General features: G+C 42.1%; 1 long non-coding RNA gene and 2 other non-coding genes across 4 annotated transcripts; 2 read left to right on the top strand and 1 right to left on the bottom strand.

Annotated features, from left to right (window-relative positions):
- Window positions 1–1,033: 1,033 nt before the first annotated feature.
- On the bottom strand, window positions 1,034–103,058 carry LOC136159123 (uncharacterized). Of its 2 annotated transcripts, none has more exons than XR_010661419.1 (3): window positions 102,770–103,058; window positions 23,490–23,757; window positions 1,034–1,306 (listed from the first exon to the last, which is right to left on the bottom strand). It is a non-coding gene; the product is annotated as an uncharacterized lncRNA (long non-coding RNA). The 2 variants fall into 2 exon arrangements; XR_010661418.1 differs by having other exon boundaries at window positions 23,401–23,757.
- Window positions 102,580–102,651, top strand: TRNAD-GUC (transfer RNA aspartic acid (anticodon GUC)). Its single transcript has one exon. It is a non-coding gene; the product is annotated as a tRNA-Asp (tRNA).
- A 199-nt stretch (window positions 103,059–103,257) lies between the features above and the next one.
- Window positions 103,258–103,329, top strand: TRNAW-CCA (transfer RNA tryptophan (anticodon CCA)). Its single transcript has one exon. It is a non-coding gene; the product is annotated as a tRNA-Trp (tRNA).
- Window positions 103,330–113,730: the final 10,401 nt, after the last annotated feature.

Raw genomic sequence — 113,730 nt, forward strand, 5'->3', positions numbered from 1 at the left:
GGAATGCCCACTTGCTATGGAGATATGGGATCCTATGGAAATAACCTTGAGGCCTTTCCATTATGCGAGCATTGCCATCCACCTTTCCAGGGCCTGAAACTTCACCATTATAGACATCCCTAGACAACACAGTCTTATCTAGTAAATGTTATTTAAAGTCCCTGATATTGCACAGAGTAAAATGCAGTGCTCTGTGTGTGGGTAGGGATACGCAGTTAATGCTGGAAGATGGGAAGAAGGTCTGGGCAGGGTGCTGGCCCCCTGAAGGCCAGTTGACATGAGGCAACCCAGCTGGGAGCCGGAGGAAGAATACAGGGAGAGCGTCTGAACCTGGGGCAGCAGGTGGTGAAGGGAAGGGACCTCAGGGCTGTGGCTATCAGTGGCCCAGGATGCAGTCTGCCGTTGCCTCTGCTCCAAGTGGATGCCACAAGCCCTTGGGTTTGAGGCTTCCCTCAGCTTCCCCTGCAGTTGCATCATCCCTGCCTGAGCCCCCAGCAAAACCTGCAAACTGAAGCAGGCTTTGGAAACGTACACACGTAACCACATTCTCACCCTTTTGAATTTAATTCCACAGTATAATTAAGTACATATATGCACACACGGATATAACACGCGCTGTCAATTCAATGTGAAAATGTGCATTAAACAAATCCAAGTGAGGAGCTACAAATCTCTGAGCCTTAAGCTTGAGGAGACACGCCAGCCCTGCAAATATTTTGTGGGACACACTGCCACCCAGCGGCCACAAGGGAAACTGTCAAGACTTGGAAGCTCAAAGTCGGCAGTACCTTGGAATCCTTGGATCTCCTACGGCCTGGCAGGCAGCTCAGTCCAGTCCAGTTCAGCTCAGTCCTCAGTCGTGTCCGACTCTGTGCGACCCCATGGACTGCAGCACGCCAGGCCTCCCTGCCCATCACCAACTCCCGGAATTTACCCAAACTCATGTCCATCGAGTCGGTGATGCCATCCAGCCATCTCATCCTCTGTCGTCCCCTTCTCCTCCTGCCCCCAACCCCTCCCAGCATCAGGGTCTTTTCCAATGAGTCAGCTCTTCGAATAAGGTGGCCAAAGTACTGGAATTTCAGCTTCAGCATCAGTCTTTCCAGTGAACACCCAGGACTGATTTCCTTTAGGATGGACTGGTTGGATCTCCTTGCAGTCCAAGGGACTCTCAGGAGTCTTCTCCAACATCACAGTTCAAAAGCATCAATTGGCAAGTTCTCATAAATGTTTTGAACCAAATTATCCCCTCAGTCTCAAAAGTCTCAGGATGATGGCAGAAGCTCTCTGTTCAGGGAACACAGGTCTGTGTTAAAAAAAGAATAAATATGTTTTTTTGAAGCCTGCATCAATTCGACAGAAAGCATGCCTCCCCTTCTCCCTCCCTCCCTCCCCCACTTATCCCTTATGTGATGAGTATGGTGTAGGCACGTGGGATCCAAAGTTACCTCTGAAAGTTCACAGCCCGAAAGGGGCAGAGGCTTTAAACCCACCATCACTGCACAATGTGGAAAGAGCTAGAATGAGAGGAGAGTGTTCAAGGTGTGGCTGGACCTCAAGGAAGAGAGGCTAATAGTGGCAGACAGGAATCTTGTTACTTCCGTCTTGGCCTGTTTATTACGGGCTTGAGTTCACATTTTGTTTGTATATGAAGATTTCTATACTCACGTGCTGAGTGTTTACTTGTAAACTATCAGAGCCAGGATGTACCCTGCAGTCCTGGAGACCACACGCAATCCCCGATTGAGCCAAGGTGCACACTGAGACCTGACTTTCTGAGATCCTTCCTGATAAAACTCTCTCCTTTCTCTTGAGGCAAAGTGCAGGCAGGATGTTTCTGTTTGGTCTAAAACATACTGTGCTTTCAGGGGTTCAGGAGCAGGTCATCAAGCCCTGACCATTGTTCCAATATAACTCTCCTTCTCACTTCTCCCTGTGGCGCCTACACTTAGAGCCTTTCAAAAGCTACATAAAGCTTCCAAATCTTTATCCCATCGTGGCCATCTAGAAAACTATGTACCAATGACAAACTCCCAGGGAGAAGTTTTGTTAAACCAGCTATGAATTCACACATGAAGATGATTTTTAAAGAAACAAACGCATGCTGAGGAGAAAGGAGAAGCAGGGGAGTCTTTGCTGAAAGGAGTATTTAAATTAAGATTTTCATTTATAGCACCAGTGAGTCCAAAATTGAAACTATCACCACCATGAGAACAGGTTATACCTGTATACAATATATCTACATTTATTTTTCTTTTCTTAAAAGATTAATCTCTCTCTCTCTCTCTCTCTCTCTCTCACACACACACACACACACACACACACACACACACACACACACACCTTTGTCTACTGTGAAAACTACTCTTACTTCAGGGAGTTCTCAGCTCACCCTCTCCATAAAGCCGTCACAGTTGGCCCCTTAGTCAGGCCAAAGTACCCTCCCTGTCCTGCAATGGACTAAATGTTTGCACCCCTCCAAACTTGCTATGCTGAAACTTTGATCCTAAAGTGATGGTGGTAGGTGAGGTCTTTGGGAGATGATTAGATCATGAGGAGGCTTCATGAATGAGATTAGCGCCCTTAGAGGCCAGAGTGCTCGCTAGGAGACAGCAAGCTGTGGGGATACAGCAAGAAGACAGTTATCCATAAACCTAGAAGAGGGTCCTCACCAGAACCTAACCATGCAGGCACCTAGTGCGATTTCCAGACACTAGAACTGTGAGAAATGAAGTGTTGTTTAAGCCACTGAGTCTGCGGTAACTTCTTAAAGCAGTCCACACTGAATAAGACCCTCCCTCTACCCCCCAGCACACTCTGCATAGTCATTGGCCATCTAACATTTTGGTTGCTTCACTATCCCATAAGCTTTCAGGAATGATGTGAAAGAACAAGTAATCACCCTCCTCTGGAGTTCAGAGAATAATCAAGATGATTCTAGAATCATGAGCCTCATGGCTCTACCCCCTGCTCCCCACAACTAGAGAAAGTCAGCTCCCAGCAATGAAGACCCAGTGAAGCCATACATAAATAAATAAATGATTATTTACTTGTTAATTTCAAAATGACAAAGGCAGAACATTAACCCAAGCACAGGGCCTGTGTAACTACATTAAGTTACACACCTATGAAGCCAGTCCTGCCTCTGCAACAGGCAGATTCCAATGAGAGAGAGGCCCTGGAGACTCTAGAGGAGCAATCAGACTCCTCAAGCAGAGAAGGTGCTCCCGGGGAGGGGCGAGCCAGACTGCTGAGAACATGAAGGCGGGACGGGTCTTCCCATCCTCTATCCTGCTAGAAAGTAGAATGAGAATTCCTTCCTTCTGCTCAACAGCAAGCGAGCAGTGGGGAGGAAAGAAACCACCAGTGAGGAAGGCATGCATGTGCACACTGACATTTTGCACACACTTTCTTTTTCTGATTTTTCTAAAAACTATTAGCAGGGGTGGGGGTGGGAACGCCACACGCACAGGGGCTCTTAGTTCCGAGCCCAGAGATCCGTCCCGACGCCCCCTGCATTACAAGCACAGTCTAGCCACTGGTCCACCAGGGAAGCCCCTTGCACAGACCTTCGTGGGCTTCACAAACTTGAGTGTTGCATCAGCCCCGTAGGCTGAGACAGCAAAACACCACAGACAGGCTGCTTTACACACCAGACCTGTATTCTCCACAGTCCTGCCGTCTGGGAAGTCCAAGACCGAGTGTCTGGTGAGTGTCTGACCCCAACTCAGTGTCTAGTGAGAGGCTGCAGAGGGTTTGCAGACGGCCTGCTTCTCACTGTGTTTTTTTATGACTAAGAGAGAGGGAGAGGGCAAGCTCTCTGGTGTCTCTTCTTACAAGGGTACTGATTCCTACATGGGGGCCCCACTTCATGACCCCATCTAAATGCAATCCCTTCACAAAGGCTCCACCCCCAAATACCATCACATTGAGAGGTTAGGGCTTCCCCATATGAATTTGGGGGAAGACAAACATAGCAGATGTATCTCTGCAAATCTGATGCCTTTAGCATAGAAGGGGACAGGAATGGGTACACACACATGTACATCCATATGTATATAAACAAGTGCATACATAGGTATATACACTGTACACACACACACACACATACGGGAATCCACCTGCGATACAGGAGACGTGGCTTCCAACCCAGGGTCAGGAAGATGCCCTAGCGAAGGAAATGGCAACCCACTCCAGTCTTCTTGCCTGGAGAATTCCATGGACAGAGGAGCCTGGCGGGTTACAGTCCATGCTGTCTCAAGAGTTGAACATGACTTAGCGACTAAATCACCACCACACACACACATAAATATACACAATATATATACATATATACACATAAGGGACCACCTGAAGGTCCCTTACAGCTCTCAAACTGATCTTCCTGAAACTTTCACGCCAGCAGCGCTCCACCCGGCTCAGAATGAGCCAGCTCATCCTCTCCCCCAGGTAAAGGTCAGACCGCATCCACTGTGCACCAGCATCTGCGGTCTCCGTCACCCATGGCTGTCAATCCAAAGGGCTAGATTTACATCCAGTGCGGTCTGGGCTCTCATTAACCTTGACTCACCTCCTCCTACACAGAGCCATGACATTTAAAATCCTATCAAAGTCATCTAAAACAACCATCAGATTGAACCTTTGGGGGGAAAAAAATAAATGACCCATGAGCCTAGGATGAGAAAGAAATAAAAGCGGGCCCTAAGGAACTAAGGTCTCTAGTGAAAGCATCACTCACAACAGATCACTCTATGTTGATCTGTTTGCGGTATACCTGGAATTGAATGATAGTCATCAAATGGAGCCCTTTAAATGTAATTTTGGCTCTGAAGGCCACCTTGAAAATGCCCATCAATCGAAGTTTCCAAGAAAGCATATTGTAATTTTTAATTGGTTTCAATAAGTGTTAATACAAATTCTGAAGACTTTGGTTTTATTTTTTTAATAAATGATGATTGATGTAGGCTATTGTAAAATTGATTGATTTTCCAATATGCTTATACTGCCTCAAATATGTCTCTCTCCCCAGCCAGGCTAGTGGAATCATACTTATTCATTGGTTGAAAACTGACTGAGAACCTACTATGTGTCAGATAATGTGATAGTATCTAGGAATACAAAAACAATAAAAACTAGCTTCTGCCTTAAAGGGCTTCCCAGTGCAGGCAGGAAACAATCACATGGGGATAAATGATGTGAAAGAGGCTTGTTCACAGCACAGGCTCTAGAAGGACTGAAAAGGGGCTGACAAGACCAAGAAGGAGACACTTTGATGGGATAACATTCTGGGCAGAGGAAAAGGCAAGAGTAGAGACAGAATGATACAAATGTGAATGTGATCTGTGTGCATGCTCAGTCATGTCTGACTTTTTTTGACCCCAGGGACTATAGCCCACCAGGCTCCTCTGCCCATGGGGTTTTCCAGGCAAGAACACTGGAGTGGGTTGCCATTTCCTCCTCCAGAGGATCTTCCCACCGCAAGGATCCAACTGGAGTCTCCTGCATCTACTGCAATGGTAGGCAGATTCTTTACCACTGAGCCCGCTGGACTGCAGTTTTCGTGCTAAGTCACTTCAGTCATGTCCAACTCTTTGCCACCCCATGGACTGTAACCTGCCAGGCTCCTCTGTCCACGGGATTCTCCAGGCAGGAATACTGGAGTGAGTTGCCATGCCCTTCTCCAGGGGATCTTCTTGATCCAGGGATCGAACCTGGGTCTCCCGCATTACAGGCAGAGCCTTTACCATCTGAGCCACCAAGGAATGCAGTTTAGGGAGCACTAAATGCAGAGCAGCATTCTATTGGAAAGATGAGTCTCAATTCTACCACTTGCTAACCTCACAGCCTTGAACGGATCATCTGGCTTTCGGAACTTCAGTTTCTTCATCTGTAAATTAGGATAGCTATCCCTACTCTGATACGCTAAGAGGTTCTGATGAAAATTTATATAAAAATTATTCGCAAACTTGATGAGCTCTGCAAATGTTACAAATGTTACAAATGTCGTGCTTATCTTTCATCATTAAGCCTATTACTTCTCTTTTCTCTTAATTATGAAAATATTGACTCTCAGAAGAGGTGTCATAGGTCACCTGATTCAAGTCACTCAGATAACAGAGCTGAAGCCCAGAGAGACATCTCCAGCAGCACCAGCATCGACAGCAAAAGCTCCAGCGTGAGCACCATGGCTGTCATCATCACCCTTGGCCCGGTTCTTTCCCAAGGGTTTCATTTACCTTGACTCATTTACAACAACCCCACGTGACCAGTAGGATAATCACCTCCTTCTGAAAGAGGAAGGCCCTGAGGCTCGTCCAGCAACCCAGAGTTTACAGCCGCAAGGTCAGAAGGCGACCCCCAGCCTGCCCGGTGACCACGCCCTCCACGTGAAGCTCTAAGGCCGCTTCTGTCCTTTCGCTCCTCCCTCCTCTCGCTTTTCCTTCCTTCCTTGACTCTTCTAAACACCCACCCTACCAAGGAGACAGCTTTTCTAGGAGGACGTGAAGGGAGGAAAACAGGGACGCTGCAGGCCCGCCCCCAGCGGCGAGCGTCTGAGCCCGCGGCGCGTGTGGCCCGGGAAGCCGCTCGCGGCCCGACGCCTCCGCTCAGAGTGAGCTCACGCAGGAGCGCCCAGCACGCGGCAGGAGCGGCTGGCTGCGCGGAAATGCCCCGGACTCGTCACTTTTTAAAGGTGTGGCGCACGCTCGGAGCAGGCGGACGCAGGGGCGCGGAGCCTCGCGCTCGCCCGGATGTCACGAGGCACGCAGGCCCCGTCTCTTCCACCCAGGTCTCTCCCTCCTCCGAGGTTACCTGCGTCCTCCTAAGGCAATTCTTTTTATTTGTCCCTCAGCGTTTTTACTTCTGGAGTGGAATCATTGCCTTCTTTCTTATTACAGCGTAACAGGCATTTCTTGGGGTGTGGGGAGAATATTTAAATACCTTTGTTGCCACAGTTAACTTTGGAAGACAAAGGGTCACATGACCATCCCTTTGTTAAAAGCAGGGTATTCCAAGCATCAAGCTCAGGCACCTTTGCGTCAATTTGTAAAGAAGTGTGGGCCCACAGGAACACAAATCGAAGGAGAAAATAAAAACTAGAATCTAAAAGGAATCACGCTGTCTTGGTTTGGGAACCGGTATCCCAAAGGATAAACTATACCTACAGGGAACCAGGTGCACGCCCCTAGGGGAAGACTGGAATCCAGCCTTGACTCTTCCAGGCATCTACTTTAGAACCATTTGCAGGTTTTAACCCAGCTAATTTTAACATCTCATGAGAACAGTCCCTGGAGGGGCCCAGCGGCTGGCACTAAATAACTCCCAATAGCTATTTGTGGAAGGAAGGAGTGAAGGAGGACATTGAAGGTCCTAGTAAAAACCTAAATATGTCTTGTAAGTGGTACAGGGAAGGCAGTCATGAGGCTACACTCTCCACCAAGAATTTGAAATTACCCTCTGAAAATGAAGTATGCAAGTGATAGTGAGAAAAGATGTATTCTGACCAAACTTGATCTGTGACCTAGGGAGAGAAATCATGTATATGCGACATGCCTATTCCAGTCAACTGGCAGTGGTCCCTGGAGTGCTGTGTAGAAGATTCTTGAGGCTTCATTTGAGCCCAGTGGAAAAGAGAGCCATGATCACCTAGTAATGTCTGCCGTGCACACAGGAGGAGGTTGATGCCATGATCAACTAGTAATGTCTGCCATGCACACAGGAGGAGGTTGATGCCCCGATCAACTAGTAATGTCTGCCGTGCACACAGGAGGAGGTTGATGCCATGATCAACTAGTAATGTCTGCCATGCACACAGGAGGAGGTTGATGCCCCGATCAACTAGTAATGTCTGCTGTGCACACAGGAGGAGGTTGATGCCATGATCAACTAGTAATGTCTGCCATGCACACAGGAGGAGGTTGATGCCATGATCACCTAGTAATGTCTGCCGTGCACACAGGAAGAGGTTGATGGCAAGGAGAGCATACACTTGCCATCCGTTCATTGACACCTCCAAAACCTGTTGGTCAGCAGTGGGATTGACCCACCACAGAAGAGTGGATAAGGGGAGCCACTGAGGCAGATGTAGACACTACCCGAGGGAGCCCTAGAGCAAGATTTCTCTTATGTGGAAGGGCTCAAAGCAGATACAGGTCATTTAGTGCTCACCACCCCAGTGCTGATTCCAGGTTGTCCAAACACACTCCTATTTGCCTTCCCATGGAACACCTCTGTTGTTGCTAAGTCATGCCCAATTCTTTGTGACCCCTTGGACCGCAGTGCACCAGGCTTCCCTGTCCTTCACTGTCTCCCGGAGTTTGCTCAAGTTCATGTCCATTGAGTTGGTGATGCCATCCGACCATCTCATCCTGTGCCGCCCTCTACTCCTTTTGCCTTTAGGGAAATACTATTCTGGGTCAGGACACAGAGTCAAGTGGCAAGTCCCTTGACATTTTTAGTTCATGGTGGAGATTAAGACGCTGTCGTTCTGGTTTCATTGATCACTCTCTGCAGACTATGTTCGTGGGTTCCCATCTCAGAAGGGTGAATCTACACAGGATAAATTAAGTCATCGATCATCACTGAGTAAACACTACCTCAAATCACCTCTCCTCCGCAGAGGTCAGGGGGTGGGGATGAAAGTTTCCAACCTCTAATCACACAGTTGGTCCTTCTGGAAACCAGCCTCCCCACCTCCTCAGGTATGGGTAAAAGAGGTTTGCAATGTATAACAAAAAACACCCCCCCCCCCCCTTAGCTCTATCACACAGGAATTCCAAGGGCTTTAGGAGTAAGAGTTGTGTATCAGGACCTAGGGATAAAGACCAAATACATCTTTCTTATTATATCACAGCATAATAGTATGCAGAGGTGCATGAGCAGTATGCAGGGTACTATGGAAGCATGTAATAGGTTTAAGCTATGCAAGGACGTCAGAGAAGGTTTGCCTACAGCAGGAATGAGAGCTGAGACCTAAAAAGTAGTAGGAGTTATCCGATGCAAAAGTGTAATAAAGTACATTCGATGAGGAAGGGAACAGCTGGGCAAAGTCTTTGTGGTAAGAGGAGCTGTAGGGACACAAGAAGGAAGATGGTACCAGATGCTGGAAAGGAAGGAAGGAAGGATCCAGATCCCATGGGATTTATGGGGCAAATGAAGCATGTCTTTCTTTATCCACATTGGGGAGAGAGAGTGACATGCTTCCATGTGTGCGGCAGACAACCTCAGTGCGAAGGCTACATGATCACATAACATTCATGCACTCACATTCCGGGGCCCTGCCAAGGTCAGTCACAGGGAAGTTGGCAGAGCTCACCTTCAAGAGCAGCCCCCAGACTCTTGATCATCTTTTCAAGATTGAATCATAATTTTTATTATCACATATGTGTATGCTATGCACAAGAAAAGACACATTTCTCAAGAACACTTTGGAGAGAAACAACTTGGTTATATCCCTCACATACAGAGGCATAGAGGGGTTCATATTGGCTTTTTGTGTTTAATTTATTTTGCAGGAAGAAATTTAAAAGTCTTTGGGATTGGAGGTTTCCTTTGAACTAACTTCAAACCACCAGACCTGCTAAGAAAGGTTCAGTCAAGCTTTGATATGCCTCAGCACACACATAACATCGCTTCAACTTTGGACATGCAAAGGGAAAAGAAAAAAAATAGCACTCTGCATCATGAGTCACTCCTTATTAAAAATAATTAGTGGAGATAGTGCATAAGTCACTTTTAAACCCATCCTTTTCGGTAATTATCCTCTTAAATACCTACCAAGACCAATTCACTGAACATGTCTTTGGACATTTTAAGGAAAACTATCTTTTTACTTTATCCAACAAGAGCTTAAGCAAGAAAACTGTTCGCGCTCAGGCCAAACAAAACATAAATTAACCTGACTTGTTCTTCTTTGTTTGTTTTTAAGTCTCACTCTTTTTCATGCTTAAATTCTACCTGTCATGTTTTAGGCTGAGAATTAAATGAGTTGCTTTCCCAACACCACCACCCAAATTATCATTTCATTACAGGGTATGGAGAGATCCACAGCCACCATTAAATTCTTGTAGGATTTTATATACTTTTCTGGGGATAAAGCAGAAATTTTGCAGATTAAGGAGATTAAGACTGTGTACTTTGTGGAATGTGTGTGCTTAGCTATGTCCTACTCTTTGTGACCCTGTGGATTGTAGGTTGCCAGACTCCTCTGTCTATGGAATTTTCCAGGTAAGGATACTGGAGTGGGTTGCCATACCCTCTTCCAAGGGATCTTCCTGTCCCAGGAATCAAACTCGCATCTCCTGCACTGCAGGAAGATTCTTGACCTCTGAGCCATCAGGGAAATAGATTTTCTTCTAAAAAGGTAAACTCTTGACTTCTGATAAATTCTAACCAATACCAATAAAATCTGCTCTATGTTCACAGTCATTCTAATGTGGCTCTGCTTCTTACCAACCATGACCTGAAGAAGTCACTTGACCTGTTTGGTTAGCCTACCTTTAAAATGGGAATAATAATTAAGCTAAGGTTTAAAGACAGCTTCAAAGCAAAAGGTGAAGCTATCAGGCCTGTGTTTGCAATGTATGCTGGAAATGCTCTGGTTATTTCAGAACCTCAGGGCAATAACCACTCTCTGTCCTTAGCACACTTCAGGCCTGCTGCCCTGAAAACATGAGCCACGCTTTTCATCACTTTGAGCTTCGGAAGATGCTCACATCTGCTCTGCCTGAGCTTCCCCAACTTCCGTATCTTGAGGTGCTCACCCCTTACTCTGTTTTCCTGATCTTCCCCCAGCTCATCACACTCCATTTTAATTACTTATTTATGTCCCTGGATCTCCCAGCAAGGCAGGCTGTCCCTAGGGGCAGCAAGAATGTCTTAGCCATCCATATATCCTTCGCCTCTTTCAGATTTTCTGACATTAGAAATGCGTTGACTAGAGGACATCCCTGGTGGTCCAGTGACTAGGACGCTGTGCTCCCAATGCAGAGGGCCTGGGTTCAATCTCTGATCAGGGAACTAGATCCCATGTACTGCAACTAAGGTGTTCGCATGCTGCAATGAAGATTGAAGATCCTGCATGCCGCAACTAAGACCACACACAACCTAATACATACATATATAATACATATATATCAATAAATAAAGGGCATGCATTGACTAAAGAAATGAATGCATAACAATTTATTACAATATGTAATAAATCTAGCAAAAACATGTAAGTTATAGGTAGGTTAAAAGTTATCCCACCATATATCAAGTTTCCTACCTACTGGTTTTGTCTCCATTCAAACATCATGGGCAATTTTAATTAATGATTGAACTTGCAAGGATGAGCTCTGCCTTTAACCAAACCCACTCTGTCTAAAGCCACCCTCTGCCTCTTTTATTCTTTCTTGCCCTTTGTTTCTTTCCATCCTAGAAATAATCACAATTCATAATAATTTCCTTCTGTTACTATTTTTTCTCAACAGGAAGTTCTTGATGGCAGGAATTTGTCTCTGTTGCCCATTGCCGAGGCATAGCTCCTGAAACACAGTAGATTTTTTATTTAAATTTGTTCAGGAAATGAGTGAAGCCAGAAAATGTGGAACAAACTATCACATGGAATCTCTGCATTCTTTCAGCAAGTTATGAAGTTTTCAAGATGATTAAGGAGAGTCATAATTTCACCTTTGTTGGGACTTAACGAGGGCCCAGTAATAGCCCTCTTTCTTCTTTCTGAGCCAACTGAGAATTAAAACAAAGGAGTTGACAGAAACAAAATTTTACTTTTATTAATAGAGCTAAAATGTAAAAATCTGGCAAATGACCCCACAGTACTAAACCTCAGAATCATATGAAGTCAACTCCTAATCTCTAGGCAGGCTCTGCCTAGGGGTGGGGGAGCCTCCCTTATAAAATTATTTCATAGGCTATGACACAGCTGAATCTTGAGGGCATTATGCTAAGGGAAATAAGCCCATCACAAAAAGACAAATACTGTTACATACAATGAGATAAAAATGAGGAAATCCTACCACTTGCAACAATGTGGATGGACTTTGAGGGCATTGTGCTGAGTGAAATAAGTCAGACAGAGCAAAAAAAAAAAAAAAATACTGTATGATCTCACTCATATGTGGAATTTAGAAACAAAACACAACGACTTCCCTGGTGGTCCAGTGGTTAAGATATCACATTTCCACTGCAAGGGTCATGAGTTCAGTCCCTGGTCGGGGAACTAACATGCCACATGCTGTGAGGCACAGCCAAAAAAAGCAAACTCATAGAAAAGAGATCAGATTTGTAGATAGCAGAGGCAGGGTGGGGGAAGGGAGGGAAACTTGGAGCCAGGTGGTCAAAAGGTACAAACTCCCATTCATAAGTAAGTAAGTACTAGGGATGTAACGTAGAACATGATGACTACAGCTAACACTGCTATATTTTATGGAGGAAAGTTAAGAGAGTGTTGTCGTTTTCAGTCACTAAGTCATGTCTGACTCTGCAATGCCATGGACTGCAGCACACCAGCCTTCCCTATTAAGAGAGTAAATTCTATGAGTTCTCATCACAAGGAGAAAATTTTTTTTCTTTTTTTCTTTTTTCTTTCTTTCTTTCTATCCTTGTAATTGTATTTACGTGAGAAGACAGATGTTAACTGAATCTCTTATGGTAAATATTTTATAATATATGCAAATCAAACCATCAGGCTACATGCCTTAAACCTATACAGTGATGTATGTCAACTATTTCTCAATAAAACTGGAGGAAAAGGAATTTTTTTAAATGACAAATACCATACGAGTCCTCTAGGTATACGAGGTACCTAGAATAATCAAAACCACAAAGGAAGATAGTCAAATGGTGGTTGCCAGAGGCCAAGGAGGAGGGGAAATGAGGAGTAACCATTTAACAGGTGCAGAGTTTCAGCCTTACAAGTCGAATGAGCTTTGAAGATGGATGGTGGTGATGGTTGTGCATGAATACATTTAAGATCACTGACCTGAACACTTAAGAAATGGTTAAGATGGTTCAGTTCTGTTCAGTTGTTCAGTCATGTCCAACTCTTTGTGACCCCATGGACTGCAGCACGCCAAACTTCCCTGTCCATCACCAACTCCCAGAGCCCACTCAAATTCATGTCCATCGCATCGGTGATGCCATCCAACCATCTTATCCTCTATCGTCCCCTTCTCCTCCTGCCTTCAAACTTTTCCCAGCATCAGGATCTTTTCCAAGGAGTCAGTTCTTTGTATCAGGTGGACAAAGTATTGGAGTTTCAGCTTCAGCATCAGTCTTCCTATGAATATTCAGGACTGATTTCCTTTAGGATGGATGGTTGGATCTCCTTGCAGTCCAAGGGACTCTCAAGAGTCTTCTCCATCACCACAGTTCAAAAGCATCAATTCTTTGGCACTTGCTTTTCTTTATAGCCCAACTCTCATATCCATACATGACTACTGAAAAAACCATAGCTTTGACTAGATGGACCTTTGTTGGTAAAGTAATGTCTCTGTTTTTTAATATGCTGTCTAGGTTTATCATAGCTTTTCTTCCAAGGAGCAAGTGTCTTTTAATTTCATGGCTGCAGTCACCATCTGCAGTGATTTTGGAGCCCCCCAAAAATAAAATCCCTCACTATTTCCATCTATTTGCCATGAAGTGATGGGACCAGATGCCATGATCTTAAGTTTTCTGAATGTTGAGTTTTAAGCCAACTTTTTCACTCTCATCTTTCACTTTCATCAAGAGGCTCTTTAGTTCTTCTTCACTTTCTGCCATAAGGGTGGTGTCATCTGCAAATCTGAGGTTATTGCTATCTCTCCCAGCAATCTTGATTCCAGCTTGTGTTTTATCCAGCCCAGCATTTCGCATGATGTACTATGCATATAAGTTAAATAAGCAGGTGACAATATACAGCCTTGATGTACTCTTTTCCTATTTGGAACCAGTCTGTTGTTCTGTGTCCAGTTCTAACTGTTGCTTCTTAACCTGCACACAGATATCTCAGGAGGCAGGGCAGGTCGTCTAGTAAATTTTATGTTATGTGCATTTTACCACAAAAAAAATGGGGGAAGTCATGGTACAAAACTGCAGAAGAGAACACAGGTTCCCCATGGACAGTTCATTCCTAAGAGTCGGGTGGGAGGGTTTGGACCCCAAATGCACAGCTTCTTCGTTCACTCACAGCTCAGGGGCAGCTCTCTGTCTCCTGCGGGCAAAGGCAGGCAGAAAATGGAGAGACAGGTAAACAAATTGGGCTCCTGGTCCCTCCATGGAGGAAGACACTAGAAATGGAGACGTCTCCCCTCTCCCATCTCCAACAAGGCTCTAAATATACCTGCTCTCAGATGCTCTCTACCAAGATTCTGAATTTGACCCCATGCATTACGTCAATCAGGTCAATATTCATGGCTAGAAGAGATAGCAGACAGCTTCACTCTCAAGTCAACAAAATAGCCAAGAGGCCCAGGCACCCTAGTTAATTGAGTCATTTTCCATCTGTTTTGGAACCCATAATACTACCGGACAGTAATATAACTAAGAGGGAAAACTTACAAAATAACACCAACAGCTCTTGTCCATCCACTTTGATTTCATGGCTTGTTCTACAGCCTCCCAGCCAGTTGCGCCCTGATTTGATCCAAGACACTCCCAGCTACTGAACTGCCAGTGAAGCGAAGAAACTTTGAGGGCAGAAGCCACATAGGATAGCCCTTTCTTAAATACTGGAGACACTCTATATTAAAGTCATTCTTTTCCTGGATGGCAAAAGGGCCTAAGGAATTCCCTGGAAACAGTACACTCCTCCCAGGAAAGCCACAGAGAGGAAGGCAGGTGGTAGAGTGAGAAAGAGATTCTTAACACTCTTCATGAATACTTCTTCAAGATGCCAAAAAGGAGAAACTCTGAACAGCATATTCCCCAGACCTCTCAGGCTACTGGGAACAGAGCTTCTGGGGAGGGGTCAGAGAAAATTTATTACAAAACAGAGAGAAAGCCCCAAACATAAATGTTTGAAGATTTGGCCTGGTGCCTGCCTTTTGAGCTCAAAGGGGGAAGAGTACCTGGGGGAAAAGGCCCTTAAAACTTCTAAGCAATTTTTTTTTCTGCTTTGCTTCTCCCTTGTGTAGAGCAAACTCTTGTGTTACATCCCAGCCTGGAATAAATCTTCTGGGCTGAATGATAAATCAGGGATTGTAATGGAAATCACTATTGACCTTTAAAAGGGCACTGTCTTTATATTTTCACACTGTGCTGTTTGAAATGTCGACTTGGAATCAGGAAAATAATATGCCATCGATTTCTCTCCATACCTCTTATAACAGAGCTTGAAATTGACCTAGGAAACATTGGTATGGGTTTTCTCATTATGATTTCAGCATCATCGGAAATGGTGATTAATGATTCAGTCTTGGGAAGGGCATTGTTAGACCTTGTATAATTGCTTTGCGGATTGTGTCCAAACAGCAACTAGCTTATCCTGTTCATACCACCACCACCCGCACCCCCAGAAACGGATGTATTTCAACCCTCACATGACACAACTTTGTGGTTCTTGATTAAAAGCCTATATATATATAAGATCAGAACATCGTTTTCTTGTATTATTGTTTATCTTGTTTACTGTCTTCTCCTTGTCCAATTATTCTTTTTTCATCTCTCCTCCCATTTCTTAATGAACCAGGCCTTTCCAGAGATTCGTTAGCTTTAGTTTTTCATTCTTCAGTCATTTTATTTCTGATTCCCCTTTTCATTCTTCCTCCAATTTCATAAGTGCTCTCTCTCTCATTCATTGTTTTTAATCCGATATATCCATTCCATTTCTTACCTGCTTCACAAGAACCTTTAAAAACGCTCCAGGCTGTCTCAGTCTTGCCTGTTTGGGCTGACAGCATGGAATGTCTTCCTTCACCTGCCTTAATCATCACATGACACAACCTATGGAGGATGATGGCGGAACTGCGCGCAGTCAGTCCTCACTGCGAGCTCCCTTAGCAGACTGCTGCAGAGAGGCGACTATAGACTTTGGTTAAGCACAGAGCTCTCTTCATTTTAAAAACACCTAGGTAAAAAATGATTAATATTTTTCTCTGTTAAAAAATTTTAAATAGATTTTAGATGATTGAGGCTTTTCTGGGGAGATGAGGGCAGGCCTCCCAATGAGGTCCACCATGACTTGGGAATCCAAGGAAAGGAAGCTGGGGAGGACTCCAGGGGGTAGTGAGGGGTGGGGCCAGAAAGAGCGTGCACACATGCTGCCAGGGGCTGCCATCCTTTACGTCTCCCACTGGCACCAAAGGGGAGGGCACCCTGACTTTCTTATCAGCTTGTCCAGATGTGGGGCAGAGAGGGAGAGAGGCGGTGAGGCTCAAAAGCTGTCAACGGTGGAACATCAAATATGGAGTCCAACTCCCTGCAAGACTCTGATCCAAGATAACTTAGAGCAAGCTGATAGCCTCAGACCTAAACCATGACTGGGGAAGACCAGAGGGAGAGGGAGAGAAAGTTCTACAGAGAGTCCCTGGGACTTAGAAAAGAAAAGTATCTCCCAGGTATGCTGAGCTCATTCATGCATCTCTTTGGCCAAAGTCCTCACAGGAATTTCAAGTCTTAACCAACTTAAAAAGCAAAGAAGAGGGATGTCCTTGGTTGTCCCGTGGTTAAGAATTCACCTACCAACGCAGAGGACATGGGTTCAATCCCTGTTCAGGAACTTAGATTCCCACATGCTGCAGGGCAACTAAACCCAAGTGCACTCAAAACTAGGCCCACGTGCTGCGACCACTGAAGCCCATGCTCCCTGAAGCCTGCTCTCTGCAACAAGAGAAGCCACCGCAATGAGCACCTGTGCATCTCAACTGGAGAGCAGGGCCTGCTCGCCCCAGTAGAGGAGCCCCACAGTGCAGAGCTCAAGCGCTGCAATGGAGACCCAGTGCAGGCATCATAAATAAACAAACTGTTCTAAAAAAAAAGAAAAGTTCACCTGGCAGTCCATGGCCACCCACAAGATGTGATGTGAACTTCACAAAAAGTGTTTCTTTGCCCCAAAAATCTCTGTGTCAGATTTAGGATGTCTCCATTTAAACCACTGGCCCTCCTTTAAACCCAGGGGTCAAAGATGCCCATAATGTTTAGAATACCACTGAAGAGAGGGCATATTTTGTGGACCCGGATTCAAATCCCTCTTTTGCCATTTTTATGACCTTGAGAAATGTACTCATTTCTGAGCCCTGGGCTCTGCATCTAAACAATGGGGGTTAATAACACCTACTCCATTCCATCAACTCTAAAATATCTTTTTCCTTGCATTTTAGCATCTCCAAAAACTGGATACATTTGGGGGCTCCTGACAAATTGTAATTGGCAGCTTTTTTTCCCCAGTGGCACATGAAATAATAGTGCATCTTATGATCAATGGCATCTTAAATTAGTGAAATACAGTGCTTTACAGGGCTTAAAAATGCAAATGTGGAAAGATTTTATTCATTATAAACTCTATATGATTGCATTGTATACTTCTTAGAGGCTCAGCCTCCTTAACTGTAAAATGGAGATACCAACTTGATGGAGTTGTTGTTAAGGGTCAAGTAAGTTAACACAGAGAAAGTGTTCAAAACAGAGTGTGGCTCAGGGCAGCAGACCTCAGCATGATTATCATCCCAAGACCTCTGACTCCTCTGAAGACAAACTGGTAATTGATCTATTCCCAAAACATTGAATGTGCTGTGGCTGCCATTAGGGCTCTAGAGTCAAGCTCAACGGTTCTGAATACTTGCTCTGCCACTTACTAACTCTGGGCAAAGTCCACAATTTCATTCAGCTTCTCCTTTGGCATCTGTCAAGCGAGAATTTCAACAGGAACTGCTTCAGGAAGTGTGTGTATGTGTTAGTCACTTAGTTGTGTCTGACTCTCTGCGACCCCATGGACTGTAGCCCGCCAGGCTCCTCTGTCCATGGAATTCTCCAGGCAAGAATATTGGAGGGGTAGCCATTCCCTTCTCCAGGGGATCTTCCTGACCCAGGGATTGAACCTGGCTGGGTCTTGTGTATTGCAGGCAGATTCTTTACCATCTGAGGCCGCAGGGAAGCCCTCAGAAAATGTGGGTGAACCTTAAATGAGAGCCTAGCATGGTGCCTGGCAAGTGGAAGTCCTCAATAAATTTTAGTTACCATCTTTAGTAAGCAGTTCTGCTTTGAAAAACTTCTGGTCCAGCTACAGAGATGGCCCAGAGAGAGAGAATTACAATACCACAAGTAAAAGGTAACCCCTCCTGATACACGGTCCTTGTATTTGTATAAGTAATGTCAATGTCCCCTAGCCAAAGACCATCCAGGAACACACCTAAGGTCAAATAGAGTCGGTACTGCTTCCTGCTATGAGGACACCTGACATCATGAGGAACCATGAAATGTCTCAGAAAGAGGGCATCAGGAAGGGCTTGTTCTAGGAGTTGGACCCACGTTAGCTGATTTACAGGAGGACTCAGGGAAGTGAAATAGGAGCTATCAGAACCTAGGCAAATTTTGTGATTATATTAATTTTGACTTAGTAGTCAGGAGGAAAGAAGCAGGTCTAGAGTTGCCACTGAAGAAGAAACAGTAGTCCTTCTCATCAGCAGTGCAGGGGATCATCTGGCCATTTTGGCAGTTGCATGGTATTTACTTTTATCCTTGTTTTGGCATAATTACAGAGTGGTCTTTTTGCTGTCTTGTTCCATCACATCCATGAAATCCCCCATCGGATGCTGATAGTCCATGAAATTGCTTCTGTTCACCGAGGGCACTGGATGTCTAAGGAGGCCTTACAAATAGCTGAGAAAAGAAGAGAAGTGAAAGGCAAAGGAGAAAAGGAAAGATATTCCGATTTGAATGCAGAGTTCCAAAGAATAGCAAGGAGAGATAAGAAAGTCTTCCTCAGAGATCAATGCAAAGAAATAGAGGAAAACAATAGAGTGGGAAAGACTAGAGATCTCTTCAAGAAAATTAGATACCAAGCGGACATTTCATGCAAAGATGGGTACAATAATGGACAGAAATAATAGGGACCTAAGAAGCAGAAGATATTAAGAAGAGGTGGCAAGAACACACAGAACTGTACAAAAAAGATCTTCATGACCCAGATAACCACACTGGTGTCACCTAGAGCCAGACATCCTGGAATGCAAAGTCAAGTAGTCCTTAAGAAGCATCACTATGAACAAAGCTAGTGGAGGTGATGGAATTCCAGCTGAGCTATTTCAAATCCTAAAAGATGATGCTAAGAAAGTGCTGCACTCAATATGCCAGCAAATTTGGAAAACTCAGCAGTGGCCACAGGACTGGAAAAGGCCAGTTTTCATTCAATCCCAAAGAAAGGCAATGCCAAAGAATGCTCAAACTGCCGCACAATGGCACTCATCTCACACACTAGCAAAGAAATGTTCAAAATTCTCCAAGCCAGGCTTCAACAGTACATGAACCATGAACTTCCAGATGTTCAAGCTGGATTTAGAAAATGCAGAGGAACCAGAGATCAAATTGCCAACATCCACTGGACCACAGAAAAAGCAAGAGAGTTCCAGAAAAATATCTACTTCTGCTTTATTGACAATGCCAAAGCTTTTGACTATGTGGATCACAACAAACTGTGGAAAATTCTTAAAGAGCTAGGAATACCAGACCACCTGATCTGTCTCCTGAGAAATCTGTATGCAGGTCAAGAAGCAACAGTTAGAACTGGACATGGAACAATAGATTTGTTCCAAATAGGGAAAGAAGTATGTCAAGGCTGTATATTATCACCCTACTTATTTAACTTATATGCAGAGTACATCATGAGAAACGCTGGGCTGGATGAAGCACAAGCTGGAGTCAAGATTGCCAGGAAAAATATCAATAACCTCAGATATGCAGATGACACCACCCTTATGTCAGAAAGTGAAAAAGAACTAAAGAGCCTCTTGATGAAAGCGAAAGAGGAGAATGAAACCATTGGCTTAAAACTCAAAACTAAGATCATGGCATCTGGTCCCAACACTTCATGTCAAATAGATGGGTAAACAATGGAAACAATGAGAGACTATTTTCTTGGGCTGCAAAATCACTGCAGATGATGAATGCAGCCATGAAATTAAAAGATGCTTGCTCCTTGGAAGAAAAGCTTTGACCAACCTAGACATCATATTAAAAATCAGAGACATTACTTTACCAACAAAGGTCCATCTAGTCAAAGCTATGGTTTTTCCAGTAGTCATGTTTGGATATGAAAGTTGGACTATAAATAAAGTTTAATGCTGAAGAATTGATGCTTTAGACCTGTGGTGTAGAGAAGACTCTTGAGAGTCCCTTGGATTCCAAGGAGATCCAACCGTCCATCCTAAAGGAAATTAGTCCTGAATATTCATTGGAAGGACTGATGCTGAAGCTGAAACTCCAATACTTAGGCCACCTGATGCAGAGAGCTGACTCACTGGCAAAGACCCTGATGATGGGAAAGATTGAAGGCAGGAGGAGAAGGGGACGACAGAGGATGAAATGGCTGGATGGCATCACCAAATTGATGGGCATGAGTTTGAGCCAGCTCCGGGCGTTGGTGATGGGTGGGGAAGACTGACGTGCTGTGGTTCACGGGGTCACAAAGTGTCGGACACGCCTGAGGACTGAACTGAACTCAGCGAGTGCACATTCACGCGCTGTCCGCTGTGGGGTGTTTGACCAAGTGTCCCAGGTTGCCTGGACCGAGGAGGCCCAGGCTGAGGGGCTGGGACACAGGACTTTCAGCGCTAAGATGAAAAGTCACAGGCCAATCAGGACACACTGGTCGCCCCGGCTCTCAGGGCTGCCGTCCTGCTTCTCAGCCCTCAGCGCCTCTGAGAACGTGTACCGGTGACTACCTAGTTTATACCCCACTGATTGACTCATGTCCACACGTGAGAATGTGCTTTGGAGGCAAAGTCCCAGCTGTATCATTCACTGGTCGCAGCGCTTTGAGCAACGTATTCAATGCCTCTGAGTCTCCAATTCCTCCTCTCTGAAATGAGACTGGGACATACTTTGTGTGAGGTATGGCATAGTTCATGTGAAATACTTAATGAGATAACTATGTCTTCAAAAATGCCTCGCACATCATAGAGGCTGCATTGATGCCACACTTCATTCCTCCCCTAACTTCCTCCTCTATGCCATAGGCTCTGCGCCATTTCAAGCAATGGTCTTGGATTACAGATTACATTTTGGGAACCTCATTTTTAGAGCTCTTAGTATGGTCCCAGATGCCTATAAACACTTAAAAATTGATTTTAATTATATTATCACTGTTTCTACTCTTCCCTTCAGTATCCCACTTGTGTCTTATGCATCTCTATCCCCTTTTCTCACAGGAAACTTAAACCTGTAAGTAAAGACAATAATAATAACAAATCCTCTGTTTCTGGAACACTTTACAGCTAATAAGATGTTTTCCACAAGAAAATTAAAAACGAAAACCTGATAGGCAAGTATTGTTACTCTCCTGTTTACGAATTACCAAACGCAGCCTTGGAGAAGCTGTGTGCCTGATTCATGATGACATGCCCAGTAAAGAAACAGAACCAATCTTCTGAGTCTCCAGTCTGCCCTAAAACAACTTTCCCCAGGGGCTCAAAACTGGATTCTAATGCAGCCCCATTCCTCAACTAGCAGGGGCCCTGGACAGGGCCTCCTGAACAGATGTGGTTATTGGGACAAGCAGCTGTCATTTGTAATTTCCTGTGTTATCCCCCAGAGCCCACAACTTAATTTCACTTTAAATCCGGCATGGCTCTTGCCAGACCCATGAGAAAATCCTATTCGAGATGGAACCGCTAAAATCTGACTCAGAACTCTGCTGGATTTTCATCTGACTATCAGTTCTGCTCAGGCCCCGGCAGCTGGGCTCCGCTGGGACTGGGTCATTCATTCTAACTCCCTCTGACTTGCCATCACCTGCCCCACTGCCCCAAGAAGAATGCCAAGTGGCCTCATGACTATTCCCCTTGGGAGTCCTTTAAGTGTCTAGGCCTAAGCAGAAATTACAGATGGGGTTTGGTATTTAACTCAGGCTGATTCCAAAATATTTCCCCATCTGGAGCTCTTCCACGGAAAAAGCATTTGCAGTATGTGGGGGCAGGGTGTGGGGCTGGAGGGGAGCCAGGAGCGCACCATCTACAGCTCTGAGTCCTACTGGCAGAAGGTGTGGCAACACAGGCCACCTTCCCAGGGTAACCCAAGCCAGTGGAATTTGTTATGGGGCAGAAGGAAGCTAAGTTTGGGGTCAGCAGACCCAAGATCAAACACCAGTCCCCAGGTTCACAAGGTGAGTGGCCCCAAGGTATGCACTCACTCTCTCTGAGTATGTGCTCTCCTTTGTAGCAAGAAAACAACAAGGCCTGGACTGCCCTTCTCTTCACAGCAGTCCTGAGCTAACGGACGTAAAAGCACTTTAGAAACTGAAAATGGCTGGACAGGCACGAGCTGTTAATATCACGGTGCGGGCTTTCTAAAGTTTGCGATATATTTTTCCAACAGAGATTCACTGAGCATCCCAGTTCTCTCTGGTCTTTGTTTTTTGGGGTTTTTTTCTCTTTAGGTTCCTTTGATCTCCCTGCACGAAGTCAAAGTTAGCCAAAGAACAGATCTGCACTCATTTCCTAATTCACACAACTATTCAAGGCAGTATCTGATATCCCATCTCACAAAGATAGCCCAAGAAAGTCTGGCTGAAAGGAGGGGAAAATACTTTTCCCTAAAAATTTGCTTTGTGTTTTTTGTTTCTCTAATCTTGAAGGAAATTTTACATTCTGTTTCAGAGTGGGGAAAAGAAATAGGACGAGAACTTGAGAATTAGAAAGGAAAATTACATCTCTCACACTTAAGGATGATTGAAAAGGGGTTATATTTATAAATAACATACAGTTACTTGTTAATGTAGAGTCAAGGAGAAGATGTGAATTTACAACACAGAGAGATAACATCGTCAAAGTGATGTTCTGGGTATTTGTAAATCTTTGCTAAGCACAGATGAATTTACTTACCACAACTCTAGTCGGGCTTTGTCCAGGGAAACAGAGATTTTTAGAAAATATGACCCATTTGTTCTTTACATCCTAATACTGTTTCTCTTTTATTCACACGGGAGCTAATATGTTTCCTGAGAACTGGCTATATCATTTATAAATCATTCACAAAGGACTAAGACCAGGAAAATCCAGAAATGTATTTCTCTCTGTGCTGTCCCTTCCAATCTGACCCTGCTTCTGTTCACAGTATCCCACTGTTACATGCTTCCAGCAGAACCTTTCTGTTTTAGAAACTTTCCATTTCATCGGGATGAGTGACAGAGGAGCCAGCTGGGAACAGGTGACAGCCGGGACAAGCGCATACATACTAACCACATAGCATGAAACCCTCTGCAACACCCACCAGCCCACAAACACCGGAATCTGAGTTTGGCAGCTGAATCTTGGACTCCACCCAGAAGGTTTCGTTCAGGAAATACCAGAAGTTCTCACCACTGTGCAGCAGCTTCACTTTCAAGGTCACACCTCAGCATGAGGGGTGCAGTGCAGGAACGCAGGAATGCTGCGTTTCAGAAACGGGACACTATTCAAAGTGACCACGAGATGGCCTCACTGCTCAGACCCACGTTAGTGTTCAGGCTGTAGCTTCAGTCCTCAAAGCAGGGTGGCGGGCACAGAGGTGTGTTTTCAAGAGTGCCGCTGAAATCATGATCAAGAAGTGGCAGCTTTTCCGTTGTTCTCCGGAAACTTATCAACTTATCTGGAAAATTATCAATAACAACATAGGTTTAGAGTCGAAGAAAATTAAATTTTATAAATTAAATTTTTCACTCTAATGTTGCAGCTAAATTTTCTGTTCAACAATGTATACTTTCATTAAATTTCCTTGGTATCCTGATACAGAGCAATGAACCCACTGATTAATAAATATATTCCCGTGCTTTTTTAAAAGCTGATATCGTGAGGACGCTTTGCGTGTGTGTTAGTCGCTCAGTCATGTCCGACTCTTCCCAACCCGGTGGACGGTAGCCCACCAGACTCCTCTGTCCATAGAATTCTCCAGGCAAGAACTTCCCAGGGATCAAACCCCAGTCTCCGGCATTATAGGCAGATTCTTTACCATCTGAGCCACCAGGGAAGCCCCAAAGAACCTTTAAACGCATCATAAATTGGTTCTGCAAAGGGCTGTAAATAGTTTTAGGCTAACAGACAAAATGAGGATGTCCATTACCTGCACCTCATCACCACTGAGTATATATTTTCCTAAAATATATCTTTTTAAAATCTCTCTTTTGTGTAAGATATTCTCTTCTGGGTCTCCCTACATAATGCACATAATTATGTGGGTCTCCCCACATAATGCACTAGAGTTTGGGTGAAATTTCACAACATTCCATGACATGGAATACAGAATAAACTTAATTGCATAAAGAAGCTTTCAAGGCCAGGGTCAGCATGACAAGAACCCACAATCACTCCTTCAGCCCATGATGAGGCATGCCATCGTCAGCTGGACCCATGCCATATTCCTTACGACAAGAATGAGAGGTCAGCCTTACAGCAATCTGGTTTGGCGGTGCCAGCTATTTACAGGAATTGTCCTGGAATGCCAACTGCCCAGCACCTGGAGACTGTCGAGCCCCTAAGTAAAAGTCTAAGTGTTAGTTGCTCACTTTGCAACCGACTCTTTGCAACCGACTGTAGCCTGCCAGGCTTCTCTGTCCATGGTATTCCCAGGCAAGAATAGTGGAGTGGATAGTCATTCCCTTCTCCTGGGCTCTGGAACCCCAAGGACTTTTTAATTCAGTCCCTGCCTTCACAAGGGAAGGAAGCCCAAGTTCCTCAAGAAGGTGAGCTTGGGCACTGCCCCTCCAACTGGAGGAAGAGAAAGGCCCTGAGCCCTGGTCAGCCTCTGTCCACTAGGGCTGCCACAGTCTGGAGTGGCTTAAACAACAGAAATGTATTTCTAGCAACTCTGCAGGCTGGAAGCCCAAGATCACGGTGTTGGCAGATTCTGTGGCCTCGTTCCTTGGTTCCCTTCCCACTGAGTCCTCGGATGGCCTTTCTCTGTGCACACATGCTCCTGGGATCTTTTCCTCTTCCTTGAAGGACCAGTCTTACTGTTAGGGACCAAACTTTATAACCACATTTAACCTGAATCATTTCCTTAAAGGTCTTTCTCTGAATATAGTTGCACGGTGTGGGGGGAGGGGGGGGTAGGTGGGGAGTAGGGCTTCAGCCCTGAATCTTAGTGGAGGATGCAATTCTGTCTAAAACACCAGGTAAGCATGCAGGGTTATTTGGGACAACCCTACTCCTTGCACAATACTTAGTCGACTGATTAAGCAAAAAGTAGTATGACATAATAGGTTTTATTTCCATTTCTTTGATTAACTAATGAAATTATGTAACTTCGACATACTTATTGGCCAGTTCTGTTTATGCACTTTGCCCGTTTTTCTTTGGGGATATTGGTGCTTCACTCTTTGATTTGCCAAAAAAAAAAAAACCTGGGGGGCTACACTGAGTCTTAGTTGCAGGGAACAAGCTTAGTTGTCCAACAGCATATGGGGTCTCAGTTCCCAGACCAGGGATGGAACCCGAGTCCCCTGCATTGGAAAGCAGATTCCTAACCATTGGACCATTAAGGGATTCCCTGCCAAATATTTTCAGAGAGAATGTCTTTTACTCCATTACGGTTACCATGTGTCTTTTTAACTGGATATGTTGATGACATAATTTGTGTGTGCACACTCAGTTGCTAAGTCGTGTCTGACTCTCTGCACCCCCGTGGACTCTAACCTGCCAGGCTCCTCTGTCCATGCTATTTCCCATGCAAGAGTCCTGCAATGGGCTGCCATTTCCTTCTCCGTGGGATCTTCCCGATCCAGGGGTGAACCGTGGCTCCTGCAATGTCAGCAGATTCTGTACCACTGAGCCACCTGACATAATCTGCATTAATATAAACTGTATTTGTGGATTATCTCATCTGTGTCCACACTCATCCCCTTCCTGGTAGCCTGCAAATGCCGCTCAGGGGACACAAGTGTTTCCAGAAAAGCTGACTCCAGCCCCAACCCCGGGGGCTACAGCCTTGACCAAGTCAATCAGCACAGGCCGTGCCCTGTGATCGGTACAGGGTGGGCATGTGACCCAAGTCGGTCCAATCAAAGTACTTCAAATACTGACACAGACACCTCTGTTCCTAAACAAGGTCAGGGAAGCACATACTCTCAGGAGCTCCTGTCAACCACGTTGATGAGTCCTTTTAGGATTCAGGTGGAAGCCAAGACAGCACAGAGAGAGGAGAGCACCACGGTGTATTTTCCACAGACTTTACACTTGTCTCATCCTCTCTCTCTCTCTTTCTTTCTTTTAGTGACTCACTTGGGTCGAGTTCTCCCAATATATTCAATTTAGCTTTCACAGGAACAATTCTTTTTTTCATACTCATATTGTATCAGTGTACACACGTACTTGATTACATTGCATAAATACAGAAACAAGTACACTTGACATAAGCTGGTTTGGAAACATGTTACTATCTGAGCAAAACTGCCAGAACTACCAGGTAAAACTGGTCACGAGCATTTGTCCTTCTGTGGGCATCAGTATGTTTTACAAAGAAAATGATGAACGTTTCTTAACCTGATAAAATTGATTAAGTGGAGATTGATCAGCTGAATGCAACTGTTTAATTTGTCATTTCACTTAGAAATTTCCCATACACTTGCACATTAAACTATTCTATGATTTGATATTTTTGTTGTTCATTTATCAGGTCCTAGTGGTAAGGTTATGCTAAGTTTATAGGATGAATTTGATGTGATCATGTATTTCTACATAACTAACAGAGCATAAGAATTTGGTGTTTCTTTAAGAAATGCACTCATAAAAGTATCAGACCTTAGAATCTCTTCTGGAGGTGACTCTTTTATAATTTCTTCCAAGGTTGCTTTTCTTTCAGATTTTCTACTTCGAGAGTTGGTTTTAGTAATGTGTTTTCTCAGAAAACCATCTACTTCATTAGGGAGCTTCCCAAATACATTACCATAGAGTCAACATAACATTCTCTTCTAAATTTTTCAACTGTTAATTGCAGAAATTTTTCTGCACACATAAAACGAGACAGAATATGTAATGGACCTCCACATATCCATTATCCAGCTTTAAAAGTAATCAACATTTTTGCCAATATTCTTTCACTTATTCCTCAATCAACTCTTTAAAATAGAGCCCTATACTTTTTCAGCTTTACTGAAGCATAATTAGCAAATAAAATTGTAAGACATCTAAAGTGTACATAATGATGATTTGACACACATACATATTTTGAAAAATTTACCCGAATCTAGTTAATTAACACATCCACCTTACCACATATTTATCTTTTTTCCCTTGATGAGAATATTCAAGATCTAAAATTTTATTAAATTTCATTTATACAAAACAGTGTTAACGACCACAGTCACCATGTTATACGTTAGAACCTCAGACCTTATTTTTTTTTTCTCAGACCTTATTCATCTCATAGCTGAGAAGCACTGTATTGTAAAACAAGTGCCAGCCTTCCTATCATTCCATTCATATAAACTTCAGTAATTCTTCTTTTAGAACTTTTTTATTTCAAAGTTTAAACACTTTTATGTTTATAATTTTATCTCATTTCTCATTCATTTTAAACTTTCTTCTCTTTTCTTCTCTATTTTCCCAAGGCTTTCTTGACAAAGATATTGTTTTCTCAATGTGTTGGCTCTTAGATTAATGTATTAATTCTACAGTTTTCTGTTTTCTAAATCAAAGATTTCTGTTAATAAGTTATTTAATATTTCATTCTTACCACTGCTTTCCTTAGGCTGATTTAGTTAGTTTTTCTTAGCTTGAGTGCTTGCTTTTTTAATAAGGAGTCTCTTGAGAATATCAACTTGCTGAACTCAGTTTTGGCCTCATGCCTTATAATGTACTCATTTCCAATATTTTCTAAATCATTTATAGCTGTAGTTTTTAAAGTCTACTTCAAACCGTGAAATATTTAAATTGCTTCCTCTTTTTTTCTCATATCTAAGTGAATGTGAGTTTTTGTTTAGAATGTGTACATTAATTTTATTACATCCATTTCCTTCCACCCATCTCCATTATTATGTCACATATTATAATAACACAAGTTGTGGATGTGACTGGTGATGGAAGTGAAGTCTAAAGCTGTAAAGAGCAGTATTGCATAGGAATCTGGAATGTTAGGTCCCTGAATCAAGGTAAATTGGAAGTGATCAAACAGCAGATGGCAAGACTAAACACCGACACTTTAGGAATCACTGAACTAAAATTGACTGGAATGGGTGAATTTAACTTAGATCACCATTATATCTACTACTGTGGACAGGAATCCCTTAGAAGAAATGCAGTAGCCATCATAGTCAACAAAAGATTCCGAAATGCAGTACTTGGGTGAAGTCTCAAAAATGACAGAATGATCTCTGTTCGTTTCCAAGGCAAACCATTCAATATCACAGTAATCCAAGTCTATACCCAAACCAGTAATGCTGAAGAAGCTTAAGTTGAATGGTTCTATCAAGACCTACAAGACCTTCTAGAACTAACACCCAAAAAGATGTCCTTTTCGTTACAGGGGACTGGAATGCAAAAGTAGGAAGTCAAGAAACACCTGGAGTAACAGGCAAATCTGGCCTTGAAGTACAGAATGAAGCAGGGCAAAGGCTAATAGAGTTTTGCCAAGAGAACCCATGGGTCATAGCAAACACTCTCTTCCAACAACATAAGAGATGACTCTACACATGGACATCATCAGATGGTCAATACTGAAATCAGATTGATTATATTCTTTGCAGTCAAAGATGGAGAAGCTCTATACAGTCAGCAAAAACAAGACCAGGAGCTGACTGTGGCTCCGGTCATGAACTCCTTATTGCCAAATTCAGACTTAAATTGAAGAAAGTGGAGAAAACCACTAGACCATTCAGGTATGACCTAAATCAAATCCCTTATGATTATACAGTGGAAGTGACAAATGGATTCAAGGGATCAGATCTGATAGACAGACTGCCTAAAGAACTATGGACAGAGGTTTGTGACATTGTACAGGAGGCGGTGATCAAAACTATCCCCAAGAAAAAGAAATGCAAAAGGCAAAATGGTTGTCTGAGGAGGCCTTACCAATAGCTGTGAAAAGAAGGAAGCTAAAGGCAAAGGAGAAAAGGAAAGATATTCCCATTTCAATGCAGAGTTCCAAAGAATAGCAAGGAGAGATAAGAAAGCCTTCCTCAGTGATCAATGCAAAGAAATAGAGGAAAACAAGAATGGGAAAAACTAGAAATCTCTTCAGGAAAATTAGAGATACCAAGGGAACATTTCATGCAAAGATGGGTACAATAACGGACAGAAATGGTATGGACCTAACAGAGCAAAAGAGATTAAGAAGAGGTGGCAAGAATACACAGAAGAACTGTGCAAAAAAGATCTTCATGACCCAGATAATCACAATGGTGTGATCACTGACCTAGAGCCAGACATCCAGGAATGTGAAGTCAAGTAGGCCTTAGGAAGTATCACTATGAAAAAAGCTAGTGGAGGTGACAGAATTACAATTGAGCTTGTTTCAAATCTAAAAGATGATGCTGTGAAAGAGATTCACTCAATATGCCAGCAAATTTGGAAAACTCAGCAGTGGCCACAGGAATGGAAAAGGTCAGTTTTCATTCCAGTCCCAAAGAAGGACAATGCCAAAGAATGTTCAAACTACCGCACAATTGCATCATTTCACATGCTAGCAAAGTAATGCTCAAAATCCTCCAAGCCAGTCTTCAACAGTATGTGAACTGTGAACTTCCAGATGTTGAAGCTGGTTTTAGAAAAGGCAGAGGAACCAGAGATCAAATTGCCAATATCCGCTGGATCATTGAAAACGCAAGAGTTCCAGAAAAACATCTACTTCTGCTTTATTGACAACGCCAAAGCCTGTGACTGTGTGGATCACAGTGAACTGTGGAAAATTCTTAAAGAGATGGGAATACCAGACCACCTGACCCGCCTCCTGAGAAATCTGTATGCAGGTCAAGAAGCAACGGTTAGAACCAGACATGGAACAACAGACTGGTTCCAAACTGGGAAAGGATTATGTCAAGGTTGTATACTGTCACCCCGCTTATTTAACTTATATACAGAGTACATCATGCAAAATGCCAGGCTGGATGAAGGACAAGCTGAATCAAAATTGCCAGGAGAAATATTAATAACCTCAGATATGCAGATGACACCACCCTGATGGCAGAAAGCGAAGAAGAACTAAAGATCCTCTTGATGACAGTGAAAGAAGAGAGTGAAAAAGTTGGCTTAAAGAATGCTAACACATTCAGTTTTGTAAGTGTCTAGAATTAGTCAATCAGTTAGACTTCAATAAACTTTGGTGTGCATGTGTGCACTCTCCACCAACTCTTTTCAACTAAGATAGTGTAAGACTTTAATTCTGTAACTTTCACTTTGAGATATGTTTTGGTCATCTAAACCACATCTTTAAGAAACTTTTTGCCAGAATGATATCACTAATACATATCTTGAGGTCCTCTCCTCTGATCCTTTATTAGTACATAAAATATGGAAGAAAATAACAGCCACAGCCATGTTAACTAGACATTGTGCTCATTTTGAAACAAATACAAATATCAAATCATTATGTTGGGGGCTGCCCTGGCGACTCAGGGTAAAGAATCTGCCTGCCAGTGCAGGAGACACAGGTTCGATCCCTGGTCCAGGAAGACCCCGCGTTTGCAGAGCAACTAAGCCTGTGTGCCACAACTGTTGAGCCTGTGCTCGAGAGCCCAGGAGCTGCAACTACCGAAGCCCAGACGCCTGGAGCCTGCGCTCCACAGCGAGAGGACCACCACGATGAGGAGCCCGTGAACCACCACCAGAGAAAGGCCTTTGCAGCAGCGAAGACGCAGCACAGCCAATAGATAAGTAAATAAATTTTTTTTGAAAAATTATTTTTAAAAATCATTACATTGAACATCTGAAACTAATACAGTTGACCCTTGAAAAACATGGATTTGAACTGTATGTGTCCATCTGTAAACGGATTTCTTTTCAATACTAAATGCTACAGTACTACACCCTCCACAATTGACTGACCCTGTCAATGCAGAACTGCAGATACAGGGACTTGGAGGATGCAGAAGAATCTCAGACATCAAGGGCCAAGTGGAAGTTGTACACAGATTTTTCAGAATTTCAATTGTGTGGAGTTTCAGCACCCCTAACACCTGAGTTGTTCAAGGATCAATGGCTTAATGTTGCATGTCAATTATAGCTCAACTTTAATTTTTTTAATTTTCTATTTGTTTAAGATCAAAATGAAATGTCACAGATCCAGTCACCGAGCCCATAGACAGCTTGCCTGGGAGCCAAGTAGAGAGGCTGAGCTGTGCCCTCCTAAACTTGCAACATCACAGATGCCGTGATCAAGGTCACAGGGAGAAAGTTGATATGAAAAAGAAAATAACAGCGAATACCTTTTTCAAGAGAGCTATACGAATGGTATATATTTCATAAGCCTTTAAACATCTATCCTCCTGCTATGCTTACACCTGAAAAACAACCTGGCTGAGCATAAAATTCTCAAGCTGTACCTTTTATCCCCCAAATGTATAGTCATCATTCTACTTCCTTCTGCCATTTGTCTTCGCAGAAAAGAAGGCTAAGGCCAATCTGTATATTTTTCTTTAACAGATTTAAGGGGGCGAGGGGAACTATCTGGATGTATCTGAGCATCTTTATCTTTGCTTTCAAAGAATTTGTCCCAGTGTGTCTAAGTATGGCTTCTTTTCATGAATTTTACTGGTACAGACTGAGTCCTTTTCATGCTTATCTGGTTATTGCTGCTATATCAGCCAGTATTTAATTGTGGAAAACACAACCTACAAGTTTAAGCAGAAAGAGATTTATTACAGGGGATTAAGTTATTTAGTAAATTTCCAGAAAGGAAAAAACAGGCTCTAGACCTTCACTGTGCAATATAGGAGCCACATATAGCTACTGAGTGCTGGAATGTGGCTAGTCTTAAGTGAGATTATGTGTGCATCAGTACAAGAAAAAAAATGATATATTGATATGTGGAAATAAGAGTATTTGGGGATATACTGGGTTAAAATATATTACTAAAATTAATGCCACCTATTTCTTTAACCACAGCTACTAGAAAAATTTGGGCTTCCCAGGTGGCGCAGTGGTAAAGAATCCAACTGCCAATGCAAGACCCATGGGTTAGTCCCTGGGTCGGGAGGATCCCCTGGACTAGGAAATGGCAACCCACTCCAGTATTCTTGCTGGGACAATCCCACGGTCAGAGGAGCCTGGAGGCTGCAGTCCGTGGGGTCGCAGAGTCAGACACACACACACACTAGAAAAGCTGAGATGACGCATGTCATTCCATTTCCACAGGCTAGTGCCGCTCTAGACTGGCCTTCTGTGACTGCCTCCAAGAGGCACATCAGACAACTGGGCTGCCAATAAAGCCGCTGCTCCAGCCCTAGTCAGGGAGTGCAGTCAGGAGGCGGCCTGCCAAGACACCCACGGCAACACCTGCTGGCTCCAGAACTCAGCCACCTCTGCCCCCATCAGGAAGCTGATTGCCAAACGGAAAAGCTGTCTCCAGAGTTGCCTCTGCCACAGTCAGCACCAGCAAACTAGATGCCCCATGACAGCCCTGTCTGCTATTCTCCCACGTGTGTGTACATGCTCAGTTGTGTCTGACGCTTTGTGACCCCGTGGACTGCAGCCACAAGGCTCCTCTGTCCATGGAATTCTCCAGGAGAGAATACTGGAGTGGGTTGCCATGCTCTCCCCCAGGGATCTTCCCAACACAGGGATCGAACCCGTGTATCTTGCATCTCCTGGCAGGTGGAGTCTTTACCACTGCACCATCAGGGAAGCAATACTAGGAAGAGTGAGACTTGGCTCTGTATGCTATTAGAGGGCTGGAATGCATTTTGAGAGAGCCAATTTGCACAACTAGCACCGCTCCCATTAAAATCACTCTTGTTTCTTCAAAATGAACACAAATCCCTGTTGTATTGAATTGCTTTATGTCTACTCTGTGCTTTCCCATTATTCTTTTCTTTGGTCCAGAAAAACCTCTCAGGTTTCCTCTCAATGTTACCACTTCCAATGTCTACACTATTAGTTTGGCTCCTTAATTAGGATTTTCAATTTCCTACTAATTTTGGCTTCCCTGGTAGCTCAGACGGTAAAGAATCTGCCGGCCACGCAGTAGACCAGAGTTCAATCCCCAGGTCAGAAGATCCTCTGGAGAAGGGAGTATCTACCCACTCCAGTATTCTTGCCTGGAGAATTCCACGGACAGAGGAGCCTGTTGGGCTCCAGTCCACGGGGTCACAAAGGGTCGGACACAAGTGAGCAACAAACACACTAGTAAATATTAGTTTCCTGGGAATTCTACGATGAATAGTACAAAACTGGAAGTTACAGAAAGTATAGCTAGGGCCCCCAACCAAGTCCAGGGATGCTGTTCTTTTTTCTTCATCAGCAGCAGTTTTTCCCTTAGACCCCATGCCATGTTTCATTTTATTGCTTGCTTATCTTTGAAAGAAGAGCAATTAACCCTTAATTGGTATTTGCCAAGTACATATTATCCCGTTCTCTGTCCATTGTCCTCAAACCAAAGGCCAGTCAGTATCACACTGAACGTCTGATGCATTACCAATTGAGTTAGAGAGCATTACGCCATGGGGAACTATGGGGCAGTTCAGTGAGAGGATGTAGAAAGAATTTATTTTAGGATCTAGGCTTTGGTTGGGTGATTTGGCAGACTAGGCACTGTCATAAAGCAAGGGCAATTTTATAATTGGGAGTCTCAGTAAGTTTTATTTATAGGAGGGCAGAATGGAGCAAGGCAGAAGTTATAATGGCAAGGAAGCAGCTGTCACTCATTTTAGCTGGCAGAGGCTGCTTGGTATTTTGTGACTTGAACAACGTTCTTCTATTGTCTCTGTTCAGACATGATTACTAAGTGCTCTTGTGTTGATTGTGAAGCATCCTGGTCATGGAATGGCCTTGTCTAATGTTGATGGCCCGTGAAACTTCTTTTGTTCAACCAGAGCACATCAAGATGTAACTGTAAGTACACGCCAGCTTATAACGATACCAGGGACTCATTCCTGAATGTTAGGGACTGCTTCTCTCCTTTGCATCACTTAGGTGCTAGTATAATTCCACTCTGTAATCCATGTTGGGGGAAAACTGTTGACAGTTCCTCGGCCCAGCTCCCAGGATCAAGGAGAAATTTATCTAGTGCCACTGCATCTCTGCTGTTGGTTCTGTCATTCTCTGAACAGATGCAAAGTGCTCTAGCTTTTTAAAAGAATATTTATTTATCCATTTATTTGGCTGCTCCAGGTCCTCCATCTATATTGAAGCATGTGGGATCTTTAGTTGCAGTGTGCAGGGTCGCGTTTCCTGACCAAGGATGGATTGACCCAGGTCCTCTGCACTGGGAGCTCGGAGTTTCAGCCACAGGACCACGAGTGAAGTCCCTGTTCTAGGGCTCACCCCAAGGTGAAATGCACCAACCTCCATCCCTTCGTGCTTCCTGCCATTCATCTCTGGAAACTGCAGACTGTGAGAATGTGAGGAGAGAAAGACACCCATCGGAACAGTGAGAAGTGTGCTCCAGGCCCCTCCTCTAGCCACACCCACACTATACATGTAAGGTCAAAACATATCCTGCATTTTGAACCAGGGTATAGATAGTAGAAGACTGATAAAAACATTATTTTTTAACTAAAAAGAATTATTAAAAAGATAAAAAGAATTATTTTTTAATTTTTTAAACTGAAATATAGTTGATGTACAGTGTTATATAATTACAGGTATACAGTATAATGATCCACAATTTTAAAGATTATATTCCATTTATAATTATTATAAAATATTGTCTATACTCCTTATGTTACACAATATATTACTGTAGCTTATTCTATACATCTGTACCTCTTATTATTTTTAGACAAAAATACTTCCTCTATCTCAGGCCACACATGTTTCTCAATTCATTTCCATTGGCTGTTTAGTAAATGAAAGTTCTTCTAGATCTTCCAATACACTAAGCATGTGTCTTCTAGTTTTTGAATGTGTGTTGTCTTTTCTTTTTTGAAGAACAGGTACTGGGAACTTCTAGACCAGTACCATGATTTTCAATTGGAAACTTGCTAACCCACATTTGCATTGAAAATGTTACTACCCTGACCAGTTTTCCATGCCCAAAGCTCCAGAGAACTGTCTGTTACCCACCTATCCCTTGCTTACTTAATCAATTTATCAAACGGGCTAACCTCACTGGTGTTCACCAGATAATATTAGTAATTTTATTTTTCTCTAATCACTCCTTCTCGACATGCTGTGACAAATTACCCTTCCTCACCTCTAGGAAATATCTCAATCCTACCCCGGCAGATTTGTAAAGCTACTTTCAAGAATTAAAACTCATTAGACCCAGAGGAATCGGGTGGAGAGGGAGGTGGGAGGGGGGATCAGGATGGGGAATACATGTAACTCCAAGGCTGATTCATGTCAATGTATGACAAAACCCACTACAATATTGTAAAGTAATTAGCCTCCAACTAATAAAAATAAATGAAAAAAAAAAAAAACTCATTAGGGAATTCCCAGTGTCTAGGACTCCGCTTGCACTGCAGGGGGCATGGGTTTGATCCCAGGTCTGCGAACTAAGATCCCACAAGCTGCTTACCGCAGCCAAATAAACCTCACAACTCATTTTAAAAGTCCTGTTTAAAACTTCAATCACATACACAAACCAGAGTCCCCTATCACCACACCCGGAGCCCCACCCCAACCAGAGACACAGTGACTAGAACCTTCTTCTTCTTGTTGCTCAGTCGCTAAGTCATGTCCAACTCTATGACCCCATGGACTGTAGCCCACTAGGCTCCTCTGTCCGTGGGACTTTTCAGGCAAAAATACTGAAGTGGACTTCCATTTCCTCCTCCAGGGGACCTTCCTGACCCCCGAACTGAACCTGTGTCTTCCGTATCTCCCGGACTGGCAGGCCTAGAGTGTGGAAAGGAAGTACTATCAGTCCTTCCTCCATCTCCTCTGCTCTCCTTCCCCTCCCGCTGCTTCTGGCTTCTCCAGGGTCAGAGCATAAGGCACAGGGATGAGAGGAAAAGGAGAGCGTTTCTTTCAGGGTTGGCACTGTTACAACAAAGCAGACCCCGGTCTTGGGGTAGGAGCCCACTTGTTGGCTCTCCCCAGTGGGGTCATTTGTGGGGCTTTCAAAGGTTCCCAGTGGGGACGGTCTGGCTAGAAAGCCCCACTTAACACTGATGCATTCTCCCACTTCTCCCAGAAGCTTCTTGCGAACAGCTCAACTCCTGCTCAGAAATATACCAAAGAGCAATTTATTGCTGGGTCTCTTCACACCATCAGCAGAGCTCCTGGTTCAGGGTCAGTTATCTTCCTCTGTAACTCCTAGAACACGCATGTCCTCACCACTGGAAATTCCGGTAGTGCAGACAGGCTCATGATAGCCTTCTTCACTCATTTAGAGATGGGTTGTAGTTCTGACCAGCCTCCCACATGCCAGACTCATAAGGCAGGAGGTAAGCCCCAGGTCCCATTTATTCATATGCCTAAATTTCACAAGACACATATCCATTTCTCCATGAATTCTCTCATCTTGCCCTATTCCAATCCCAGGGTACCACTGGAGCCCCAATTCTCTCAAAGGTCTCCCCATAAGAAGAGAAAGGGAAATGCCACAATAGTGTGCACTCCCAGAGAGTCTTTAATCAAACCCTTTCTCCTGCATCAGCTGGAGGTGTGTGATGGAAAGTTGATACACAATCAACTTTTTGCTGTCTTTTCACAATTTCTGCATGGATACGTCTAGTGCTAGCTAGCACCTCATTCAGAAACCTAGGGATACTTATCATTTTTGTTCTCAACATTGAAGCTTCAGATGAAATATCAAGACACCATGAAAAGTCCATTTGATATCCTGTCACACTTAAAACACACTGCGACGCCTTCCATATAAGCCCTCGGCCCTCGCCAGGGCTATGTGCAGACTACACAATGGTAAACAGAAAAGCTGTGACTATTGGCACAGCCCTGCGTCTGGGCTGCTGAGATAAGACTTTGGGAAAGATTCAAACCACAGCCTTTTGCAAGAGTTACACAATCACTTCCGACCCACCCTCCTACTGAATTCATTTCAGAAAACTGAACATTCCTTAGGAGGCTATCATACAATTAAAGTAGAAAGGGTTATAATCAATGTGCAGGAATATCCTTTGGGGGACTGAAAATATATCACATGAAAAGACTTAATTAATTAGCACAAAATAGCTTCATATAGTTAAAGGCCAGTCTGCAGAGAAGGGATTAAAATCCTTCTTAATCATCCCAAGGAAGATGTTATGGAAGCCAGTTTGGGACCTGATGATATTTGTTCATTCACTCATTCATTTGCTGAGTTCCTGCTTTGTTCCAAGCTCTGAGCTGGCCTGGTGTTGCCATGACAATAATATTTGGCCCTTGTCTTCAAGGAGTGCAAAAAAATCTTCATAATGGAATAAACTGACAGAGAAAGTAGGACAACACCCCTGGATCCCGCATTTGCATATCCTGGATGACAGTAAGGAGTCCTTAGTCACTCAGCTCAGTTCAGTCACTCAGTCGTGTCCGACTCTTTGCGACCCCATGAATCGCAGCACGCCAGTTATCTGTGATGGAAACCAAAGACAGAATACTGTAATTTTAGGATTCAGAAGGGTAACATTCCAGGTAACCTGTGGGCTAAATAGATGTTGCAGAGGAGAGCCAGGCTAGAGCCTCCTTAAAGAGATTCCATCCGAGAACTCTACCCACCAGGGTCCAGATGGCTTCAGCAGAAAGAGGTTCAGTTCAGTTCAGTTCAGTCACTGAGTCCTGTCCGACTCTTTGCAACCCCATGGACTGCAGCACTCCAGGCCTCCCTGTACATCACTAACTCCTGGAGTTTACTCAAGCTCATGTCCATTGAGTCCGTGATGCCATCAAACCATCTGGTCTTCTGTCGTCCCCTTCTCCTCCTGCCTTCAATCTTTCCCAGCATCAGGGTCTTTTCCTATGAGTCAGCTCTTCACATCAGGTGGCCAAAGTACTGGAGTTTCACCTTCAACATCAGTCCTTTCAATGAACACCCAGGACTGATCTCTCCTAGGATGGACTGGTTGGATCTCCTTGCAGTTCAAGGGATTCTCAAGAGTCTTCTCCAATACCACAGTCCAAAAGCATCAATTCTTCAGTGCTCAGCTTTCTTTATAGCCCAACTCTTACATCCATACAGGACTACTGGAAAAACCATAGCCTTAACTAAACTACCTTTGGTGGCAAAGTAATGTCTCTGCTTTTTAATATGCTGTCTAGGTTGGTCATAACTTTTCTTCCAAGGAGTAAGCATCTTCTAGTTTCATGGCTGCACTCACCATCTGCAGTGATTTTGGAGCCCCAAAAAATAAAGTCAGCCACTGTCTCCACCGTTTCCCCATCTATTTGCCATGAAGTGATGGGACCGGATGCCATGATCTTAGTTTTCTGAATGTTCAGTTTTAAGCCAACTCTTTCACTTCCCTCCTTCACTTTCATCAACAGGCTCTTTAGTTCCACTTCACTTTCTGCCATAAAGGTAGTGTCATCTGCATATCTGAGGTGATTGATATTTCTCCCAGCAATCTTGATTCCAGCTCGTGCTTCATCTAACTCAGCATTTCTGATGATGTACTCTACATATAAGTTAAATAAGCAGAGTGACAATATACAGCCTTCATGTACTCCTTTCCCAATTTGGAATCAGTCTGTTGTTCCAAGTCCAGTTCTAACTGTTGCTTCCTGACCTGAATACAGATTTCTCAAGGGCAGGTCAGGTGGTCTCCTATTCCCATCTCTTTCAGAATTTTCCATAGTTTATTGTGATCCACACAGTCAAAGGCTTTGGCATAGTCAATAAAGCAGAAATAGATGTTTTTCTGGAACTCTCTTGCTTTTTCGGTGACCCAGCAGATGTTAGCAATTTGATCTCTGGTTCCTCTGCCTTTTCTAAAACCAGCTTCAACATCTGGAAGTTCATGGTTCATGTATCATTGAAGCCTGGCTTGGAGAATTCTGAGCATTACTTTGCTAGCGTGTGAGATGAGTGCAATTGTGCGGTAGTTTGAGCATTTTTTGGCATTGTCTTTCTTTGGGATTGAAATGAAAACTGACCTTTTCCAGTCCTGTGGCCACTGCTGAGTTTTCCAAATTTGCTGGCATACTGAGTGTAGCACTTTCACAGCATCATCTTTTAGAATTTGAAATCGCTCCACTGGAATTCCATTACATCCACTAGCTTTGTCTGTAGTGATGCTTCCTAAGGCCCACTTGACTTCACATTCCAGGATGTCTGGCTCTAGGTAGTGATCACACGATCGTGATTATCTGGGTCGTGAAGATCTTTTTTTGTACAGTTCTGTGTATTCTTGCCACCTCTTCTTAATATCTTCTGCTTCTGTTAGGTCCCGACCATTTCTATCCTTTATTGAGCACATATTTGCATGAAATGTTCCCTTGGTATCTCTAATCTTCTTGAAGCGATCTCTAGTCTTTCCCATTCTATTGTTTTCCTCTATTTCTTTGCACTGATCACTGAGGAAGGCTTTCTTATCTCTCCTTGCTATTCTTTGGAACTCTGCATTCAAATGGGTATATCTTTCCTTTTCTCCTTTGCTATTCACTTTCCTTCTTTTCACAGCTATTTGTAAGGCCTCCTCAGACAGCCATTTTGCTTTTTTGCATTTCTTTTTCTTGGGGATGGTATTGATCCCTGTCTCCTGTACAGTGTCACCAACCTTCATCCATAGTTCATCAGGCACTCTATCTATCAGATCTAGTTCCTTAAATCTATTTCTCACTTCCACTGTATAATCATAAGGGATTTGATTTAGGTCATACCTGAATGGTCTAGTGGTTTTCTCCACTTTCTTCAATTTCAGTTTGAATTTGGCAATAAACAGTTCATGATCCGAGCCACAGTCAGCTCCCGGTCCTGTTTTTGCTGACTGTATAGAGCGTCTCCATTTTTGCTGCAAAGAATGTAATCAATCTGATTTCAGTGTCAACCATCCGGTGATGTCCATGTGTAGTGTCGTCTCTTGTGTTGTTGGAAGAAGGTGTTTGCTATGACCAGTGTTTCCTCTTGGCAAAACTCTATTAGCCTTTGCCCTTCTTCATTCTGTACTCCAAAGCCAAATTTGCCTGTTACTCCAGGTGTTTCTTGACTTCCTACTTTTGCATTCCAGTCCCCTATAATGAAAAGGACATCTTTTTTGGGTGTTAGTTCTAGAAGATCTTGTAGGTCTTTATAGAACTGTTCAACTTCAGCTTCTTCAGCATTACTGGTCGGGGCATAGACTTGGATTACTATGATATTGAATGGTTTGCCTTGGAAACGAACAGAGATCATTCTGGCATTTTTGAGATTTCATCCAAGTACTGCATTTTGGACTCTTTTGTGGACTATGATGGCTACTCCATTTCTTCTAAGGAATTCTTGCCCACAGTAGTAGATATAATGGTCATCTGAGTTAAATTCACCCATCCCAGTCCATCTTAGTTCGCTGATTTCTAGAATGTTGGTGTTAACTCTGTCATCTCCTATTTGACCACTTCCAATTTGCCTTGATTCATGGCCCTAACATTCCAGGTTCCTATGCAATATTGCTTTTTACAGCATCAGACCTTGCTTCCATACCAGTCACATCCACAACTGGGTGTTGTTTTTCCTTTGGCTCCATCCCTTCATTCTTTCTGGAGTTATTTCTACACTGATCTCCAGTAGCATAATGGGCACCTACCGACCTGGGGAGTTCCTCTTTCAGTGTCCTATCTTTTTGCCTTTTCATACTGTTCATGGGGTACTCAAGGCAGGAATACTGAAGTGGTTTGCCATTCCCTTCTCCAGTGGACGACACTCCGTCAAAAGGAGGTTACCCAGTATGAACTGCTGGAGGAGGACTGAGGACACGTCACAAGAGAGTACCTCTCAGAAATGTTTCAGTCAGAGAGCTCCAACAGGGTGTCCCCAAAGAACCAACAAAAGCACTTCGTTTGAAAAATGGTCAGCAGTTGTATATTGACTATGCAGAGGGTTTTTTGCAGACTAGACTAATTAAGTTTAAAAAAAAAAAAAATGTCCCTCAACTTCTAGCCCCTCCTCACCCCTAACCCTGCATCTGGCAGGCAGGTGCAAAAGGTGAAAAGAGGAAGAGAACAAAAGCAGACTTTGCCTCCCCCTTTCCCACTTCAAGTCTCTGGGAACACATGGAAGGAGAATCTTTTCATTAGACATGTGATTAAAATCTTGATTTGGACTGGGCTGGAATTTTTAATACCTGAAATTGCTCTAATCCCCCACATCCAGAGAAACAAGAACCTGAGACACCATGAGGAGTATGGAACGCAGTTTATGTAAAGGTTTGATTTGAAGGCAGTGTTAAGAAGAAATGAAGTGGTTTGCTACTGGCATAACACCCAAAGTCAATTGTTCTTCTTGTTGTTCAGTCACTCAGTGGTGTCTGAAATGCTACCCTATGGACTGCAGGATGCCTGGCTTCCCTATCCTTCGCTCTCTTCCAGAGTTTGCTCAAACACATGTCCATTGACTCCACTGATGCCACCCAACCATCTCATCCTCTGTTGTCCCCTTCTCCTCCTGCCTTCAACCTCTTCCAGCATCAGGGTCTTTTCAAATGAGTTGGCTCTTCCCATCAGGTTGCCAAAGTATTGGAGCTTCACCTTCAACAACAGTCCTTCCAATGAATAGTCAGGGTTGATTTCCTTTGGGATGGACTGGCTTCATCTCCGTGTAGTCCAAGGGACTCTCAAGAGTCTTCTCTAGCACCACAGTTCAAAGGCATCAATTTTTGGTGCTCTATGGTCCAACTCTACCTAACTACCCAAAGCCAGTACATCCAATATACTGATCACATTTGCAGGCAGTGTGCGGGGTTGGGGGGTGGTACATCTCTAGTATCCTTTAAGAACCTAAATATTGTCCATGAGATGTACACTTGCTCAAAGAAGACCAGTAGACACATAAAGATAACATCATTCCATCTCTGAGAGGCTAGAGAGCAGCCTTTAATGAATACGATTCTGTACAGAGATTTATCTGTGCAATGGCATCTAAACTTCTCAAGGAGCATGAGTTCTATACTGTGCTTTGCTTTGTTTAATGTCAGACTTGAGTTAGGGTTTGACGAGTAAGTTTGGTTTTAAGTGAGGAAAGGAGGGAAAGTATTCCAGGAGGAAAGCATTAGGCAAAGAAATAAATATAGACTAAATGTTTGTGTTCCCCACAAAATTAATTTGTTGAAACCTAATCCCAGTGTGAAGATATTTGGAGGTGGGACCTTTGGGAGGTGATTAAGCCATGAGGGTGGAGCTCTCAAGAATGGGATTAGTACCCTTATAAAGTGACCCCAGAAATACTCCTCATCCTTTCACCATGTGAAGACATATATGAATCAGGAAGCAAGCTCTCCCCAGATGCCAAATCTGCCTTGACCTTGGACTCACCAGCCTCCAGAATGGTGGCAAATAAATTTCTGTTGTTTATAAATCACCCAGTCTATTATATTCTATTTTAGCTGCTGGAACATATTGACAGAAGGAAAACAACAGCATAACAGGTGGGAATGAACAGGGCAACTGTAAGTAAAAGAGATCAGAGGTACTTGACTATAGAGCAAAAGAGGAGTGTCCAGGAAACAGGAATAATAAGGTTACCTAAGTGGGGCAGAGTCTTTAAAGATGGAAAAAAGAAGTTTGGGCTTATTGCAATGTATAGTAAAGAACCATTAGACTTTCTGAGACTGAGAATTGAACATAAAAGTGTGTTGTTCAGTCCATGAAAATAAGCAAAATGAGTTAGAAGAGAGGAGTTGAGGTGAGAACAGCTCGGAATTTGTTGCCAAATTCCTATGTTGACTCTGCTTTTTGAACAGAAGCTGGGACCTGTGATCTGGCAAATAGGCTGGACTGTAGATTAACAAAACAGAGTACCTGAATTGAGGACATCCCAGAAAATCTTTGCTTATTATAAGTACAGGCATGAGGCAATTAGGAAGTATTATTTCTTAACCCCTCCATCTTTGTTATAACGTGGTGTAAGATGAGACCTCCCCGATATTTCTGAAACTGGCTACTCTGGGGACAAGCAGGAAATTATTTAGCAACAGTTGCATCATTGTGAGATTTCATTCTTTACTGTAGCTATGCTGTTAGCTAGACTTCTATTTACAGCCATTCATCACAGTTCAGTTCAGTTCAGTTGCTCAGTCGCGTCCGACTCTTTGCAACCCCATGAATCCCAGCACGCCAGGGCTCCCTGTCCATCACCAACTCCCACAGTCTACCCAAATCCACGTCCGTTGAGTCAGTGATGCCATCCAACCATCTCATCCTCTGTCGTCCCCTTCTCCTCCTGCCCTCTATCTTTCCTAGCATCAGGGTCTTTTCAAATGAGTCAGCTCTTGGCACCAGGTGACCGAAGTATTGGAGTTTCAGCATCAACATTAGTCCTTCCAATGAACACCCAGGACAGACCTCCTTTAAGATGGACTGGTTGGATCTCCTTGCAGTCCAAGGGACTCTCAAGAGTCTCCTCCAACACCACAGTTCAGAAGCATCAATTCTTCAGCGCTCAGCTTTCTTTATAGTCCAACTCTCAAACCCACATATGACCACTGGAAAAAACATAGCCCTGACTAGACGGACCTTTGTTGGCAAAGTAATGTCTCTGCTTTTTAATATGCTGTCTAGGTTGATCATAACTTTTCTTCCAAGGAGTAAGCATCTTTTAATTTCATGACTGCAATCACCATCTGCAGTGATTTTGGAGCCCAGAAAAATAAAGTCAGTCACCGTTTCCACCGTTTCCCCATATATTTGCCATGAAGTGATGGAACCGGATGCCATGATCTCTGTTTTCTGAATGTTCATTTTTAAGCCAACTTTTTCACTCCCCTCTTTCATTTTCATCAGGAGACTCTTTAGTTCTTTTTCACTTTCTGCCATAAGGGTGGTGTCAACTGCATATCTGAGGTTATTGATATTTCTCCTAGCAATCTTGATTACAGCTTGTGCTTCCTCCAGCCCAGTGTTTCTCATGATATATGCTGCATATAAGTTAAATAAGCAGGGTGACAATATACAGCCTTCATGTACTCCTTTTCCTATTTGGAACCAGTCTGCTGTTCCATGTCCAGTTCTAACTGTTGCTTCCTGACCTGCATACAGATTTCTCAAGAGGCAGGTGAGGTGATCTGGTATTCCCATCTCTTTCAGAATTTTCCATAGTTTATTGTGATTCACACAGTCAAAGGCTTTGGCATCAATAAAGCAGAAATAGATGTTTTTCTGGAACTCTCTTGCTTTTTCGGTGACCCAGCAGATGTTAGCAATTTGATCTCTGGTTCCTCTGCCTTTTCTAAAACCAGCTTCAACATCTGGAAGTTCACGGTTCACGCATTGCTGAAGCCTGGCTTGGAGAATTTTGAGCATTACTTTGCTAGCGTGTGAGATGCGTGCAATTGTGCGGTAGTTTGAGCATTCTTTGGCATTGCCTTTCTTTGGGACTGGAATGAAAACTGATCTTTTCCAGTCCTGTGGCCACTGCTGAGTTTTCCAAATTTGCTGGCATATTGAGTGAAGCACTTTCACAGCATCATCTTCTAGATTTGAAATAGCTCAACTGGAATTCTATCACATCCACTAGCTTTGTTCATAGGCCCACTTGACTTCACATTCCAGGATGTCTAGCTCTAAGTGAGTGATCACACCATTGTGATTATGTGGGTTGTGAAGATTTTTTTTGTACAGTTCTTCTGTGTATTCTTGCCACTTCTTAATATCTTCTGCTTCTGTTAGGTTCCTACCATTTCTGTCCTTTATTGAGCACATCTATGCATGAAATGTTCCCTTGGTATCTCTAATTTTCTTGAAGCGATCTCTAGTCTTTCCCATTCTATTGTTTTCCTCTATTTCTTTGCACTGATCACTGAGGAAGGCTTTCTTATCTCTCCTTGCTATTCTTTGGAACTCTGCACTCAAATGGGTATATCTTTCCTTTTCTCCTTTGCTTTTCTTCACTTCTTTTCACAGCTATTTGTAAGGCCTCCTCAGACAGCCATTTTGCTTTTTTGCATTTCTTTTTCTTGGGGATGGTCTTGATCCCTGTCTCCTGTACAGTGTCACCAACCTCTGTCCATAGTTCATCAGGTACTCTGTCTATCAGATCTAGTCCCTTAAATCTATTTCTCACTTCCACTGTATAATCATAAGGGATTTGATTTAGGTCATACCTGAATGGTCTAGTGGTTTTCTCCACTTTCTTCAATTTCAGTCTGAATTTGGCAATAAACAGTTCATGATCCGAGCCACAGTCAGCTCCCAGTTCTGTTTTTGCTGACTGTATACAGCTTCTCCATCTTTGACTGCAAAGAATGTAATCAATCCGATTTCAGTGTTGACCATCTGGTGATGTCCATGTGTAGTGTCGTCTCTTGTGTTGTTGGAAGAGGGTGTTTGCTATGACCATTGCGTTCTCTTGGCAAAGCTCTATTAGCCTTTGCCCTGCTTCATTCTGTACTCCAAAGCCAAATTTGCCTGTTACTCCAGGTTTTTCTTGACTGCCTACTTTTGCATTCCAGTCCCCTATAAAGAAAAGGACATCTTTTTTAGGTGTTAGTGCTAGAAGGTCTTGTAGGTATTCATAGAACCATTCAACTTTAGCTTTTTCAGTGTTACTGGTTGGGGCATAGACGTGGATTACTATGATATTGAATGGTTTGCCTTGGAAACGAACAGAGATCATTCTGGCATTTTTGAGACTGCATCCAAGTAGTGCATTTCAGACTCTTTTGTGGACTATGATGGCTACTCCATTTCTTCTAAGGGACTCCTGCCCACAGTAGTATATACAGTGGTCATCTGAGTTAAATTCGCCCATCCCAGTCCATCTTAGTTCGCTGATTCCTAGAATGTTGATGTTCACTCTTGTCATCTGCTGTTTGACCACTTCCAATTTGCCTTGATTCATGGACCTAAAATTCCAGGTTCCTATGCAATATTGCTCTTTATAGCATCAGTCCTTGCTTCTATCACCAGTTCCATTCACAACTGGGTGTTGTTTTAGTTTTGGCTCCATGTCTTCACTCTTTCTGGAGTTATTTCTCCACTGATCTCCGGTAGCACATTGGGCACCTCCTGACCTGGGGAGTTCATCTTTCAGTGTCCCATCATTTTGCCTTTTCATACTGTTCGTGGAGTTCTCAAGGCAAGAATACTGAAGTGGTTTGCCTTTCCCTTCTCCAGTGACCACGTTCTGTCAGACCTCTCCACCATGACCCATCCATCTTGGCTGGCCCCACACGGCATGGCTTAGTTTCACTGAGTTAGACAAGGCTGTGGTCCATGTGATCAGATTGGCTGGTTTTCTGTGATTATGGTTTTAGTGTGTCTGCCCTCTGATACCCTCTCTCAGCGCCTACGCCTACCGTCTTACCTGGGTTTCTCTTACCTTGGACGTGAAGGTCATCTCAAGCAACCAAAACTAAAACAAAATTATAGACTTCTATTTACAGCCATTCATCTCAAGCAACCAAAACAAAAAACAAAATTATCCTGAATGTGGATAAACTAGTTGGCTACCTTCCTGAGGCTAAATTTCTCAGAAAGTGATACACTCCCTTCTTCATTCTTATTGCACAGTGGGGCGTCATAGGTATCAGTCATGCTGATAGTATTAATACTTCTCAGCAGGGACAATACAATTTCTCTATGGGAAAATGTTTCATATGCACACTCTAACAGCTGTATAACTTTAGCTCTGTCTTGATTTTGTTACTCAGCTCCCACTACCATTAAATTCCCCCCATGTACTAGGACCTCATGAAGTTTGATGTTGAGTTTAACATAATTTTCTTAGTTTTGAAGCAACAGAAGAAACTACAACAGATAAGAATAATTATTTTATAATTCAAAATTCAAAACATGATAAACCAAAAAAGCTGGAAAGAAATACAATGGCCCAAATAATATTCATAGTAATTAAGCAAAGGGTTCACACCTACATTAAAATACACTTGTGAAAATCTGGTAAGAACACCAGTAAGGCTCCCAGTACACAAATAAATATGTATTATAATCAAAGAGTTTGCATCCAAAGATAGAAATTATAATTAGTAGACACAAATATGGGGAAATGTTCAATCTATCTAATAATGATAGAAATAAGCACTGAAATAACAACAAAGCACCGTTTTATGGGCTTTCCAGGCGGCACTAGTCGTAAAGAACCTGCCTGCCAAGGCAGGAGACTCAAGAGACACGGGTTCCATCTCTGGGTCAGGAAGTTCCCCTGGAGGAGGGCGTGGCAACTCACTCCAGTATATTTTTGCCTGGAGAATCCCATGGACAGAAGGGACTGGTGGGCTACGGTCCAGAGTCACAAAGAGTTGGACACAACTGAAGCGAGTTAGCACACAGCATCATTTTATACCAGCTTGATTTCAAATTAGAATATCCAGATGAGGCAGTGTAGTTGCATAAAATAAAATGATATGATAATTTTTAGAGTTAACATAATAAAGAACTATTCAAATGGTAATGTCCTTTGATTCAGAAATCTTATTTCCGTGGATTTATTCTAGGAAAACAATGCAAAAGTTTTTCCTAAACTTGCACAAAGATTAGCATTATTACAATACTAAAGCAAAACAAAACAACCCTGGGCTGTCTGCCTTATAGTTTGGAAAAGGCAAACAAACAATATTCTGCCTAATTAACAAGACAAAAGAATCCTTTAAGAAAAGAAGAACAGGTTGATTTGGGGGCAGCAGAAATGTAAGTGACTATCTTCTCTTTTGTTTAACGTTCCGTTGATGTCACTGTAATCGCGTTTGTATATTAATTTCTTTCTTAATCATTGTGCTACTCTGATATCTGTAATAAAGAACTTTCCTTTCTTCTTTCTTCTCTTTTTGCCCTTTTCTGTACCACCGGCAATTCAAATAAACCATTAAGTAATCCTCAGTTTACATTATAAGTGCCCCATAGAAAGACATTTCAAAACATGCTATTTATTAATTTGTCCTTGAATTTCATCTTCCCAAATCAGCCAACTTGGAGTTTCTTATTCCGAGCAAGAATCTTCATTTTTTTTATTATCTGTCAAATTATTTCATCTTGCTCCAGGATATTATCACTCTGAAGTAGCCTGTCTGTATTTTACTTCTAAAGATGAAGAGAAAGTAATCTGTGAAAAGGAAATATATTTTCCTGAATCATTAACACTTTACTTGGACAATCAATAACCACTTTTTAGAGTGTAATGGACATTCTGACCTAAGAACTAAGCCCAAAGAACAGGAGACAGGGTAAGAAGCTTTTAAATGAGTCTGGTAATATATGTGGCTGCTTTAAAAGGTGTTGGTTTTAAACCAAAGTGGATCAAAAGTACTAAACAATAGTTTGTTTTGTAAATCATGGTCTAAAATTAGCTTAGAATTCCTTCAGGAAGCTGCATCATTTAAAACTAAATCATCTTTATCCCAATGCAATGTAATCAGCCAGTCAGGAGAGGTAATGTCCTTGGGAGACTCAGCAGTGTTAAACAAAAATATCATTACAAGTCTCTCTAAATATTTAATAACAAAAAGGTGGAGTAAAACTGATGCTTTTTATATGAGAACACAAAACATTTTGAATTAGATTTTGAAGTAGTCTGTGCATAGGTGCTAAGTCTATTCTGCTAATTACTGTCCAAACCTTTGCGACCATATTGACCATATTGACCATATTGACCATATTGACCACAGTCTCCTCTGTCCATGGGATTCTCCAGGCAACAATGCTCTCCTCCAGGGATCTTCCCCCACCCAGGGATCAAACTCTAATAGAGTATGTTAAGGAAACAGATGCCTGGTGGGGGAAAGCATAAAGAAATAATAGTAAAGAAATAAGAAAAGAAAAAGTAAAAAGACACTCAGATCCTTCAGTATCAGCCCTGTTTATGAAGAGAAGGAATGGGATGAATTAAGAAGTTAAGTTTTCAGTGGGGACACTAGATGAGGCCTGAGGAACTGTAAAGGTGTTAGACTTGCTTTCCTGCTGGGAGACAAAAGGTGGACTGGAAATATGTTCTGTTTGCTGGAAGGGGACTTCATTTTAGAATATCGCAACATAAAACTCAGGGAAAAAAAGAGTGGTGCCTGCCATTTTCCAGAGGAAGAACTCAAGTTCTGTTGTGAAAAAGCAAACTCTTCCTCCCGCCGTGAGCCTCCTGCCATGTCACAGGAACTCTGCTGAGGATGGAGGTTTGCACACCCACAGATTACTCCCAGTGCTTATCTAGAGGCCCTGTGCCAAATATCTACTTATCTTTGGTTTAAAATAGAATCAGAACACTGAATCAGGACAACTCACACAGTTTTGCTGAACCACATATAAAACCAGAAAGGAAGGGCCAGCCAGATCAAAGGTCTGGATTTTCACTCATTTACCCTTCAACTCTAACCCCAAAATTGCCAAGCTTCCAAAAACCAGCATGAACCAGAATATAAAAGTGTTCTGTGAAATTTAAATTGAAAGAAAAAAGTTAGGGTTTTGTTGTGTTTTGTTTTCTAAACTTAGCTGAGCCTTCCTGGAAAGATTATGAGAACCATGGAGGAAAGTGGACCAGCAGGTCATATCCCATTATTTCAGGCAAAGCTGTAATGAAGGCAGTGCTTATTCCTCTAAAGTTTCAGAAGTTAGTCAAGCCCAGGAAAAAAGGAAAAGTAAAAAAAAAAAAAAGAAAGAAAGAAAGGCGAAGTCCAAGACAGAACCCACTGTAAAAGTATTGATTTTCACCAGGATCCTAGGAACACATTAGAGACAGTAAAAACAGTTTCAAGTCAGGGATTGGAGCAAAATTTTTATGCTTAGGCTAGAAGTCAGCAAACCTTTGCTGTAAAGGGCCAGCTTTAATAAGTATGTTAGCTTTTGTAGGCTATACAATCTGTTGCCACTATTCAACTATGTCTCAGGATGTGGAAGAAGACACACCCAATGCAGGAATGAATGGGCATAGCTGTATTGCAATAAAACTTGACATATGGACATCAAGCTTGGTTTCATATTATTTTTATGTCACAAAATACTATCCTTTTGATTTTTCAACCATTTAAAATGCAAAAATTATTACATTTATCAATAAATGTGATAAATTAGGGATATGTTTTATATAAATGTAAATGCAGATGGGGATTGCAGCCATGAAATTAAAAGACGCTTACTCCTTGGAAGGAAAGTTATGACCAACCTAGACAGCACATTGAAAAGCAGAGACATTACGTTGCCAACAAAGGTCCTTCTAGTCAAGGCTATGGTTTTTCCAGTGGTCATGTATGAATGTGAGAGTTGGACCATAAAGAAAGCTGAGTGCCAAAGAACTGATGATTTTGAACTGTGGTGTTGGAGAAGACTCTTGAGAATCCCTTGGACTGCAAGATCCAACCAGTCCATCTTAAAGGAGATAAGTCCTGGGTGTTCAAGGACTGATGTTGAAACCGAAACTCCAATACTTTGGCCACTTCATGCGAACAGTAGACTCATTGGAAAAGACCCTGATGCTGGGAAGGACTGGGGGCAGGAGAAGGGGACAGCAGAGGATGAGATGGCTGGATGGCATCACCGACTTGATAGACATGGATTTGGGTAGACTCTGGGAGTTGGTGATGGACAGGGAGGCCTGGTGTGCTGTGGTTCATGGGGTCACAGAGAGTTGGACATAACTGAACAACTGAACTGAACTGAACTGAACTGTAAGTCTGGGCTTCCCTGGTGGCTCAGTGGTAAAGAATTCACCTGACAATGCAGGAGACATGAGTTCAATCCCAGGGTTGGGAAGATCCCCTGGAGAAGGAAATGGCAACCCACTCCAGTAGTCTTGCCTAGGAAATCCCAAGGACAGAGAAGCCTGGTGGGCTACAGTCCATGGGTCACAAGGAGTCGGGACAGAAAACTAAACAACAACAGTAACACAACCAGTGTAAGTATATATTTTACATTAAAAAAAAAAAAAAAATATATATATATATATATATATATATATATATATATATATGGTGGATTGGACTCTGCCTCCAGGCTGTAAACAGCCTAGCCCATAGTTTAGACAAATGCAAAACAGCCCAGGGCAACAGCCAGTGTAGTAAAGGACTAGAAATGCCTCTCATGGGAAACAATCAGAAGCAATGCCTTACGGGCTCACATTCAGTTCTACGCTGGTGTGTGTGGCAGAGAAGCAGGCTTCAAAAGGCAGTTGGGAGTAAGGCAGCTTTGAATATGCTGAAGAGGAAAGAAGGGCATCTCAAATAATTGTCTGGGCATGGCACTTTGGCAAATTTCTAAATTTTACAAAAGCTGTGCATTGAGGAATTTCCCCCAATATACAGTAAACCCAGGGCCTAATGCCATAGTTATTCCATAATTGATCTCTGAAGGAAGATTCTCCTGAGTTTCTATTTGGTCATCGTGGTCTCCAAGCAATTGGCACAGACTGACTGATACCTGGTAAGGCTGAGATTCTGGAGACTTTCTCTTTGCATGCATGTGTTTCCACTGTTTCTCTCCTTCAAATACCCTTGAAAGTCTGGTCAGAAACACACCAAAGTAAGGGTTCTAGGAAGATCACCTTGTTTGTAATAATTACTCAAGAGGCAAGGGATATGACTTTTTAAAAAATTTTTGCTCGATAATTGTATTTATATGTGACCTATTCAGGTTTTAGACTCCTTAAAAAGTGGGGCTTTTGAATGACTGTAGATTGGGTTAATTCAATCTCCATATTCCTGAGAAGGTTTATCAAACAGGATGGCACTGTATCAGTCAAGATTCTTCATCTACACTACATGTCTATTGCAAGTCAACAAGGGAATTCTACTAATCACAGTAAATCTGGTACCCCATCCGCTGGATGTTCCATCTCAAGCCAAAACTTCCATAAGTGCTGGGGCAGAAGGACTAAGCAAAGTGCTCACTGGCTCATAAATTTTCCACCAGGAAGTACCACATTGTTTCAACTCACATTCCATTGGTCAATGTGAGCCTAATTTCAAAGATAGCAGCAAAGTGAAATCCTATCATGTGTGAAGAAAGTTTAAAGGAGAAAATCTTGAGTTCACCATGCTGATGATTCTCACAGAAAATGATATTATTCCAAAAGAAGAAGCAGAGCTGCCAATGGCAAAGTTTCTATCCAGAGTCTGAGTGTAACTCTTCTGAGACTAAGCGGAGTAAATTGCTAAGAGCTATAACTTCTTTGCACTTAAATTTATACAAAGGAAAGAATTTAGTTCTTGGACTTTCAATGTGGGGCTGTTTTTACATGTCTGATATTACATTACTTGAAGGATTCTGTTGTCATCTGGGCTCACTGCCTGGTTTCACAGATACTCTATCAACTAGCAGCTGAGCATAAACTGAAATGAGAAATAGAATAGGGACTTATTTTCAGCAAAGAATGCAGACCAACCTTGCTGATAGTTTAATTCATGCTCCTCCTCTGTACCATTCTAGAGCCTTCTGGTAACAAAAAATACAGCTCCCACCTGTGGTCACAGGAGGATATTCAGAGGAGTAGGGGTTGGTATGAAGAGTGTGGTTTCAAGAAATAAGAAGGAGGAGAAATTGACCATCTTCTCTACCAAGGGAAATCATCACACTGGGCATGGAAACTTTGAGAATTAATAAAGAAGAAAAAGCTACGGACTCTCAGGGAAGGGCATTAGGCCCTTGGATGAGCAGTCCTAAGCCAAGGCTTAGAGAAACAATATTGGGATACCTGGTTGTTGCCATGGATCCAGACTGCAATCCCCAGTTACTCATAATAAAGCTGATTTTTTAAAATTTGTTCATTTATTTTAATTGGAGGCTAATTACTTTACAATATTGTGGGGTTTTTGCCATACATCGACATGAACCAGCACGGGTGCACGTGTCCCCCCACCCTGAACCCCTCTCCCACCTCCCTCCACACCCTATCCCTCTGGGTTGTTCCAGAGCACCGGCTTTCACTGCCCTGCTTCATGCATTAAACTTGTACTGGTCATCTATTTTACATGTGGTAATATACATGTTTCAATACTACTCTCTCAAATCATCCCACGCTCGCCTTGTCCCACATAGTCCAAAAGTCTGTTCTTTACATCTATGTCTCTTTTGCTGTCTTGTGTACAGGGTTGTTGTTTTAAAACACTCCATCTAACTACTGCATCTACTTCTCAAATAGTTTGAAAGTTGGAAGAGGAAAAGGTGTGACTAAAACCAGAACAGACACACTTAGAAAAGCTTCAAGCAGACCACATCTTTCAAATATAACCTTAGAGCCTGAAAATATAAGATGAATAAAATTGGAATCATTTTAGAGAAAGAAGAAAAAGGGAAGTTAGGAGTCCACCCATTCAGCATGCCCTTCACCTCCTCTGGAGCCTCTGCGTGCTCTTTAAGAGGACAGCTTGAAAGTCACTGCCTTAAACAATTAGGATCACCAGTCATTTGATGCACATGGTGAACTGGCCAGAAATGGCTACCCACTCCAGTATTCTTGCCTGGGAGATCCCATGGACAGAGGAGCCTGGCAGGCTATAGGGCGTGGGGTCGCCAGAGTCGGGCATGACAACAAGAAACAACAACAATACATTGACCAAGGACCTATGAGCTGTCCTGGCTCAAAACCCTGAGCACAGGTGATCAGACGACTTGTCCACAGAATCCGAGACCATACACACAAAAATAAGGCTGTGAAATGTAGGTGACCCTGAAACGGTACTAAGAAGCATCATGAACTTGAAAAGAACCACAAAGCATAAGGAAAATGAAGAGGCAAAAGCTGTTAAGAGGGAAAACCTAATCCAACAGTTAAGTCAAAAAGAAGCCAAACATGCAGAATGTGAGTCCCATTAGGGACTTCCCTGGGGTTCAGTGGTTAGACTTCATGCTTCCACTGCAGGGGGCTTGAATTCCATCTCTGATTAGAGAACTAAGATCCCACATGCCTCTGGGCGCAGTCAGAAAAAAGTGAGTCCCATTAGTAGTGAAGCACTTAAGTAGAAATCTACCAACGGTTGTAGCTGAGGTCCCTTCACAGGGCATTTGGTGATTCCTTCCTCACTTGCACACAGTCAGCACTCCAGAAATAGATACTTAACGAACTGAAAACAAAGACTGTTGTGTCTTGTCCCATTCTCCAGTCCCTACTCTTCTTGAAACTTTGATGTTTCCTTTCCCCAGGTTCCCACATCCTCCTCAGAACATGCTCCTCATTGCTTGGCTGCTTGAGTGAGAATTTATTCACACTGAAGCAAAAGAATGTGCCTGAAGCAGGGACATACCACAGTGAGAGTACTTTCAGAAAATTGAGGTATAGAGGACAGAACCTCTGGGAATATACTGAGAGAACTGGAGCTCAGGAGAGAGGCCACGGCAAAAGCTGGTTTGAAGGTCATGCCCATAAAAGCTCTACAAAGCAGATCACACAGAGAAAAGGAATAAGCATGTCCTGAGGAAATCCTTCACGTAAGGGAGGAGAAGAGACAGAGGAGGTAAAGGAGACAGAAGTCATATTTTTGGAAGGCCCCAGCCTGTTTTGCATCTGGGTCAGCTATACTCCTTTGCACTGACCATTCAAACAGGGCTGCTTTTATCTTACACAAATCGCTGTGGTAGGAAACCTCTTTCCCTGGCTTCATGTTTTCATGAAGAGGGACTATTGCAGGAGAAACTATCCTGGTTTCTGGCCCACCCCCTTACTCACGCCTCCCCAGGAGAGGAGAAATGACTTACCTAATTGGTAAACAGGAAATAGAAACAGGCCTAGTGAGCAGACTGAGTAAATGCAGCTGGGAATGACATAGGGGTGAACCCACTAGGCTCTCAGCTGTGTTCTCTAGTCCCAGCTCTGCAGCAATCAGTCTAAGAGGCTCTTTTGAACCCATATGCCAATCTCTCAACTGGTTCTAAAATTCGGGCAGGACAAAGAAAGGTGTTTTAACTTTCACTCTATTGTAGACTCGTTACTCAGAAGCAGACTTTGAGACAGAGGTCAGCATGCAGGAAGGTGGCTCGGGAATGAGGAAGAGAAGTGGGAAAATAGGAGATGAAGTTAGGTTGTGATGTCTCTCGGGGCTGCCAGATTTAGCAAATGAATGTGCAGGGTGCACAGTTAAACTCAAATTTCAGAGAAATAGCAAAAAGAATTTTAGCAGCAATATGATCCATGCAATAAGTGGGACACGCTGATTTTTTTAAATTATTTATTGTTTATCTAAAATTCAGATTTACCTAGACATGCTGTATTTATTTTATCTGGCAACCCTACAGCCTCAACGGGCGGACAGAGAGCCCTGAGTCTGTCCTGAGTAGGACAAGGGTGCTGGGATGTTACAGCTGCACTCGGGCTAGTCAGCCGACACAGAGGCTCCTGAGCACAGGGTGGAAGCTTGAGCAAAGTGGTTCTCTTCAGTCACAAGCAATTCCTGGAAAACGACTGGCAGCTGGAGAACGTCAGCCAACTACAATCCCAATAGCTCGGGGTGGTGGGAGGATGCCCTTCAGTCCTGGAGGGGGTAGTCTAGGTGATGCAATACAGCTTCCACATCCTACATTTCCTCCCCACAAAAAACCTCTAACAATGAAATATTATTTATTTAGTCCCTTCTGTGTTTTCAGTAATGTGCTCAGTACCATAGACACGTATCTCATTTCTCATTGAAAATTGTCACTTGATGAAAAGAGAGAAGCCAATCTAAATGTTTGATGAATGAGCTCTCAATTTTTTTATACTGAGATTCTCCTGCTTTTTTCCTTAGTCTTTCCAAATGGGCGGACCCTGTCACAGTTTTCCTTTCAAAAAATTTTTTGAAGACACATTTAATGCTATTCCCATCTCAGATGGTAAAGAATCTGCCTGCAATGCAGAAGACACAGTTTCTATCACTGGATTGGGAAGATCCCCTGGAGAAGGGAATGGCTACCCACTCCAGTATCCTTCCCTGGTGAATTCCATGGACGGAGGAGCCTGGTGGGCTACAGTCCATGGAGTCTCAAAGAGTTGGACACGACTGAGTGACTAACATACTCAAAAACTTACAATAAGATAAGGAAAAAAGATACTTCCTTAATTTGAAAAGTAGTTTCTACCAAAAACCTGAAACATCTTTTTCTTCTTTTTCTATTCAACTCTCTCTTTTAACTCTTTATTATAAAAGTTTTCAAGCATATACAAATATAGGGAGAATAGATTAATGAGCTCCATGTATCTATCACTCATCTTCAACAATTACTAACATTTTGCTAATTTTCAAATGTCATTCTGAAAAAATATTAGACCAAAAAAGTCAGGAACTATATATAATGACGCCTATGGTCAATAATTTTGTACTGGAGTTAATAGTCAACACAAAAAGGACAAAGAAAATGAATATTGGCATAGTAGACAGATATCAGGAAAATTCAAGGTAATCACATAATATTCATATGAACTAATTAAATATTTCTAGAAACACAGAAACAAGATCAACATATAAAAATCTACAGCTTTTCTATAATATGATTTTGAAAATGTAATAGAGAAGAAAGCCAAATTCAGTTTCAATGAATCTCTGAATTAATTAGGAAAAACTCAAATTATGAAATTTATTGAAGATAACCATATAATTTTAATGAAAGCCATAAAAGATATTTCTAGATTAAAAGGTTTAACATCAGCCAGATATTAATGCTCCCCAAGTTAAATTAAAAATGTGATGTAATTTTAGGGTATTTTATAGAACTGGGCTTCCCAGGTGGCTCAGAGGTAAAGAATCTGCCTGTTAATGCCAGAGCCACAGGAGACACAGGTTCGATCCCTGGGTCAGAAAGATCCCCTGGAAGAGGAAATGGTAACCCACTCCAGTATTCTTGCTGTGATAATCCATGGACAGAGGAGCCTGGCGTTGCAAACAGTCAGACATTGAGCACACATTTTATAGAATTGGCATGCTAGTTTTAAAGTTTATGAGATGAGCCAAAAAAGTCAAGGGTTTTTTTTTTTAGAACAAAAAACAGGACTAACTTCAGCAGGTATTGCAATGTATATTATAAAGTCACAGTAACTGAAGTAATGTGGCACTGTGAAAAACAGTCAGTGATCTTAGTATGTGATAAGTGAGTCATTTAAAAATCAGAAAGGTACAGGCATATTATTTAAAAACTGGTTTTAGGACACAGAGCCTTTCTCACAGCATACACAAAAAACATAAATTCCACATGTATTTAAGATGTAAATTTTTTTAAGGCTAAAAGAAAATATGGGAAAATATATTTATACCTTGGGGAGAGAAAGCAATCTTTTTTTTTTGGCCACAAGGCTTGTGGGACCTTAGTTCCCCAACCAGGAATTGAATCCTGGCCAGAATCTGAACTACTGGATTACCAAGGAATTACCCAAGAGAAAGCTATCTTGACAAAACATAAAACTCAACATACATTATATGTATGGCAGAAGACATATAGACAAAGTTGAAAAGTAAGTGAATTATGACAAAATATATTTGCAACTGATATAATAAAATTTTAGAGGAAGGTGGGAGGGGGGATCAGGATGGGGAATACATGTGAATCCATGGCTGATTCATGTCAATGTATGACAGGACCCACTGCGGTATTGTAAAGTGATTAGCCTCCAACCAATAAAAATAAGTGAAAAAAAAATTTTATACTTTATTTTACTTTAAATATATATGTATCTCAGTTTATCTGAGTTATCTAAATACAGACAAATATTTTAAACATATATATATATATATTCATACAAAGAATCTATCGATCACTAAAAAAACAACCCAAGAGTTGACATCTATCCCTATGGGGTTTTTCCTATAGACTCACACGCTCATGTTGTTGGAGATGCCTCATGGAGTTAACTGGGTGGTTTTGCTTCATTCACAGAACGATTTGTTAGATCTCTGGAAAGAACTATAAGAATCACTAAAAGTATGAGAGACCTAGTAATTCATTTTTCTACCTTAGGTATTAACATATCCCACAGTCTGTATTATTTTTGGGTGTAATAGCTTTGAAGTGTATATGATTTGAACTCATTAGGTTTAGAGGGTGTCTGAAATTGAAAACCTAGGCAAATCCATCTACACTGACCCTACAAGTCACCCTACAGTAAATTACTTGAAGAATCAGGTCCCAAAGATCCTAGGTAGGGAAATGTTTGATATTATCAGTGTGTGCATATTCAAGTGGAGATAAAAGAAGTCCAACTAAAAGAATTATGGGCTGACTGACAGGACGACTGTGGATTAAGCATAGATTCTTTTAAAAAGAGATATCTTCTTAAAATTGCTTCCCAAGTTTCTTTTTTTTTAACATATTTATTTATTTAGTTTTTGTGCCTTGGACCTTAGCTGCAACCCGCGGGATCTCTGTTGTAGTGCTTGGGCTCTGCAGCTGTGGCATGCAGGCCTAGCTGCCCCACTGCGTATGGGATCTTAGTTCTCTGACCAGGGACTGAACCTGTGTCCCCTGCATTCGAAGGCAGGTTCTTAACCACTGGACCACCAAGGAAGCCCCCCAAGTTTCTTTTTAAATTATCATCCCTTTTGAAGACACTAAAACTAAAAGTTAAACATGATCAATTACAGATTATTTACTGGAGAATGATTACGTAGTGTTCAACATCCAAAGACCTTGGTCCTACATACACATATTTGTGAGCATTACACCTATCTGTTTAAGTTAAACTGATGAAAGCATGTATGTGCATTATTTATTTATTATTCTTTGAGGCTCACAGACAATCTTCCATTAATTGCATCTTCATAGAAGGTAAAGGTCTTCTCCAATTTCACACCATTCAGGAATACGGAAATGACACTAAAACTTCATGCTACTCTTGGAACTCTGTACTCACTCCTAGGATCAGCGCCTGGCATCATTTAGAGATTGAAATAAAGTAAAACTTTGGGGATGGGAAAAGGGCTGTCTTGAAGATAAACCCTGACTCAAGCTTTGGAGGAACTGAAGTGACTTTGATGGACAGTGGAAGCAATCACATGTAAAATTCTTTAAATAATGTACTGGCTTTAAATAATTTTGCCTAATGTTACAAATAAAATTTTAAAACCCTTACACTGTAAAAAAAAAAAAAAAATCAACCATCTAATTAAAAATAACCCAATTGAAAACTAGGTAAAGAATATAAGCATACAACTTGCAGATGACAACATACAAATATTCAAAACCATAAATGAACTATTGTTCATTTGATTAAATTTAGTTAATAAAATAATGATATAAAGTTAATGAAAGTTAATAAATCGAGTTAATAAAATAGTGAGAAATCAATTTTTTTTTTTTTTTTAATATTATTTTATTAGTTGGAGGCCAATCACTTTACAACATTTCAGTGGGTTTTGTCATACATTGACATGAATCAGCCATATAGTTACATGTATTCCCCATCCCGATCCCCCCTCCCACCTCCCTCCCCACCCGACTCCTCAGGGTCCTCCCAGTGCACCAGGCCCGAGCACCTGACTCATGTATCCCACCTGGGCTGGTGGTCCGTTTCACCATAGATAATATACATGCTGTTCTTTCAAAACATCCCACCCTCACGTTCTCCCCCAGAGTTCAAAAGTCTGTTCTGTATTTCTGTGTCTCTTTTTCTGTTTTGCATATAGGGTTATCGCCACCATCTATCTAAATTCCGTATATATGTGTTAGTATACTGTAATGTTCTTTATCTTTCTGACTTACTTCACTCTGTATAATGGGCTCCAGTTTCATCCATCTCATTAGAACTGATTCAAATGAATTCTTTTTAACGGCTGAGTAATATTCCATGGTGTATATGTACCACAGCTTCCTTATCCATTCATCTGCTGATGGGCATCTAGGTTGCTTCCATGTCCTGGCTATTATAAACAGTGCTGCGATGAACATTGGGGTGCACGTGTCTCTTTCAGATCTGGATTCCTCAGTGTGTATGCCCAGAAGTGGTATTGCTGGGTCATATGGCAGTTCTATTTCCAGTTTTTTAAGAAATCTCCACACTGTTTTCCATAGTGGCTGTACTAGTTTGCATTCCCACCAACAGTGTAAGAGGGTTCCCTTTTCTCCACACCCTCTCCAGCATTTATTGCTTGTAGACTTTTGGATAGCAGCCATCCTGACTGGCGTGTAATGGTACCTCATTGTGGTTTTGATTTGCATTTCTCTGATGATGAGTGATGTTGAGCATCTTTTCATGTGTTTGTTAGCCATCTGTATGTCTTCTTTGGAGAAATGTCTGTTTAGTTCTTTGGCCCATTTTTTGATTGGGTCGTTTATTTTTCTGGAATTGAGCTTCAGGAGTTGCTTGTATATTTTTGAGATTAATCCTTTGTCTGTTTCCTCATTTGTTATTATTTTCTCCCAATCTGAGGGCTGTCTTTTCACCTTACTTATAGTTTCCTTTGTTGTGCAAAAGCTTTTAATTTTCATTAAGTCCCATTTGTTTATTTTTGCTTTTATTTCCAATATTCTGGGAGGTGGGTCATAGAAGATCTTGCTGTGATTTATGTCGGAGAGTGTTTTGCCTATGTTCTCCTCTAGGAGTTTTATAGTTTCTGGTCTTACATTTAGATCTTTAATCCATTTTGAGTTTATTTTTGTGTATGGTGTTAGGAAGTGTTCTAGTTTCATTCTTTTACAAGTGGTTAACCAGTTTTCCCAGCACCACTTGTTAAAGAGATTGTCTTTTTTCCATTGTATATCCTTGCCTCCTTTGTCAAAGATAAGCTGTCCATAGGTTCGTGGATTTATCTCTGGGCTTTCTATTCTGTTCCATTGATCTATATTTCTGTCTTTGTGCCAGTACCATACTGTCTTGATGACTGTGGCTTTGTAGTAGAGTCTGAAGTCAGGCAGGTTGATTCCTCCAGTTCCATTCTTCTTTCTCAAGATTACTTTGGCTATTCGAGGTTTTTTGTATTTCCATACAAATTGTGAAATTATTTGTTCTAATTCTGTGAAAAATACCGTTGGTAGCTTGATAGGGATTGCATTGAATCTATAGATTGCTTTGGGTAGAATAGCCATTTTGACAATATTGATTCTTCCAATCCATGAACACGGTATGTTTCTCCAACTGTTTGTGTCCTCTTTGATTTCTTTCATCAGTGTTTTATAGTTTTCTATGTATAGGTCTTTTGTTTCTTTAGGTAGATATACTCCTAAGTATTTTATTCTTTTTGTTGCAATGGTGAATGGTATTGTTTCCTTAATTTCTCTTTCTGTTTTTTCATTGTTAGTGTATAGGAATGCAAGGGATTTCTGTGTGTTAATTTTATATCCTGCAACTTTACTATATTCATTAATTAGCTCTAGTAATTTTCTGGTAGAGTCTTTAGGGTTTTCTATGTAGAGGATCATGTCATCTGCAAACAGCGAGAGTTTCACTTCTTCTTTTCCTATCTGGATTCCTTTTATGTCTTTTTCTGCTCTGATTGCTGTGGCCAAAACTTCCAACACTATGTTGAATAGTAGTGGTGAGAGTGGGCATCCTTGTCTTGTTCCTGATTTCAGAGGAAATGCTTTCAATTTTTCACCATTGAGGGTGATGCTTGCTGTGGGTTTGTCATATATAGCTTTTATTATGTTGAGGTATGTTCCTTCTATTCCTGCTTTCTGGAGAGTTTTAATCATAAATGAGTGTTGAATTTTGTCAAAGGCTTTCTCTGCATCTATTGAGATAATCATATGTTTTTTATCTTTCAATTTGTTAATGTGGTGTATTACGTTGATCGATTTGCGGATATTAAAGAATCCTTGCATTCCTGGGATAAAGCCCACTTGGTCATGGTGTATGATTTTTTTAATATGTTGTTGGATTCTGTTTGCTAGAATTTTGTTAAGGATTTTTGCATCTATGTTCATCAGTGATATTGGCCTGTAGTTTTCTTTTTTTGTGGCATCTTTGTCTGGTTTTGGAATTAGGGTGATGGTGGCCTCATAGAATGAGTTTGGAAGTTTACCTTCTTCTGCAATTTTCTGGAAGAGTTTGAGTAAGATAGGTGTTAGCTCTTCTCTAAATTTTTGGTAGAATTCAGCTGTGAAGCCATCTGGTCCTGGGCTTTTGTTTGCTGGAAGATTTCTGATTACAGTTTCGATTTCCTTGCTTGTGATGGCTCTGTTAAGATCTTCTATTTCTTCCTGGTTCAGTTTTGGAAAGTTATACTTTTCTAAGAATTTGTCCATTTCATCCAAGTTGTCCATTTTATTGGCATAGAGCTGCTGGTAGTAGTCTCTTATGATCCTTTGTATTTCAGTGTTGTCTGTTGTGATCTCACCCTTTTCATTTCTTATTTTGTTAATTTGGTTCTTCTCTCTTTGTTTCTTAATGAGTCTTGCTAATGGTTTGTCAATTGAGAAATCAATTTTTTAAACACTTATTTTTTTAGCTGAGCCAGGTCTTAATTGTGGCATATGGCATTTTTAGTTGCTGCATGCACTCTTAGCTGCAGTATGTGGGACTTAGTTCTCTGACCAGGTCCCCTGGATTGGGAGCACAGAGTCTCAGCCACTAGACCACCAGGAAAGTCCATGAGATATCAATATTTTTTTAATTTATGATGTATCAATTTTTGACCATCATTCTAAATCAGAAACTGTAAAAGGTCTGTGATTTTACCCTACTTGCAAGCTGACAAGTTAGCTTACCACAGTGTTATATACATTCTGACAAAAGAATGTAAGCCCCTCCCAACACACACACACACACACACACACACACACACAAAAGATGCTCTGATCAGCAAATATATGTATAAAATCTGTTTGGTGCTTATGTTCCTAATTTTAAGTAACTGGCATTCAGGTATATGTATTCGCCTATTAGAAGTTTGGTTAGTGTGGGTCAATTAGCACATACATGATCACCTCTGAATATTGATTAACTGATACAGTGATATTCTTGGACCTGTAAGTCTGGGGAACAGAGTCAGTACCCATATTGATTAGACCAACGTATTGTAAATCTGCTGGACAATCAACCTCTCCCAAAGACATCTATCTCCCCAACCCTTTGCAGACAGCCCTTCATCAAAACTTTTCAGCTGTTGCTCTTTTGAGATTGCTTCCAACCTCTCTTGTTATCATAGTCATTTCCAGTTTGTTGCATGCAAGCATACTAAGTCGCTTCAGTTCAGTTCAGTTCAGTTCAGTCGTTCAGTTGTGTCTGACTCTTTGCAACCCCATGAACCGCAGCACGCCAGGCCTCCCCATTCACCACCAACTCCCAGAGTCTACCCAAACTCATGTCCAATGAGTCCATGATGCCATCCAACCATCTCATCCTCTGTCGTCCCCTCCTCCTCCTGCCTTCAATCTTTCCCAGCATCAGGGTCTTTTCAAATGAGTCAGCTCTCTGCATCAGGTGGCCAAAATATTGGAGTTTCAGCTTCAACATCATTCCTTCCAATGAACACCCAGGACTGATCTCCTTTAGGATGGACTGGTTGGATCTCCTTGTAGTCCAAGGGACTCTCACGAGTCTTCTCCAGTACCACAGTTCAAAAGCATCAATTCTTCGGCACTCAGCTTTCCTTATAGTCCAACTCTCACATCCATACATGAGCACTGGAAAAACCATAGCCTTGACTAGACAGACTTTTGTTGGCACAGTATATGTCTCTGCTTTTTAATATGCTGTCTAGGTCGGTCATCAATTTTCTTCCAAGGAGTAAGCGTCTTTTAATTTCATGACTGCAATCACCATCTGCAGTGATTTTGGAGCCTAAGAAAAATAGTCAGTCACTGTTTCCACTGTTTCCCCATCTATTTGCCATGAGGTGATGGGATCGGATGCCATGATCTTAGTTTTCTGAATGTTGAGCTTTAAGTCAACTTTTTCACTCTTCTCTTTCACTTTCATCAAGAGGTTTTTTGGTTCCTCTTCACTTTCTGCCATAAGGGTGGTGTCATCTGCATATCTGAGGTTATTGATATTTCTCCCGGCAATCTTGATTCCAGCTTGTGCTTCCTCCAGCCCAGCGTTTCTCATGATGTGCTCTGCATATAAGTTAAATAAGCAGGATGACAATATACAGCCTTGATGCTTCAGTCATGTCCAATTCTTTTTGGCCCAATGGACTGTGGTCCATCAAGCTCCTCTGTCCATGGGATTCTCCAGGCAAGAATACTGGAGTGGGTTGCCATTTCCTCCTCCAGGTCCAATTTCTTAGTACCTGTTAAAAAAATATATCATCCAAAAAAAAAAATCATCCAAACTTCAACACACCACTCCAGATACAATCTGAACAGCACAGATAACATCTCTCCTGGACCCTATTTTTGTCTGAATGTGCCCTAAATATGAACAGGCTTTTTCACTAGTTGCTACACCTGTAGAATGTTCTCAAGCTTGTATTTAACCCCAGCTCCCAAGTCCATAGGAAAGGAAGACAGTGAAAGTAACAGATGAGAGCTTGTGCTGTGGAGTCAGACTTCCTAGGTTTGAATTCCAGCTCTGCCATGTGCCAACTAGGTAACACTGGGAAAGTTACTTCGTGTCTTTAATCTTAATTTTCTCACCTGTAAAATACGAGAAGATAAGAACATCCACCTCAAAGAGTTGTTTGTAAAGACTGAGCAAGTTACCTCAGGAGAAATATTTGGTACAATGCAGGCTATTTTCCATGCATCTCACATTGCACTGAATACATCTTGTTTAAGCCTCACAAGACTGCTATGAGGGACATATTATTGCATCCATTTTACATACGGAAAATCTGAGTTGCATCAAGCTCAAGTAGCTTGCCTGAGGTCAAATAACTGCTAAATGGCAGAGCGAGGGTTGCAATAAGATCTTTCTGACTTCAAAGACCAAGTTATTTCTCTTGCACCATTTAAAGGCATTCTCCTCCTTCCTGTATTACTACATTTCTTAAGCCTTTAGAGAGCATAATAAAGGGGTTAGGAGGGCAAGCTCTCTCAGAGCAGACTGCCTTGCTTGATGATCTGGGACAAGTTATTTAACTTCTTCATGCCTCAGTTTCCTCATCTCTAAAATAAGAGTTTTAGTACTTTATAACCTACCTCAGAGATTCAGAGCTGACTAAATAAGATAGCATTAGACACAGTGCCTACCGACTGGCTAGGATATAACAGAAGTCAGGTGTGTTATTCACACTCCAGGTCACCTTGCTAATATTAACCAAGTCTGCTTAGGAAACCATTTTTGAGTATTTCCAGGGATCCACTTCAAATTTATAAAATTTCTCTGAACTTTCTCAAATATGCACTTTACTACATCTAAGATATATCAGGCTATGTCTAGAATTCTTTCACTCACTTTTATGAACCCAAGATGACAGGGTTGAAAGGAGAGAGACATAAAAGCTATCATAACTCAAAAAAATGCATAATAAGGCCCAGAAATAATAGACAGTTGGCTTCAGCTATGACTCATCAAGGGCTATTTGCATCAGTTCCTACTGCATTACCACAACTCACTTCTCTTATTGCTCAGCCCTGTATATTTATCACCCGAAACTCACATTTGAGGGTACTGATTACAAAACGTTCTTTTGTACATACCCAGCTGCCAGGAGATCCCACCCCCACAGTCAGCAAAAGTGGGTTCAGATAACTAAGCTTTCAGTGTTTCAAGACTGAAGGAAAAGGAACTCATAAATCCCACATAAGTTCTGTGAGATATTTATTACTGGCTCCGTTTTACTGCTGAGGAAGATGGGCTTGTCATGGCCATTATTTGTATTTTATCCAAATCACAGCATTGATTAGGGGTAGAGAAAAGAGCTGACCCAAATCTTCCATAATGCCACTCCAGGTGGAAGGAAGAGCCTGTGGGTTGCAAAGAGCAATGCTTCCCAAACTGGTCCTCCATCCATGTGGCCCCTGCATCACTTTTGCAACATCTTTCTACCTCCTATGGGATTATTTGCTTTATTTTTTTTTAATTGATGCACTTTTTTGCTACCTAAGTTAATTAGGGAATTTCAGTCTAAATAATAATTACTGTGAAATAACAAGTTCTATACAACATGTATATTTTATATAATAAATTTTTAAGTGTATTCATTTCCTAGGGCTGCCATAACAAAATACTGTAAACTGGGTGGGTTAAAATAACAGAAATGTATTCTCTTACTATTTACGAGGCCAGAAGTTCAAAATAAAGGGGTCAACAGGGTTGCTTCCTCTTGGAGGAGGAACTATTCACACCCCTCTCCTGCATTCATGCTCAGGCATGTACGACTCTGAAACCGCATGGTCTGCAGCCTGCCATGCTCCTCCGTCCATGGAATTTTCCAGGCAAGAATACTGGAGTGTGCTGCCATTTCCTTCTCCAGGGGATCTTCCCAACCCCAGGATTAAACTCACGTGTCCTGAATTGCAGGGAGATTTTTTCCCACTGAGCCCCATGGGAAGCCCTACACCACCCCCGCTCCTAGCTTCCTGAGTTGCTTGGCTTGTGCACACATCAGTCCAATCTCTATCTACATATTTGCATGAGCCTCTCTCTAATTAGAGAGAGAGCCTCTCTCTAATGTCTCTGTCCAAATTTCCCTCTCCTTTCTCTTATAAAGACACCAGTCGTTGTATTCAAAGCCCACTGTAAGTCTAACATTATTTTGTTAGGTAGTTAGAACAGGGAAAAGGAGTCCACAATGGCGGTGGCTAAAAGACAAGGAAGGGAAAAGCCCCCGAAAATAGAACAGAGGAAGGCCAAAGGAAGGTCCGAGGAGCGAGTGAGGACTTCAGGTAGAACAGCGCTCCTGACTAAGCCCAATCTGCATAGGGCAGGCCCAGTGGGAATTAAAAAAACATTAAAAAAGGAGCCAAAGGGCTTTCTCTCTCTCTCTCTCTCTCTCTCTCTCTCTCTCTCCCGCCCCCACCGCCCCCCCCCTACCCTGCGCGCTGGCGCGCTCCTCTCGTCTCTTCTTCGAGGATGGATTCTCCTGCTATCTTCTAAATAAAACAGAGTTGTAACACTGATTTGTCTAAGAGCTATGACACAGTTTGTCCAAGACCCGAGAGCTGTGCCATGCTGAGGGGACTTTAATGTCCGTCACTCCAAATCTTTGTTGTGACAAGACAGAGAACCAAGGAGCACACACTCGCCTGACAATTTCATCTCAACATCCTTAACTAATTACATCTGCAAAGACTCTGCAACCACTTAAGGTCACATTGTGTGGTTCTGGGTGAGGCTCTGGAATTTTGAGAGGGACACAATTCAAGCCACTACAAGTGAATAACGACCACAGGTTTTTTTGAAAGCTTATCCATATACCACCGAAAATCATCTTGCATTCTGATAGTGGTTTGCAAACCACACTAGGGAGACACTGATATATACATGATATTTGGAGGTCCTTGGGCACCTCTCTACTTTTAAAAGCAGCAAGCTTTATAGTCTGGGTGGTTGCGCTTCCTTCACTCATTTAAACCAGTGTATGTTTTGGTAAATCAAGAAGTTTGTCCCCTAGAGACTTCCTTGGTGGTCTAGTGGTTAAGACTTCACACAGTGGCATGTGGGTTCGATCTCTGGTTGGGGAACTAAGATCCCACATGCCTTGCTCACAGCCAAAAAGAAAAAACAGGGAGTTGGTCCTCTAGATAGAGCTGCTTCTCTGGTTTTGAGAACTCAGGAAATATTGTTAATAATAGATCGTTTCAAGTGCTATTTCAAGAAGATAGATGAACACTAGCTTATTACATAGTTCATTATTTTCAGAAATCAGCAGCTATACATGTACAGGTCTCTGTGGGGTTGTATGTGGGGATTTATTACGTCTTCTCTCCAGAAAGATGACCAAAGGATCTTAAGGCAGATTTGCAATATAAAAGAAGCCATTAGGCAACCCTGAACATTGTGAAATTCCATCCTGTGCAGAAAGGCAGGATGCCTGAGAGAATTATAATCAGGAACCCAGAGTAAGTCCAAATTTTCAGTCTGGAGAAGAAGGATGGAAAGAGGAATTTTACTCTCAGCAGCCTTTATGTGAACTTCCATGTGAATCACAGGTTGAATAAACTTTGGTTTTTCCATTTAAGATAATATTCAGAAGACCTGACACTTCTAAATGCACAGACTTCAGTTCTCCCTAAAAACTATGCATTGGACAAAGGAAATTAAAGATCTCAGGAAAGACATTTTTTTCTAACCATTCTTCTTTCTAACTTAGATGCTTTTTTGTTCCCAAATATTAAAAACATAAGAGGGGAAATTGCCTTAAATTAAAAATTATGAGGTGGTAGAGATCAATTGTTGTATGGGCTTGAGGCAAAATATTATAAAAGATGCATAAGAGCAGATGCTGTGCTTGGAAATAAGTCAACAAGCACATTTCCATAACCACATACGGTGCAGAGCTTCCACATACACACTGCCTTAGTGTTTACACTGAGTTAAACAATTCAGGATGGTGTAACCAGCTTATAGAAATGTCATAACACTTTAAATAAACTGGACTGTTGCCATAACAAATAACCTAAACAAAAGAAACAAAAAACAACCCACTCAGACAAGAGGAGGTGGAGAAGGTCCCAAAATGAAAGGTTCAGTGTTCGCTGGCAAAACCTCAAGATCACACTTTGTGGATCAACCCACAAACACATCTTAAAGAAGCCACCCAAACGTTCATGTAGGAATGACTGCCGGTCTTCAGTGTTTGTCACTGTATGACTCAGTACCACCCAGCGCCACTGCCAAAAGAGAGCTTCGATAAGCCTCTCTGCAGAAATTTCCTCCAACTGTCCTCTCACCTGTAAGAAAATGTGTCCCCTTACCTTTTAATCACGCCTAGGTTCTCGTGCTGTGCATTGCCCAAAGGAACAGGAGGGTGTTGAAGGATTGAGGATGAGCAACTCCAAATGAAACTATTGCTTTGCCAGAAACACCCGTTTTTAACAAGGGACAGGCAGCATTCTGATATGTTTTTAGAGGGAAGGAACTGTGGGTGAGGGAGGGCAGAAGGGCCCACTGGAGGAAAGCTGGAGAATGAGAAAGAAATTGTGGCTGACTTCCACCCCTCTTCAGGAATTCAGAGCAGGTATCAATGTACTGAAAGCTGTATGGAAACACTCCAGGAAACACACCTGTTTAACCTGGTTTAACATAACCTTTCTCAGATCCCCTTGAGATTTGCCCCTTGACAGCAAATCCCCTTCCTCACTTAACATCTTTTAACATCCCAAGACTTCAAGAGGTGTTTTAAGGAAAGTGCTAGCTTAAGTCAGCTCCAAGATGGCCCCTCTGATTCTCACCTCCTAGGAATCACACCCCGGTACAGCCCCCTCCCACATTTAATAGAGTTGATCAATTCACAGAAAATGATACTGCAGAAATGAGACAGTGTGACTTCTAAGGCTGGGCCATTAAAGACACTATGGCTTTCACCTTGCACTCTCTTGGACTACTCACCCTGGGAAAAGCCAGCCACCACGCCATAAGGCCACTCAAGCTGCCAGTGGACAGAACCACGTGTAAACAGACTCAGCGCCGTGGGACTGAACTGTCGTGGAAGTGAATCCTGCAGCCTCGGTCAAGCTTCCAGGTGACTTCAGCTCCAGCTGACACCAAATTTCAAACCACAGAGACTATGTGAGATCATAAATATTTATCATGGTTTTAAACCACTAGTTTAGAGGCAATTTATGCAGCAGTAGATAACTGGTACGGGGAATATTGGGCTTCCCAGATGGCTCAGTGGTAAACAATTTACCTGCCAATGTAGGAGACACAGGAGACGTGGGTTCAATCTCTGAGTCAGGAAGATCCCCTGGAGGAGAAAATAGCAATCCACTTCAGTATTCTTGCCTGGGAAATCCTATGGACAGAGGAACCTGGCGGGCTACAGTTCATGGCATCACAAAAGAGTCGGACATGACTTGATGATTATTTACCTAAAGCACTGAGTATTAATCATTTTCGTTTGTCATGTAACTATCATGAAGCTATAGTGTAGAATATGCTTGTACACTACTCTACCTCTCTAGACACAGTTAACTGGTTAAGGAATGGATTCAAACCTGAAGTCAAGCCAATCAGGATCATTCTGTAGGATTTCTGTAACTGCCACTGGACAAACAGATTTATTCTCTGGTGGTGAGGCCAAGTGTATGGGACTAAGGAGTTGCCAGTGGCAATATTTCAAATTTCAAACTTTTATTTCTAAGGAAAAGAAGTTGACAACACAGAGAGAAGCAGGGTTGAAGAGATTAAGTAAAAAATACCTCGTAGGATTCAAGTTCTTAATTCCAGAGACCCCTGATAGCACCTGCCCCTCACCCTTCTCAATGTGAGCCTTCCAGCAAGTTCCCCTTTTTGCATAAGTTAGTTTCAGCTGGGTTTCTAAACCTTGCCTCCAAAAGAATCTTGACTGATACACCCCGACACGACTTTATGCTTTCCCTAGCACAGCACTGGTGACACGGCTGTAGCTGCTCTTGCTTATCTAATTCCCCGTCCACAGAGAGCGCCTTCAGGCTCACAGCATCTGCCCTTCTCTGCAAGCTGCACTAGCAGGGGAGGCCTCTGACCACCATGTCTGATTTCACCACCTTGGGCCCTGCACCATAGTTGATTCACTCAAGGTGGACCAATCAGATTCTCCTTCTAGGAGTTTGGAACTGAGACCCACAGACTCTGGACACAGAAACCCCTTCGCACCAACAACAGCACTCTCAGAGAAGACTGTAACTCTAGCCAGTAAGGTGCCCCAAGCTGCCATAGTCCCTACTCCTCCTGTGAAATCTCTAAGAACCTCCAGAATTCTTCTAACAATCTTGCACCTGGGTCACTTCTGCTCCCCAGAGCCAAAAGAAACTTGACTAGTGCATGCTCCCATTACTGAATTCTCTGTGCAATCAGGAGAGCTCACAAGTTCATCATTACATCTCCAAGGCCAGCACAGCCCCTCGGGTGGAGTAAGAACTCGATAAATATTTCATGAATGACTGAAGCTCACTGCCCCAGTGGTATATACTCTTCCTCCCACCTAGATGGGAAAACCTCAATCCTCTTATTCTCTTGCCTTCCAGGTAATGAAGTCTTCTGTCCTGGAATTAGTTCTCCCTTGTGCTATCAGCTACAGGGACCAATAAGTCCTTTGCAGGCAGCACATCACATCCTTGATGAAGGAAATATGTTAGAACTGGAAGTTCCAGACCTCCCACCATCCAAGAAACTTGACCAGTGACTGCACATCCAGGGTCACAAGTCTCACCACCTGCTTTTACTATGTACCTTGCCTATGCCGACCACATGCTTTCCACGGCCGCTGCTGGAGTTATCCCGCACGCCATGGTTACAGGTGGCTCTCACTTTCAGATGTCATTACTCTTCTGGTCCCTGTTCCCAGCACTGCTGCTGTGGCTGTTTTGCAGCCACATGGACTGGAGCCTGCCAGGCTCCTCTGTCCATGGAATTTTCCAGGCAAGAATACTGAAGTGGGCCATTTCCTTCTCCATCCCAACACTGCAGAAGAGGCTTTTTATCATGACCTCACTGCTTTGGGTTGGTAAAAATGAGTTCCAGGGAAATTTCTACCTTCTTACAGAACCATCCTTCTAAAAACAGACTTCATGTATGACATAGAATGAGAACTGGAGGGGAATAGGACAGAGCAGAAGGATTATTAATCAAGCTCAAGAACTTCCAACCGCAAGAAGAGGCCGTAAGAAACCATGACTACGGGACTTCCCCGGTGTCTAGTGGCTAGGACTCTTGAGTTTCCACTGCCCGGGAAACAGGTTTGATGCCCAGTCAGGGAAATTCTGCATGCCATGTGGTGTGGCTAGCAGAGGATAAAGAAGCAAAGTGTACTGGGCAATTGTTGAGTTGACTACCTAAAACTTCCCCTTTCTAAAAGTACTCAGAGTTTCCCTTGGGGAGCTACTTCTCCTCTATGCTTAGTCATGGGGGGATTGATACCCCTTCAGCTCCAGACCTAATTAGCCTAAGCCAATCACCTCAGTGATCTATCATCATGTAGCATTTCTCTGGTCACAGCAACTACTGACATCACCCAAAATGGTGTAATCAGAATGAAGCCCGACATTTTATTTGATATTTGGAGTGGAAAGTCTGTCTTTCTCTGACACAAAAGTACATAGGTCCAGGAGTTATTGACAGTCACCTTGCAACTGTGTGGGCAGGGAAACTATGGATAAAGCTGGCCCTTGAAAGGTGAACTTGAAAAGTGAAATAAGCCCCAAGTGACATAATCGAGCTCCCAGATCAAACTAACCCTGAAGGCCATTCTACCTCAACTTTGCAGGGCCATAAGCCAATAAACCATCTAACAGGCTAGATGAGTTTGAGTTCAGCTTTCCGTTGCTTAAGACCTAAAAGGTATGAACCAGTTCACAAGGGCTTGCTAGCAGGAGCTACATGCTAGATTCTGCACAGAACTATGGGGATGGTCTTCTATACTCTCAGTCCTGGCCCTGAGTGGGTAAAAATCTACTGGTTTTAAAATGGTGGACTTACAGCTACTCTCTCAAGAGTTGAGTTTTGTACAGCCTCCTTTAGCAAAGCTAAAAAGTGTTTCACCCACTGCATCATCTAATTCAATTTTTAAAAAAGATGTGGTATATATATATATACAATGTAATTTTATTCAGCCATTAAAAAAAGAAGAACTCCTGCCATTTACAAAAACATAGATGGTCCTTCAGGGCATTATGTTAAGTGAAATGAGTCAGACAGAGAAAGTCAAAGAACTGTATGATCTTTCTTACATGAAAGTGAAAGTTGCTCAGTTGCATCCAACTCTTTGAGACCCCATGGACTACACAATCCATGGAATTCTCCAGGCCAGAATACTGGAGTGGGTAGCCTTTCCCTTCTCCAAGTATCTTCCCAACCCAGGGATCAAACCTAGGTCTCCCATATTACAGGTAGATTCTTTACCAGCGGAGCCACAAGGGAAGACTCTCTTACGTGGGGAATCTATAAACAACAGCAGCAAATAACCAAGCTCACAGATACAGAGAACAGATCGGTGGTTGTCAGAGGCAGGGGGTGGAGGGTGGAAGAACTGACTGAAGGGGGTCAAAAGGTACATACTTTTAGTTATAAAATAATTAAGTCCCAGGGATGTAATGTACAGCATGCTGACTACAGTTAATAACCCTGTATTGCATATTTTAAAGTTGCTAAGAGTAGATCTTAAAAGGTCTCATCACAAGAGAAAACAATTTTTTTTTAACTATGTAACAGATGTTAACAAATTATTGTGGTGATTATAGCACAATATATACAAATATCAAATCATTATGTTACACATCTGAAACTAATATAATGATAATATATGTCAACTATACCTCAACAGAAAAAAAAATTTTAATTAAAAAAAAAGAGCTACCCCACTGCTACAACACAATATAAAAAAGATAGTCTGTTCCCTACTAGAAAACAGTGAGGCTCTTTTGCAGTTAACAGTACAAAAAATTTCAGTGAAATTTCCCCCTTAGGTCCTACAGAATAAACATGACACTGGACACTTCTCATGGAAAAGAAATGCAAAAAGGCAAAATGGTTGTCTGAGGAGGCCTTACAAATAGCTGTGAGAGGAAGAGAAGCTAAAAGCAAAGGAGAAAAGGAAAGATATTCCCATTTGAATGCAGAGTTCCAAAGAATAGCCAGGAGGGATAAGAAAGCCTTCCTCAGCGATCAATGCAAAGAAACAGAGGAAAACAACAGAATGGGAAAGACTAAAGATCTCTTCAAGAAAATCAGAGATATCAAGGGAACATTTCATGCAAAAATGGGCTCAATAAAGGACAGAAATGGTATGGACCTAACAGAAGCAGAAGATATTAAGAAGAGGTGACAAGAATACACAGAAGAAGTGTACAAAAAAGATCTTCACAACCCAGATAATCACAATGGTGTGATCACTCACCTAGAGCCAGACATCCTGGAATGTGAAGTCAAGTGGGCCTTAGAAAGCATCACTACGAACAAAGCTAGTGGATGTGATGGAATTCCAGTTGACCTATTTCAAATCTTAAAAGATGATGCTGTGAAAGTGCTGCACTCAATATGCCAGCAAATTTGAAAAACTCAGCCGTGGCCACAGGACTGGAAAAGGTCCATTTTCATTCCAATCCCTAAGAAAGGCAATCTCAAGGAATGCTCAAACTACCACACAATTGCACTCATCTCACACACTAGTAAAGTAATACTCAAAATTCTCCTAGCCAGGCTTCAGCAATATGTGAACTGAGAACTTCCAGATGTTCAATCTGGTTTTAGAAAAGGCAGAGGAACCAGAGATCAAATTGCCAATATCTGCTGGATCATCAAAAAAGCAAGAAAGTTCCAGAAAAACATGTATTTCTGCTTTATTGACTATGCCAAAGCCTTCGTGTGGATCACAATAAACTGTGGAAAATTCTGAAGGAGATGGGAATACCAGACTACCTGACCTGCCTCTTGAGAAACCTGTATGCAGGTCAGGAAGCAACAGTTAGACTGGACATGGAACAACAGACTGGTTCCAAATAGGAAAAGGAGTACGTCAAGGCTGTATATTGTCACCCTGCTTATTTAACTTATATGCAAAGTACATCATGAGAAATGCTGGGCTGGAAGAAGCACAAGCTGGGATCAAGACTGCCGGGAGAAATATCAATAACCTCAGATATGCAGATGATACCACCTTTATGGCAGAAAGTCAAAAGGAACTAAAAAGCCTCTTGATGAAAGTGAAAGAGGAGAGTGAAAAAGTTGGCTTAAAGCTCAACATTCTGAAAACTAAGATCATGGCATTTGGTCCCATCACCTCATGGGAAATAGATGGGGAGACAGTGGAAACAGTGTCAGACTTTATTTTTTTGGGCTCCAAAATCACTGCAGATGGTGACTGCAGCCATGAAATTAGAAGACGCTTACTCCTTGGAAGGAAAGTTATGACCAACCTAGATAGTGTATTAAAAAGCAGAGACTACTTTGCCAACAAAGGTCCATCTGGTCAAGGCTATCGTTTTTCCAGTGATCATGTATGGATGTGAGAGTTGGACTGTGAAGAAAGCTGAGCACCAAAGAATTGATGCTTTTGAACTGTGGTGTTGGAGAAGACTCTTGAGAGTCCCTTGGACTGCAAGGAGATCCAACCAGTCCATCCTGAAGGAGATCAGTCCTGGGTGTTCATTGGAAGGACTAATGCTGAAGCTGAAACTCCAATACTTTGGCCACCTGATGTGAAGAGTTGACTCATTGGAAAAGACCTTGATGCTGGGAGGGATTGAGGGCAGGAGGAGAAGGGGACAACAGAGGATGAGATGGCTGGATGGCATCGCCGACTCGATGGGCATGAGTTTGAGTAAACTCCGGGAGTTTGTGATGGACAGGGAGGCCTGGTATGCTGTGATTCATGGGGTCACAAAGAGTCGGCCACGACTGAGCGACTGAACTGAACTGGACACTTGTCTCACTAAATTCTACTTTTCCATAATGCTGCACACTTAAAAAATGCACAAGTGCAAAAACTAGTAGATTTATTTTACTCTTATACCATTTTATATACTGTCCTATCAAAACTTGACAACTGTATAAACTCAGCAGATTTATTTAGAACACTATTTCTTTATTATTGAGACAATAAAAATTGGATTGTGTGTCCACATTTTCAAGGATTTGAGATGGAGGAACATATTAGCAAACAATAAGGAAATTAGTGTAATATAATTTCTTGCAATCAATTTTTCTTGCAAATGGTATTTATGATAATGAATATGTTTCTACCCTGCTCATTGTTGAAACTTTAAAAACAATCAATGAACATTAACCTTTGGAAATCAAAATGCTACTTAGGTTTTGTTTTGATACATAGGTCTTAAGATCCTACAAAAAAGTGTATATGTATGTGTATATGCATATATATATATGTGTTTGTGTGTGTGTGTGTGTGTGTGTGTGTGTGTATGGGCTTCCCTGGTGGCTCAGCTGGTAAAGAATCTGCCTGCAATCCGGCGACCTGGGTTTGATCCCTGGGTTGGGAAGATCCCCTGGAGAAGGGAAAGGCTACGCACTCCAGTATTCTGGCCTGGAGAATTCCATGGACTGTATAGTCCATGGGGTCTCAAAGACTCAGACACGGCTAAGCGACTTTCACTTCACTTAAATCAACAGGTTCCTTAAGAAAAAGATACCTGTTTTTCCTCTCTAAACGGCTCCCTTCTGGATGACTCCCGTGACTCAATCCTGGTTCCAGCAGGGTTGGTGCCGATCTCAGCAACCCGCGAGCTTCCTCTGACTCTCCCTTTATTTACACTTTCCAAGTTTTAAAACTTGGTTTAAAACACAAAATCAAAACCACACATTCTCCTTTCCCAGAGCTCTCCTAAAATATCTCATTTATCCTCAAGGAGCCTGGCATCTCCAAGGGAACGTCCGTTTTCCTCTGTACTGGGCTGTCCGGGAGAGCCAAGCTCGCCCTCATAGATGATGTTGGACAGTCATGTCAGCCTGGCAACAAGAACTCACTCTGGGCTTAAGAAACTGCCATGAGGCTGCCAAGAAAAACAGCACTTTATCTCCACTCCCTCGGGGCCTCTGTGGGCCTGAGCCAGAACCGTAATCTGGGCTGGGATCTAAACTTCTAGCCGAGGGCAGACCAAATGCTCCAGGCCAAAGATCTAGGATTCGTCCCACCTACAAGTGACTCAGGAGTAGGCAAGTTAAAAATCCACCAGCCTAAAAGCTAACCTAAACCAGGGGCTGCCTCTGAAACCAAACCAGCATTTACTCTTCTTCCAGTGATTTCATTAGCCTCTGAAGTGAGTTATAAATCTACTCCTTTTAAATATACACCCTGAATATCATATTGGCCATGTATACCAGTGTTTGATTCAGTGGTATTGTATCAGACTAACTGCAGTTACATCCTAGGATTGATTATTTGATTTAAAATTGTGATTTTCTACACCTGAATTACATGGATCAGAAATTTTAATCCTATAAGTACATTTTACTTCTTCAGAGTATAAAGCCTAGAAATACAAATCAAAAGAAATGAAATATCAAAGGGGAAACGGGTAGGGTGGGAGGAACTGGGAGACTGGGACTGACATATTTACACGACTGATATCATGTATAAAATGGATAACTAAAGATGACCTACCATCCGGCACAGGGAACTCTACTTAATGCGCTGTGGTCACCTGAATGGGCGGCAAGTCCAAAGCGGAAGGGATATATGTACATGTAAGGCCGATTCGATTGCTGTGCAGTAGAAGCTAACATACATTGTAAAGCAACTACACGGCAATTAAAATGAAAAAACATTTTTTAAAGAAATGGAAAAAAAACCCCATGATTTTCTCATCATCCAAATGTACATCATTCTCTTTCCTAAGTGTATGTTAGCAGGATGATATATAAAATACTAATTGCTTTGCTTTCAAAGACGGTGTTTGTTGCTCCTGCCCCCCCGGCTAGATGGGTGCACACCCATTACTTTAGAGATTTTTAACAGAGGTACTAAAAAGAACATACCACATTTTTTTAAAGACCAAAGCCACACTGCAGTGTGAAACAAAGGATTGGAAAGGATACGTAAACAGCTGAGAACAGTATTTCCTGAGCACTCCCCCACTCTCCCTCCTGCTCCCTACCTGGAGAAGGACCTTGGAGTTGGGAAATGGGCGGGGGCGGGAATTCAGACTTAAATTGAAGAAAGTAGGGAAAATCACTAGGCCATTCAGGTATGACCTAAATCAAAGCCCTTATTATTATACAGTGGAAGTGATAAATAGATTCAAGGGATTAGATCTGATAGACAGAAAGCCTGAAGAACTATGGACGGAGGTTCATGACACTGTACAGGAGGAGGAATCAAAATGATCCCTAAGAAAAGGAAATGCAAAAAGGCAAAATGGTTGTCTGAGGAGGCCTGACAAAAAGCTGAAAAAAGAAGGAAGCTAAAGTCAAAGGAGAAAAGGAAAGATATGCCCATCTGAATGCAGAATTCCAAAGAATAGCAAGGAGACATAAGAAAACCTTCCTAAGTGATCAATGCAAAGAACTAGAGGAAAACAATAGAATGGGAAAGACTAGAGACCTCTTCAAGAAAATTAGAGATACCAAGGGAACACATCATGCAAGGATGGGCACAATAAAGGACAGAAATGGTATGGACCTAACAGAAGCAGAAGATATTAAGAAGAGGTGGCAAGAATACACAGAAGAACTATAAAAAAATATCTTAATGACCTGGATAACCACAATGGTGTCATCACTCACCTAGAGTCAGATATCCTGGAGTGTGAAGTCAAGTGGGCCTTAGGAAGCATCACTATGGACAAAGCTAGTGGAGGTGATGAAATTCCACCTGAGCTATTTCAAATCCTAAAAGACGACACTGTGAAAGTGCTACACTCAACATGCTAGCAAATTTGGAAAACTCAGCAGTGGCCACAGGACTAGAAAAGGTCAGTTTTCATTCCAATCCCAAAGAAGGGCAATGCTAAATAAAAAATGTTCAAACTACCACACAAATGCACTCATTTCATATGCCAGCAAGGTCATGCTCAAAATCCTCCAAGCTAGGCTTTAACAGTTTGATCACAGAAAAAGCAAGAGAGTTCCAGAAAAACATCTACTTCTGCTTCACTGACTATGCTAAAGCCTTTGACTGTGTGGATCACAACAAACTTTGGAAAATATTTAAAGAGATGGGAATACCAGACCACCTGACCTGCCTCCTGAGAAACCTGTATGTAGGTCAAGAAGCAACAGACCCGGACATGAAACAGCAGACTGGTTCCAAATTGGAAAATGAGTACTTCAAGGCTGTATGTTGTCAGCCTGCTTATTTAACTTATATGCAGAGTACATCATTCTAAATGCTGGGCCGGGTCAAGCACAAGCTGGAATCAAGATTGCCAGGAGAAATATCAATATTTTGAAATATCAATAACCTCAGATACCACCCTTGTGGCAGAAAGCGAAGAGGAACTAAAGAGCCTCTTGATGAAGGTGAAAAAGGAGTGTGAAAAAGCTGGCTTAAAACCCAACAGTCAAAAACTGAAGATCATGGCATCGAGTCCCATCACTTCATGGCAAATAAATGGGGAAACAATGCAAATGGTGAAAGACTTTATTTTCTTGGGCTCCAAAATCACTGCAGACAGTGACTGCAGCCATGAAATTAAAAGACGCTTGCTCCTTGGAAGGAAAGTTACGACCAACCCAGACAGCATATTAAAAAACAGAGACATTACTTTGCCAACAAAGGTCCATCTAGTCAAAGTTATGGTTTTCAGTAGTCATGTATGCATATGAGAGATGGACCATAAAGAAAGCAGAGTGCCGAAGAACTGATGCTTTTGAATCATGGTGTTGGAGAAGACTCTTGAGTTCCTTGGACTACAAGGAGATCAGACCAGTCAGTCCTAAAGGAAATCAACCCTGAATATTCATTGGAAGGACTGATACTGAAGCTGAAGCTCCAATATTTTGGCCATGTGATGTGAAGAGCTGACTCATTAGTAAAGATCCTGATACTAGGAAAGATTGAAGGCAGGAGGAGAAGGGGACAGAAGACGAGATGGTTGCATGGCATCAGAGACTCAACAGACACGAATTTGAACGAGCTCCGGGAGATGGTGAAGGACAGGGAAGCCTGGCGTTCTGCAGTCCATGGGTTTACAAAGAGTTGGACATGACTGAGTGACTGAACAGCAACAGGAGAGGAAGCAAGAGGCTCAAGCGCAGAGTGCGTGTGGTGGGGGGAGCAACTGGGCCCTGCAGCAGACTCTGCTGACTGTGCCCTGGCATCCACCCTCCTCTTTCTTACTCTCAGAAGCCCAGTTCTGTCTGGGTGCCATTTCCCCAAACTTCTTTGCAGTAAAGCATGGCCAAGTGACATAGTACTAGCCAATCAGATATAAGCAAAAGTCTGCTAGAGATTTCTAGGAAATGTTTTACTTCTGTGATATAGACTTCATCTTCTCCTTCTTCCTGTCTTAAGTGCAGACATGATACCTAGCATGCAGAAGCCAGTTTATAACCATGAAGCAACAAGCTAACAGGCTAAACTAGGTTATTAAACAAAAAGATGCTCAAGATGCACATTGTCCAATAAACAGTCACTTGCTACATGAGGCTATCAAAGAATTGAAATCCAGGAGTTCACATAAACATGGGCTATAATTGTAAAACACACAGTGAATTTTGAAGAATTAACACCCCCAAAATGTAAAAATGTCTCCTTAGTGATTTTTTTTACTGATTGCATAGTGAAATGAAAGCTTGAGGATATGTGGATTAAATTATATTATTAAAATCAATTTTAACCTGTTTCTTTTGCTCTTTTTAATGTTACTACTAGAAATACTAGAAATTTTAAATTACACATGCAGCTCTCACTATTGGACAGCGCTGCCCTGGAACATGGACACCATGGAGTCACTGCACAACTCTTGCTGGTAAGAAAAATAAAGCCTTATTAATTTAAGTTGCGGTAAGTCAGGTTCTCTGTTTCTTGCAACCAAAAGCATTCCTAGAAGATATAAGAATCCTTAAGGTGGAATTTCAGAATGGGTGGCAATTTTTTAAAAACATTTAAAATTTGGGGAACCCAGAGTAGAGAAGATGGGTAAGTTACCTGCAAGCTGGTGAGGCGCAGAGGAGCAGCAATCAGGGAGAAGAAGGGACAGAGGGGCATGTCCACGTACTAAAGGAGCCCAGTCGGTACCCTGGATCTCCATGGCTCCCAGGTTGTCAAAAAGAGCATCCAAAATCTCACCAGGGCCTGAATGGTGCTTGGAAATAAGATGAGAGAGGAAAAGAACAGCCCAGAAGAAAAGATCATTTTTCAGCCCAGACAAGAGACTGCTACGGTGGAAGGATATGAGAGACTCGCCGCCTTGTGTGTTGAAGATGAGGCCCCATCTCCAGAGAGATCCAGCATTAGGAAACCATGTGGAGCCAAGCCCGAGTCTTCAGGCTGACAGGTGGGCAGAGAAACATCTGAAGCAGGATGTTGTGGGCAAGATGAAAAAGTAGGCATCCCCTTCCTGTTGCTGGTAAAGTGGCATTTATACAAACTCCCGTTAAATCAATTAAACAAAGAGGCCATTAGACTGATGTGGCTCTAAAGTCCTGGTGGCCAATGTAAGCAAACTAAAATCTAAGCCTATAAATGCCTGTGGTTACAAAATCAAAAAGCTATGGACAAGCAATCACAAACAACCATCTGGGCTTTAAGCTGTAATCAAATAACTTCCTGCCTTTGCTTCTGCACCTTCTCTGTATGTCTATCCCCTGGCTCCTGTCCACAGAGAACTCCTAACCACTTTCTGTTTGGCACTGCCCATTCGAATCAGTTTTTGCTCAAATAAACTTTTAAAAATGTTTAACATGTCTCAGTTTTTCTTTTAACACTCCCCAAGAGTTAGCATCAATTCCAGGGGTGGTAAGAGGAACACAAAGAGGAAACAATCCTCGATCTGAAAGAACTTTAACGCTGAAGTGACCGAGAAACCACTAAAGTAACTAAAAACCATCTTCTGTATCAGGTAGAATGGGCAGAGATGGACTCTGGGGGTGGGAATATGGAGCAAAGAGTCAAAAACTGAGTTATAGAAAATAATTAAGTCATATTTCTAGCACACCCAATTTTCATGGCCTTGGTATATGATATGCGCTACAGACACATGCATGTATTCACACACCCACATATTGAGTTGTGCATATTCTAAACAAAAATAGAACTGTACTGTACATGCTGTCTTATAGTCTGCTTTTCTGGTTTAATAACACCTGGGACATTTTCACAGGGACCAAATTTTTATGCCAGGTTGAAATGTACTCAATCTCTGGGAGATAGCATTTTCCAAAGAGGCCTCAATAACATCTTCCATTCCATAAGCTCTTCTGCAATGTGAGCTGGCCACTCCACCATCAGAAATTGGAGACTAATTCTCCCTCCTCTTGATTCTGGGCTAGCCTTGCTCACAAAAAGTCTTTAGACTTGCTGACAAAGGTCCATCTAGTCAAACCTATGGTTTTTCAAGTAGTCATGTATGGACATGAGAGTTGGACTATAAAAAAAGCTGAGCACTGAAGAACTGATGCTTTTGAACTGTGATGTTGGAGAAGACTCTTGAGAGTCCCTTGGACTGCAAGGAGATCAAACCAGTCAGTCCTAAAGGAAATCAGTCCTGAATATTCACTGCAAGGACTGATGCTGAAGCTGAAACTCCAATACTTTGGCCACCTGATGCAAAGAACTGACTCATTAGAAAAGACTCTGATGCAAGGAAAGATTGAAGGCAGGAGGAGAAGGGGACGACAGAGGATGAGATGGTTGGATGGCATCACTGACTCAATGGACATGGGTTTGATGGACAGGGAAGCCTGGCATGATGCAGTACATGGAGTCACAAAGAGTCAGACACGACTGAGTGACTGAACCGACTGCCTTAGTGACTCGTTTATACCAATAGGATATGGCAAAAATGACGGTTTTGTGACTTCTGAGACTACGTCAGAAAAACCATGCAGGGCTTCCCTGGTGGTCCAGAAGTTAAGAATGTACCTTGCAATGCAAGGGACATCGTTTGATCCCTGATCTGGGAAGATTCCACAGGCCACAGAGCAACTAAGCCCCTGTGCCACAAGTACTGAGCCCGTGTGCAGAACTACTGAAGTCCGAGCGCCCTCGAGCCTGTGCTCTGCAACAGGAGAAGCCGCTGCAGTGAGAAACCCGCACGCCTCAATGAAAAACAGCCCCCACTCGCTGCAACTAGAGAAAGCCCACATGCGGCAAGGAAGACCCACCACAGACAAAATAAATAAATGAATAATAAAGTTTAAAAAAAAAGAAAAGCCACACAGCTTCCCCCTGGCATGCGTGTTCGCCCTCTGGGTGCTCTGTCTTGGCACCCACTCACTCTGCTGCAACAGGCAGCAACATGCGGAGGCCAAGTGTAGGTGCTCCAGGTGACAACCTCAATTAAGTCCAGGTCAGGTACCAGACGTGTAAGTAAGAAGTCTCCAGCCCCTCACCGACTGAGTCATCCTTAGCTGTTCAAGTCTTCCCACCTGAAGCCCCAGACACGGTGGAGCAGAGGCAAGCCATCTCTACAGTCCCACTGGACTCCTGATCCACAGGATCTGGGGGCATAATAAGATTTTTATTTTATACCACTGAGTTTACAAGGGTTTGTTCTGCAGCAGTAGAAAACCAGGCCACAGATCCAACAGTATCCGGGGGGGCTATGGACAAAATGCTTATGTTCCCCCCAAAATTCATATGTTAAATCCTAACCCCAATCTAATAGGATGAGGAGGTGGGCACTTTGGGAGGTGATTAGATGATGAGGGTAGTGCTTTTATAAAAGAAACCCCAGGGTTTTCCCTGGTGGTTACAACTCTGTGCTTCCACTGCAGGGGGCATGGGTTCAACCCCCAATTGGAGAATTAAGATGTCTTAACCCTAACCAAGACCCTGCGTGTCTTGTGATATGGCAAAAAAAAAAAAAAAAAATGGATAAGACCACAGAGAGCTCCCTTGCCCCTTCCACCCGAAAAGACACAGGGAGACAACAGCCATCTATGCACCAGGAAGAGAGTTCTCACCAGACACCGGATCTGCCACAATCTTGATCTTCGACTTCCCAGCCTCCAGAACTCTGAGAATTAAATTTATATTGTTTATAAGCCACCCAGTCTATGGTACTCTGTTATAGCAGCCCAAACTGACTAAGACACAGGGAAAACCTAACGTGGCCAGCCTAAAACTGATTAACAAAACAAATTCTTTATAAGCAGCTAAAGCAGTACAGTGAAAGCCAAGTCCAATTCAACGTTTTAAAATTATTTCTGCTACCTTTCCCCTTTGTCAGTGTGTAGTTTCATCATGTGTGGCTAATGCGCATTACATGGCAGACACTTTACTAAAGCACCAAACACTTAAACCTTTCATTCAATTCACAAGAACCCCACTTCATTTCCAGATGACAAATCTGAGGCTCAAAACAGTTACTCAGTTAATACATGGCAGAGATCTACATGCCAAACTTCTGGCCCCAAAACAATGCACTCTGCCCACTATCCTCTAAGAGAGTCAGTGAAGTGAAGTCGTTCAGTCGTGTCCGACTCTTTGCAACCCCATGGACTGTAGCCTGCCAGGCTCCTCCATCCGTGGGATTTGGAGTGGGAAGCCACTTCCTTCTCCAGGTGATCTTCCCAACCCAGGGATTGAATCCGGGTCTCCTGCATTGTAGGCAGATGCTTTTACCGCTGAGTCACCAGCAAAGTGCCCTGAGAGAGTGAGCTGTGTAGCAGATGCAGAACAGCTTACAGAGCATAGAAAAGCCGTATTTTTACCATTCCCCAAATAACAGAGGGAGGATTTCAGTGAAATTAGTCATGGAGAGGATTCCACTGCCTTACCCCTAGTTCCTTTTTGTGATGGTGTATTCTCACAATGCATCCACTCCTCTTTTATTTCACCGAGATGTTTAGATAAATTAATATCCTTTTCTCAGCCAGTTTTTCGTCAAACCTATTTGTTAATATATACACAGAGACTCCCGCCACGAAGAAATACCAGACATAACACTGTCAACACCAATATGCATTTAGCTGTTCTTCTACTTTGATTTTTAAGAGGGCACATGCTAACTTATGGGGCCTCCCCCGTGGCTCAGGCCATACAGAATGTGCCTGCAGTGCAGGAGACCGGGGTTCGATCCCTGGGTCAGGAAGATCCGCTAGAGGAGGGCATGGCTACCCACTCCAGTATTCTTGCCTGGAGAATTCCACAGACAGAGGAGCCTGGAGGGCTACAAGTCCATGGGGTCCCAAAGAGTTGGTATGGCTGAGTGACTAACACTCACTTTCACATGCTGACTTATAACGCATTTTGTGAGAAGTACAGCGGAGGAGGAGATATAAGAAAATAGAATAGTAAGCATTTCTACTTTATCGGGACATTGGTACTAACTCCCCTTGGTTGTTTTTTTATAAACTGGGAAAGGGGGATCTAAATAAAACACTGAAACTAATGCCTGGGACAGAAACTATCAAATGATTTCTCTAAAGATTCACTCTTATATTCTCAGCTTTGATTTCTTTACATCAACAATTATATGAACTTGCAATTAGCAAGTGTTCACTCTGCACCAGCACTAGGTTAAATGCTTTAAGTTTCTCTTCATTTAACCTTAATAGCACCATTGTGATGTCATCATTATTATCTGTATTTTGTACATGAGGGAACGGCCATAAGTAGCTGACCCAGAGTGAACTTAGGAGAGCTGTGCAACTCCACCTGGAGTAAGGTCCATCTGACTCCAAAGGCCACGGCTCTCAGCCCTGTCTGTCCTCCTTCCACTTGGCAGGTGCCCTCTTCAGGGCCGCCCAGCATCCATTTTACACTCTTCACAGGTTTGGCTTTTTATCCACGTTATGAGCACTACTCTCAAAGGCAGAAATCAGAAACTCACTTTCTTGGCCTCTCTTGCAGTTAGGCTTGCGGACGTGTGACATGGCCTTTACTAATCAGATACACCCATATGTAAATTCAACTTGCAGAGTGATAGGAGGCAACAGGTAGTGTAGAGGATTATCTTGGGAAAGGTGGAGGTGCCCGGCGTGAAGGCTGCAGACATCTCAGTGCTGGGGCTCCGCAGGGTCTTCAGTGGCTGATGCTGAGGCAGTCGTCCGCGTACTCTTGTTTCTGGCTCTGAGGCTACCAAGTCTGACTCGGACCCCCTCAGAGCTTCTCTGAGCTATCAATCAGACTCTAATAAGCTATGTTCCTACAGAAGCTGGCTAGAGTAAGTTCTGTTACATGGAGTCACTAAAAACCCAACTTGGCACAATTCCTTCAGAACTTCAGAGCAAATATTTCAAAAGGAACAACCATACCTGTTTGTTTGGTTTTTCACAAGCTCCAATCAATTTTATTGTTAATGATTTATTTTAAACGCACACAGTTTTTTTTTCTAACTGGATGAGTCTTCAAATAATTCATCAAAAGCAGCAGGACTGGCTACCCTCCTTAGCTTTGTAGGGAGGTCTACTGACTTTTTCACCAACTGAGAACCATTTCTTTCAAAAGTAGCAATTCCCCCCAAAACTTCAAATGTCCTATTTTCCCCTTTGGAAGGGTTTTCTTTCTTGACTTTTTTGCTACTAATATTAATGTGATATACCTGATTCCAGCTGTGAATTTAATCAAACTCTTATTCCATAGTCTTAACTTTATTCCTAAAGCCAAACTCTGAAACCTTTGCTGATTCTGGTCAGATATTTTATTCTCACTGTCAACTAATCAAGGCTTCAACGGTATATGTGGTGTGCTTATATCAGAAACATGGCCAACAGTGCTGACTGTCTACTTGACAGCCCTCTTTCCTTATTATTTGCAAAACAACTGTATCAGAGTTTGGGCAAGAAAACAGAAGCCACTCTAAGGTACACAAATAGAAACATTTTAATAGAGGGAATCAGAGGTTTATACAACCAGAGTTTAGGGTGTGAAGATAAGGGGAGAAGCCACTGGAAGCAATGTTTCACAGGACTCCATCTGCAAACCATGGCTTTAATCCCAACTGGTGAAGGATCTGAGGGCCACCTCTAAGAGCTGAGAGCAGTCCCCAGTGACAGCCAGCAAGCCAATGGGGATTTTAGTTCTACGGCTACAAGGAAATGAATTCTGCTAACAATCTGAGGGTGTGTGGAAACAGAGTTTTCCCCAACCAAGCTCCAGATAAGGATACAATCAATCCACACCTCAATTTCAGCCTCACGATATTCTGAGCAGAGGAGCCAGCTAAAACGTGCTGAATTCCTGGCCTGTGGAAACCATGGGATGATAAACGTGTGCTGTTTCAGGCTGTTGCGTGTATGAGAATGTGTTACACGGCAGCAGAAAATGAAGACACGGCCTGATATTTGGATGAGCTGAGGCGATCCCCTTTACCTTCCAGACAGGTCAGTTTTGATATCCTCTAGAGCAGGGGCCCCCAACCCCCCAGCCATGGACTGCCACCAGTCCGTGGCCTGTTAGGAACCAGGCTGCAGGGTGGGCTAAGTATCATCTGTGTTTGCAGTCGCTCCCCATCACTAGCGTTACCACCTGAGCTCCACCGCCTGTCACATCAGCGGCTCCCACCGATTCTGTATCATGATGAGTTGTATAATTATTTCATTATATACCACAGTGTATTAACAACAGAAATAAAGTGCACAACAAACGTAATGTGTTTAAATCATCACGAAACCATACCCGCCACCCCCTACAAAACTGGTCATGAGTACCTAAAAAAGTTGGAGACCGTTGCTCTAGAGAGCAGGAGAGCGGCCATACAGGTAGGAAAGCATGAGAGAGAGATGCCCATCGCCTGACTCTGGTCCTGCAGATGTCTGTTACCTGACCTAAACTACCTACAGCTCCACCAGACGATCCACCTGTGGCTTATCCTGTGGTTCCCAGAACCCACTCTTCATCTGACCCCTGACTTTCCAGAAGGAGCGCCTGGGTTCCCTCAGTTGCTGAAGCCAAACCTGACCTGCGGATCTGCTCAGCTTATCTTCTGAGACCCTGCCACAATGACTGCGCTTGCCACTCAGCTGTCAAAAATCTGAACAATATATTACCTAAGGATACATAGAGGTGGTAAACATATAAAGCAAATCAAGGGGAAACAACCCCCCAAAAATCAGACTAATGGTTATCTGCTGAGGAGGAGTATGGAAAACATGATTAAGGAAGAACACACACAGGGAACTTCAAGTCACTGCAATGTTTCATTTCTTAACCCAGGTAATGCAAGTATCATTTTGTCATTGCTCTTTAAACTCTCCATATATGTTTTATACAACCTTCTGTGTATATTATACTTGCTACATAAGTGCCTAACAATAGTAGCATTATTATAAAATGAACAGGTGTAAAGACACGAAGTGAAACATTAAATTTTCATCCTGACTGCTTTGCCCTAAAATGCCTTTTCCTAAAATTTACTAAAATGTTAAAAGTATTGGTTGTAGGAAATTGTTGTTGTTGTTCAGTCACTCACTCGTGTCTGACTCTTTGCAACCCCATGGACTGCAGCACACCAGGCTTCCCTGTCCTCCACGATCTCCCGGAGCTTGCCCAAACCCATGTCCATCGAGTCGGTGATGCCATCCAACCATCTCATCCTCTGTCGTCCCCTTCTGCTCCTGCCCTCCATCTTTCCCAGCATCAGGGTCTTTTCCAACCAGTTGGCTCTTTGCATCAAGTGGCCAAGTATTGGCAGGTTCAGCATGAGTCTTTCCAGGGAACATTCAGGGCTGATCTCCTTTCTGTCCAAGGGACTTTCAAGGGTCTTCTCCAGCACCACAGTTCAAAAGCATCAATTCCTTTAGGAAATGGAATCCCTAAAATCCAGGAACCCTTTAGAGGCTCCTTTATGAGAAAAAGTTAGAATATTCGATAAACAGGATTAGATTGGATTCATATCTGTGATGTTATGGCTTGTACATTTCTCACAGTTATACACTCATATATATTTATACATTTCTCATATGTGATTTGTACTTTTCTCAAGCATACTTCCCAAATACCTTTGGTCTTCATCCACAATTCCTGGCTTACAGTTTCCCAAACCGCTGGAATTTCCTGAGCAGTAAGAGCAGTGGGGTATTTGATCTCTTGTCCTCAGTTCTTGAAAAGGGATCAGGGAAGGTGGTTTCTGGATTCCACCCAAGAATGGGGGCTGGTTGTCAGGAGATCCAACCATGTGATTAGAGGGTTGGAGCTTTCAGTCCCACCCTTCAACCTCCAGGGAAGAGCTAGTGGCTGGAGACTGAATCAATCAACAATGGCCAATGGTCTAATCAGTCCAGTCTGTGTAATGAAGCCTCCATAAAAACCCAGAAAGCCAAGGTTCAAAGAGCTTCAGGGTTGATGAACAGGTGGAGATTATGGAGACAGGCACCCCGGAGAGGGCAGAGAAGCTACAGGCCCTTTCCCGTACCTAGTCCTGCGGATCTCTTCAACTGGCTGTTGATTTGTATCATTCAATATTCCTCATACTAAACTGGTAATCCAGTAAGTAACCTAGTAAGATTTTCCTGAGTTCTGTGAGCCACTCTAGCAAATGCATTAAACCTGAGGAGGGAGCCACAGGCCCCTCGAGTTTGTAAGAGGTTGGTCAGAAGCACAGGCAACAGCTTGGGCTTGCACCATGTGGGCCTGAGCCCCCTACCCTTGGACCTGGTTCCATCTGCAAGTAGACAGTGTCAGAATTGAGCTGAATTCTCAGACACGCAGCTGGCATCCAAGAATTGCTTGTTGATGTGGGGAAGCCTCTACACACACACACACTGAAGATGGATCTGGGAACCCTTTTGGAATACCTCAAATCTCACATCAAAATAAATTCCAGGTGGATCAAGATTTATATGTAAAAAAAAAATGAAAACCTTAAAGTACAAGATGAAAATACAGGAGCATTATTTTCCAATCTGGAAGTAGGGAAAGCCTTGGTGAACATGATATAAAACACAGAAGCTAGAAAAGACAAGCTAAGTCTAAAATACATTTTTTAAATTCTGCCCAGGAAAACAAAAAACACCAAAAACAAACTCAAAAGACATGAAAAACTGGGGACAACTATTTGCCTTCCTACAAATCAATAAGAAAAAGACCAATAACGCAATTGAAAATGGGCAAAGGATATGAACAGACACTTCCCAGGAAAGAAATTCCAAATGGCTTTTAAATATATGACAATAAACTCAACCTTCTCCATAATAAGGGAAATACAAATTAAAGCTACCAGATTGGCAGATACAGATTTTGATAACAACATGAGGATGAAGGTTAAAGAAACAGATGCTCTCACATATTGCTGGTGGGAGTGTAAACTGGCTCAATCCCTGCAGAGAACAATTTGACAGTATCTATCAAAATCTAAAATGCATGTTTTGGCAGGCACCACGAGTTTACATCCCAAAATCATTCCTCCATGTTCCTTGCTAAGAGTCCAGGTGCTGAGGTGGCAACGGGCCAAGCTCCAAGCACTAAGTTTGCTTGTCGATTCATTCATAATTATTAAGTGCTTACTCTGTATAGGCACTGTTCTGGGGATACAATATTGAATGACGTCGACCAGACTTCAGCCTTCATGATCACCCTGCACCTACGGATTGAAATTCTGGAGAAGAATGGCAGCTGTGGCATTTTGGTGTATATTTCAAGTAATAGATAACCGTATGGTTTTCCATCTAAATCAAGACATTTTTGAAAGCCAATGGCACACTATTAATAAAATGCACTGGGACAAATGGGAACACACAAGGAGAGCGCCAAGCAAACTGGGAAAGATGGTCACTCTCAGTAATCAGGAGATAATGAGGGTGTCACCACCATCTCAGCTGCTGTTCTAAACTGACTCCACCAGGAAACTCTCTAAGAAAAGTAGGACCCAAACTAGCTCTGGAGAAAGTACGAATGACAGATACATACGAAAAGACATTCAACCTCTTTAATTATGAGGAAAACTGGAATTAAGTCAGTAAAAGATGCCTTGAAAGAACCTGAAATAAAGGATATAGTCACAAGGCTTTCAAAACATATGTACCTTTGTGTGATTTGAAGTTTCAATGCAGTATGTAATTTTCCAAGCATTTATCTCCAGACATAAAACAGATTAAATAAAACATACTGCTAAATTAAGGAAAAGCAGTAATAAACTAACATATTTCAGTTAGTAAAAACAGCTCAGAACACTGTAATACTAAAAACCAGTATCGTATACATATGGCTGAGTCCCGTTGCGGTCCACCTTTTTTAATATCACAACATTTTTAATCAGCTACACTCAAATACAAAATTTAAAGTTAAAAAAAAATCAATACTGTAATCACTAACCATTTTGGCCAGATAGTTTTCCAGAATGTCTGTAACCCGATAAGGATGAGAAACACTGAGAAACAATGACCAGAGTGCTTCTGGAAAGGCTTTCTTAAGGGAAAACTTCAAAAGGGAGTTTTCTGGAGTTGAACCTTTTCCTCAGGTTCCAACCCTGAAAGTGGCCATAATGCCCAGAGCTGCAACCATGAGGTGACGATCATGAAAATGTTACATTAACTGTTGACCGAAGCCACCTGCCTTGGCCAGGCTCGGTAATAACCTCTTGCTTGAGTGGTCTCACAATGGTAGGTCCCAATAAGAAATAGGGCGCTGCTGCTGAAAACTAACGGGGAGAATTCAGGAGGGCCAAAAGCAGGGAGGAGACGCCAGCCCATAATATGCCTTGAAGCAAAACTAGCCAGGAAGAATTCTGGAAGGGCCAAATAGAGGGAGGACTCAGGTTCAATCTCTGGGTCAGGAAGATCCTCTGGAGTAGGAAGTGGCAACCTGCTCTCCGCTTTCTTGCCTGGAAAATTCCCATGGATAGAGGAGGCCGGTGGACTAGAGTACATGGTGTCACACAAAGTCAGATACGACTGAGCGGTTAAGCACACACACATACAAACTCATCAGGCCTTACACACTTAAAAATACTGTCTATATTGGTTGGCTGATTTTTTGGTGGCTTTTTTTTTTTTTTTTTTGGTTGGTGGCTTTTTAGTGGAAATATACTTTGGAAAAAACATGTAATTTGGTGAAAATGCCAAAGAACTAAATTATAAACAAAAAGGACCTTCAATATCGACTTTCACATTACACTGACAAAGCTTAAAGTGGCTTTGTCATTACCAGCAGTCAAGCCCAGGTATTCAGACCCCTTTCATTTAATTTATTTGCACTCAATTCAAAGTACTGATTTATGTTTTAATCGTAGATAAAATGTGACTTTCTTAATGCGGGACACCTGGGTTCGATCCCTGGGTTGGGAAGAGCCCCTGGAGAAGGAAATGGCAGCCCACTCCAGCATTCTTGCCTGGAGAACCCCATGGACATAGAAGCCTGGTGGGCCACAGTCCATGGGGACGCAAAGAGTCGGACACCACTAAGCGTCTAACACAACACAACAAAATGGGGCTTTCTTCATTTTAGACCCCAAACACCTGTGCGGAATGCTTTGAGAATTTACCTTATCGTTTTTTTAAAAATACCAGATGCAAAAAAAAAAAAAAAAAACCAGATGCCGACTTTGTTTTTCAAAAACCACTTTCCACACCTACGGTTTCAAAGCCTGCCAAGCTTGCTGGCGTGAGAGTCCTGCCTCTAGGACCCCCACTTCTCGTCTGCGGCACCGCCTCGGGGGCGAGCGGCGCGTGAAATGGCCGTGATCTTCGCCGGTTACTGTCGGGCTATACCGCACCGGGACACCAGAGGGCGCGCGTGGGGCTGGCGCTTGTTTTCCTTTAAATACTGAATCAAAGTCCGCGCGGAAAACAACAAAAGGCTGGGAACACAGCGGCCAGGAGACAAAGGGACGAAGGAAAAAAGCCGCATGCCCTGTTTCACTGGCGTGGAAATCTGCTTCCTCATCCACCCACCTCCCTCGAGGAACGACATATAAACAACTAACGCTGCAAAATAATGAAATCTTGGACTGACAAGGACAATCAGAGAAGGGATTACTCACCCTAGTTCTATCACCAGGTGTGTGTGTGAGCCTTCTGCTTTGCCTAATATTAGTGACTACTGACCCACTCCCCGCCCAAAATATTTGTTTTTCTGCGTTCATGAATAATACACACACATAGTAGAAAATTTAGAAAATACAGAAAAGAAAGAAAGAGATCAACAACATACTCTAACTTGGATACAATTACTTTGAACATTTTCACTATTCTTTCCAAACTTTTTTCAATATTTGAAATGCATAGAAAAATAGTACTCCATGTAATTTTGTGCTTTCTTCTCTTTTATTATATACTCAACTTCATTTCTGTCAGTGAATTCTGATAACATACCCTTACTAATCTCATGAGTGAATCACGGAATAAGGAATGTAAGAAGGGCTACAGCTTTCCCCCCAAGATAGCACCTTGAATGTCAAACCCAAGTCGTGCATATGAGGCAAGAATTTTTCTGTTGCTTTGCATTTAGAAGAGGAAACAGGTAAAGACTAAAACAAAGAAACAGAAACTATTTCGTCCCATCCCAAATAATGAACTTGTCCTTCCCAGTTGTCTGAGGGTGAGTCCAAAGGGCCAGGGGAGAGAGTGGGTCACCAGGACCCATCGGCCTGCGGGTGAAGCCAGTGCATGCCTTAAGGTCAGACAGATCGATCTGCACAGCTAAGAACCAGCAGGTCAGCAGGTGCCCAATTGGCCCAGGAAACAGTCGGAAGCAGCAAGCTCAGTGACCTTGAGTCTTGGGGCCAGGGCTAGCAGGTGTCTTCCTCAGAGATGGGAAAGGAAGCAGAGACCAGTCTGGGCAGATAACCACCATGGAGGTGATGCCAAGATCCGATGCCCTGGAACAACCACCCCCCACCCCTATTTTACACCTCATCACTCAGTCCTCAGATTCCCTAGCATTAGTACAGCAAGGGAAAGAAAATGGGGTGGGAGCAGCAGGGGAAGAGTGGTGTTCTCAGTCCTGGAGCTCTCTGGACCTCGGTCTCCACGTCTGTAGAAGTGAAAGGGAAGAAAAGATCTAGGGTTCCTCCCAGTCCCTCAGAGTCTGTGACCTCTTACCATTCCCAACTGTGCACAACAATGAGAGATGAAGATGGTCCCCGCCTCCTGCAACCCAAAAGCAGCAACCCTCTCTTCCTAGGTGGCGCAAGTGGTAAAGAATCTGCCTGTGAATGCAGGAGATGCAGGACATACAGGTTCAATCCCTTGTTCAGGAAGACACCCTGGAGTAGGAAATGGCAAGCCACTCCAGTGTTCTTGCCTGAAAAATTCCAAGGACAGACGAGCCTGGAGGGCTACAGTCCATGGGGTTGCAAGAGAGTCGGACATGACTGAGCATGCATGTATACGTGTGTACGTATAAATCCCCGCAAACTCTCACAAGTTCTCTGCTTTAGCACTTAGTGCTTCTGCCTTGCAGAAGTGCTGGAAAACATTCCTCCTTTTCTTTCAAAGTTCATCATCCTTTGCACACCCAGCTAGGTTTTTTCCAGGCACCTTAGGCAGAGGTACGCCTTCCTTCGCTGTGATTCCATACTATTTTGCACACACTTCCATCACTTTCTACCTGTATAACCGTAGTCTTCCTATGTCTGTTTCCTCATTTGTAAAAGGGAAATTATTGTACCAAACTCAAAGAATTTTAATAGGATTAAATGGTTAACAGATGTAGAGCACTTAAAGCAGAGCCTACACTTATCAGGCCTTAAGAAGCATCACTACAAACAAAGCTAGTGGAGGTGATGGAATTCCAGTTGAGCTATTTCAAATCCTGAAAGATGATCCTGTGAAAGTGCTGCACTCATTATGCCAGCAAATTTGGAAACCTCAGCAGTGGCCATAGGACTAGAAAAGATCAGTTTTCATTCCAATCCCTAAGAAAGGCAATCCCAAAGAATGCTCAAACTACTGCACAATTGCACTCATCTCACACACTAGTAAAGTAATGCTCAAAATCCTCCAAGTCAGGCTTTAATAGTATGTGAACCGAGAACTTCCAGGTGTTCAAGCTAGTTTTAGAAAAGGCAGAGAAACCAGAAATCAAAATGCCAACATCCACTGGATCATTGAAAAAGCAAGAGAGTTCCAGAAAAACATCTATTTCTGCTTTCTTGACTATGCCAAAGCCTTTGACTGTGTGGATAGTCAGGAAGCAACAGTTAGAACTGGACATGGAACAACAGGCTGGTTCCAAATAGGAAAAGGAGTACATCAAGGCTGTATATTGTCACCCTGCTTATTTAACTTATATGCAGAGTACATCATGAGAAACGCTGGGGTGGATGAAGCATAAACTGGAATCAAGATTGCTGGGAGAAATATCAGTAACCTCAGATATGTAGATGACACCACCCTTATGGCAGAAAGTGAAGAAGAACTAAAGAGCCTCTTGATGAAAGTGAAAGAGGAGAGTGAAAAAGTTGGCTTAAAACTGAACATTCAGAAAACAAAGATCATGGCATCCAGTCCCATCACTTCATGGCAAATAGATGGAGAAACAGTGGAAACAGTGGCAAACTTTATTTTTTGGGAGCCCCAGACTCACTGAAGATGGTAACTGCAGCCATGAAATAAAAAGACACTTACTCCTTGGAAGAAAAGTTATGACCAAACTAGACAGCATATTAAAAAGCAGAGACATTACTTTGCCAACAAAGGTCGTCTAGTCAAGGCTATGGTTTTTTCCAGTAGTCATATATGGATGTAAGAGTTGGACTATAAAGAAAACTGAATGCCAAAGAAGTGATGCTTTCGAACTGTGGTGTTGGAGAAACTCTTGAGAGTCCCTTGGACTGCAAGGAGATCCAACCAGTCCATCCCAAAGGAAATCAGTCCTGAATGTTCATTGGAAGGACTGATGCTGAAGCTGAAACTCCAGTACTCTGCCCACCTGATGCGAAGAGCTGACTCATTTGAAAAGACCCTGATGCTGGGAAAGATTGAAGGTGAGAGGAGAAGGGTAGGACAGAGGATGAAATGGTTGGATGGCATCACCGACTCAATGGACATGAGTTTGAGTAAACTCCGGGAGTTGGTGATGGACAGGGAGGCCTGGCCTGCTGCAGTCCATGGGGTCGCAGAGTCGGACATGACTGAGCGACTGAACTGAACTGAACACTTATCAGGTTCTCAATGAGCCTGGACTATGCCTCCAGCATAGCACTTAACAAACTGTATTATAACTATCAGTCAAAGGGTCTACTTCCCACATGATCTGAGTTCCTCAAGGTAGGATGTGAATCTTATCCATATTGTTGTCCCCAATGCCTAGCTCCATGCCTGGCACAAAGAATAAAGCAATAAGTGTTGGTTGTTCCTCTTTAATACATATTTTTATTTATTTCACTGTGCTGCATCTTAGTTGCAGCATGCAAACTCATGTTGAGACCTATGGGATCTTAGTTCCCCAACCAGGGATCAAACCTTGGGACTGGAGAGTCTTAGCCACTGAAGCATCAGGGACATCCCCATGGGTGTGTTTTTAATGAGAAAGAAAAGGCTAATTGAACTACAGGGGGCATGCTTTTGTCTCTCAGTTTTAACTTTGGATTATTGGTTAAATAAATCAGGCCAGGGAAAAGTGAAGTATGCTTTTTTTTCTCCTTAATAATCTAAACATGTACCCATCTAGGTCTGTTTTCTAGACCCAAACCATAAACATTTAACTTTGAATTTTAATGTTTAGGGAAGGTTAATTCTCATATTTGCATGGGAAGTTCAGTGATTTAATAGATAAAAATAATGTTTCTCTGAATGAACGATTATAGAATCCAGAAGCTACTCAGAAGCAATTTAGACTCTTCTTTAATTGTGGGAAGGAGGGAAGGGAAGAAGGAAGGTTGAGCAGTGAGTTAACCCAAGTTCTTATTTACATTATGCCCAAAGGTTGAGTTGAGGAAGTGAGCATAATAGAGAAAAAGGGGAAGAGACATGAGAAACCAGGTCATGCATGCTATGAAAAAAAGAACTTATTAAAGAGCATAAAAATACACGACACTGACACACATATATTTCACACTTATATGTCGCTATTTCCCAAGACATAGATCAGATATATCTGATAAAAAGACTAGTAATCAAAATATACAAAAACTTTCAACAATCCAATAATAAGAAACAAGCCAATTCTCAAATGGCCAAAGACCTGGATACTTAAATAAATCCATGAAAATATGCTCAGCACCATTAATTATGAGGGAAAGGCACATGAAAACTATAGTGAACAGAGGGTGGGGCAAGGTTACATTAGTAACTTGAGTCTAGCAAATGCAAACTATTATATATAGAATGGATAAACAACAAGGTCCTATTGTATAGCACGAAGAACAATATTCAATATCCTGTATTAACATAATGGAAAAGAATGTGAAAAAAAATAGATATATGTGTATATATATGTATAACTAAATTACTTTGCTGGATACCAGAAACTAATACAACATTGCAAATCAACTATACTTCAATTAAAAAAAAAATTAACATCGGCATCACAAAAAAAATAAACTACAGTGAGATCCCACTACACATTTATTGTTGCTGTTGCTGTTAGTCACTCAGTTGTATCTGACTCTTTGTGACCCCATGGACTGTAGCCTGGCAGGTTCCTCTGTCCATGGGATTCTCCAGGCAAGAATACTGGAGTGGGTTGCCATTTCCTTCTCCAGGAACATGTCTATTAGAAAGGCTCAAATAGAAAATATAATAGCAAGTGCTGGCAAAGATATGAGACAATAAGAACTCTCATATATTGTTGACAGAAATGCAAAATGTTACTGCCACTTAGGAAAACAGTTTGGTAGTTTCTTGTGAAGGTAAAACCCTAAGACTCAGCAGTCCCATCTAGGTATTGACCCAAGGGAAATGAATGTGCATGTTCACATAAAAACCTGTACACTAATGTTTGTAATAACTATTTCGATAATAGTCAAAAACTAGAAAAAAGGCAAACGTCCATTAACTAGTGAGTGTATAAACAAACATCCATACAATATAACCCTAATCATCAATTTTAAAAAAACTATTGATACACACAACATAGATGACGCTCAAAAGCACAATGCTAAGTGAAAGAAGCTATATTCAAAAGGCTACAAACTGCACAGTTCCATTAATATGACATTCTGTAGAAATGAAAATCTGATCAGTGGTGCCTGGGACTGGAGACAGAGGACTGACTGTAAAGGGCCATAAGGTGACTTTTTGATGAAAGTGATGGAAATAGCCCATAACTTGATTGTAGTGAAAATTGATAGAATGGTATGCATAAAAAATGAGTTGTTCTGTTTGTAAATTATACCTCAATAAATCCTAAAAATAATAAATAAATAATAATAAATCAGAAAAACTTCTACTTTTGTTTTATTGACTACCCAAGGCCTTTGAATGTGTGGATCACAATAAACTGTGGAAAATTGTTCAACAGATGGGAATACCAGACCACCTTACCTGCCTCCTGAGAAATCTGTACCCAGGTCAAGAACCAACAGTTAGAACTGGACATGGAACAATAGACTGGTTCCAAATAGGAAAAGGAGTACATCGAGGTTGTATATTGTCACCCTGCCTATTTAACTTTTATGCAGAGCACATCATGAGAAAGGCTGGGGTGGATGAAGCACAAGCTGGAATCAAGATTGCCAGAAGAAATATCAATAACCTCAGATACACAGATGACACCACCCTTGTGGCAGAAAGTGAAGAAGAACTAAAGAGCCTCTTGATGAAAGTGAAAGAGGAGAGTGAAAAAGTTGGCTTAAAGCTCAACATTCAGAAAACTAAGATTATGGCATCTGGTCCCATCACTTCATGGCAAGTAGATGGGGAAACAGTGGAAACAGTGGCTGACTATATCACTGCAGATGGTGACTGTAGCCATGAAATTAAAAGACACTTACTCCTTGGAAGAAAAGCTGTGACCAACCTAGACAGCATACTAAAAAGCAGAGACATTACTTTGTCAACTAAAATCCAACTAGTCAAAGCTATGGTTTTTCCAGTAGTCATGTATGGATGTGAGAGTTGGACTATGAAGAAAGCTGAGTGCCAAAGAAGTGATGCTTTCGAACTGTGGTGTTGGAGAAGACTCTTGAGAGTCCCTTGGACTGCAAGGTGATCAAACCAGTCCATCCTAAAGGAGATCAGTCCTGAATACTCATTTGAAGGACTGATGCTGAAACTGAAACTCCAATACTTTCACCACCTGATGGGAAGAACTGACTCATTTGAAAACACCCTGATGCTGGGAAAGATTTAAGGTGGGAGGAGAAGGGTAGAACAGAGGATGAGATGGTTGGATGACATCACTGACGCAATGGACAAGAGTTTGAGTAGGTTCCAAGAGTTGGTGATGGCCAGGGAAGCCTGGAGTGCTGCAGTCCATGGGGTCGCAAAGAGTTAGACACAACTGAGCAACTGAACTGAACTGAACTGAATGAATCAGAGGCCAAAGTTCTCAACACAGCCTAAGAGACTTTATCTCACTCCCACTGGCCTTTCAGCCTTGTCTCTTCTGTGACCTTCCTCATGTTCCCTGGTCACTTCAGCCTTCTTTCAGCCCCTATGCTCACCACATTTCCTCAGTTCCTATAACCTTTGAACATCCAGTTCCACCTACCAAGAAAGCTCTTTCTTCTGCATCTTCTTAAAAACTGTCACAGTTGTAATTTTACATTTTTGTTGTTGTTGTATTTATTCTGTGTCTCCACTATTAAAATGGAAACTCCATGAGGTCAGAGTCTGTCTTTGTTCATCACCATATCTCCTGCCCCTCCACACTGTGCTGGTACAATGACCGGTACAACGAATATTCAACTATTACATTCAACTGCATTCTGTATGTCTCAGTCTTAACACATCCCAAACTAAAATGCTTCTTATCCCCCAAAATACCACTCCACTGACAGAGTTGCCATGTTGCAGAATTCAAAGAATGATGGCCACAGAGTGTCCCAGGGAATGATGGCCTGCCTTATTACCAGCTGTGCTCCTGACATTGGACTCTCCATATGGATCGTGTGCTTTTAAGTTGAGTGTTATTCTTCTTGACTTCAATTGACGGTAACTCTATTCGTCCATCAGGCCAAAAATTTTACAAGTGTCTTTGATTCCTCTTTCACTCTCACACCTCACAGTAACTTTACCAGGAGATTCTATTGGCTCTACCTTCAAATTATATCAGCTCCTTTCACGTTCCCGACCACTCCCACCCCAGCCTGAACCACTATCATTACTGCAATAGACCTCTTTGGTCTCCTTGCTGCTTCTCTTGTCCATGACTGTCTACTCACAACTGAGGAGCTAAGAATCCTTTAAAACATAAACTAGAAATTCCCCTGGTGGTCCAGTGGCTAAGATTCTGTGTTCCCAGTGCACGGGCCCAGGTCCAATCCCTGATCAGGGAACTAGATCCTGCATGCTGCAAGTAGCCAATATCCCATGTGCCATAATTAAGACCTGGTGCAATCAAGTAAATATAATTTTTTTAAATTAAATAAGTTAAAAAATAAAACATAAACCAGGCCATGTCATTTCTCTGTTCAAAGCCCCATAATAGCTCCCTATTTCTCAGAATAAAAGCCAAAGACTACAATGAACTTTAAGGTCCCACAGGCTTCCCAGATAGCTATGTAACTACACCTCTTACTTCCCTCAAGTCCGTTCAAATGTTACCTTCTTAAAATGAGGCTTACTTTGACCATTCTGTTTAACTTGCCACTCTCCAAACCCATTTACAGTGCCATTATTTTCTATTTTCACTCCTATCACCATCTAACGTATTTATTTATGATCATCATCGTTTTTGGTCTGTCCTCCTTCTGTTAGAATATAAGTTCCACAAGAACAAACCTGTTCTTATTAATTGAAACCTTGTGCATGTAAAGCGATGTCAGGGATACTGGAGGTTCAATACTGAATGAATAACTGTGGTGTCTGCTAATCGAGATTAGTAAATATTAGTATAGGAATAAATGTGACACACAAAGTGACAGAAGCTTTTCTCTCCATGACTCATATTTCTCTGTTAATATACATATACGTGGAAACTGTGCAGCAGGGTAAAAACTGCACAAGATTTGCAGTCAAGGTTTGAGTGATTCCTGGCCTCTCACCACTTCCTGCCTGTATACAAGATTCTCTTACTGGAATAAAACACTCGCCCTGTGACCTCACGGGGCTTGTTGGGAAGATAAAATAAATGTGAATAGTTTTGCAAGCTATCCAAACAGTTTAGGAAAGCAATATTCAAAACTTTCAGTAACATCAATTGCCATCACACTGTTTACCTCCAAAGAGAGTTCTGTGCGCTCTGTACTGCCAGTCCAATTTTAACCTTTACTTTCTCCCAGTGCTGACACTGAGAAACCTCTGAGCTCCCTTACCCTGTTCAGGTTAGTTACCCTCTCTCTTCCTTTCCATTTTAGGAAGATGGACAGCAGGTGTTGAGTTCCCTACTCCATGACCTCTGCTGACTCAGGCTGCTTCTTCCTGTCCCTAGGGAGGATAAGAGAGGAGCAGTACAACACATGCGTGGCTCCTGGCATAGCTTTAGCTGAGGTGGAGAGGATGGTATCTTTTCTGAAGGGACAAAGATTAAGGCTCTTCTTCCACAGCGTGGAACCCGGTGCAAACAGTTCTGGAGACCTGGTTTCCCATTGCCCTGTGGCCCTCCAACTGAGAAATCTGAGGCAAGTCCCTTCCATATTAACCGGAAAAGGAGATCATCACAGTTATCACAGTGCCCTTTGGACTTTGCAAGAGTTATTGGAGGGTCAGAAGTAGGAGGCGGCCCAGGGACAATGAGTTTTATTGAAGCTCTGGGTGTATTTAAGAATGAAAAAAAGAAAAAAGCGCCAAAATAGGTTTCAGAAATTGTCATTTTTTAAAAATGTGTTTAAATCCAAAATCACTTTCATCAGATGGAAAACACCATGCAACTTGTGCTCCATAAAAATATACTAATTCATAGTACAAGGAATGTGTCTTAAGAGAGGTAAATTTAAGTTCTATAATAAAAACTTTTAATCATGTCGATTTGTAACTATACATTCGCCTATTTAGAGTTATCATCGGAGGTTTATAGGTGAAGCCCTCTCGATTCTCCCGAGAACAGGGTTGGTCCTGTTTAAGAAAAGGCTCACGATAATACAAATTAATGTCAGTGTACTTTCCTAACCCTATGTTTAATCAATGGCACATCCTTGTTTTTTAACTATTTAAATATATTATTATTTAACCATTTAAGTATTTGTCATTTCCAATTAAACTGTAGATGCCTCAGGAAAAAGACCTAAATACAAGAAAAATCAGCGAATACAATTTCCTTTGGCCTACGTGAGTACTTTTGTGTCTCAAAAGCTTACAAACTGTTTGAACAGGCACTGGACCACAGAACAACTCTGACTGCCCAGGACATCTGGCTACCATATGATATTCTTGAACTTCGACTAAAGAAAGAAAATATAAATTTGTGGAAGTAAAGCTCTGCTTCCTAAAACAACATTATAAATAAACTATACGCCAATAAAGTTAAAATTAAAAAAAAAAAGACCCTCTGCTTCAACTCACGTATTCTTGGTGACTAAAAAACTAAATTAAAACTCTCAAAACAAAAATCTCCCACCAGAAACCTAAATCACCTGGAAAGTATATAAATTCCTGCAAACTATGTTCAACACTTCACCATCACTAAAACGTGAGGCTCATTTTGTTTCATTTATTCTAAATCATTTATTCGTTTCACTAAGAGTCCAAGGCGCCCAGAACAGATGTGAGCAGCAAGTGTTGGGGTTTTCACATTCAGAGGTAGCTGGCAGAAGCAAGAGAGATCTTAAAGGAAAACTTGTGAGAAGTTTAGGCAACAGCTCCTCGTTAGTATAGTGGTTAGTATCCCCGCCTGTCACGCGGGAGACCGGGGTTCAATTCCCCGACGGGGAGGTTGGAAGCTTTCTTTTACTAACCACCACAAATATTTCGCATATTTCAACTGCCCGACACAGCGAACAAATACAACATGCTGTTATTTTCTTTTCAAAATGATAACTTTTAAGCTCACCGTGAAGTAAAAGCCAACTCTGAGGGTAAACGCTTTATACCGTTTTCAGAAGGATTAAGAAGAAAACGTTTTGGAGACACCGCGGCTCGCTTCCAACAACAAGCTGACGCTGGCTGGTAACGCCTGCGCAGTAGCGCCCCGCCAAATTCCAAATGGAGGTCACGAACTCGGCCTACGGAAGCAGGAGAGAGAGAGGGCCGAGGCTCCGCCCTTAAGCGGGCGGGTTGGAACGGAAACCGCTCACAGAAGAGGAAGGACCGGTTTCCTTTGACCCCGGAGACTCAACTAAACGAGAAACTCCATTCTCCCTCGTCTTTTAATCCCATCCTAACCTAGGTAGAGGGCTAGCTATGAGGAAAATCTTGCAGCTAAAGGAATCAGTCTCCGATGGAGAACCAAGGAGAGAACGGAAGCAAAGGCGAAGCGCTCCCGGAAGAGACGCCATTTTATCGGAGTCCTAAGAAACTGCGCGAGTAACAGCCCAGCAGGACCTCGTGGCGCAACGGTAGCGCGTCTGACTCCAGATCAGAAGGCTGCGTGTTCGAATCACGTCGGGGTCATGGGCTTTTACTTTTAGGCCTTGTGGTTTCTTTGAACTAGATGTATTCAAGCCAGATGTGTTCCCGCCATTTTCTGGAACTACCTTTGATTGCAGGATTAAATCTTCCTTGTTCAAATGTTATCCCAGTAATCCTCAGTCTGCAAAAAGACAAAGATCACCTTAGTCTGCCTAAAGACAAGGATCACCTTATAGGTGGTCTTTTTGGTCTTTTTTTCTACTGTTTGGCCTTGTGAATTCTGTCATTGAACATTCATAATGCATAGAGATGTGGCTATTGCTGTTGTGCATTAGTGAGCATATTAGCTAATGGTGGTCCATAACGGAACGTACAATACATAAACCGTACAAGCTGTGTTTTCTAAAAACAATTTTAGACCTGTTTGCCTTTGGAAAGCAAGTCCAACAAGGTACAATTTCTAACATTGTGTAATTGTTTACACCAACATGTGCACGTTGTACACTCTCACAGGTGAAACTGTGGCACACAGAATAGTGACTAAGCCAAGACCCTGAACCTGGTGATAACTCCAGATCCCACTCTTCACTATCTTAAAGGTTGAAACAAACTGTTGAAAAAACTTCTAGAAGCCGTTGGCCCGAAGTGATACCAATGCATCTTTTATCTTTTCACCAGCTAATGCAAGTAGTAATAAATTAGGTACCACTTTCAACTATTAATCTCATAGCAGGAAGCAAAGCTTACTCATCCACCTTTGTAAGTTCCAGGACTCCTGAAAGACATGTGTCAAATATTTGTTGTACAAAAAGTGAATGGCAAAAGACTATGAGAAATTATTAGTTTTGGGGTTTTTTTAATTGGGTATATTCCATGCAAGTCCCTGAGTTTTCTTGCTCAGTATTTTGAATATGGCAAATACTAATTTCTTACATTTCAGCCTATGCTAGCATTGGACATCATGTTTTTGCGTGGGTCTTTGCTTTCTTTTTTGGTTGGATTGAAATTAGAGCATACATTTCAACAGATGTTTATGGACCACTAATACTGCGATGAACATTGAGGGAAAGGTTACACCCAGTAAAAGTGGAGTTTTTTTGAGCAGCGGAAAAAAGACACGTTACGTAACCAAACACCATACATAATATATTGGCGTGAGTGGCATGAACAGAGTGGTGTGACGGTGCTAAAATACAGACATTAGGTAGTTCAGAAAGTCTTCATAAAAGATCTTGAAAAATAATGAAAGTTTCTATGTGACTTTAAGGCATTTATTCATCCAGTGGATATAGGTGAATGCCTTTTATGAGTCAAGCACGTCACTTAATACCCCTGGCATCTGACGTCTTCCAACTATAAAAGTTGAGCTTCCTAGGGCTGCCACAGCAAAATACCGCAGACTGGGTAGTTTTTAAACAACAGAAATTTATTTTCTGACAGTTCTGAAGGCTGGAAGTCCAAGATCAAAGTGAAAGCACAGCTGGTTTCCTCTGAAGCCTGTCCTGGGCTCATAGATGGCCACTTTCTTGCTGTCTTCACATGGTCTTTCCTGTGTACACAAACATCCCTAGTATCTCTCTCTGTGTCCAAGTTTCCTCTTACAGGACACCAATCAGATCAAATTAGGGCCCATTCATGGCTTCATCTTAACTGAATCACCTCTTAAAAGGCCTTACCTTGGAAATATAGCCACATTTTGAAGTACCAAAGGATTAGGGCTTCAATATATGAATGAAATCAGGGTACACAATTCAGCCCATAAAGGAAGTAATGGTCTTTTTTCCCCCTGGCAACTTTGCATATGCAGCATAACAAGACAGCTGGGACTAAGAATGGTATCTCATTTGTATAAATCATACTCTTGTGAGGCAGACAGAGCAGTTTGTATTATCTTGTAAATCATTTGGCAGTCCCAGCAAACTAATACAACTTCTTTGGAGAACTACTATTAATAGTTATTCATTATTGCTGGAGAGGAAGAGAGAAGTAAAGCTGTAAAGATAAACAGGAGTCAGATCACCCAGGACCTTTTGTGCCATTCTAACTAATTTAGATTTTATTCTGCAGGCAATGCAGAGCTATTATTTAAGAATGTGACAAGGTCAGTTATGGCTTTACAAAGAACGTGAAAAATGGCCTAGAACTGCTGTTGCTGGACCAGCATCCTGGAAGCAAGTTAAAAATGTAAAATTTCAGGCCCCACTCCAGACTCACAGACTCAGAAAACTCTGTGGGTGGGCCTACCAACCTGAGTTTTAACCAGGCCTTCCAGGTGATTCTGATGCAAGCTAAAATATGAGAATCACTGGCCTAAAGAGCAAGGCTGAACTGGAGGCCCCACGTACCTCAAAGAGTTGTTAAGAGAGTCACATAAGATAAAATACATGGGGGTTCCTTGGTGGCTCAGTGGTAAAGAACCTGCCTCTCAAGGCAGAAGATATGGGTTTGATCCCTGATCCAGGAATGTCCTACCTGCCAAAGAGCAATTAAGCCTGTGGCCACAACTACTGAGCCTTTTTGCCCTAGATCCAGGAAACCACAACTATTGAGCCCACATGCCACAGATGCTGATGCCCACACACCCTAGAACACGTGCTCTGCAACAAAAGCCACCACAAAGAAACCTGTGCACTGCAACTAGAGAGTAGCCCAAGCAACAACAAAAACCAGCAGAGCCAAAAACAAAAAGAAAAATTTTAATAAAAGTAAAATACATGAGAGTGTCTTCGATGTTGTAAAAGTTCATTAATTTATATCGCTGTTTAGTTACTAAGTCGTGTCCGACTCTTTGGCAACCTCTTCATTAATATTTATATCATTATTAACAGTTCTATAACTCTAAAATGGTCACTTCACAGGTTTTAGCTTCTTTCCCAAGGCTGAACATTTGTACTCTTTCACAATGGCCCGTTTTACTGACTTGATGTCACTGTGAAATAACCCAAAATCCAACACGTCATTTAAACTTCTACAATCATTATATAGGAATGATATAAGGAAAGAGGATCTGGAATACACAAATTGATGTTTGAATTCTCAAATTCTGACACTTAATGGCTCTGTGATTTTGTTCTATTTCACTAATAACTTTTCCAGTCTATCATGTATTCTTACAAGTGGATTTATCCCCTAGTACAGAATGCTCTGAGCATTTGTTTCACCCATCTAATAAGATAGCTTTCGCTTTTGAATTGCTTTTAATCAGTTACTTAGGACTGATGTACTCTGGAGGAACTGATAAAATGGAGCCTTTGGAAATGAAAACTAAAAAACAGGTTGTGAATTCTGATGAGACAAGTGATTTCCCAATTTCTCACACTAATTCAAAGTAGTTACGCTTATAAATCATAAGTAGTTATGATTACAAAGTAGAAAAGTAGTTACTATGAAATCATATGTGTTCACTGTAAAAACAGAGAAAAACATAAGGAAAATCATCTGTTCCCATCTCCTAGAGGAAACTACTATAAACATTCTGGTCTATACTCATTTAGTTCATTTAAATATACCCATATCCATACACATCTCAGTTCTTCATAAAACTGAGATCTTACTCTAATATGGGTCCCTTTTTCTTTCTGTATTTTACTTACAGCTGTGTTGTACACATTCTCTCATATTCTTAGATAAATGTCATGTTGTATTTCATTATCTGCTCTGAGGTGACATCCTTAAAGTCACAACCAAGTGCTATACAAAACAGGATAATGAAAAATAAAAAAACCACCTGTATGTTAATAACATTAAGAACTCCAGAAAGGAAAATAATGTGTTTCCAATTGTTTTAGAAAAAAAATTTGTAAGAGTTTTCTGACAAAGTAATTGCATCATTTTAAGTCTGTGGCTTCACATAGAAATATCTTTCCATTGTTTCCCAAAGCTTTGGGTATCAGAGCTGTAACATTAAAAAAAACAGACAAATATTTTTTTAAGCCTACTACCTGTTTTGACACAAAAGATAATTTAGAAATATTTTTTATATTGGATGAATGTAACACAAAATAAAAATTGAGTCTCTTTTTTAAATTCAGAAATATCACAGATGACTGAAAGCATCAAGTCCTTGAGAAGGCTGAGACCCACAGTACAACCGGTAGAATTCACGCTGATAGGACACCATTTCAATTTAAACAAGAAAGATCCAAGAGAAAATGTGTGCAGACTTGACTGTCTGAAATGGAGGCATTCCCCACAGATGGTTTCTATGTTCTCAATTATGAGGCAAGGTCATCAGCTGAAAATGGGGACAGGTTGGAGGAAGGGATGTGACTAATTTGAGGAGAGAGGTGAAAGTATGAATGGTTAACCCAGAGAGTGTCAAGTGCTCCTGTGAGGTCGGAGGTCATTAATTAAAACCAGTTGGTGTATGATTTTTTTTCAGCAATCTTGTGTGCAAGCAATGACAAAGTCTGTTCTAACAAGGTTCAGTTCAAGCAAGGCTCCAAGTTCCTTCAAGCAAGAAAGAGACACTGGACTGAGAGAGTTGAAAATGTTTGCAAAAGAGTGATTGTAAGGACTGATAAGGGAATCTAAATCAGTTGAGCTGGAATGATTAAATGATGGAAGAAGCAGAAAAAACAGATTTTTTTAAGTATTCAGTTCAGTTCAGTCACTCAGTCATGTCCAACTCTTTGCGACCCCACGAACCACAACATGCCAGGCCTCCCTGTCCACCACCAACTCCCAGAGTCCACCCAAACCCATGCCCATCCAGTGAGTGATGCCATCCAACCATCTCATCCTCTGTCGTTCCCTCTTCCTCCAGCCCCCAATCCCTCCCAGCATCAGGGTCTTTTCCAATGAGTCAGCTCTTCACATCAGGTGTCCAAAGTATTGGAGCTTCAGCTTCAACATCAGTCCTTCCAATGAACACCCAGGCCTGATCTCCTTTAGGATGGACTGGTTGGATCTCCTTGCAGTCCAAGGAACTCTCAAGAGTCTTCTCCAACATCACAGTTCAAAAGCATCAATTCTTCGGTGCTCAGCTTTCTTTATAATCCAACTCTCACATCCATACATGACACTGGAAAAATCATAGCCTTGACTAGACAGACCTTTGTTGGCAAAGTAATGTCTCTGCTTTTTAATATGCTGTCTAGGTTGGTCATAACTTTCCTTCCAAGAAGTAAGCGCCTTTTAATTTCACGGCTGCAATTACCATCTGCAGTAATTTTGGAGCCCAGAAAAATTAAGTTTGCCACTGTTTCCACATCTGCCATGAAGTGATGGGACCAGATGCATTATCTTAAGTTTTCTGAATGCTGAGCTTTAAGCCAACTTTTTCACTCCCCTTTCACATTCATCAAGAGGCTCTTTAGTTCATCTTCACTTTCTGCCATAAGGGTGGTGTCATCTGCATATCTGAGGTTATTGATATTTCTCCCGGCAATCTTGATTGCAGCTTGTGCTTCCTCCACCCCAGGAAGTGTTTCTCAAGATGTACTCTGCACATAAATCAAATAAGCAGGGTGACAATATACAGCCTTGATGTACTCCTTTTCCTGTTTGGAACCAGTCTGTTGTTCCATGTCCAGTTCTAACTGTTGCTTCCTGACCAGCATACAGGTTTCTCAAGAGGCAAGTCAGGTGGTCTGGTAGACCTATCTGTTTCAGAATTTTCCACAGTTTATTGTGATACACACCGTCAAAGGCTTTGGCATAGTCAATAAAGCAGAAATAGATATTTTTCTGGAACTCTCTTGCTTTTTCGATGATCCATCGGATGTTGGTTCCTCTGCCTTTTCTAAAACCAGCTTGAACATCTGGAAGTTCACAGTTCACATATTGCTGAAGCCTGGCTTGGAGAATTTTAAGCATTACTTACTAGCGTGTGAGATGAGTGCAATTGTGTGGTAGTCTGAGCATTCCTTGGCATTGCCTTTCTTTGGGACTGGAATGAAAACTGACCTTTTCCAGCCCTGCGGCCACTACTAAGTTTTCCAAATTTGCTGGCTTTAAGTATTGGAGTTAATGAATTGGTCAGCGAGAATATGACAAATGAGCTGAGTGAAAGAGGCTACTTATGACCATTGGGATACTTGAAATTGAGATTTTTAAGGTATACAGTTATTGTTGACAGGGTTCAGAGTCGTATCACTGGAGTGGAGGAACAAGTCATTGGAGATGAAGAGGTCAAAGACCTAAGAGGCTCAGTATTGGTTGTACATGGGTCATGTTGAATTCACACAGCTGCTGCTGCTGCTAAGTCGCTTTAGCCGTGTCCAACTCTGTGCGACCCCACAGATGGCAGCCCACCAGGTTCCTCTGTCCCTGGGATTCTCCAGGCAAGAACACTGGAGTGGGTTGCCATTTCCTTCTCCAATGCATGCATACATGCTAGGTTGCTTCAGTCCTGTCCAACTCTGTGCAACCGTATGGACAATAGCCCACCAGGCTCTTCCGTCCACTGGATTCTCTAGGCAAGAATACTGGAGCGGGTTGCTGTTTCCTTCTCTGAATTCACACAGAATGCAGACAAAACCTAGAGCAAGGAGCAATGGTCTAATTTCTGAGGTAGAATGGCCAAGGGGTTGATAAATTATAGCTGTAAAGATGATAAAGGGGTACTTGGCCAGATGATATGAACTTCAAATGTTTTTGAAAGAAGAAAGAGGAGAAATAGTTTGTAACAAGTAATTAGGAACAAAGGGGCCCAACTCTGCAGCCCAACCTCTTGGCCTTAAGGTACACAGAGTATGAGAAAAATAAATAAATAACCTCCTATAGATACTACTTCAGAGCTCTACAGCAGAGTTAAAAGCAAAATTACCTTAGTCGCTAAAAATAGTAGTGTTGGGGATATACCTGGATACATCGAGGCTAATTCCAAGTCTGAATTTGATAACTCACGGCTTTGGGGATGATGTAGAAAGGCAATCTCACTGTCTTGACATCTTATGACATCAACCACATCTCCTGAGAAATGTAAAATATGCAAGTAACCTCCTGTTGATAGTACCCAGGGATAAGAAAAGGAGAGATAATTAATGAAAGGGAATGAAAGGGAATAAAAATTATGTTTCGCTCAGAGAACATTGATTTCAGGCACCTAGAATGCAGTTTTTTCTGAATTATATCTCTAATGTTGGCCTATAGGGTATAGATGGAGAAGGAAATGGCAACCCACTGCAGTATGCTTGCCTGGAAAATTTCATGGCCAGAGGAGCCTGGTGGTCCACAGTTCATGGGGTTGCAAGGAGTCAGACACAACTGAATGACTAACACAACATAGGGTAAAGTACTGTGTCTATTTAAAAGAACTCTCAGGTTCAATACATGAGACAGGGTGCTCAGGGCTGGAACACTGGGATGACCCTGGGGGATGGGATGGGGAGGGAGGTGGGAGGGGCGTTCTGGATGGGGAACACATGTGCATCTGTGGCTGATTCACGTCAATGTTTGGTAAAAACTACTACAATATTGTAATTAGCCTCCAATTAAAATAAATAAAGTTTTTTAAAAAAGAACTTTCAGAAGACATACAGATGGCCAACATACACATGAAAAAGTGTTCAATATCACTAATCACTGGGGCTTCTCAGGTAGCACGGTGGTAAAGCATCCTCCTGCAATACAGGAGCCGAAAGAGATGCAGGTTCAGTCCCTGAGTCGGGAAGATACCCTGGACTAGGAAATGGCAACCCACTCCAGTATTCTTACCTGGAAAATTCCACGGACAGAGGAGCCTGGTGGGCTACAGTCCATGGGGTCACAAAAGAGTTGTTTGCAACTTACCACATACACATCACTAATCATTAGAGAAATACAAATCAAAACCACAGTGAGATAACACCTCAGTTCAGTTCAGTGAAGTTGCTCAGTGATGTCCAACTCTTTGTGACTACATGAACTGCAACATGCCAGGCCTCCCTGTCCACCACCAACTCCCAGAGTCCACCCAAACCCATGCCCATCGAGTCAGCCATCCAACCATCTCATCCTCTGTCGTCCCCTTCTCCTCCTGCCCTCAATCTTTCCCAGCATCAGGGTCTTTTCCAATGAGTCAGCTCTTCACATCAGGTGTCCAAAGTATTGGAGTTTCACCTTCAACATCAGTCCTTCCAGTGAACACCCAGGTCTGATCTCCTTTAGGATTGACTGGTTGGATCTCCTTGCAGTCCAAGGGACTCTCAAGAGTCTTCTCCAACATCACAGTTCAAAAACATCAATTCTTCGGTGCTTAGCTTTCTTTATAGTCCAACTCTCACATCCATACATGACCACTGGAAAAACCATAGCCTTGACTAGACAGACCTTTGTTGTCAAAGTAATGTCTCTGCTTTTTAATATGCTGTCTAGGTTGGTCATAACTTTCCTTCCAAGAAGTAAGAGTCTTTTAATTTCATGGCTGCAATCACCACCTGCAGTAATTTTGGAGCCCAGAAAAATTAAGTTTGCCACTGTTTCCACATCTGCCATGAAGTGATGGGACCAGATGCCACGATCTTAAGTTTTCTGAATGCTGAGCTTTAAGCCAACTTTTTCACTCTCCTCTTTCACTTTCATCAAGAGGCTCTTTAGTTCTTCTTGACTTTCTGCCATAAGTGTGGTGTCATCTGCCTATCTGAGGTTATTGATATTTCTCCCGGCAATCTTGATTCCAGCTTGTGATAACACCTCACACCTGTCAAAATTGCTATTATCAAAAAGAAAAGTACTGGTAAGGAGGTGATTAAAGGGAATCCTCGTGCACTACCGATAGGAATGTAAATAGATGCAGCCACCATGGAAACAGTATGCAGGTTCCACAAAAAATTAAAAATAGAACTACCATATGATTTAGCAATTCCACTACCTGAAAATAATGCAAAAAAAAATTTTTAATGTACCCCATGTTTATTGCAGCATCATTCACAACATTGAAGATATGTAAGCAAACCAAGTATCCATTCAGAGATGAATGGATAAAGAAAATGTGATATAAATTGATATAGACACACATTCACACACAAATACACACACACACACACACTCTCTCTCTCACAGGAATACCATTTAACCATAAAAAAGAATGAAATCTTGCCATTTATAGCAACAAGGACAGACCTGGGAAGTATTATGCTAAGTGAAATGTTAGAGAAAAACAACAAATACCATACAATTTCACTTTTATGTGGAATCTGAAAAACAAAACAAAGGAATAAACAAAACAGAAACAGACTGTCAGATAAAGAGAACTGGTGGTTGCCAGAGGGGAAGGCAATTAAGAGGTACAAACTTCCAACTATAAGATAAATCATGGGGATGTAATGTACACATAAGTTAATAGTAAAAAATATTTTACCAACTTTGTACAGTGACCATTTCATAATGTATAAAAAGACAGAATCACTATGTTGTACACTTGAAATCAATATTGTATAGTAATCAAAAAATTAAAATAAGACAACTTTCAGACTCAACAGGTAATTTTTTTTCTTTTCTGGCTTGTGGTAAAAGGTAGGATTAAACTGCATGGAAATTTTCTAGTACAAAGGCCCTATGGAGAAAAAGCAGAGTACCATCCTGATAGCTCTCCCACATGGCTCTGTGATTCCATCATTGTATTTGCATCCAATTTAGGTAGATTTTTATTTTCATGTGTCAGTGATGCCGCCTCCTCTGAGAAACCACGTCAGGATCCACTACCTGCTCAGGTATTCTCAGACCAAAGGGCAGCTGTCAGAGCCTGGAGATCTTTCTATAATCTACCCTCCTCAGATCAAATCTAGCCCTGGTAACCCCGACCCTTTCAGAGCAGCAAAACCTACCTTTTAAAAACTGTTTAAGTACAGTCAGGCCAAGAGTCAAACCCTTCAACTAGTAAGGTAACGACTTAACAGGATAATTTGCTAATTTAAGTAGGGTAGAATAAACCCATTAATTGTGGCCTTGCAGAGATTATGCTCAGGACTTTTGCTCTGCCCATTTTAACTTAAGACTCTACGGAAAGAAACAACTGAACTGTGGGAGGGCACACCGCAGACTGTGGTCATCCCACACTCACTGACGATGTTTGTGGGGTTACCGGTCACTGCAAAATCATGGTCGTTTGCCTGTCAGCTCAGTTAACCCTCTGAAGGTAAAACACTCGCTTCTGTATTCAGCAAAGCTGGCGGTAGGGGTTGAGGTAACTTTTACACTGCAGCCTAAAAATCTTCGAAACAACTTGCTAATTAAAACACAATTTTGAATTTGCATTCCTCATCTTAATAATGCTCAAATATATGTAAATTTTAAAAATTTTTAGAAAATAATTAGTAAAATTGTCTCTAGGTTAGAAATAATGTCTCCATTTCAACAATATAAAATGGCTTGATTCATAGGAAACATTTTTGGTGAAGGTTCTTTAAATTTACAGGAACTTAACCATGCAGAAATCAGATAAACTTTGTTTTTAGAGGAGCTTATTAAGCAAAGTCTGGAGTTCAGAATTTGGGAAATGATTAAGACAACCTAATTCTA

This window comes from Muntiacus reevesi, chromosome 1 (assembly GCF_963930625.1).
Source record: "Muntiacus reevesi chromosome 1, mMunRee1.1, whole genome shotgun sequence".
Lineage (NCBI taxonomy): Eukaryota > Metazoa > Chordata > Mammalia > Artiodactyla > Cervidae > Muntiacus > Muntiacus reevesi.